Source organism: Aptenodytes patagonicus, chromosome 2 (assembly GCF_965638725.1).
Source record: "Aptenodytes patagonicus chromosome 2, bAptPat1.pri.cur, whole genome shotgun sequence".
NCBI classification, from domain to species: Eukaryota; Metazoa; Chordata; class Aves; order Sphenisciformes; family Spheniscidae; genus Aptenodytes; species Aptenodytes patagonicus.
In genome coordinates this window covers 28243192-28387370 of record NC_134950.1, presented here as the reverse complement: position 1 = coordinate 28387370, position 144179 = coordinate 28243192, and the positions used below count along the sequence as shown (strand labels likewise).

The 144179-nt window shown below is 40.7% G+C and overlaps 3 protein-coding genes across 4 annotated transcripts in view; 1 reads left to right on the top strand and 2 right to left on the bottom strand.

Moving 5' to 3' along the window:
* The window catches only part of TMEM64 (transmembrane protein 64), a 13320-nt gene extending 8301 nt beyond the window's left edge, over positions 1 to 5019 (bottom strand). The window contains exon 1 of the mRNA XM_076329439.1: positions 4258 to 5019. Coding sequence (XP_076185554.1) covers positions 4258 to 5019 — 762 coding nt within the window. The remainder of the gene's footprint in view (positions 1 to 4257) is intronic.
* A 35444-nt stretch (positions 5020 to 40463) lies between these two features.
* Positions 40464 to 110325, top strand: NECAB1 (N-terminal EF-hand calcium binding protein 1). Of its 2 annotated transcripts, XM_076332172.1 has the most exons (13): positions 40464 to 40523; positions 45082 to 45106; positions 57451 to 57559; positions 73258 to 73283; positions 75687 to 75784; positions 91161 to 91297; positions 93730 to 93842; positions 96925 to 97001; positions 101960 to 102013; positions 103555 to 103667; positions 105791 to 105868; positions 106930 to 107021; positions 109949 to 110325. In XM_076332172.1, the coding sequence occupies exons 1-13, from the start codon at positions 40482 to 40484 to the stop codon at positions 109975 to 109977; spliced, it is 993 nt and encodes a 330-aa protein (XP_076188287.1). In that variant the 5' UTR covers positions 40464 to 40481; the 3' UTR covers positions 109978 to 110325. The 2 variants fall into 2 exon arrangements, with proteins under 2 accessions (XP_076188287.1, XP_076188288.1); XM_076332173.1 differs by lacking the exons at positions 40464 to 40523; positions 45082 to 45106; positions 73258 to 73283 and having other exon boundaries at positions 57457 to 57559.
* Positions 110326 to 113015: 2690 nt separating this feature from the next.
* Positions 113016 to 126535, bottom strand: C2H8orf88 (chromosome 2 C8orf88 homolog). Its single transcript, XM_076332171.1, has 5 exons — positions 126457 to 126535; positions 125577 to 125647; positions 121353 to 121437; positions 117315 to 117421; positions 113016 to 113170 (listed from the first exon to the last, which is right to left on the bottom strand). The coding sequence occupies exons 1-5, from the start codon at positions 126533 to 126535 to the stop codon at positions 113132 to 113134; spliced, it is 381 nt and encodes a 126-aa protein (XP_076188286.1). The 3' UTR covers positions 113016 to 113131.
* Positions 126536 to 144179: the final 17644 nt, after the last annotated feature.

Sequence of the window (144179 nt, the reverse complement as noted above, 5' to 3'; positions counted from 1 at the left end):
TGTCAGAACTTTGTATTTGACCGATGCTTTGAAAAAGACTTTTTTTTATTTTAAACATTATAGTAATCTGGGCCATGTAATAAGAATGCACAACCAAAACTTCCCATATTGCCAAGGGAATGAAGGAACTGCTATTAAAAGTCTCTGAAATACTAATGCTGAGGCAAGATTTGCTAAGTAGGACACTGTCATTAAATCTAATGGAGCTGGGAAACTTCCCAAAGATTGTTTTAACACTCCCGGGCACCTCTTTCATTTCTGCATATGTATTAAGGACACCTCGGTTGCAGAGCAACACGTCTGCACGTCTGGATCTGTCCTGAAGCAACTGGACCTCCTGGGCCATGAGAGAGACTGTTTCCAAACGCAGGAGAGGCTGCCAACAGACACGCTGGATGGACTTGTGGTTCCCACTAAAATGAAAGTCAAGGAGAGGGGGAAAAAAGATTGGCAGGTGCCCTTTTAAGTCCTGGTTTGTAGGGTTTAGACCTACAGTGGTATCCCCTCCCCCAGAAGGCAAAGGAAGTGGATGGCATCCCTACTTAAGAAACCTGAGAAATTTTCAATAAAACTTACAGCTTTCCATATCTTTCCTTCTATGAAGCTTTACCTGTTCTAGAAACCTGCCAGACTGGGGTCTGCATGGCCAAGCTGCCAAACAGAGGCTACCAGGACTCTGTTTCTAAGGAAAGCTCAAGCCAGCAAAAATTAACAGTGAAATCCCAAGGCAAGCATGGATGCAATTGTTATAGGCCATACTGACATATTAAAATAAAATTAAGAACTACCTAACCGCTCTGGTAACAAAAGCGTTAGCCAGAAATTCTCCCAGTAAGCCTTGGACAGGCTTTGTCCAGTAAAACTTTTGTGTATTCTTTGGAGCTGACACCTTTGGTTCAGTCCTGTCACAGAATAAATGCTTATGTCAGGACTTTGTTGGGGGCTCACATGCCTTTGGGGATTGCAGCAGATTTCTCTCCCCTCAACTTACAAAATCCCGTGTTTCAGATCAGGTAGGTTTAGCAACTGAGAGCAAAGGACAATTCTGATGCTCTTTACTTTCTCAAAAAAACCCCCAACAAACCACACAACAGGTAGAGAATTAAAAAAAAAAAAAAATAGCTAGCAACTTTCCAACAAGCAGAGTAAGTAGCCTGCATGTTCCTGCAAAGCAGGTACCATTTCTTGAACTCTGATTTCACTGTGTGCATTTCTCGAACCAGAAGCACACTTGGACATGTTATTTCTTCCATACAATACTCCTCTCAGAGGAGAAAGAAGAAATATGAATTCTGATCTAAGCTACACCTGGCACTACAAAGAATCAGTTTGCACAAATCTAGCTCCAGGGACCCAGTAGGGGGAAGGAGGCGATAACCTGCATACCAGGCCTCCTTACAGACCTGCCTCCAAAACACTCAAGAGTTGCCACGGCGAGGGGGCTGTGCATGGGCAAACACTTCAGTAAGAGCTATCAGGCCACCCCAGCGGCCCAGGTCACCCTGGCATCACAGGAGCGACAATTAAGCAAAACCCACTCAAAGAGAAATACAAACATGCTTTCAGTTAAGAAGTTTTTACATCTTCCAGAAAGGCAAGTAAATGCATTACCCCAGTGCTCCTACTATCACTGCTTTCCCAAAGAGCAGCGGAATGACCTTAAGAAGCAAGACGCTCATGTCTGGCTGGTGAGAAACTAAGAAATTCGTGTTAATCTTCTTCTTGTGCTGTTTCAGGTAATGCGATACCATCCCTAATCAAATGCGAGGAAGCTCTTCCTTCTGCATGTTCCCCTGCAATTCAGCCTCCCCAAAACCCTCAGCAGATGGTACACGCCACTGAACTTGTAGAAACCCATTAATCCCAGCCCTGCAGATGACCCCTCTCACATGAAGGTTATGCCTTGTCCTGGACCTCGTGTCACTTCCTCGCTTCCCTCTCATTTAAGTACTACCTCCAGTTTACTTATGAATATGCACGTAGAAAACACACATAGACCAGACTGCTGGAAAATTAAAGATGTATATGTTTTCTTCAGTTAACTGTTCTTTCCTCTACTATTAAGAACAATCTTTTTCAAATTCATTGCTGAAGTTGCTAGCACAGGGAATGGATAGATGGTTAGGGCACCCCAAATCCCCTTGCATTTTAAACCTAAGTAGAGCATTAAGTTTCCAAATAAGTCAGATTTCAAAGAAATGACAGCTTAGTCTGCGTAGGTAGAATTTTGTATTCTATACATAGCTTAAACTTGACTCACAGTGAGAAACTGCCTTGAATTCCCAGATTTGCATGCAACGTTTATTTTTCACTAATCTAGTAGTTCATATTAAACGTTCTCAGTTGAAAATGGAACACACCGTGCTTTATTTGACTATGCTGCAAATAAATCCAGAGTAATAAATGCAACCCAAACTAATTTTAGCAGGCAACATCCAAGTTATTTGGCATACTCAAGAATCAGGTTTCATCTCATTTCCTATCTGTTATTTTGACACTGAAACCTTCCACTTGGAAAGAAAATTATTTAGCTTGCAGTACTTTGAGAATACAAAACACTGATTTACAGCATCATTTTAATATTGCACTGGCCTGAATACTCTGCTGAATCGTGTTTCCAACGGAACAGTTATGCCAGGAAGGAAATAATTTTAACTTGGTAATTCTCTGGTCAGTTCTTCAGATCCAATACTGCTCTACAACATCTGCTGACTACTTCAGGTGACACCCAGAAGCTGTGAACAACCGAAGCACAACAGCTCTCCCCACTTTAGGAGGGTCACACTACAGCAGAAGCTTCATCTGCTACACCGGGACCTTGGGCTCCGGGGGGACTCTGCTCCCGGCGGCACGGGTCTAAGCTTCCTTAGTCCTGCAGTAATACAGGTAAATAAATAAAACAGCTGAGGTTCTTCTCATTCATAACAAGAAATGGTTAAAGATCTGCTTAAAAAGAAGTTAGAAGTTGCTACAGCTTTTATGGGCAGAGATTGCAGCTCTGGAGACAAATGCCCCAGCACACACAGTCTTATACACAGCAATTTTAAATATTTGATGTGGGTGTTAACCCCTAAAAATTGTGTAGATTATTTTTTTCTTAAATAACAAATTTGGTATTCAGTGACCTACTCATTTCAACCAGATGACGCTGTCAAAATTAAGCAAGCGCTTCAGAAGGGTACAGGATCAGGACTGCTGATGGGGGACAGAAAGCATGCTACAAGAAAGCGACAGACCAAAACACTTGTTTACAGGGTCTCTTACGTTAATGAACATAGGAGTTACTGTTAAATGTTTAAAATATTTCACAGTCTGGTTTGCTTTGTTTTGATTTCACCAAGTTAGCAGACACAACTGAGGCATAACACACAGCCAAAAACAGATCCTTCAGACAAAGCACTCAGGAAGAGCCGAGGGTCTGAAATTGTCATCATCAGCATGATGGTACTCAAAAGCGGTACCCTCTATGTTCTTCTTTACTTTCTCCTTTAAGATGATCAAAGAGAACAGTAAGATCATAAGTTTTAAATAACTGTTCTTAAAGAATGTACCAATCTTCATCTAAAAGTGGAAAGAAAAGCAAGTCCAACCCTTTTCCAACTCAAGTTTAAATTAACTTTCAGTACCCCTCCGGTGTACTAAGTCCCTTTTTAGCTCTGAGCCTACATCTTAATGCTCTGACCAAAATGCACAACCTCTCTTGTGTGCATGGATTTAACACTCTTTATGGATTTGCTAGATGCATGCTACAAACATCAATCAAACTGAGCAAGAATTTTAATCTGTCCACTTCCTTCTTTCCAATATGGTCATTTATATTAAGTAGTTGAGGGAGATCTGGCAAGACTGCTTAAAAATACAACTTTTCTTCCCACTCAGATCACTTTAAAAACACAAGCACTTTAAAACTGTTGAGTTCTCTGCAGATTTTGCTACACAGCTCCTTGGTGCTTCTTTCTAACACCAGAACATAGTCTCAAAAGCCAGAGAGCAACTCTAATGCAATGCCACTGAACAAGGCACCTTGAGAACCTGCCTGCCGTCCCTCCGCAAGCACGAAGAGCCACTAGCAAGAGCAGGCACGGGGGTGGCTTTTTACTGTTGTTAAAAGAGAAAGAAACCAAGGTTTCTTCCCAGGAAAGGAGGCAACCTCCACCAGTGACACCGGCCGCCGTGTTGCAAGCCATCCTTCCAGCCAGAGCTTCTTCCTTGGCTGCAGCTGTTGGGCTGCAGGGCATGGCCCGGGCCAGGACTCACCGCGAAGATGGCGTTCTGCAGCCCGAAAGGGATCGGCGTCAGCCGTGCCAGAGCCACCACCTTGAGGCCGCTGCCACCCTCCACGACGCGGACAACGGCGCTGAGAGTCTCACTGCCCTGGATCCTGGCCCGTGCCCAGTGGGCCAACAGCCTCTTGCAGGCCACGTGGGCGACGAAGGTGCCAACAAGGACGCCGAGCACCATCAGCCCCATGCCCAGCACGAAGCCATAGAGGTAGCCGGCGGCCACGTTGAGCAGGATGTAGCCCCAGCCGCAGGGAAAGGACACGACGATGAAGCCCACGGTGAAGAGCAGCACACCGGCCAGGCTGTCCAGGCTCTCAGCCCAGAGCAGCAGGTCCCGCAGGTACTGGCGCACCAGGGCCAGCGAGGCAAAGCAGAGGGCCGCCAGGACGCACACGCTGAGGCAGCTCTTGCACCAGCAGGTGCCCAGGAGGCAGCAAGAGCAGCGCCAGCCCCGGGCCTCGGCCAGCCCGGGCCCGCCGCCGCCCGCCTCGGGCAGCTGGCAGAGGAGCAGTTCCGCCGGCGGCAGCCCGCCCGGCTCTGCGTAGGGCCCCAGCAGCAGCCCGCCGGCCCCCGCCGCCTCCGCCGGGACGAAGCCGACGGTATCCCCGCCACCTCCTGCCGCCGTCCCGGCGGCTCGGGACAGCCAGCGGCCCAGGTCCTGCCGGGCCCCCTGCGCCGCCGCCTGCTTCACGGCCCGGGAGAGGAGCTGTAGCGCCGCGGCCCCCGCGCCCCACATCTCCCCGCCCCACCGCCCCGCTCTAGCGCCGCCGAGCCGCCCAGCGCCGTCGCTCCCCGCCTCCCCACGCAGCCTGCGGGCAGGGGCGGCCGCTCCCTCATCGCCCCGCCATGGCCGGGCTCCCGGCGGCGGAGCCCAGCCGAGGGCCGGGCGGGGGCGGGGAAGCGGCAGCGGGGAGGGCGGGGAGGAGGGGGCCGCGCTTCGCCGCCGCCGCGCGGGCCCGGCGGGCGGAGGGGCCGCGGCGGCCTCCGCGCTGCCTCCCCCCTCGGCCGCGCCGCCGGGGCTGCGGCGTTAGGCGGCGGCGCCGCGCTCTCCGTCCCGGCAGCGGCGGCCCTGGCGGAGCGCGAGTCCTGGGGGGCGGCAGCGGCGGGGGCAGCAGCCACCGCGGCAGCGGAGCTCCATCTCCCGGCGCTCTGAGCTCCCGCTCCGCTCCGGGAAGCGCCTTCTCGGAGCGGCGGTGCCGATGTGGCAGCCCGGGCGCCGCTCGCAGCGGAGGGGGAGGGGTGCTCAGCTCAGGCGGCGGCAGCGCCCTGCCCCGCTGCGGGGCTCGGCGGCAGCGCCGCGGCCCGCCCCCCGCTCTGCCCCGCCCCGGGAGCGCCGCGCAGGCAGGGGTGTGCCTCAGCGGGGCGCCGCGGCCCTCCCGCCTCGCCCTGGCCTCAGGCTGCTGGCGGGCTGGGGGCCGCCGCTCACACCTCCCTCGGGTGGCCCGCCGGCGGCCCCGGCCGGCAGCCCCACGCCGGCTGCCCCTGCCGTTTTCTTGCCCCTTTCTCAGAAGCGCTCATTCACGGCAGAGCCTTAACCGGCGGGATTTGGAGAGATCGTGCTGCAAAGCTGGTTATTTTATGTCGGAGGAGCACGTGGTCGAGGCATCTCTGACTAGACGGTTACTCTGGGGCTCCCGTGACGTGTTGGCTGCTCTGCCTCCCTTACACGAAGGCTTTGTTTCACAAACACTCCGGTTTTCTCCTGTTCACAAGTGAGACAAACCTCTCCCAGCCGGCGGCCGGGGGTTTGAGCCAAGGGGCGACAACCAAGGCCCCTCAGCTCCGCGGCTGCTGTGTGGTGCTTGTGGCATCTCCACATGAGGACAGCTTGACTGGCTGACTGTTTGGCTCACATGCCTGAAGGCTTGGACACACTTTTGGATGGTTTGAGCTTGAATTTTGAGCCATTGCTATAAAGAAAGAAACAGGCTGAATAAGCAGCAGGGGCTCAATTTAGAGGGATATCTTCTCAGGAGCCTCGCTGAGGCTCGACAGCTTTGTAGGTCACTGTTGCTCTGGCATTACTAATGACAAGAGCCGTACAGTGCAGAAAGAGTTTTGTTTTCTTTACAATGCTTAAACATACAATGTGCTCCAGTGGAGTTATATTCCTTTGCTGGGAAATTTGCAAGCATATATAAAATGATAATCTGTGTGGGAGTTGTGAAGGTTAAAGGGTGACTGGAAAAAAAAACCCAAATCTCAAAATGAAGAATGTATCTTGAAGAATGTACCACAAATATGTTCACTTGCAAAATACACTGTTAGAAACGATGTAACCTGGGCGATCCAACAAATCAGCCTAAGAAAATGGCAGATGTCTTTGAGCACCACAGCAGAATAAAACAATCCTGGGAGACGCTCTACAACAGGGAAGTTGCAGATAAGTATCTCCAGCATAATCTGCTTTCTTGCTGTTACCTGTATCTGAATGTGAGCATTTGATTTTGTGTGTGCTCTTTACTTACAATGCAAACACAGGCAGGGCGTACATCCAGAATAACAATAATAATGGCAAGAAAGCCCTGCATTACAGCTTGTAAGGGATGATGGGCGTAATTGTACATTCAGTTAAGTCATTTCAGAAAACTGGGGAGGGCTGGAAGTTCAGTCGAAAAACAAGAAGACAAAATATTAATTTCTGGTTTTATTCTAAGAGCACGTATGTCTTTGATGTGGATTCAGCTTATGTATATTTTTGTTCAGTACAGTTGCTTTCATAGAATATGAAAAAGCCTGAGTGGAAATGTCTATCAGAGTTACACGCTTTAAGCTGCCCCTACATTTATGCATTTAAAGTGCATAACCTTGTGCTCAGAGCTGGAATGAATCTCCTGCTGCCACTCCTAAAAGATACAGGGTTCTGTATTTCTAATCACAGAAAACATACTTGAAAAGGGACCACGAAAGGGTATGAGGAACATGATGGTCTATCTAAGTGACTGTCCTGACATTACACTCCAACCTATAAAAATATTTTAACTAGTTAGTGGAGATGCTTCTCCAGTCCCTAGGAGTGTACAGGCTGAAAGTCCTTGACCTCATCCATCACCTGGCCGCCATAAAATAGCTAATCCTGGCACTGTACAGATCCTTGGAGCAATAGCTCAGGAAGAAAAGACAGCACGCAATCAGATTTTGAGTGACACAGAGCATGGTCATGGAGCAGGAGCTGAAGCATCGTTGGATAAACATCCAAGCGAGACCACAGGAATTCAACAGGACTCCGGCAGAGCTGGGAGCCTCTCCCGCACGCAGAGCAGATACAGCTACAGAGCTGAGAGGCAGCATCAGCTGGCTCCTGCAAGTCTTCCCGGCATGCTCTTACCATCTGAAGGGAAAAAAAAACAACCTCACACACCCTTGGAAATTTGCCGTCTGCTGGACGAAATGGTCTGCCTTTCAGACTTGCTAGTCAATGAATCAGGATATTCCCGTACTATGAATGATGCAGTTGCAATGGTCTGATGATATGAGCAAGGCAAGATCTGTAAGGAAAAGCAGTTATCTTTTAATAGACCAATCACTACACTTAGAAAAACAGACAAGCTCTTGAGCACACAACTCCTGGACAAACACTTCGTGGTCCAAAAGATAGCACTTTTTTTTTTCCCCCCAAGTAAGTTAGTTGATTTAGTGAATAATTTCCAACAAATGTTGTCTAACCTGTTCTTTAAAAAAAGCACTGCTGGCCTGGTTAGCTTCAGAAATTATTTGAAGTAATAGGAATAAAAATTACGGGTTTAGTACACATGGGTTTAAATGATTACATTACATCAACTAAAACTGCTCCTATACTTCCTCAGACTGAGTTACTTAGATTCTCATTAAACTCATCTGTCATTTCAGCTGATTTCTTACCTGTCTTCATATTTTTTGGCATTTGTCAGCAAATGAATTTAAATTGGAGAGACACAGGGTAGCAGCCAGAGACTGTTCTGCTTCAAGAGAAGGTGTTTCTATAGAAAGAAGCTCTCACAATGACGTAGATCATAGTGGATATTGAAGAATTTTTGCCATGCGGGTGTTTTTTCCAGGCCTGTGTTGTAGGTCCAGGATATTTCCTTGATCTGACACGAGCAACTGAGAAATGCTATTGTGCGTTTTGAAACTCTACTTCTTCTGTCTCATTTTTTATTTCAAGGAATATTAGCATGCAAACACACCCAACTAAGCATGTGAGTCATCTTACTGAAATGAAAGACATAACTCATTTAGGCCCATGTGACTGATCCACACTGAATAGGGGTCCTGAAGCTGGAGAGTAGGATACATTAAACCACGAGTCAAGAACCAAAATAATTGAGTTGCGAGCTCCTGAAAACTTGCCATAGTTGTTTCTGAATTGCTCTTTGGGAGAGAGAAGCAGGTCTTTTTTGAGAAGATGATATTAAGGACCGTAACTCCAGTGTACTTCTGAATGCCTGTGCTGTTCAATTCTGTCAGCATTAATGTGAAGGTCCTTTGGTGGGAACTGCAACATTGGCTAATTTATGTCAGGAGTAACCATTCTGTGGCCACAGCAGGCTGTCGCTAGAAGTGCCTCCATCTTAATTGCAGTCTTCCTTGTCATATGTTCCTTTACATCCACGTGAAGGAAGGTGCATACACTTTGCTCATGCAGGGAATGCACTTTTTGCTGTTTAACAGAGGATGAGTTGCAAGGATTTAGGGGAAGATAGGAGCAAGCCATGACCAGATAAATCATCCTGGAAGACCAAATTAGGTCTGCAGGCCATAGCCTGGGCACCACTGATTTGGGTCGTTACATTTTAAATACATGTGCATTAACAGTTTTGTCAAAGAGAATGAGAAGTATGCTGAAGGAAAACAAGCTATCATGTAGCTTTATATGAGATTGGTGAAATTCCCAGTGAAAGGTGATAGTTCTGAAGTTGCTGCACCAGGAACAGGAGGTGTAAGAGGAGAAATGGCACTATTAGCAACTTAGGATCATCCAGTGTTTTAATTTTTTGGACAAATATTGATCAAGATGTAACAAAGCTTGCAGTGCTTTCACCTGGAGCTATCCAGATCAGAAAAGATCTTTAAATAAAAGATACAAACATAAAAAATGCCCATAAAACTCAATAAATTTATCCATTAAAGACTACTACTTTTTCAGTCTTAGGGTGGGAACCCAGACTGTGTTATTTTGCAGCTTGATTGATTAGGTGCCTACATATAGGACTAGAAACGTTATTACTTTATTTATAGTCCCAGCCTCCCAGATAAGTGCCGTACAATCATGTTAAAAACATTGAATGATTTCATATACTATCATAAACTCATATAATTCAGAAAATGAATGTGTTTATTTTCATACATGTTTGTGCATGAAAAATATGGTTAATACAATGATTTTACAAGAAACACTTCAAGCAGATTTTATTACAACTATATGTAAGGGATGAACAAAAATTAAATACAGTAAGCAATGTGCTGAAACATTTACATTGAAGGGAAGATTCTGAGACATCACTCTGGTATTAGTTATTATGTAAATAGTGACACACCTAAAATAAGTCCATTTCAGTAGAACTGAGGATTTATGATGACTTGCATGACATTCCTTGGAGTGTCCTAGCCCAGAAAAAGCAAATGAGAAAACTTAAACATCCTTATACCCAAGGCAAAAATACAGCTATATACTTGGTACATCTATAGCTGCTTTCATTTGTCGCAGTAATGGAAAACGTAAGCTAATTCATCTTAAAGACTCACATGGGATTCTTCCTTGCAAAAGGATATCCTTAGGTTGAAAGAAGAAACTTCCGCCAATTTTTCATTCCATGAAATGACTGCTTTGTTGCCAAAAGACTGCATTAGTCAGGGGCTGTTGATGTAACGCAGAGTAGTTAGCCTGAAGTTTGGAAGTCACTAAATTGCTTGTGAGGGCTAGACTAGCTTTGGCAGCCCTAGGAAATGGTAAGCTATAGAAGAAAGACCAAGTTTATTACATTCATAGTGTCCTCCTGAATTGCACAGTGCAAACACTAGATGCACCTCAAAATGTTAACCATATAATTACTTACTTCTACCAGGGCCACAAACTGGGAATCTACATTTTCATGCAACAGAATATTTGAGGCAGTTCTTGAGAGCACTAACGTTTAGAAGGCGTGCTTTCAAAATGAATTTTGGGTATTATGAAATAAGGTACAGTGAGCAAAGCATATCTGAGGAATAGGAAACTCTCAATAAAGTAATTTAGTGAGGTTGTTTACATACAGGTTCTTCTCCACTTAGAAGTGACTAAAAGAAGAAGTATATCTAAATATATACCATACTCAGGGCACTTTTAATGAGAGGAGTTTAGGAAAATGGAAATGTTAGCATATCCTTAGTGTCATGTTTTCATCAGTTCCCACACATCTGTGGCTTTCTAGCAATATGCTTTGATACTCTTCAACAAGCTATCACATTCCTTTTGATACACCTGCAACGCTTTTTATCCAATCCCATATGTAAAAGCTACATCTATCTCCTTTTATATATATATACTTTTAAAGTATACTAAAGTAAGTTGCAAAGCAAAAAAAAAGTAGACTGCGTTTTCACTGCATTTTGCCCACAGCAAGGGTATAGTCCTAGCAGGTTATGGATTGGAGGTCAGTTTCTCCTAATATTTTTGGATCAGTGATTTTTGTAAGATTATTTAACATTAAAGGTTAACCCAAGATCCAAAGATTCTGTTTTAACAGCACAGTAATATTCGACAGAGTTTTACTATTAAGCTTTATCAAACAGCTTTAAGGTTAGCTTCAAGTCAGCACTGAAGCAGAACACTGAATGTGTTTGTGGGTTGGATAAACAAACACATATTCAAGTTAGCTGGTATAAAACAGGCCACTGATCTCAGTTACAGCAATCTAAGATCAGAAAGAAGCTCATGGATTTATTTTTTTATGTTGTCTTGATTTATAATTAGCTCTTACTTAGCAATGTTTGAGCAGCCGTTTCCCATCCTTGTTGCTATTCCTTTAGCTGAGAAACCACAATGTAGTAAACGCTGGCAGGTATTGAACATAGCAGGATTTTATGCTTTGGAAGAAGGATGAGGATTGAAAGAATCCCAGCTTCTAAAATCAATGGCAGAACCCTTGGCTGAGCGTTACACTGTATCAGGCAGTGTTGCTGCAACAAAGTACAATTATATCAGCCTACATGTTTACAAATCTTGTTGTAGTATATCTGTTAAATTATTTATTTTTCTTAGTTTCCAACCAGACTAACTGATGAGTTACAAACCTCCTCCAAGGGAACATTCACATTTTACACTAAACACTGGTGAAAACATGATTTGAAGCCTAATTTGCCTCCCATTTTAATTGTTATGGCCCTAGTCCCATGCAAAAGAGCATCTTAACTAGAAGCCCCAAAGTCAGAGTTCAGTAGACAGCCTGGGTCTCCTCTGCTGTGTAGTTTAAAGGAAAGGCAGATTATGACTGAGTTTGGAAAATGTTTCCCAGTCTCTCATACACGGTCTCACTCTTATGTGCTAAGACTGCAAAATGGAAATGCCACTTTTTGCCTGCTTTTTCTAGGTTCTGGTGTCTGCACCACTACTCCAGCAGCTGAGATCGGGGACACAATGTAGTTGCAAGAGCAGCAATCCATTAGGTTTGCAATAAAGATTTTGCCAAAGGCTTGGAGTGTCCTCTCTTTCTTTTGAAGGATTCAGTAGTCCTCAGCAGGCTTAGCTGGCACTCAGGAACTGTTTAAGAGGTGCTCCACATCAAACAGTTTAGGAGATAGGCACAGGGTGCAAACAAATGATTGATCAGATGAGACAGTGAGGGCTGACGGGACTTAAAATGTGTTGATAGGAAACCACATGAAAGAGAGTTGTGTGTTCTTTTCACGTGGTCTCCTCCCTCAAGTCACAAGAGGTCCTGTAAACGTAAAAATGCCCTTTAGTATTACTTAAATGGAGTTATACAGGAGAGGCTACAAGAAACAGGATAGGGGGGCAGGGTCTGTGCATAAAATAGCCTTCTCTTTCCAGCCCTAAAACCACTCTATCCAAGGCAACCTCCATGCACCCTTTTCTGCACTTGAGGGCAGCTTTTCCATAACAAGAAGGAGGAATCTCTAACGCTGTAAAAGACAACCTTGCACACAGTAATTAAGATTAGTGTGTTTGCTAAATATGAAGCCTGTGTACAGAGCAGATCTCTATAGGGCACACAGCTTAGGCAAGTAGCAGTCCAGGTGCATGGCAATTTGGACTTTTGAAAACAAACATTCCCAAATTGCACCTCTTACCGGGTTCAACAGAGCCAGAATAGCTGTGTTAAAAAACATTTAGACATGTTGAAACTATTTATTGACTTTGAGACTGACTTAAACTGCTCATACATTGATATCCAAAAGCATGTGTTTAAACTGAAGTTATTTAGTAAACCTGGTTTAAATTATATTGTTAGATAAAATCAGAAAAAGGTTTCCAAACCCAATCTTGCAAAGACATAGCAGCACATGGGTTTTAGTCATGTAAGTAAATACTTTGGTCTGCCCTCTTTTGACTGTATCCTGGGCAAAATTCTGCAGCCAGTAAAACCCAAAGGAATATCGTAAACAATTGCATACAGCATTATTAAACACACAGAAAAGTTATACCTGTCACTGGTAGACATGTTCAGGCAAAGACATCCACAAAACCTGAAAGCATCCAGAGGCTTCCATTGCTATGCTCTACAGCTCATCTCTTCTTTAGCTCAGATCTTTACCTGGATTTAGTTTGTTTGTGAAGGTGGTTGTCTGGGGTTTTGAGCCATCAATACCATTTATTATAACAGTTTCAATTTCAACAGTTTTCACTGGGCTACAACAATTTTTTCAACTGTAAAGCTCTCCTCTACTTTGCATCCTCAAAACACTATATAAGCATTTTGTGTTGGATTTACTGCCTCCATCTGTCCCTTGAAGCACTTAAAATTACCTTTGTAAGATATGCATACATTAAATCAAACACTTTGTACATTTGAATGTATCTGCTCTAAAGTGCTTTCCAAGTCATCAGGCAAAACATGCAGTCTGCAAATCCAGCTATCCCCTTAGAAAATAAACACATCGGCAGCATATCAAAGATATCCCAGGAAGACGTTCTCAGCCAGAAAATGCAGTCTTTCACCATTATTCCTCCCAAAGTAACACAAATGATTATGTGAACCATTGTAGCAAGTCCTAACAGGTAGAGAATTTCTTCTTCATTGAAAGAGCACCTTAAAAGCTTTCTCCAACATTGAACCGGCTGTCTTTATAAAACCTCTATGTAGGATGCAGTGTGTTTGCTTGCTTGTTTACTTCTTGTGATCAGAAATAAGGCAGGAGGATTGTTAGACACAAAGGGAATTAGTACCAAATCTGGGATTTGAAATCAGACATTCTTTGCTTCTATTCAGATTTTTGTGAGTTCTTTTTCTCTTAAAAAATTTGAAGAGGATCATATTTTTTCTTTAAAAGTTAGTTTGTGCAGCAGGAAAAGTTCCCAAAAATTTCTTCATGTTTTTCAGTTTCTTTAGTCTGAAATCACTGTTTCAACATAGTTTGTATTCCTTCATGAAATAGTGTGCTTTATTAATATACAGGCACCTCATACTGCTCCATCTTTAGGAAAATGTTAGCTTCCGTCATTATGTACGGTCCCACTTAACATCATCCTTTATTTCCTCTTTCCAGTTGATAACGGTGGGAGGTTCACCTCTGTTTTCCTTCCTCCTCTGTCTCCTTTCTGGCGTTCTGCCTATGGCCGTGGGGTAGCAGGCATATATTATTTCTTCAAGCAGTTACACCAGTTACCTCAGGCATGCATATCTCTTAAAATTAACTTCTCCATGCCCCTTAACAGCTGTTGCTGCTTTATCACTTTACTGCCAGATGGGCAGCAGGCACCAGTCCTGAGCCAGGATCAGCCGAGATGCCATTCCATCCTTATAACAGCAGCGCTGGTAAATTCCTCACTGGAAACTGGATAACATAATCAGATATATTTTTTCATTGGAATGTAGTTTCATTCTTCTTTATGTGTGTTATTAATAATTGTCAATAAGGCAGGACTAATTTTGTACTACAGGAAGTACTGAAGAGCTATTATGTGGACATGTATGTATGATTCTTTTATGTGTTCTGAATGCAGCTCCACACCACTCCAGCACAAAATTTACCTGAACCTGAAGTATTCCTAACTTTCTTCTTTATGCATCAAGGCTTTCCAGATTAGTCTCACATCTAGCAAGATATACAAGAATATTAATTTTTCTTTCCTATGAAATAGTTACATTTTAAAGCGTAAAGTCTACCTCACGTCCTGTGAAGTGCACAAAAATTTCCAGAAAATAATTATTTGACAAGGGAAAAAACACAAAAATCATTAAAATACTTTCAGAGTTGACTTTGATATTTAATAACTTGAGCAAACAGTTACAGTGTGTGATAGCAACATTATCCTTCAGTATAAAAAGCAGACCAAGTGACACTGCTAAACCCAATATATGTACTTTCATGATATTCTCAAACACACTATATGGTTTATGGGAACTAATATGCTGTTTGCTACTTATGGCTGGAGTAAGACCATGGCATGCTCTATTATGAGCCTCTCCATTTAACAATAGCTTATTGCAATCATAAGAGAGAGAGGCTGTGGTGCCTTTTTTCTTGACCTATGACTTTTTCTGTAACACATACCTTGATCCAAGGTGCCAGAAGAGAACTGCTGGATTCCTGCAAAAGCCCTTTACTTCCTCACAAAGCAGATGTTGTAAGCTGTTTCCTTCTACATTGCCTTCATTGATTGTATCATAGACACACACTCCAGTAATGACAGAGACATAAATTGCCTCTAGTCTGAATTCATGGACAAACTGTACTTGCTGTCCCTCAGGATCTGTACTACCCTCAGGAGCACTGATATCGAATGGGCAGATATCCCGAACTGTCAGGTTCAATACAGGTAATATCATTTATTTTGCACTTAATTTTCCTTAATTCCAAGGAAATTTGTGTTATGAATGCAAACTACTTGTCTGGTTTATGCATGGTTAACGTACTAATAGAAGTTGACAAGTATAGAGGAGGATCATGTCTTATTTGCATACATGGCATTAAAAAGGTTTTGGGGTTTTGTTTGCTTATAGAATCATAGAATCATAGAATCATTTAGGTTGGAAAAGACCTTTAAGATCATCACGTCCAACCGTTAACCTAGCACTGCCAAGTCCACCACTAAACTATGTCCCTAAGCACCACATCTACAAGTCTTTTAAATATCTCCAGGGATGGTGACTCAACCACTTCCCTGGGCAGCCTGGTCCAATGTTTGACAACCCTTTCGGTGAAGAAATTTTTCCTCATATCCAATCTAAACCTCCCCTGGCACAACTTGAGGCCATTTCCTCTTGTCCTGTCACTTGTTACTTGGGAGAAGAGACTGACACCCACCTCGCTACAACCTCCTTTCAGGCAGTTGTAGAGAGCGATAAGGTCTCCCCCTCAGCCTCCTTTTTTCCAGGCTAAACAATGCCAGTTCCCTCAGCTGCTCCTCATAAGACTTGTTCTCCAGACCCCTCACCAGCCTTGTTGCCCTTCTCTGGACACGCTCCAGCACCTCGACGTCCTTCGTGTAGTGAGTGGCCCAAAACTGAACACAGTATTCGAGGTGCGGCCTCACCAGTGCCGAGTACAGGGGCATGATCACTTCCCTACTCCTGCTGGCCACACTATTTCTGATATAAGCCAGGATATCTCCCTTGTTGGCCTTCCCCCTGATTCTTACCCATAAACACTCAACCCTATCATCACCATCATTAAGCTCTAGACAATCAAAACACTCCCTAACGTGTGTTAGGAGACTAACGAGAGGCTATCTCACCACCTCTCCTTCCTCACCTATCCCTTCTGAAGTGTTTATAGCCGTCCATCGCAGCACTCCAGTTGTGCGAGTCATCCCACCATGTTTCCATGATGGCAACTATATCATAGTTTTCCTGCTGCACAATGGCTTCCAGCTCCTCCTGTTTGTTGCCCATGCCGCGTGCATTGGCGTAGAAGCACTTCAGTTGGGCTATTGATTCTGCCCTTTGGGGGAAGAAGCCCTAATTCCTACGTGACCATTCTCAGGGGCTTCTGTGGTTTCTAACACATCAATAAACCTTGCGTCTTTGCTGCCGCATGGATCTCCATCCCCTACCTCCACTGAAGAAGGCAGACTGAAGGACCTTGCTAGCACACCGTCCCTCAAACATTGGCATGCTACCCCCAGATTATCTCTAGTGAGCCTGGTTTTCTCCCTTTCCTCCTTCAAATCTAGTTTAAAGCTCTTTCAATGAGCCCTGCTAACTCCTGTGCAAAGATCCTTTTCCCCCTTTGAGACAGATGCACCCCATCTGTAACCAGCAGGCCTGGTGTCGTGTAGACTGATCCATGATCGAAAAACCCAAAATACTGTTGGTGATTCCAGGCTTGGAGCCAGGTATTGATCTGCTGGCTCTTCCTGTTTCTTCCCTCATCATTCCCTGCAACTAGAAGGATAGAGGAGAACACTACTTGTGCTCCTGATCCCTTAACCAGTCGTCCCAAGGCCCTGAAGTCTCTCTTGATTGCCCTCGGACTTCTAGTTGCAACTTCATCTCTGCCTACCTGAAAAATCAATAATGGATAGTAATCTGAGGGCTGTACCAGGGTAGGAAGTCTTCTCTTCCCATCTTTTACCCAGGCCCCAGGGAGGCAGAAGACTTCCCTAAGAAGTGGGTCCAGTCTGCATATTGGGCCTTCTGTTCCCTTCAGAAGGGAGTCTCCTTTGACAACGACCCGTCTTTTTTTCTTTATGGAAGCAGTTTTGATGCAGGGCGTAGGCCAACTTAACCTTGGCGACACCTCCAAGCTAGATGAACCATCGTCCTCATTATTGTTTGGTTCCACGTGCAGAGCCTTGTACCTATTAGGCAAGGGCACCTGGGAAGGTGGGGTAGTCACAGAGGAGACGCGCCTGCTGCGCCAGGCAGGGACTTGTCGCCATTGCCCCCTATCCTTTAAGTCACTGTGTTCAGCCAGGCGGAGAGAGGATAGGAAATCCTCTGTATCACGCGTCCTGTCTGCCTGTTGGGCCTGTCCCAGGGAAGGTAGGGTGCGATTCCAGTAGTCTCTCTCTCTCTCGCACTCCCTGATACTCCTCAACCTACTCACCTCCTCCTGGAGCTCTGTCACTAAGCGGAGGAGTTCCTCTAGCTGGGGGCACCTCCCACAGGTGTGCTCACTGCTGCCCTCCGGTACTGGGGCAAGAGCAGGGCACAGCCTGCAGCCTGACACCTGGCTGGCAGCGTGTTCCCACCGCAGCTCTGTCTGGGAAGCCGCGTCAGTCATGGTGGGTGCAGAGCTTAGAGAGGCCGTAGCTTTCTGCTGGATGGATACCATTGCTCCCTGGTCGAGCTGGCAGAGCTTCAGTGCCCTTCCTGCACGCCTTTCCGCACAAAGTGCCATGCAAACTGCCGCACCACGCCCTTGCTGATGCACCACGCCCTTGCTGACACGCCACGCCCTGTTTGTCCGCCCTGTTGGCGGCACTCCTGGTCACTAGTGCTCCCAAAGGGCTTTTTTTGTGCGGGGGGGGGGCTTGGCCGCCATTGCTCCTGGCCCCGCCCAGGTCTCGTCAGCCGCTGTCGCGCAAGCTGCGGGCTCCCGGCAGGTCTCTCTGCTCCCCCTGAGGTTCACCTGGTTTAGGACCCCACCCTGTGCACCGCACTAGTGTGCTCCACTGCCAATCGTGCCGGCACTGGAGCTGCTTGCCTCGGCAACTGAGACTTACCTGTTTGTTTGTTTTCTTTTGTGGTAGCTATTATTATTTTTCCTGGATTTTTTTTTCTTTCTTTCTTTCTTGCATGGAGGTAGAAATGAAGTAACATGAAGCAGATCCTCACATAAATCAGAAAACTGTCAAGAAAACTGGATGTGAGGTATTGAGCTTCTGCTGAAAGCAGAAATCGAGTATCTTGGGTCTGTGTAAGACCTTCAGTCTTTATGGTTTTATTCTTTATTTATTTATATAATTTTTTATATAATTATTATATAATATAAATATATTATAATATATATTTTTATATATATTATATATAATATTATGTATATTATATATATTTATATATATAATATAAATACTATATAATATAAATATAATTATTTATTTATTTATTCTTTATTTATTCTTTATTCTCCCTCTTGCTTGCCTAGTAGCCCCTCCTTTAAAATTTGTCATGCACTTCAAACTTTCAACCTTTCAGATGCTTCATGTTACTTCAATACCCACTACTCCTCTGCTTGCCCATTTGGCCAAAAGTTGCTGGGCAGAAACCAGACTACATTTCTTAGGCAATGCCTTTGGAGATGGCTTCAGAATTAAGACAACTGATCATAAACTTGGTGCGTAGTGATAAAGTCGATCCCAGTAGCTTCCCAAGAGATACAGGAAGCTTTTTGCAAAGTTATCCTTTACAGACATACCAAATACAGGAACAACTTGCTGCACTGGCATTTGGAATCCATGAAGCATTTATTTTTTTATTGTCTTGATTTTTAATTAGCATTTTATTTAGCTAAGTTTGAGCAGCCCTTTCCCATCTTTGTTGTTATTCCTTTATCTCAGAAACCACAAATGGAGTCCATTGAAGACAATCAAGTTGCTCAGGCATGATTTTCCCTTGGTAAATCCATGCTGACTGCTCCCAATCACCACCTTCTCCTTCATATTCTCAGAAGACTTTATTTGCATTGTGTATCTTTTAGATAACATGCAAAAAATATTTAATCAGAGTATATTTTTATTGCTGCTACACATTTCTCACCACATATTTTATGGTACAGTACGTATACTATGAGCACTGAATGTCACCAATGCATAGCAAACACAAGCAGGGCTGGATCCAACCCTGATCCAGATCTGGGGACTGTGCTGTGTGTGAGCCTTCACACCGTGTGTCTGAATCCGTTTGCCACACAGAAAGAGGCTAAAGGATGGACAGGGAGAAGAAGAAGGTTAAGGGCCAAGTTACTCATCTCCCCTCCCTCCTTGCCACCCTGCCTCTTCCAGTAAACCCTACCTGCAGGGTATTGTCCTCTCATTAGGAACTATTTCTGTAAATAGATAACGAACTGGAGGGGAGAGATTAATGAAATCTCTACACCACAAGTAGTTACATAGCTGAAGACTTGATCTGATTCAACAGAGTGTTACAATAGCTCTAGGACAAGTTATCCTCCTTGAGGTCAGTGGTTTTGCACAAGCAGAAAAGCAGGAAAACACACAAGCAGTCAGGCTTACCTAGTCATCAGTGTAACAGAAGGCTGCTTCAACAACAGAGGCAATAAAGTAGTTGTAACTCTGTTGCAACCAATTATGAAGTTTCTAATTATGAAGCATTATTTAGGATTTCCTCCAAGGAGTTCTTTTTAAAGAGCACTGGAGATTATCTCTAAAGACATCTTCTAACCTGTCACACTTAAAAGCATTCCAGCTTCTCAGATGTGCTGCTCAGGGGAGCTCTTTCTATTTTATTGGTATCCACTAGAGAAAAATAAGCAACAGCCAAGTTGTAAAAAGGTTGGGGTTTATTACTTAACATTACAGTAATTTGCTGTTGCTAACCTTGTTGGAAAATTGCAGAGAGCTGAAGATGAGTGGATGAGCTGATTCACTGGCGAGTATGATTGATTGACGGTGGGAAAATAATGAGAAGTCCCAGGGAAGCACATAGCAGAGAGAAACTTCAGCAAATGGAGAGTTTTAAAGAGAAGCATTCTATTTTTCCTTTTTTTTTTTTTTTTCCAAAAAACACCCAACATCTTCATGATACACTTTGATCTGCACAACTTTGACTAAGTTATTTTCAGAGAGCAGAAGGCCCTTCATCCTGCATGAAAGTGAAAAGGCTGTGCTTGCCACCCCTGGAAACAGCGGTGGGATTCACAGTTTACCCAGAGCTCCTAAGAAAGTAGATTCACATATGCAGCCTGTATTTCCTTCTGACAAGGTAAAACCATCTGGTTTTAAGCTGTTAAGACAAGTCTAGAGTAGGCCACCTGTGGTTGGAGAAAGCGGATGTATACCATGTATGACTGGTCCAAAAACTGCTCCTCCACATGCCAGCTTTTAGTTCAGAGCAAAGCACATGTAAAAAGCCCCAAAATATTTCCCCACCTGTTTCCTGCCCTTGCACAGACTGTAACAGTGTCTGTGGTTTGGAAGCAGAACCAAAGAGGGAAGCTGTGATTTCAAAGCAGCACAACGTGAGGGAAACGTTCAGTGTGGCAAGAAGGTCTGCTGCGCTCGCTGTCCGGCGGAAGAGCGAAAAGGTTGCCCTGCCGTTATGAGACACTTGCAGATTCAGTGCGTCTGTGGCAAAGATCACCACTTTGTGGTCTGGAACGGCATCTCTGCTTTACCGTGAGGGGAAAAGAAGGAAAATCTGGTCAACTGAGGGGACAAACTACAGAGCCAAGGGATTTCTTCTTTCTCAGAGCTCAAGCAAGACAAAAACGTGGCAAGGGATGATGAAGACATTTCATATCAAGATCACAGAGAGGAGAGGACAAGCATGCATGAGCATTAGAAGAAAGCCATGCTGGAGAGAAGCCAACCAGCCTGTCTCTAGCAGACCTTTGCTTTCAGGGGAACTCAGGAAACAGGTGAACTTTCTGGTTCTCCCTCACTGCTGACGTATACAGACGGTACCACATTAAGTCCTACCCTTAAAGGTATAGATTACCACACAAACATGATTCTCCATTTTCAGTTTTTTTGGAATTAAATTTAAACACACACTGTACTAGCACAACTAGTGTTACTCCTGCAGCAGTTATGCTTTATTTCCTATATTTCTGCAACAGGGCAATTAATGAACCTGATTTTAAGACAGAAGAGCCTCCTGTAAAGGAAATAATCTCATCAGCCCTCTGAACTGAATAAAATAGTTCTGTTTCAGTGCAAAGCAGACCAGAATTACTACTACACCAAGATGACAGACTTACAGTTGAGCCTTATGCCTTCTCAGGTGACTGCCACACAGGAGCTCTTGGAGGGCTTTTAAGAAGCCCCATGTCTTGGATGGTGCAAGTCCCTTGGCAACACCACTGTCGACAAATACACACAAAATCACCTGATGGTGTACACAAAACTCTCTACTATGACAGCAGAATCTAACACTGAAATATACGCCCTGAGATATGGAGATAACTTTTCTTGTAAAACTTGGCTGGAGGCTGCAGGGCTGCTTTAGCAGTTGTGCAAGACAGCCTGTACTGCTCGTGAAGCTCTAGAAAAGGGGAGCAATTGTAAAGGGATTATTCCCAGCGCTTACTTCAGACATCACTTTTCAGCCCAACTTTGTAACCAAAACTAAAACAGGATTATGTTATGATGTATCCTCATTAAGATATTAATTAAGTAATGAGACAGGTTAAAAATAAAACAGGAAATTCTTCTTTTTTTACTTCCTGAGCTTTTATTAGCTAGCTTTTTCAGGAGCAGACCAGCTCCTGAAAAAGTGCTTGTTTAACAATTGGACAAGAATCAAAAGGTAAATTGGAAGGCCATCTCCTTTGCAGGTCTCATGACAGACTCTCGTCAGCATGTAGTAAGACATTTAAAATGTTAAGTCAGTCTATCTAAAGATGCCACGTACCTTTTAGGAGAGGCTCAAAGTGAATCTAATCTGCTAGAGCTGTTGTATCCCACAATAATTTATTCTGTCTGTCCTCATCTAATGTTCAGAATATCAGCATGCCAATCAGATTTTCCCAGAGAGCATATTATTAATCTTTGCACTTCGTAAAGTGTTGGTTTTAGCTGTATTGTATATGCAATAGCATATACGCAAACAGTATGAGCCCAGGATCCTGTCAAGGACTCGTCCTCTATGGATCGCCCACAGCCCAGCAACGTGGGGTCTTCTGAGACTGAAAAAATGTCCTTTGTGATTTCCTTTACCATATGGGAGGGAGGAGAGGGAAAATACTATTAACTATACAGAAGGAAGAGTAAATTACACCAATTACAGTGGCTTCCTTATGACCCACTCTGTGCCAGTTTCAGACGTGCAATCAGATGCATACACTGCAGCGGATGGAGACACGCTCACACTTCTCTCTCTGGAGCTCAATCACTCCCTGAATTAGGCCAGGTTCCCTCTTGGGAAAAGCCCCCGGGAATTAGCAGCTCTAATTGCATTATCCAGAGAGATTTGGGCCATGGTGAGCAGAGAAAACCATGGAGGAGACCTTGATACAAACCCTTAGTTTCTTGCCCATCTCTAGACACTTCTTAGAAAGTTTACCCATTCTAAGTAGCTATAATTTAGCAGAATTATAGCTTTGTATAGGCTATATAACTTTATACAGCCAGCTTTAGTGCTGGGGATTGAAAAAAAAGAAAATTTGAATACTCGGAGCTGGAGAGCCCGAGAGAGCAGTGCAAATACAGCCCATCCAATAAAAGATGTGCTTGTGTTTTATTTAGATTCTGTTGCCATTTATTTTTAAAATAATCTGATTAGTTCAGGTTATTCAGCACCTGTAATGTTCTCTTTACTGCTTGCCAAAAATAAATTATTAAGCCTTATTCTTTGTGATGAAGGACACTGGAAAGGGAAGCCATGGAGAAAAAGACAGGAGAGTAGGCTTTGAGAAATACTCAGAATACTCAGCAATGGGTTTGTAAGCATTTCTAAGTCCACCTGAAGCTACAAGAAACCAGGATTTCTGGCCCATGAAGACAAGAGACTTCAGGAACTGCTCAGCCAGGAATGACGGGCAGAACAGGCCTCACAGGAGTGCCAAATGGTGGGGATGCCTGAACCCTTGTCGTATCCTTAGCAAGGGAGAAAACAAATATTTCTGTAATTTTGCCACCGATTAAGTATGACATTCTAAGTGAAATAGAGTGTCTTGATGCTGTTTCCCTGCTCACAGATGTTTCCATGCATAGTTTTGTTCATATTTACTGCTATGCCAACAAATGTGCATCAAATGCCTTACCACTGCTGCTTTTTTCTCAGAACCTCTGCCAAACCATACAATCAATTTTTTTTCAGTGTTTACAGACAGTTTGAGAGTCTATAAACTGTAGTTCCTGCAATATACACACAAAAGCAAAGAAAAGAGAGGAATAAAAATGTCTTGACTGCTTTGATGGCAAAATTGTCTGTACCACAAGGAAATATAAATTCTTCTATTCTTTTCTTTTAAGATTCAACAGCTGCCAAACTCATACTCTGCTAAACTCCAGTATTTGAAAAATGCAGTGACTTAACTGCAAGGGATTTTGCCGATGAACTGGAGTGCCATCCCTTTAGCTCTGAAGCTGGCTTTTCCAAACCAGCTTGTACAGCCTGTCTTGTATCTGGCTGTAGAGGTTCTCCCAGCCCCAACCTCAGACCCCATCTTCTGGATGTAATGATCCTTCCTTGTATTCTTTTCCTTCTGTCATCGAGAACCACTTTCATCCTTCAAACTAAAAATGGAGATGTTAATTAGTACTAATTAGATTAATATAGCTGTTATAGTTACACAAAGGACTTGCCAGTGGAACCTGGGAAAGGAAGAGGGAAGGAAGAGGAGGAAGCAGAAGAGAGAGTTTATTTCTGGAAACCACTTCATAAGCACCAAGGACACCTCTGGTTGCTATTTCTGAAGTACAAAACCAAAGCAAAGACTTGCATTGAGACCCATAAGCCTAGCTGAAAACAGTAGAGCTGTCAAATAATTAGGCCATCTTGGGAAACTCTTTCACTAAGCAGTACTCCCCATTATACTGTTGTTTTCTCATGTGAGTTAGTCAGTAAAGTGAGCAGAAGGAACAGGTCAGAGTGAAGGAAAGAGAAAGTCTCCAAGAAGAGGGAGAATCAAAGGCTGTTACACACTGCCCAGGTGCAAAAACTCTTCTGCCGGAAAAAGCACACAAAGCTCAACTGTTTCATTCCAAATAAGTGTGTTGGTCCGGGTGGATATTAACAGGAATAACGGTAGAAAAGTCGTGGGGGGAATGAAGCAGAGCAGAACCATGGCAGCCAGACAAAAGCAATTTGAAACTTACGCAGGGAAGAGGGGAGGCTTGTGGTGGCATGGATTTAACAAAGGATGGTGAGGTGATGTGAGCAGAGCAATAAGAAAACTTTATCCCAGCAATGCAGTTCCCAGTAACACTAGTAAATGCTATATAATATATACTAATGAGTAATCAGTTACCATCTTGATAATCAAAAGGTAATTGTCTAACCCTGTGGCTGTAATGGAAACGGAGATCTGCTAACCCAACTGAAATTTGTGCAAGTATCATCAGTGACTAATCATACCCTTCTTCTCTATAGGTTTGCTTGAATTTGCTTATTTTGGAAACAAAGCAAAGCTTTAACTTCATTTGTTAAAACTGTATAGGCAGCAGAACTAGCCAGTATTTTACTCTGCCTCATGACCTATTAGTAAAGTTCCCAGAATCAGCAGATTTCCAGGTGCAGAAGTTTTAACTGGTGCCGATGCAAGGGACAGAAATGACTTGTGGTTTTTAAGATTAACAATGAAATAACTAGCTCTGATGTATGTCCCAATGATGTATTCCACTGGTGGATATTTGCCATTTTAGACCAGCACATTTCTGTGAGATGTCCTGAAGGTCCCCAGCATTAAAATTAAGACAACATAGTCGGGTTCAGTCATCACTTACAACAGTACAGATCTAGATTAACATCGGTATTAAATTTACATCAGCAAGAGAATGAGAGACCGAGAGCACTTGGTCTTTTCTGGAAAGATCCAGAACAAAAAATGTTAATACTACCTTTCCCACAAGATTTTACATTGGCAGCAGTGATGGAAGAATGTGGCTACTAATTCACCAGCTTTAGAATTAATTTCTAAACTTTATTATTGTCTCCAGTGAGACTCACAAATTGCTTTTGCTATAACATCATTCCAATTATTTTCAGCTGCTCAGCAATCAGAATTTGTAGGAAAATTCTGACTCTTTGAAAGTTGTGCTCATTCTGAATGGGAACAAAATAAACTTTTTATAGTTTCTTAAAACAAAAGTTTCTGGAGGAGATGCTGTTTCAGGAAATTTGAAATGCATTACCCTATGATAATTAACTGGTAAAGAGCTTTGAGTTTCAAACATGACAATTTATTCTGAAAAGGATCAAAATTAATCACACTGACATTGTTAAAATGCTTTTCAATTCTTTTCATCATAGAATGTCATGAAAAGTAATGCATTTTTCAGATGGTTCAGTTTTTAACGAAGCTTCATTTCCCACAGGAGAAATTTTCCTACAGTAAATGTCTTACCTTTTTAATTTTATCCTTTGTTTTATATACTCTGTTCATCTGAAACTCAGTTATACAAATGCTGAAGACAGACACCTGTACCACCACCACTACCACTTTTTCTAGGTATGAGTCTCATACTCCATCTGCCAGTACAAAAGTGTATTACCACACAGACATTACAGCTCTATGTATATGGCATTTTATAGTTTGAAGATTGTCTAAGGGTTAAATATTGATACCAAACTGTACCAGTAAATGCTGTAAATCTACAGTACACCCCAGCTTTAAATCTAGTTTTGTATGTTTGAAAAGAGTGTTAGCTAAATGAGGCCCTTCTGCTTTTTAAGAGGTGATCAGAGAGAAATGGGTAGATTAAGAAAAGAAGCTTAACTAAAAAAATTAGGAGGGAGGAATAAGGCTTGAAGTTGCAAAATACACAGACAGTATCTCAATTAACAGGAAAAAGCTTTCCAAAGAAAGCTGGTGAAAAAAATAATTGGTTCTCTTTAGGGTAATATGGAATTACAGAGAGGATGGAGTCGCATTGCAGATCTGTTGTGCGATTTCCTTGTCTGCTCTTATAAATGAAGTAGATGGAGATTTGCTTTAGCTGGACATCCATTTTCTCGAAGACAGGGAAAAGAACTAAGAAATAATGCTCAGCTATAGGTACAGGCAGGAGGCAGCAGGGCCAAAGGGAGTCGAAGCAAAAGATTTGTGGGTGGGAAACTGTCAGGGGTAGCTACTGACAAATATTTACCAGGCTGGTTTTGGTAGATTCGGACCAAACATCTGTTCTGCAGGACAGGAAAGAAACAAGTGTAAAACAAATACCAACACAAGAATCAAGGCTTATTTGCCAGAGATTGCGGGCATTTATTACCAAGCACACATATGGAAATCTGACTTTTGGCAAGAAGATATGTGGACAGAGTACGCACACTGCAGACAGCACGGCTTTCCCACCGAAGGAGGACGCTAGAAGAAGCAGCGGCTGAAGTACACTGGGGTTATAAAGTAGAGACTGACACATTCTGTGCACGTGTCACCTGCGTAGCAAATAAAACACGTTGTCCTTGGGAGGAGGAGAGGGTGCACACCCTCTTTGCAGCACTGGCACCTCACCAAGTCAGTGAGACACATAAGATCTGGCCACAGCCACTCCAGCAAGCCCAGGGTTTTAATCTGCAGACGCACCTTTGCCCTTACTTTAGATAGTCCAGAGTTAGCAGAGGAGTTACTCCCAGGCTCCCACGGACAGTGGTGATGGTCTTTTACTTAGGGCTGTTTTAGTGGCTTAAAAGTGTCTTAAATATTACTTGCTTCCTTTTCAAGTGAGATCCACCTGATAAGTACTTATGTTTACTTTTCAACTGCCTGTGTGTTCCTGATTGTCGACAACATAAAGCAAGAAGGGACGATAAATCTTAGCTGTTAATTAAGACTAAGCTGAGGGTTAAGGACTCTGCCTCAAATGGCCATTTTATTGCCACATGCAAGAACCAAGGAGCACAGCGCAGAGCTTTAGGGTGCGCTAAAAAATGTGAAAGGATAGTTTATATAACTCATGCACCAACTATCCTTAAATTCAGTGTAGATGTTCCTCTGGTGTGTGCCACCTCCCAGGCAGACTCCTGTTCTCCACATGTGTCTGCTGAGCAGGTGGGCAGGATGGTCCGGACCAGGATGGTCCATATAATGCTTTGCACAGTATGAAGCAAAAAGGTTTGTGGGAAGGAAGCTGGCATGGGGATAACGGGACTGCAGAAGCAGCTGAAAGGAGAGACTCCTCTGGACCAAGGCCTGGGGCTGCGAGGATCTTGTCTGTTACAGATAAAAGAGACATCAGCTGGGATCCTGTGAATATTAAAAAATAGATAAATAAAAGAGCAAAAATACAGCTGCCATACATCTCCACAAACTTTCTCATCCGTATGAGGGTTTCAAACATTAAATCCCCTCTCAGCCAAGAAACTGCAATTGTCTAAGAATATTCACATTGACAAATCAAGTGCTGAGTAAAGACAGATGGGGAAAGGATTAAATCTGGCACTTTTGTAATTTTTTGTGCATTGTATCCATCACAGACTTTCTTCTTATATTCACCAGAATTAAAGCTCCCTCCTTGTAATCTTTTCTGATAATTCAGTCACTTTCTATCTTGAGAAACAGAGTCAGGAGCCAACAGCTTTGAGTTAAGGATGATCCAGTTAAACACACAGTGCTACTAAGGAGAGAGGAGCTTCCAACACACTGTGCCAGCTTCTGAAAACAGTGCACATGCTTGTCTTCATGTGGCCAACGAGGAGAGTGCTTTCTGTGTAAGCTTTAATTTGTGGTTTGTAGAAATTGTTTGGTAGTCCATTAGTAGGTATCTTAGGTCATCATCCTGTTAACTGCTTTCATAGTTTAATCAAACACACTGCAAATACTACTAACCCTTGTTAACTCCCAAATTCTTATCCGTGAGGAAGGTTTAGTGTGGGCAATGCTCGTTGTGCAGATGGAGTTTGTACATGTATGCATTGTATTTCCACTGCTCTCATCTAACCTGTTTATATCCTTTCAATTGTAGAGATTTAAATGCAAAATGGAGGGAAAGAAAAGAATGTAAGATGGAACCAGATGTGACTGGTAAACCTCTTCCCATGCACCACAGCTTTCTAAAGACTAAACAAAATTGCTGAATGTCATGCAGATGGGAATAGGAGACTAGCTCTGCACAGCTTTACATCTCTTGTTTTAATGACTTGGTAGGTAAGATTCAGAATTTCTAAAGCGTTCAGTTTCAGAAACTCACTGGGAATGACAAAGCCAATAAAACAAAGAAATTATGTTGTTCAAACCACCTTCATGCTGTTTAATCAGATTACAATTCTGATTTTTATTTAAATGTAATAAGTTAAAAATGAGTCAAAATGAATATAAGAACCATGTTTATACTTCAAAATATAAATTAGAGATTTATAAACTATTTTCTAAAAAGGTAACATAAATTTCCTGTTCCTTTTACATTTTAAGGGAGAGTGATCTGAGTACTTGTCAATGTCATTTTAATGTATTACAGTTTTTGTCAAGCATGTTTGATGATTTACTTGTTTAGTTCTGAGCAAACACTTTAATGTGGAAAGTTGGAAAGATTATTCAAACATTATTATTCTATTCAACCAACTCTGAGAGCCAGAAGAAGGCATGTTTGCTGAAATACACTGTTCTAGCACTTTAATCAGGAGAGACCGGAAAAAATTCCCTGAAGCTTTTGGTTAGATGGTATTAGGCTGCAGTGTAAAAAATAAAATCTAAATTAAAGGAGGAGCACTCCTTCCATGGCAGATTAGAGTTCAGACAGGAGCATGCCTGCAGCCTGGGTCATTTTGCTCAAAAGCTGAAAACAGTTTGGGTTTTGTATGCTTTTACAGCAAAATTGCAACAGATGAGAAAAATAACAGATCTCTCAGATTTAAGACAAGAGTAGACTATTTAAAATAAAAATCTGAGCGCCACATGCTACTCAGAGACTCGATAGCGGGGCCCGTTGGAGGCAGACCGTTTGCTTCTGTGGCCGGAGAACAGCCTGTGGCTGTGCCCAAGCAGCCCAGCTGGGGCACGGAGAGCCCTAGTTCTAGACCCTTTGCATGTGATGCTTCTGTTCTGACTTCCCTGCTGCAGTCTGCGGCAGATGTGAGCACAGCATTTCCTAAGGCTGTAGCCTGTGCTGTACCTGATCTGTAGATGAATGGAGTTCAGCAAGCCCAGCTGTTAACCTCCCGCTTTTCAGGAACATGGTATGTATATTTATTTATACTCATATTGATACTCATGAATGTAAAAGCAAATGTGAAGGAAACAAAAGGAAACCATTAAAGTAGAAATAAAAATTAGACTCATGGGAACTCTGATTTCTAATTAGAAACACTGCACATCTATTATAATTTTAGCTCACAGAGGTTAATAGAAAATGAGATCAAAGGCGGCATATGTTTACTAATGGTAGATCATGCCAGACTAAGCTTCTTTGATGTGCTAACAGATCTGAATAGGAAATGCAGATCTCATCTATCTGAACTTCAGGAAAACATTTAATATGTGCTGCAATTTGGGATCATATCTGTTAGATGAATGAGAAAGGAACTCGTAAAAGAACTATAAAAGTGCATGAGGTTTGGAACAGGGCAGAGGACAACCTGATTCTGTTGAAAGGAAAATGACTACACTGGAAGGAGGATAGTAGTAGAGGTCCTTGAGGATTTGTGGTGAGTTCAGTCATCTTCTGTAACAGTACTTACACTGTTCTTCCTCCCCCAACCCTGTAGGTTCCTGAGGTTTTTTTCCCAGATGCTCCAGGGCTGCTCAGCAAACGAATGCAATGCTGCCCTGGACCCTGAGCTGCATCACCCAGCCAGTGGGAGCCCATATTGCAAGCCCCTTCCCTTCCTCCTGGGGAAATCCTCACCTGGGCTGCAAGCTCCGGGGGAAGCTTCAGTACCCAGCAAGTGCAGGGGTGGCGATGCTTCCCACTTTCCTCGAGCATGGACACTTTCAGAAGAGCTCCGCAGGGCCACACAAACACCACAAAACCTTCTGGACTCAAGTCCAATTGATAGCACTGCCAGGTCATCTTTCAACTGGTAGAGAAAATAGGTTCCTGTGTTGGTTGGAAGCAAATAATGAACACAGAGACGGCTTTCGTTCTTAACCTTAAAACACTATTTTTAATTGAAATTGCAGATGTGACAAAGCAGAAGACTGCAATACCATTCAGGAGGAACTAGAGGACCTTACAGCATGTAGTCACAGCAGTGCAATGAGCTTCCATCAAATATATTGTAAGGCCATGCTCTTTGGACCTACAGTAAGATTTGTGTTACAGACTAGAGTTCATCATCTGGGGAGATGATGGACCAAGGATGCATTTTCAAAGAAGCAAAGATACCCAGAAAGTATTGTTTGAGCTACTTCTAGCAACGAAACATATAATGACATTTTCCTTGTGAGGTGCTTCTGGAAGATGGCATAAAATCCTTGTCCCTTGCTTTGAAAAAGAGGAGCAAACGTGAACCAGTGCAGAAAAAGCAGACATGAACTGACAGCTTCTCTTAATGAGAGGAACACTAAAGAGTTGAGTTTAGTTTAGTTTAGTTTAGTTTAGTTTAGTTAGTCTAGCAAAACCAAGGCTGAAAGAGGAAGCAATTATTCTCTGTAAAGCTATCAAGACCAAACCTCAGGGAAGGAAAAGGACTTCTTAGCTGACACAGCAATACATGGGAATAAACTGGCCATGAATATGTTTAGGCTGGAAAATAGGAAAAGATTTTTAACTATCAGGGAGAAGGTTATCTCCCAGAAGAGGCAAATAAAAGTGTATGCTATTTTAGGACAGCACCTAATCAGCATATGGAAGGGCCACCTTGAACACTGCCATCATACAGCAGGAAAAAGAAGCCATAAGGCATTTCTAATTTGCAGCTGGACATACAGAAGCCCAAGGGATACCAAACTGCATGGCAGTAAGTAAAACCACCTCTTCTCCTCTCAACAGGAGAAACTGCTATCTAAGCACAGGTTATTAATGCTGGGATTAAAAGGCCAGTCCTACATCAAGAAAGCAATTTCTTTGCCCTGGAGTTACAAGTGAAACTGGAATCAAGTCTATCTAGCTCCTGTAGATCCATCTGCTGCTGCTCCTAAAAACAAAGACAGACAACAAGAAGACCAACAAGCCCACAATAAGTAATTTCAACCACCATTCAGATCCACAGCCTAAGCTGGACTGTGACAGCAGAGGGTTGGTTATAAATCCTCTGCTTTGGAAAAAACACAGGACCTTTTAGAAAAGTTTACGTACACTTTTGCTATGAATTATTAGGACTCCAAGTAGGACATGCGTGCATTGTGAAGGTGAAAAGACCTCTGGACATTATCACGACAGCCCTTGGTCTCCCTGACCGCCAAGCCAGGAGCCTGCTGACCTGAAACTTTGGTTTGGGCATGTATCCGTCTGTTATTAATCCTCGGCTTAACAGAGTGCTTGGACTATTGCTTAGGGGGGTGCCATTTCATTCGTGCCACCTTGGCTGTGGCTGATGACAGGTTGCTACACTTCTGATTAATTTCCAAGCTACAAAACGTTACAAGCTTTGTGCAGACCACAAGATGGCACAGCTGTAGTAGCTATATAGAACTGGATAAGGCAGCCCAGCATGAACAGATTAAAAATAAAAATTAACATAGAATTTAATATCAATTAGAGATGGGGGGAGGTGAGCAGAAAATATCTTATTCTGGTGAAAAAGTTCTTATTTCTGATTGAGGGGCAGCGTTCTCTGAGCCTATAAACAACAGACAATGCTGAAATCTTTTATTTTCAATAATCAACTGCTTATATTTACAAAAAAATAACATTTCAAAACAGAAAGGACATTTGAACAAGGAAACCAGTTTTGCCTGAGATGTAATAGAATCCTGTGACTTTAGATTATTTTCAGTCGAGTGTTACAATGATTATGGAATAGTTTTTTAGTGACTTTTTTAAGCTGGAACATTCTTTAATACCAGCAAACTCTGTCCCACAGACTTCAATTTGCAACCACTTTCAATTTTTGAATAGCAAAAGAGTTTGAGAACAATCCCTAATTAGATGTCAGATACCAATGACCTTTTGAAAATAGTCTTTTTATGATACAATCCACAAGGCAATGAATGCACTCTATGACACTACAATGTTAGTAATATGGATTTATGGGATTCAGATTCACTGCTCCGAATGACCCAGAAAATATTATGGAAATTTAACCCAATCATTACTCTGGCAGCATATCACAAGGAATTGGACAGTATAGGTTTATTGTCTCCAGGATATTTGCTTTTATTATCCCCTAACTACTGAGGAAATGATTTGAGGTAAAGAGAAGCAGACATATATTGCAGACTATGCAGGGAGGTGGAATTTCATTATGTTTATGTTGTGGGTTTTTTAAACAAAAACGATGTGATTTGTATCATTCACCAGTGAGTATTGCTATTTGTCCTGCAGCTGTTCAGCATCTAGCATAACAGGGTGATGATCTGTGATTAAGATTTCTAGGAGTGTCTGCAATAAAAATATTAACTTTCCATCCATTTATGTACTGCCACATTTGTCAATAATTGTCACAAATGCCACAGATTTGAAGAGGTCCCATTATGGCAGAATAATCTAAATCTAAATATAAACTCATCTAAATACCGATATATGTCCATCAGAAATATCTGTATCTAGTCATCTATTCTATATCCAAAGGGGAGGAAAATAATAACTTTATTACTCAGGTCCTCTTGTAGAAAATCAGAATTCCTGATTAGCATCCAAATGAAAAACTGGCCTTTCCAAATTTGCAACATTTCATCCAGGCAAACTGTTCTCTGACTTGGAGAGTGAGGAGATTCACAAAAGCCTACGTTTTTTTTAAATGAGATCTGAAGCTTTAATTAGCAAGTTTTTCATTTGGGTTGACAGTCTTCCTTATTTTGACTGGAAAATGCCTGTGACTGTTATTGCTATGCCTGGTATATTTATAAGGAATGTCCTAGTAAGTAAGAATATAAGTCACTGACATTCACAGATAATCATGGATGCAATTTTCAAAACACCCGGAGGGATTTGAACACATAATGTTCTTCCCCCTCTCAGTCTTCCCATACTTCTGTCATTATCACTCACTGCAGTATTGTATCTATGTCAGGGCTCAATCCTCCAAACACAGAACGCAGTTCCAGGAAGCCCGTAATGATGGGGGGGCTGAGTCTTTGGATTAAAATCTTTCCCAGGGAAGGAATGTACACATAGAGCTCTGTAGGAAAAGAAAAAGAAGGAAGAGGAAAAGGAAGAGGAAAAGGAAAAGGGAAAAAAGGAAAAGGAAGAGGAAAAGGAAAAAAGGAAAAAAGGAAAAGGAAAGGGAAAAGGAAAAAAGGAAAAGGAGAGAAGAAATGGTGATCGATTCCTACAGCTCTCATGCTAACTGAAACGAAAGGAGTCAACTTACCTCATACTGTTAGATCCTCTACTCACACCAGCAGCATCGCTTCACGGGGCTCTCTAAAGATCAACAGACTGACACAAAAGAATACAATTATTCTCTTCTTATATTAATATAACTCAGCACAGAAACACACCAAAGAAGTATAAACTATTTTATTTTTTAACTGAGAGTAATAAAGAGTCTTTAAAATTTCACAGAGAGGATAAGTATCCCATGTAGAAAACTCAGTCTTGCAATTCCCATTAATTTTAATATGATTTGTACAATCAGTCCCTGAATGCTAAAAATGCCTCTCACAGTGAAATGCATACAATGTCCCTGTTGTTTCATTGCATCCTTTGATGATTAAGTTTGTGTATTTTGGCCTTTGTAGAGAATACACATCCTAAAATCTTGTTTACTGTTCCCTGCTAGTATTGCAGTGAGTGAGCACATTTTGAGATCATATGCCTATCTATCTGTAGAATTTTGTTTTCCTGCCCCTATCTGTATATTTATATACACTGGTGAGGTCCGCCCTGAGCCTTCTCTTCTCCAGGCTGACAGTCCCAGCTCTCTCAGCCTCTTCAGCCCAGCTGGAGGCCAGTCACTAGTGATGCACCACAGGGGCTGATACTGGGACCAGTACTATGTAACACCTGCATTAACGACAAGGATGATGGGACAGGGTGCACCCTCAGCAAGTTTGCAGGTAATTAGTGGATCCGGGGGCTCCTAGGCACACCAGTGCTACTAAATTATTTGTCTAGGTCCCTACAGAAAGTCTGCAATATGGCCAGGAATTTAACCTAGCTGCCTTGGGGTTGGGCTAGCATCGTGGCGTTGAACCAGCCTTCACAGGCCTGGCTCCGGGATAACGACAGCATTAGTGGGATGCATTTGTCCAAATCACTTACTGCTATTCTCAATCTCAAATCTCACCTGTAAGTAGAACTTCTCTGGGAATATTTTATGTAGAATTTCTCCAAAGAAGCACAATATACAGATGCAGGCCAAAACTTTGACTTTCGTTACTGGAAATTATCTCAATTTCTAGTACAGAGTTGCATTTGGATAGAAATTTCTCCAAAGCTGCACTGTGTTTGGATTAAAGGTTTTGGTTCTGTCATTTAGCAGAACTGATTTTTTATTTCAAGTAGACATCTATTAATTATATTAATTATTTACCTATTAATTGTATTAATTGTTGTTAAAATAAATTTTTTTGCATTTTGTTACATTATTCTCCTTAGCCTAGGATTGAACATGATAACAGCTGGGGAGCAAACAGAGCGCTTGTCACTGAATGCTCTGGCAAGATAAAGTTGCTAGAGATTTTTTTTAAATAAGATGGCTCCATATATGCTTTTTCTGCAAGAATTCAGCCCCCCCAAAAAGATTCTCTGAAAGCAAAACAGTGTCAATTGCAACAGTATGATCACAAACATCAGTCAAAAAGACATCAAAGAGCCCTTGGCTTTCCCTCAGGTGAGAAGTACCAGGAGATGTGCCACCAGGCTGTGAGCATTGCCCGTCGTGGGCACGAGCTGTCAGCGTGGCTTTAAGTGATGAAATCACTGAGCTGGAATAAGGCAGGTGGCTGTTTCTGAGAGCAGAATTTCAACAACTGCCAAGGGTTTTCAAACTGAAAAGCAAAGCAAAGAGCTGGCATTGTCACATCAGGTACTACTTCATGGGAGTTGCGTACCTCAGGAGCAGCAGCGGCCTGGGAAGTGTAGAGAGAAAATTCTTCATTTCACAGAACCATTGGAATAATACAATTTTTCTAAAAAATATTTCCCATTTTCTATTGAAATGAATTTGAGATACTCTTCTCAGATCCATGATCTTATTATTGGATTCATGTAATTAAATCCCTGTTGCATATGAAGGATAATGGCCAGCACCTAGAAAAATATTTGGGCACCTAAAGCAGAGCTTAAGCACTGAAGCTTTGCCGAAGTCCAAAACCATGACTCCATGTCACAGGTCTCAGAAACTCTCCCAGATAGCCGTACTATTATATGTGTGTATATATATGTCTATATATGTACTATTATATGTATATAGGCACTTACTTTTGGCCCAGTTGTGAGGCAGAAAGCCTTTGGCATTTTTCTCAGTGGCAGTCCTCAAACACTTTTTAATTGGAAACATGTTACTCATAGGTTGGCATTGGTGGGAGGGTACATAGGCATGGAAGAAGAAACAGTAATTATTTACACACCCCAACAAGCCTCAAGCACTTGAATAACATAACCAGGCTCCTAAAATTAGTAGTCAATGGCTTCTTCAGAGCCAATATAGACCAGGAGCCTTAAGACTGGACTTAACCCTTTGGTGGAGCCTCACTCCCTTCTTCAGTTGTATGGAAAACTGTCCTCCCAGCTTTGACAAATAATTAGTGACTAAAGCTTTGCAATACATATAACCTTATGATCCCCCTGCTGAAGGGGAAAGGAGGCGGGGTGTATGGACTGCTCAGGACCATTGCTTATATCTGAGTCTGACAGGTACTGCAAACTGGACCTCTTTGGGTTTGGATTAAATATGAAATTATTTTTCGCCACAGACTAACAATGGCAGTTTCCTTCTACCTTTTTTCTGGGAATGTTGCAAATACAAAGAATGAAGGTGCATATTTTTTACTGTGCTGTTGCGTCGTTATGCTTCTGACTCTCTGTCATGTTTTGATCTTTTCCTGTGTTCCTTTTCTTAGATCTTATAAGCAAATATCTAACCTAGCCATCCAGCCACACAGCAGGCTTTTTCTCAACATGAGCCATAGTCTCTGCTGGATGCCCCATTACAGTCATTTTTATTACACTGCTTGCTTCCAAAACGCTCCTGCAGGGCTGGTCATAAACAGAATGTGCATAAGAGAGTCTACACGGTGTATTAATTATCATCATACATCTCACGCATTTCACATGTCCCTAAAAAGTTGTCCTAAAATCCACCAAACTGTCTGGATCTACATGAAAGAGTGTGTAAAAAAAGGTGTGTTACATCTTGCAAGGAACAACTGATACTCCGTGTACAGTGATGTGCATATAGTTTACTTAGGTACTTCTAATGCTCCGCTGTGCATTACTGACCCAGAACTGTTCCATCTTTGCTATGTTTATCTTCATAATGATACTTTTCTATCCCAGGACTATTATGTGTCCCCTGCAGACAGAAAGGGGGCCGGTAAAGAGAGACTGAGGTTCATAGCTGCTGGTCTAAAGCCTGCCTTAAATGCCAGGAGAACCTAGGCTTGGCATTTCCCACTAGCTGGGAAGAGTCTGTCAAAGGCACCGAACTATGAAGAAAAATTAGGCTTGGGAACCTACATGAAAACTGGATTGAATGAGTAGGTTTCAGTGATTTTTCCCAAGTATTTATAGGAAGAGCATGCAAATAAACAAAAAGAACAAAATCATGTTCTAGTGCAAGCTGTGTGGTTTCCTCCTGCAGGAGCTCTTACCAACATAGACACCAGCACCTCCCTGAATTCCTCATGTGTAATTATGGCTTTACCTTACATTTCCTGGTGATTTAGAAAAGAGCTCCAATATACCCAGACTCAGGTTCACCTGCTGATGTACAACCCACATCCCTGTTGTCTATGCTGGATTGCTGCGGGAGCGCGCTGTGGCTCCAGTCCAGCCTGTGTCTGGGTTTCCTTTCCACCAAAGAGCAGGTATGGGACCAGAAGGAAAGGAGGAGGGGAGGAAGGGGCATGGGGGCAGGCTCAAGTCTTGCCCCAGGAGGGATCAGGATGATGGTAAAGTGAGCTCCCAGAGCTGGGAACTTTGAGGTGGTTTTCATCCGATGAACTAGACATAGCCACGTGCTCCCTGTGTAGATGGTTGACCTAATGTTTTTCCAGGCACACCATCACTCCTTTTGAGATTTACTACATCTATCCTTGCTGTCACTGGCACAGATAGATACCATATGGAAGGGGGACTCACTTTTCCATCCTCACAGTCCCATTTGTGGAAACACGGAGCTGTAAAGATACTGGCTTGGGTCAGATTAGTCCACGTGCAAGACACGAGGTAAGGAAAAAGAAAGGTGGCCTCTAGCATCCTGTTACTGCTCATATGACGAGCCATGGCCACACATATACTGGAATTTCTCTGTTGTTACAGTTTATGATCAAGAAAAGTAATGAGGGAGCTATTACAGGGGGCAGCACTTGGGTACTCAAACCAGAGGCTGTTTTGGGGTTGGCCTACAGAGCACCAGACCAGATGTTCAAACCGAGACAAAACTACACGTTTTGAGAGCTGAAGACAGATGTCTTATTATGCTAACTCAACTCTTTTGATAGGTACCAATCCACTCTTGCGGCCAAAAAAGGACCATAAAGCAGATCCATTTCCTTAGCCAAGGGAAATAGTACTTTTCACTACAGACCCATGGGGTACCCAAGCACGCAAGCTGTTCTGCTGGAAAGGTTATATTTTGACATAAGCATTATATAGTGTTTTTCCTGTCATTTAGAGGCAACACACATAGCTAACCATCATGGAGTGATTTAGAAACTTGATTAGACAGTTAGGCAGCTTGCATTTCCTCAGTAAAAAGGAAGCTTTGCTGTCTGTCTCAGCGCTGATGGCTCTTGTTGCACAGCCCACTGCACAGTAACTGTAAGGTAGCTGTTGCTGACAGTTTTCATTTGTTTGTTTTTCCCAGATAAAAGGGCAAAATCATTAAATACTGGCTGACCACTTCATTTCACATGAGCGAAGATGTTGGTACAGTAGGCTGGTTTCTACATAAAAGTTTAATGATGTGACGCACAGCAAGAAAAAGAGCGGGCAGTTTTAGGTTTTATCCTTATCCGCACACGAAACAACTTTATTTCTTGTAGTAGATTATGAGCAGCATGGGTCTGTGGCTGCAGAAGTGAGCGTATCACCGTCTGCTGACCTCTGCTAACCTCACCTGGCTATTTCACAAAGCCATCACCCTCCCATTAAGGCAGCAAGTACCACACCTGCACTCCCACATCACAGGGAACCGCGCGGCTGCATTCTCCTCTCCTCCCCTCCTCCTCACAGCCTCTTGCTCAGAGACAGCGGGAAATGGTTGAACAAATAGGGAAACTGGTAAAATCCAGAGCTTTCATCCTGCTCGTGTTGTTAAAATTGAGATATTACTTCAGAAAATTTTAAAGTGGTATAAAAAAGTATCACTGGTAAGTTACGCACCTACTCTACTCACAGGTTTGCTTGCTTATCTAAACCTGAAAAATAAAGTCTCTAAAAATGATTACTTAAACAGTACTTTCACGTTTCTATGTCACGCAAAGGTGATTTGCAAATAAGTTTTTTAATAATGGAAATAATGCTTCCTTATATAATAAAAGGCCTATGAGTTATTTTTGCTTTTTATGTTTTAACTTTTGCCCTAAAAATATCAGGATTACACAATTTTTTTCTTACTGTGTTTAAGGAAGATTTCTCTAGACAAACTTAAAATATCCACAGTGAATGTTAAGACTAATCAAAGGGGAAAGATATTGGTTCTTCATTCCAAGATAGTAATTAGTCAATAAAGTTAAATATGTAAATTGTTATTGTTGTTCTTACAACAGTTAACAAAAACAAGCCCCTATACAGTCTAAAGAAGCTTTTCTTTATCTCCGCTCACCCTCCTGGCTCTTGAGACAACCTTTGGACTTTTTTCTTCTTTTCTCTCTCTGGAAAGAAATACATTCCCATACTTCCATCATAAAAATCAGATTAAATAAAAGCCTTTCAGTATTATTAAAAAACAAAAATAGCCTGAGGTGGCCTTTCATGTTCTCTTTTGAAACTTGAAAAGGGAGGTAGAAGAAGCAGGAACACCCACACGCAGCAAGCCACGACCGAGGCTTTTCATACATGAAGGTGTTTTAAAGTAAAAACTTCACTCTAACATTTGTTATGAAGCATAAGATCATCTATGATAATATATAATGTATAATATATAATACTATTGTAATTTGTAATATATAATTGCAATGCCATCCGCTAATGGTGTGTGGTAGGAGAACAAAGACAAAGCCTCCGTTACGCCATGTCCACGTAATAACCGCACGGCACGCGTCTGAAGTAACATGGGGGAAGTTTCCCTCAGAGCTGCTCTCCCCCTCACCCCGGCATCCTCCTCCTCACCTGCCCTTACCCCTCAGAGCCTGCTCTTGCCCCGTCCCGCAGCTCCCCGCTTGCTCCCCTCCAGTAACCCCAGCACTCCCAGGTCCCCACAGCCCCTGATTTTTGGCCGGGCCACCTTGAGAGGTACATTGTATTCAAGGACCTTATCCTCAAGCCCGAGTGCTTTTGCAGAGTGCAGCTTATCGTGGTGTCTGCATCAGGCATGTGGAAGCACAGTTAAGCCTCATCACCCCTCTGCACTGCAGAGACTTCAAAGCACGTTCAGTCTGGGGCCTTGTGGTTCATGAAGTGACCCCCAGAAGTGACCATATCGAAGGGGAAAGCAGCCAAAGTGATGAGAGAAGAGGAAAACTTGACCCGACGAAGACAGACCGCAAGAACCAAGTTTCTTCCATGGAGAGAAAGCAAGTCCAGCCATGAACACACTTTAAAGATGCAACAAGGCGGCTGCAGAGCAGAATGGGACAAACTCACTCTTCCCCGTACCCTCAAGGGTGAGAAGAAGCAATAGCAGCCCTCTTGTCCAGCCTCTTTTGGGGTGGTTTTCCAGCGACAGGCGCGGCGGGGCGTGCGGCTCGGCCCCCAGGCAAAGCAACCATCCCCGGGGGGGGGGGGGGGGGGCGGCGGCGGCGGGGCCGGGGGGGCGGTCCGCCCCCCCGGCCCCGCCGCCGCCGCCGCCCCCCCCCCCCCCCGGCCCCGCCGCCGCTCCGGGCGGTGTCGGCGGCTGCGGCGGGCGGATGGCGGCGGAGCTGGGAGCTGGGCTGCGCATCTTCCGCGATGTGAGTAAGCGGCGTCCTTGACGTGGACCCCCTCCTCCAGCAAAGGCAGCAATTGCAGGAGTGGGGGGGGGGTAGGGGGGTGGATGGGGTTCCTTTTTCTTGTTTTGCCTTTTTTCCTTGTCTTTTTCTCTCCCCCCCCCTTTATATTTTTTGTCTTTTTTCTTCTTTTATTTCTTTTTTTTTTTTTTTTCTGGAGCCATGATTTCCTCCTTGGGGTGGAAGGGGGTGAAGCCCATTGAGGCTGTGGGTCTTTTGTCTTTCCTTTTCCTTTTCCCTTCCCCTTTCCTTTTTTTTTTTTAATGTTTTTAACATTTAAAATGTTAATGAGGGGAATGAGTTTGCTTCTGATGGCGTGCATGTGTGAGGAGAGCAGGTTAGTTAGCAATTGGGGGTGGTTAGGAGAGGCACTGGGTGAAAACACTGTCACTTTTCAAAATACATTGCTTGGATTTCCCCCCCCCCCGTGCTTTTCACTGAAAAGCATCTCACACTGCAAAAGTTCTTTCCCAAACTGTGCAGGCTCCCTCCCATCCCATTAGATCTTGATGGATTTCAGGTGCCCAGGGTTGATGTGCAGAACGACCCTGAGTCGCTCAGCCCTTTGAGGAGGAGCCCAGCAAGGTGCCTTCCTGCTCACCTGGCCATCCTGCCCCTCAGGGGTGCTGTGCTAGAACACCATTGAGGGCTCAGCATCTCACAAGATGCAGCTGTAAAGTTTTTTATCTAAACTTGCCCAGCACAGAGCCTTTCTTGGTCCAAGGTGAGTCCTGGATAACAGGCAAACTCCTACCCAAAGATCTCCGAAGTATCCTCTGTCCTTGATGAGAGCTACAAATCTTCAGACCAACTCTACTACCAACTCTGATCTACTTCAGACCAATGCTTATACCAGGGTTAGTCCACGATATCAGCTGGAAATGGCATGTTCTGTATTAAAGATTGTCTTAAGGACTCTCTATCTAGATATTTTCTCTAATGTGCCCACATAAACTTCCCCAACATTTTCCTCAAATTATTTCAAGCAGCCCCTAATGAAAGCCACGTCTCATCTCCTGATTGCTCTAGACTCCATAAGAAATCATTTAAATTAGACTCTTTGTTGACTTTTATTAGTTCCACTCAAGTGTATAATGAAAAATGTAGCTTTTTGGTCTTATAAATACCTCTTGTAAGAGAAACAAGAGAATTACAGGCACATATCGCAAAGACAGAAGAGAAACCCAAGCTGCCAGGAAAGAGTTAAAAAACATTAAATGGAACCAACTCCCCAGTTTAACTCAGCACACTGGGTTAGGAAACTGCAGATGGTCAGAATACCTGATAAACTGAAAACTTTTCATTTCACCCAAAGTAAAAAATTTCATTCAAATCAAAATTATTTGTTTAATTTTCAGCAATTTCTTAAACCAGTGTCAGGTTCATATTTCTAGAAAAGCAGGTGCCATTCACAAAAGTGGTGAGGAGGAGGGCGGGGGACTGCTGCTGTACTTCTGCTCTTACATCTGGAGGAAAACCTTAAATTGAAACCTAGTCTCTGCCTGCTTCAAAGCAGGGACTGGACCCTGGGGGCCCTTCCTCCTGTGAGGGTACACTCATATCACAGATATTTGGGGGTGTGCAGCTCTCTGATAACCCCTCAGTGAAGCGCCTCCACCTGTATAAACACTTTACTGCATATTAGACCAGGCAGCAAGAGACTGGCTGTAAGGCTGCACAGAAAGGGCGCTCAGGTCCTGGTCCCACTGCGAGCTGGGCAGAGATCTAATGAGAGTGAGACCTGATTTCTAATGCAACCTCCTCCCTGCTTTTGTGTCAAAGTCCCTATCAAGCGTCCAAAGGATTTTAACATTTCCATAAGGGTTTTTTTAATTCATTGAAATTAATTAATCTGAAATTTAAATAATAAATAAAAAATAATTCATTGAAATTAATTTAAAAATAAAAAACATAAATTACTTATGCAGAAACTTTTGCCACCTTTGACCCATATTTACGGGGCACTTCTGGTAGATTGAAACTCCACTGCTACAGCTGTCCCAGTCCTATACATCCATAAGCCAAGCCTGAGCAGCCAGCGCTCTTGCTCGCATAGAGGTCTTGCACAAGGTGTGGGCTGCATCACCTGGTATGCCTGTAACACCCATGTGGCTCTGCATGGGCCCTTGCTACTCGTGGCACAAGTCACTGGTCTTCTGTTAATATTGCTTGGGTCCGTGCTGGGCATATTTATCACCTCGCTGAAGCACACCTTGCTCTTTCCCATCAGACATGCTCGCGCACGTGCCTACAGCGGGCAGCTCAGCCCAGGCACCTGCGAGGCGAGGAGCGGGATTTCAGCACTAGCCCCTTTGATATGCATCTGCTTGGGGGCATCCACTGTTCCCTTTTATCCGGTATAACTGGGCAGAAGAAAGCCATTAGTTCTCAGAGCATCGTGTTTCTCCACCCTCCCAAATTTCACACATCTCTCCACTTCCAGCTGAAAATCTGCAAAACCTTTCAGCCTCCTGGATTTGCCATCTCTGTTAACATACAGTTGCTAACTCCAGAGCAGCACCAAGTCCTACAGGCAGCACGGTGGTGGGTACCTTGACAAGCAGGCTGACTTTTCCTTCAGGTGACACAGAAAGGAAACCAGGCTGCTTGCCAGTGAGATAGGAGAAATACCAACAATGGGTCCCTGAAAAATCCAGCCAAACCTGCCAGGAATCTAGGACTGTATTTTACCTATTAAGGATTGTAGAAAGAGGTTTTATTTTATTCTAATAATGCTTTCAATGATCTTTCCTTTGCTCTGCATTTGGTCTTTTAGTTCTCATTAGGAGAAAATTTCCAGTTTAAGAGTAAAAATTTCAACCCCCTAAGCAGTCTAATCCTCATACTGAAAATTGAGTTGCAATATATGATTTTTTTGGATATATAGGGAGGGAAGATGTCATCTTACTAAGTTCATTTCATACTTTATGTGCTGTAAACTTGGTCCAATGCAAAGTTCAGCTTAGAGACTATAAGTGAAGTCCTGGATGTGGGTCACAATTTTGTTAGTTCCCCGCCAACCCCACCTGACTGAGTACAGTCATGAAGATGCTCCGACAGAGCTTGGCAGCTGGATCCTTGGGTTTCTCATTTGGTTTCACCTCTAGGAGCAGAGCAGTTATGGCACGTGCTGGAGAAGCTCTTTAGATACTGCTAGCAGTTTATCAAACCGGAGAACATTTCCTTTGCTGTCAACTCTCAAAAATATATGTGCCCATTTTGAAACTCTTTCCTTTACTGATATTCACAGCAGCAATAGAAACTATATTTGGAAGATTTGCTTTCTTCCCTTGTCTAAACTTGTTATAGCGTTGCCCGGATAACTCCCCATTGCGGCTCAGTCTGAAGTAGCGAAGGGGACTACGTCCAGAAACGTAACAGGGTCACAGTGCATGGCAATTGCACATATCTGAAGTGTCACATGATGACCCATGCCACAGCAAAACCACCTCATCCAGAGAGCAGGGAGCAAAGAAACTGGAGGAGACCCCTCTCTGTCACTTCCACTCCCTATCCCCGATCGCTTCTCCAAAGCGTGAACTAATGTGGTGGTACCTGCGATGGGACTCCAGCAGGGTCAGGCGGGCACAGCAGCATGTCACCGGCAGTAAGACAGGGCCGGTGCACCTGCATACAGCCTAGGATGGGTTGGTGCTGTATGCCCCCGCCGATGGCAGGGCTGGGCCTGGAAGGCTCTGCCACCTCTCCTCACGGGATGCACCCCCCAGGATCATCTTCTCAGACTTTGCACGAGATGTTACAGGCTCTTGCCTGCGTATTTAAATAGCTTCTCCAGCATGTGCCAGTTACAGTGGGGAGAAAAGGCAGACCTGCGGACTGCGTGGGTAAGCTGGGGTCACATACGGTTTTTGTGGCAGAAGTACTGCAGCAAAGGATCTACAGCAGGCACCCCCGCGCTGCCCTTGCCTTCCCAGCTTATAAACCTCTACGCTTTCTCTCTCCCCTTTCTTCTGTATCTGGTTTGCACTCGTTATCAGAGCAATCCTCAAATTTGCTCCCACACATCTGATCTCGCTGCCTCCCACACCCAGTCTGATTCCTTCATGCCACCCAGCTCCTCTCCTGACTTAGCCCTTTGCTTCCTCCACCCACACAAACCCTGAGTCTTTCTCACCATCTCAGATGCTCAGCACATACTCCCAGCTATCATCTTTTCTCTGCTTCTTTAAACCACTTCTCTCAACCCCAAATCCAGTATCATGGTAGCCATACGGTATCAGGTTTTGTGCCTGAACATCATCCTTATAAGTTATGCACAGACTAGAAAATAAAGCTGGTTCTTATTATGGTCTTGGTTTCCTGTGCACACAAGCACCAGAGGAGTTAAAGAAAGCAATACTCTGAGGGAAGGATGGAGACACACTAAGGGCTTTTCAATTTTATGCAGCCTTGTGAAAATATGATGTAGAGCTCAAACTATAAATGCCCACTAAATGCAGCATTGTGTGCTATTAACCCATACAAAAAAAAGTGATTCTGTTCTCTCTCTCTTTTTGTGTAGATATTAAGAAGAGCAGACAAGAATGGTAAGACTGGTCATGCATCTTCCCCCTCCCTTTGGAAAAAAAAATCCATCATTGATTCAGCATTTTAAGTCATGCTTTAAACATCCTAACAGGAGAACGAGCCATCCCTCATGTCGTTTTATGTTTTATACAGGCTCCATACAATGTATTTTGTTGTGCACTGATCCTCCATACGGGTTCTTTAAGGGCAGATCTTGTGCTTTCACAATTTGGCATGTGTTTTTGATTTGCTCTTTGGGCACACGTGTTTTCTTAGTGACGTTGTGTTCACAAGAAGCTTTGAAATACTTGTTAGTAGCTCCATCTTACTACTTTTTAAAAACACCATAGGCTGTATCTAGCAATCAGACTTGTTTCCTACATTTTGCAGTTATGTATTTGTTCAGCGTGTCAGTAGGCAGAATAAAGTCTTCAATTCAATTCACATATTTATAACACAAAAGTCATGAGTTTTTTATTATGTTCTTAATCAGAAGTTTTGCCCTCGTGCTACTGATTGATTTTCCTTCCATGCATATTTTTTCCCTTATTTAAATTCAGTAAGTTGGAGCATGTTACTGTAAGGCTTCACAAATGCTCCTGTTTTGGCAAAGGTCCTTGCTGTAAGGACCACAAGTATAACCACTGGAATTTTTTGCTGGTATACATAGTCATGGTCTTGAACCTGACTTTAACTCCTTTTCCCATCTCAGAATTGCTGCACAATTTTGGACAAGTTACATTGTCGTTTTTGTGCCACATATCCCAGCAGAGAAATGAAGCCTCCACTACTTCCCTGCATCACACAGAGTGTGAGACTCGGTATGTTTGAGGCTATGAAGAGCTTCTGTAGCTCTGCAGTTACCATAACAGTATTTATACTTAACTCAGATAACCAGTTAGATCTTGCAGGGCGAGAAGGAAATACAAGCTTGCAATTATTTAGCACTGTAATACCAAAGTACGGGAAGAAGGGAGATGCGACTTCTTGCAGAAGCACGGGCCAGACTTCAGTCTTTTCCTGAAAGCACTGAAGAGTGTCAAACCCATAGCTCAGACAGGTTTAACCCTGACAAGTAATTCCCACTCAATCCTCAGAAAACAGGTATTGTACAGGTTCAATAAAGTGTACTCTCAGGTATTCAAAGGCATAATGGATACTATTGGGAAAATCGGAGAGAATCACCTTCAAGGAAGAACTGTTGGACAGTAAGGGGCTACCGTACGGTTTGAAGGTATAGCTGAGCCTGTCAGATAACCATTTATTGTTGCTGAGAGGGCAATCCCACCCCCACAGCCCACCTCTGGCTGCATATTCCTGCCCCAGCTCGTGTGCAGCAACTGGCACTTCCCATTAAACCAAGGCAGGCTCCTTCACAGAGCTCAAGGACCACAAAACCCATCACTGTGAGGGTTTTTTGTTAGTGGTTTTTTTTTTTTTATCTCCCTCGGTCAGCTTGCCAGTGGCTTGGAAGGGCAGTGATGGTGCAGGCTGAATCCCAAGGTGAGGGCTGGAAGGGGGAGAAGGACCTTTCCCTTCAGCCGTGCTTTTCCAGCTTAGCTATGTGCCAACCACAGCCAAGCTTTGCTGGCATCCCCCGCAGACCTCCTCGCAGTGTTTGGAATAGATGTTTATGTGTCTACCCTGAAGACTGATGAGAGTCAGAGCGCACGGTGCAGAGGAACGGTCATCATCCCCCTGGAATCAAAAAGAGCCCCTGCAGCTTCATGTCCCTGCCCTGGACTTTGAGCTCACGCTCTGTCCCAGCCCTGGTGGATCCACAGCACTTCGGTGGTCAGGAAGACTTCCAGTCCTCAGTAGAGCTACCCCACAGTTTATTATTGATACTTTGCTATTAAAATAGGGGAAACAGCTCACATGAGCAGTGACAGACTTGCTTGTTCCAGAACAATATGAAGCCACGTCGGCCCTAGAGACTTTGGTCACTGGAGTTCATACCTATATATGGATCCTTTACAACATATTATTGGGAGAAAAGTGGTTAAGTTCAGCCACTTTAGTTCTATTAAAGTCCATGAGCTTGAAATGGTTTCAGCTCTTACGTGCTTAGTTGTGTTTGCTCAACCATCAATTGTCCGTGGGACTTCCACTTTGCTAATCTAGCACTGCTCGGGCTCATGCCACATTAATAAGGAGGAGATTTGTTTTAAGGCTGGGATGTTAAGTACCTTCTCAGAAAGTGAACACTCATCTAACATGCTTACACTGTTGTCAACACAGATTATTATCTTTTGTTAATGACTAATGACACTTTCAATGTCACTTTTCTGTCCTGTGGGAAACCAAGTATTGGCTTACAGTAACAAATACTACGTTACTGTCCATGACACGCTCCTGTTAACCCATACACTTTTAATAGGACTTTCTTTACACTTTATTACACTTTAATAGTGCTTTCTCAGAGCCGCCATATTAATTCTCTGTGAGATTAAAATACCCAAAAAAAGTTTATCATCAAAAACCTTACTAGATACTTGCTTGACAGCAAGAAAAAAATACATCCAAAAAGTGGATCAAGCTGATAAATAGGAGTGTTATAGGAGAGAGCATTCTTACTATGAATTTAGGGACTGTGGGACTTCAGGTTAGCCTTCCATGACAAGGAAAGAGAACTACTCTTGCAAAGACAATATAAAATAAGAGAACAAAAGAGCCAAGAAATCCTGCTGAATTGCTGTTACTCAAAAATACTACAATGATTTATGACAGCTGGGTTTAGTTGAGAAACTCCTTTATCAAACAGTCATTCCCCTATTTGAAAGAAGCCATACAAATGTTGTTTCTTTTGGGGTGGTGGCTTCTTTCTTTGCCAGCCCAGGTACATACATCATTCTGTTACCCTCCTGTTTCTGGAAATATCAGCTATGCACAGCTTCCATGAGAGGATCAGCTTCATAAACTCTATAGTTCTTATTTCATAGCTGAGCAGCTCCACTCTGTATGGAGCACATCCATGCTACTCCCATAACTGAAAAGGTCATGTGATTTTCTTAGAGGGAGAACAAGGCATAGGGAAGGAATATCACGTTTCTAAGAAATATATGATTCATTATATTGACAAAAGCAACAGAAAACCCTGAGGGAAAAAAAGCAATTTCATAAAGATGAGATGTTGCACACTGACCTTTTTGGAAAGGAGAAGTTTCAGGTTTGCATGTCAAAATGAAGTTTTGGTCAAGTTTACTTGGCAAAACTCCATACATTCAAAGGAAAGCTAATCTGGAAAAATTCCAGCTAAAAGGGAAGTTCTTCATTTGTTTCATTCCTTTTGCTATTTAAAAAAAAATCAAATTCATTAAATTCCTCTCAAAAAGTAAAATCTTGTCCCTAGCCAGCAGGGACAAGAAATACGGAAAACTGGAACAGCCAAATGCAGTCTGTCCTAATCAAGATAATTTTTACCTCCCTCATCTCACAGGCAACAGTGGTTGCCCCACACACATGTGACTGCAGCACCTATATATGCTTATCCTCCTGCTTGGCTGCATGAGGTGTTTCTCATCTTCTGATGTGCTAAGAAGGACGTGGGGCACCCCATTAGCCTTGCAGTGATTTGCAATCAAGTGAAACGATATCAGTTATTGGTAAAGGTCACCCTGGGGCCTCTCCTGATCGTGCAGCTTTGACATGTGCCCTATTAGTATAGCTTCATGCTATAATTCCCTCCTGTTAGCACAGGAATGGAAATTCAAATATAGACTATGTTGCAGAAATCCAATCACAAACAGTCTGACTGTCAAAATGGAAAAGAAAAAAGTAATAATCTACTGAGAATGCAACTCTCAATCTTGCACGAGTAAGTCTTCTTTCAGCTGAGGGAAGGTGCTTCAACACTGATGGTTCAACACTGACCATAGTCAGGGAGTACCACAAAATAACTAGAGAGCAGTGCCCTGCCTTTGCCTGCATCATGGTGGGGGTCATTTCTCTTCCCGTCTTCCTGTGGGAGAAGAGGGCTGCTCTTCCATTTCTACTTTATCATCTCCAGCTTTTTCTTGAGGGGAGCCTGGCTGCTTCAGGTCTATTCTCTTATGAAGGTGAAAACTAATGAGACTGAGCCCAGTGGCATGCTTGCCTGGCTGCGGGCTGCTGAGCATATGTGCCAGCACAATAACCGCCCTTTAAGGCAGGAGCTTCCTCTTCTGCTCTGGGAACATGGCATGCCCTGGCATTTAAAACTCCCCTTAGCACTTTTCAGTGTGGAAATAGCTATCCAGTTAAACTTGGAGGGAGGAGAGAGTGACCCCCAGCCACGTCCTCCAGAAGGAGGACCTCTCAGCTGTCTCTCTCGCCTCCACAAGTTTAGAACTGGTATTTGATTATGGCCTTGTTCCAAACTTACAGCTTCTGCTCCCAGAACCCCGGATCAGCTCCAAGCAGGAGTTAACTAAAAAGGGCAGCTCTAATATGACAGGTTTAGAAAAGATAGTCTGTGTATAGATGCTGTCATTGATTTGCAAATACAAGTCAGTTGTTATGAAAAAGCACTGAGTATAAGCTATATCGCAAACATCCTTAAAGCTCCTAAAAGGAAGCTATTTGAAAACACTGTAGGTAATATCTGCTATAGAAGCAGAGGTTTTTTTTTTAAAAAAAAAGCCTTAACTATAAGGGGCACAGTAAACAGTATGCTGCAGACAGTCAGGAATGACTGCAACCAAATGAAGGAAAATAAAAAATTGACTAAACAAAGCTAGACTAAAGCTCCAGATATGGCCAAACCTGTATATCAAACACCCAGATTACACCAAAGCAACAAAATATTATTAATGCCAGAACCAGCGCATTTATGTTTGGTTTCATTTTTTCTCTGACATTTCAAACAAGCACTCACTGAAAGCTTCCCCCCCCAAAAAAAATGTGGGGTTTATAACTGCATTGAACTAGAATCTGTAAAATGAAAAATATAGTCAGATGAGACTAATCTTTTCATTCTGTCATATTCAGCACCCCCTGATGTCCATGATAGAGCAGGGATATCACACTTTTAAATGTGGAATTGTAAAACTGTATAGCATGATAATACTAACTGTATCTTCTCACCTGCCTTTAGCATAAGAAATTATATAGGAAAAGTCCCCCAGTGCCCTCTGTAAAACACACAGCACTCCAGCAGTAACAAAATTGTTGTTGATTGCAGTGGCCTGGGGATTTCAGACCAGCTCTAAAACCACGTGAACATTAGCCCGACAGAAAACTGCAGGTCATAAATAAAGGACTCTTTAAAATAAGGCAACAGAGTGAAGCAGTAGCTTCCACTGGTGTCAGTGACCAAAGGTACTGATTCATGGAGCGTACACATTTGAGTCACCTGACAAGATTTCCACAGAATAACCAAAAAGCCACCAAGCTGCACCTGTACGATGATCAAAAGGAAATCTCACAACACTCACTCTACAGTCAGTTTTGCAGAGATCAAAACAGGTGTTTTCATATTCATTATTTATTGACAGTGTCATTGCAGGACAAACACTGACTTTGCACGTGAGGCTTCTACCAGCTGTGTCTGCTCATGTGTCTCCAGGTGAGCTCCGGCAGCGTGATAGCTGCCTCACTACAGCAGTCCTCAGATGGTGACTTCTCAGTGGCTCTAGCTTGTAGCCCTGAGTGCTAATTTAAGTCATCCCAGAGGACTGAGTGAATATGCCTGGGAGAGGCAGGGGAAGCACCTCAGGAAGGGGATCTCTTGAATCACCCTAATGTGAACCATCAGAGTTGGCCTGGAGGCTCTCTGAAGATCGCCACTTATGGGACTAAACTTTTTTTCAAGAAAAGTTTTAGAGTTACACCAAAGCAGGGCGTGCCAAGTCCCTGATTTCAGCATTTTTTCCTCAGCCAGTATCTCCTAATCTGGGTCCACAACATCTTGGCATCTCATGAGGTCTTCAGCTAGCCCATAGACTGTCCCCAGCAGTGCTGCGTGGTGGCAGCTGCAGCAATGCATGGGCTTTCCCCTCCATACACATGGACTGGCCAGATATGTCACAGGGTGACCCAGCTCTTGTGTGCCCTTCCTTGAGAAAAAACGGCTATGTGCAGGAATCCCTTGGGGAAGCTTTATGCACCATGATACCCGGAAGGGCCAGGTTTTAACATCATAGTGGACACATTTGAGCTATACGTTTCCTGGATGACTTTACAGAACATATATTCTGAATGGGAGCCAGAGCACAGAAATTCTCTGAACTGCAGCATTCCTGATTTGAGCGCCCAAGTTATTCAATCAGTAGTGGTAAAATGGATTTGTAAGGCAAAACCCTTGTAGCACAGCCTCCAGGGACTCTCGCCATGCTGCTGCTTGCTTCCTGACCATCTGGATCCACTGCAGAAACTTCCCTGGCTCCTGTTTCAGAGACCAGGCTCTGCCTGGGGTGCGATTCCCCACCCCACCTCCCTGGGTCCGTCAGGTGCCCCAGGGCTGGACTCTGCACTCCAGATTCCAAACATTATTTCTATAAAGACAAAATGCCTACTTTTAAACCTAAACCCTCTCCCTGTTAGCCTAGTCCCCTTGGGACCACTTGGATACATGTGCTAAGCTTTTCCAGCATAACAGCTAGAATAATGGCTCAAAATCATTATTTCTGGTTATATCAACACTTGATACAGAGCAGAGTCAATGAAAGCTAGTGCATTTGCCTAGAATCTTTAAAGCTTCAGCCTACGTCTGTGCTTTTTCTTATGCAACCCCTTATGCCTGGGACCTAATGGATATTATCAGCATATGCTTTGGCACACTGAAATTTATTATTTTGGCAGCTCTTCCTTAGTCTGATTCCAGCCTATGTGCCATGTGCAAATAAATCAGGTTTTTTGCAACTTTTTGCATCTGGTTCAGTCCATCTGTGTCTGTTGTCATGCGTGTGTCCCCGCTATCTCATTTTCTCTGTGTATAGGGCAATATCGTCTAGCACTCAAGTGCTCTGATGCAAACCTTTTACAGCAGGTATGGACTATCAGTTCCTTCCAAAAAGGCAAGTCACACAGCAGGTCCCCGGGAGCAAGTGGGCTGGGAGGAGGACCCACATTTACGCTGCCTTCCACTGTGTTTGCTTCAGCCATGCAGGGGACTGTGGCCTGAGTGAGGCACTTTAAGGCTTTAAGTTCTTCGAAGGCAGCCAGATTTCAAAAAGCCATAAAGGGTTGTCACAACTCCCACGAGGGATTTAGGAAGTCAGCTCCTATTGAGAACTGTGAGGGCCTGGATGGGGCTGCGGTTTTGGCCCTTGCCTTTCCTGTGGCAGAAGTGACTGCTTCATTTTGAGCACTGTCATTTCCTAGCCCTGTTGTACCTTCCTGAGGAATAAATACCTTCTGCCACAGGGGATATTTCTATTTATTGGTTTTGCTTGCTGTTATCTCTTCTCCCTTTGCTAAGTTTTGCCCTACAATGGCAGAGGACTGTGCTCGTAGAGCCCCAGACCCTAAATAACCTGACTGCCCTGGTAGTGTGCACGTTGCCAGCCTGGAGGCAGGCTGGGCACCGTCTCATTGGACCAGGACAGTGCCATGGGCTCTGCTTTCCAAATCCCATGCTGCCAAGGTGGACCCCAGGATGAGCTTTAGCCCAGTGGGGTTTTTCCTTCCAATTGCCATAAGCTCTTCCATGTGGCTCTTCCAATTGCAGTAAGCCCTAGAGCTGCCATTCAGCCGTATGAGCTCCATCTGATGTGGCTCCTGCTGTAGAAAGACTGCTTTGGCGGTCCTCCGTGGAGCCCACAGGCATGTTTAACTGCTAGGAAAGGCTCACAGTCCTAACAAGAAGCCCAAAATAGGTGGGAGCAGAAGCTGTTTTGTTGCCCTCCAGCATTTGCTGGCATCTCTGCAAGACATCCTGCTCCTCTACATCACCATTACTTCCTTCACTGGCTGCAGAGTCACCATTTGCCATTGTCTTTGGGCACATAGACTCCAAATATATACGTGCCCTTGTTCATTATTTGCTTGATATCTTTTCACTCACTGAAGTCATCTTGCAACTCAAAAAGAAGAGTATGTGTGTGGCTTTCCTCTGTCAGATATGCTGTTGTCTACTGAAGTCATAAGCTATCCAAAATGTGTCCTGGAGATTACTAGTGTTTCTGGGATGGACTGGCTGGGGGATATCACTTGGGCCTATTTTCACGTTAAAACATCTATTCAATAGAGAGGTGAACTTTACTGAAATAAATGTAAGAATGCAGTTGTAACCTGAAGGAAGGCTCCCCTAAAACACCGTGTAAATATATTTCTAAACTTGCAAGTGCTACATGGGGAGAATCATTTTATTGTTTATATTTTTGTCTGCCAGTCAGGAGTGGTTTGGCTCCAAGGACAGGCAACTGTGCCTGTTTTTGAAGAAACCCCGCTTTTGAATGACGTCGGAGAAGATAAGATACACAAAAGCAAGCAAGGCTTGCAAAACAGCTTCTTTGAGATAACTTGCCAAGGCAAACGCTGCTGAAGGTTGATTCGTCTGAGGGATGCATGGCTTCAGAGAAGTTTGTCTTTCATGAATCATCCATCCCCTGTCACTTTGACAGTGGCAAGGATTGAAGCATCTATAATAGAGGTTTCTGCTCAGCTGCTCTGAAGCACTTAAACCAGACAGTATTTATCTGGGAGCTCCACGGGCAGTGAGGTGTGCCCCAGGGAGGCAGTGCTGTGGATACATAATGCAGCCTTTAAAATAAAAGCCATTCTTGACACTTGAAAAAAACCCTGGCTAGGCAAACGTGTCTTCAATTAAACGGCACAAGGAGCACTTGTTAGGGGTTGGGTCTGAGCTTCATCTGAGCACTGAGGAAGCGCAGAGGTGGCCTGGGCCACCGGCAGCTGAGTCCCCAGCAGCAGTAGCAAAACAGTTACACTCATACAAAGTCAGAGAAATGCCCTGGAGAATCAGAGCTTTTTTCAGTAAACGTAACTGTATGAAGTCTGTAAGTAACCGAATAGGTTCAAACCTCCTTGGGTTTTGCCAGCAACAAGCTCAGTGATGTTTCAGTCAATGTCAATAACATTCAAAATGTTATTGAGACTAAATAGCAATGAAGCAAAAGGCAATGTCTGCTCTTGGATGATAAAATTTAAAGAAAAGAGCTAAAGTGCCCAATCTGGCTGTTGGCAGATCATTGATTATCTGGATTGATGTAAAGCCAATGATCCTGGAGAACAGAGATAAACAGACAGATGTTTCAGGTTTTGTGTCATAACCGGACTGCTCTATGAGTAAACTCATAATACGTTTATCTCAGGAAAGTTGCCAAAAATCACTAGTTTCTTGAGTATGTGTATAACTTGCATGCAAATCACCCTTCCCAGCAAAGGCTGAAGCTGCAGAGGCAGTTTGATTAAACAGTCGATTGTATCTGTATGAGCCAAAAGAAGGATAGCTGTGAAAAGAAGCTCATTTCAACACGCTCAGTATTTGATATTTCTTCTCTGTAACCAGTGCCAAATGGCAGATGTATTTAGATTCTCAATTAGGTAATCATGGCAGCTCTGTCAAAGAAAATTGCCTACCTTCAACACAGTATTGTGCCATCTTGGTTTTTAGCTCTTGTAGATCTTGACATTTTATTTTGATCGTAATGATGATTATCTCCAGCTACAATCTGTCTTTTCATATTAAACATTTCAAAATGTTTTTGTTCAAGCAGACATTTAATTTGTACAATTTTGAAACCTCTTGAAGGTTACATATTTGAAGCCATATATTCAAGTCAAAGAAATTATGAAATAATAACAAGTAGAAGAGTGAGGAAACTCCTCAGCTCTGCTCTTCAAATCTGCATGCTGTAGTACAGCATGTAGTTACAGGATTCAGGTGCTGCCTTTATAATAGATTCTTCACCACTATAAAATTAGGCCACAGTATGTTGTGGATTAGTCTGGTGCTTAGGACATCTTAGTCTTACCCTCTACAGTTGTTTAGTGCCCTATGAGTGACTCAGTATGTTACTGAAAGAAGAGAAAGAGACATGTGAACTTAAATTTAGTGCTACCCAAAACAGAATTATGAAGTGTTAGGCTTTGAAAATATTCTTTATGCTTCATGCAAAAGCTCAATCAGTTTAGATAAATTATTACCTAACTACCACTTAACCATTCAAACTTCTTCCAAATAAAAGCAAAAGGTGGATCTTCTTTCTTTGGCTTTTGTTTGCTGATTATCAGTCTTGCATTTAAAACTCACTACACTAGTCCATGAGGAACAAATTGCCCTAATTGTTTTAATGAAGTTACGGATTTGCCTCATCCTGACCCATGCACTTCTGAAGTCATGCCTGTACAGCAAAGAAAAGAGGACAGTTGTTCTTCAGGACAGAAGCCAATGATGTCAGCTGTTACTGAGGGATCCCTGATGAAATCTCGTGGACTTCTGTGGAGTCAGCTTTCCATTTACAAACTCCTGTCTTTCATTTTTTTAACATCCTGCTGACAAGCATTAGTTGGTTTCTCACATCACTTTCTAGACAATATGTCATTCAAAGCCCCATCCAGGCTCTAGGTCATTTCAGCATGCAGAATTATATATCTTCCTTTAATTGATTCCTTCTCCTCAGCCTTGAATCATATACTTAGGAAAAAATTAGTTGTGCTGACTGTCATATGTTGTTTAAATAGTCATTGTGATATGATTAGAGGACAGAGTTAACAAAGTCTAATGCTCCTTGCACCCCAGAGTCCTACTTTCCAAAACAGACAATAGCCTAAGTCTGCCACTTCTGTCACTACAGCCACAGCCACGCTGTGGGTGGGACAGGCTGTCCAAATTGCGGCACATTTTATCCACTTCTGACATCACTAATCAAAAAAAAAAAAAAAAGGCATGGAAAAACTGCAGTATAGCAACTTCTCTGGGATTATCAGACATGCGTAAGTGAGGTGAGATACAAATACGATCCCTTCTTCAATGAAATGCTGTAGTAGTTATTGGAATACCCTTTAGAAAGCATTGATGGTTGTGCAGAGTTTGATCTGACAAAAGGAGAGTAGAGCCTCAATCTGAAGTGGTAACATCCTGAAAATACCAGATGAATTAATCTGCTTAACACATCTCATCTCAAGGATTTTGCCTCATGTAGTCAAGGGCTTGCTATAATTAAAGCTAACTTCAGAAACAGATGAAACGGATTCCACTAAATAATGTAGTAGAGAATGTAATAAGAACTTTCTCCTCTTGAATTAATGTACATCCCATTACTGTTCTTCTAAATGTTATCATATGGTACTTCCCCTCCCTCTGAGTCCCATTAGTCCTGCAGACACTTCCTAACTGCATGAATATGTTATTGATGATGATCAGGACCCATGTGGTGATGACAGTTTTTGTCCCAAACAAATGAGAACAGCAGATATTTAGAAAATAAAGTCAACTTCATAGTTGGGCTTCACTGTATATTAAATGGCCAATTCCAACTCCATCTGAAAATCCATCTCAGGATTTTGACTGACCTCTGATACATGTCCAAACCAGTTTTCTCATTCCTATATTTTGGGGTAATCTCCAGATGAATTACATGCTGGCAAATTTCTATAGAAATTTATTATTTTCTATGCTGACCAAGAAAATGAGCTGAAATTCTTTCCAGTGGAAGACGACACAAAGCTGGCTTCCTATTCCATCAAACTTCTTTTTAATTTATTTTGTTAATTACACACCAAGCATAGAACTTTTTGAGAAAGATGTATTTTATGAAGAAAGAATCAAAATGCTGCAAACCAGTGCAGTGTACTGATTAGTGTCCTTAGCTAGAGAGGAGAGCCAACGTCAGATCCCTGCTGCTATTGAATTGTGCACTTGAGTCTCAGTCTCCCATGTGGGAGGCAGGGAGCAGAGGAAAGAAAGAGGGGGGAAAGGAAAGGGAAATAGATAGCTGAAGAAACTTTAATTGAACTAACATGTTCCTTCAACAAATGTTTGCTTTTGCATTTCCCTGGATTTTCCCTGTCCCACTCCGTCTCAGGAGGTCACTGATCTTCCATGCAGAGGTGAGGACACAGGCAGGGAGCAAGTAGGGGAAATGTGGGGCAGGATGGGGACAAGCCAGAGTGAATGGGGTGAGGGCAAAGACAGGACTGTATTGATGTGTTTGTCAGTAAAGACTTACCAAAACCAAAATATCTTTGCTTGAAAGATAAGAAGGAGGAAGATTGACAGAGTTACCAGCAAACTGGGAACTCTGATACAACATACATGATGCATTTAGCATCAAGTTCTTTACGTGTCTTGATCAAATATGTAAAGTTTCTACATTTAATCTGAAGAGCTAGAGATTTTTAATAGTTTCCTCTTCAACTGCATGAAGTAAACAAGCAAAACCATAAATGAAACTAACTTTCCATTTCTTCATTGTTTCAGATGATGGAAAACTGTCCTTTGATGAATTCAAAGCTTACTTTGCTGACGGAGTTCTGAGTGGAGAGGAACTGCATGAACTTTTTCACACCATTGATACACACAATACTGAGTAAGCACCCCCTTCTTACAATTACAGTGCTGCTCTCTGTACCTGAGAACGGAAAAAAGACATCAGGCTGATTTTAGAAAACAAGAAAACAAGTCTAAGAAGGCGGCTGCTTCAGGGAAGCTAGGCTGTGTCATATGGCTCTAAACTGTACAAGTGAAGTATTTCTAAACCTTGTAGAAATACCTGCATGTTCCAATAAATTGGGTACTGAGAACACAGGGTGGAAATTGGATGCCTTCTGTGTTCCCCACCCATGATAGTAAGGAAAAGGGGCTGTGGCCTCCTTCAGGCTTAAATATGAGTTCCTCAATTCTCGATCCCACTTTGCTAATTCATTACATGAGATGAACACTTGGACCAGATGTTAAGCAGGGAAAAAAATAAATGAAGCGATCATATATAGTAAAGAGCAGAAAAAGTCATCCTGTCTGGTGCTGGCGTGGTAATTGCGTTGGTGCTGTCACTTAGGCTGTTTGGATATCCCCATTACGGTTGGGCTTAACAAGGCCACAGGGAAATGAGCTGACAGGAACTTCATGAAGTTAAACAAGGAGAAGTGCAAAGTCCTGCACTTGGGGAAGAACAACCCCATGCACCAATATATGCTGGGGGCCACCCAGCTGGAAAGCAGCTTGACAGAAAAGGACATGGGATGGACACCAAGTTGAACATGAGCTAACAATGTGCCCCTGTGGCAAAGGCGGCTAATGGTATTCTGGGCTGCATTAGACAAAGTATTGCCAGCAGGTCAAGGGAGGTGATCCTTCCCCTCTACTCAGCACTGGTGAGACCACACATGGAGTGCTGGGTCCAGTTCTGGGCTCCTCAGTACAAGAGAGGCTTGACATACTGGAGAGAGTCCAATGAAGGGCCACAAAGATGATTAAGGGACTGGTGCACCTCACATATGAGGAAGGGCTGAGAGAGCTGGGACTTTCTAGCCTGGAGAAGAGAAGGCTCAGGGGAACCTCATCAATGTATATAAATACCTCAAGGCAGGGTGCAAAGAGGAAGGAGCCAATCTTTTCAGTAGTGCCCAGTGACAGGACCGGAGGCAATGGGCACAAACCCAAACACAGGTGGTTCCCTCTGAACATCAGGAAACACTTTTTTACTCTGAGGGTGACCAAGCTCTGGCACAGGCTGCCCAGAGAGATTGTGGAGTCTCCGCCTTGGAGATATTAAAAAACCATCTGGACACAGTCCTGGGCAACTGGTTCTAGTGGCCCTGCTTGAGCAGGGGGGGGTTGGACCAGATGACCTCTAGAGGGCCCTTCCAACCTCATCCATCCTATGGTTTTATGACTGAAGAAGAGAATGAATTTCCTTTTTATTTGCTTTCTGGCCATCAGCAGTTATTCACAGCAGGTCTCCCATTTACTGTTAATTAACCACTAAAGCTAGTGGTTTTTAAATTGGACTATTCGTGTGGTAGAGAAGGTCCTGAGGAGAGGCCGTTTATTGCTTTTGCTAAGAGGTTATGAAGACATCGTGTAGAAATTGTGGTGTGGGTTGTGGTTCTGGTTACAAGGAGCAAGTACACAGTAAGTCAGTATTGCTTTTCTCAGCTGCATACAGGGGAGCAACAAGTATTAAGATGCTATCACAGCCCTGCTTCCTATGTTTACTGTAAGAAAAGGTAGGAGCAGTGTAACAGGACCTTATCTCATCCAATGCCAAACTCCATTGTGTCTCTGGGTTTTTTACCTTCCACAGGGAAACAAAACCCTGTGGCTGTGTTTTTGTAATTCATCTACTTCGTAAACATCCAGACGCTAACTCACAGTGAAATATTAGTAGCCTTGTGCCTCAGACACATGATTTTGGCAATCACCTTAATACTTTAGGACTTGCACATTGCCTCAGGTAGCTCCAGACAGGCCTTTTCCCTTGGCCAGTTCTTCCTGATGGTGACTCTCGTATGGCTTTTTCTCCTTTGGATGTCTGTGTCACAGCATCGCGTCCCTCCTTGTTCCCCTCTTTCTCAGCTTCTGCCGGTCCTCCTCTGCAAACACCAAATTGCCATGACAGTTGTGTATCACTAGCCCCAAATGCTGACCCGAGCCCAGGCCCATCACTCTGGTGGCCTGTCAATGACCAGACGTGATGCTGACCATTGACATGACAACTACCGTTGCAGCAGAAGGCCTGGAAGTCAAGCCGAGGGCTTTTTCAGGAACCATCTCAAAGCTCATTCTTCTCAAGAAGCCTCACTGAAGGTCTTGTGTACTTGGAAGCTTGTCCATTTTTTCCACCATTATGAGCTAGTCTAATGAATATATTCTCTCTCCTTACAAATTTTGCCTCCCTCCAGTCTAGATGGAATTATTAAACCACTTCACCTTTTCCAGAAAGTATGAAGAAAGAAATCAATTGAAGTCTGAAACCTGATCAATATTGTACAAGTGTATGCTAGGGAACATGAATCTCAATTCATGATCTTTTATGAAGAACTTCAAGGAAGATAAACATCAAAATTTTAAAAAAGATTCTAGGTTTTCATCAGCCAATATACAAATCTTTTTTGTAAAAAATCAATAGTTAAATGAATTCAGATATTAAGTATTCAAAGTGTTGCTTATTTCAAGCCATTTAAATATACAGTCAATATGCAGAACCACATTTTTTTGCTGTCTTAAGAGCTTGGTTACTTTTTTATAAATGTGTATGAGGTACTGTTCATGTCTGTGTGATCATATGGAGCCATGAAATGCCTACAGTTAGGAATCCTGTTTTAGATCTGTTCTCTGCAGTCCTAAAAGCATTCACATAGGCACCTAATTCATATAAACAGAGGAATATATCCCCTAGGAGTAAATGCCTAAATAACTCTGTGCATTTGTTTTTTAGCTCTGATCTCTCTTATGTTTCTGTAAATCAGGCATAACCTCCCCAGAATCATTATATTTAAGCCAGCACAAAATGGCAGTATGGAATTGGACTCCTAATCCCAAGGCCATCCTAAAGCATCCGGTAAACCATCCTGTGTTGAAGACTCTTGGTACTAGGATGCAACAAACAGGTTTCCCAGATGTATCATTCTCCTTAACAGACAACAAAGGAGAAGAAGCAATACAAGCAGGTTATCTCTTATCATAAAAGAAGAGAAGGGTGTCATTATTTCCCTAATTTCCCATATTTCCCGAATTTGTCAAAAGTACTCACGTGCTATAAATTCAAAGCAGAAGGTTGCAGAAATACTGCTAAATAAATAGGTACTGTGTACAGAAGAAATAAGTGTAACATTTAAATTTCCTCAGGTTTCTTAAAATCAGTGGCAAAGACTGAGAAACAAATACGATCTTCAACAAATACAATGCATGCAGTCTACCTAATTCTAGCAAAATGAATCACATGCTTCTTAGAACACCATGGGAATTTGCTTAGCAGATTAAGGGCCTTCACGCAAATTTTTAACCCAGAGTCAAAGACTCATTTCAGAGCCAAAGACTCATTCATAACAGCTTTGGATTTCCTCATGTGTACCACATATCTGCATGAGAGTGGTTTTATTTCACCATGATTCTATTTGTCTGCATTTGTCAGGGAGCATCCTGATAAGAGCAAATATCCTTGATGACTATGTAAGATTTCTAAGAAAAAAGACAGATGTTCTACATCCATTTTTCCTTTCTTTTTATTTGTAAAGCTTTTTTTAATTTGTAAAATATTTTTATTTGTAAATTTTTTATTATTTGTAAACCTTTTTCTCTTTAGCAGAGAATATCTGGACCTGAAAAATATGTAGAAAAGTGAGAATGACACTACATTTTTCCTCCTGGGAGATAGGCATACCTGAAAAATAGGTGCGATTTTGTCAAATGCTACAGTTATTAGCTGAGAACAGGTAATGAAACTGGCACGGCAGCCATCTGAGAGAGAGATCATTCTCACTGTCCAGGAAGAGCCTGGCAAAAAGCAGGACACAAAAGTCACAGAGAATACGTACTGTGAAGGATCATATTTTCATATGTTTCAGGGAATTGAACAGGTGGAAGACTAAGAAAACCTACTAAATTACCTTTTCCAACCAGAAGAAAGGGTGCTTTCTTTTGACCGGTTAACATTTGTTACAGAGTAGAACCTAGATATAGATAATAAGAAAACAAGCTTAAAGCTTAGATTTAAAACAGCAACAAGAAGCTTTTTGGATATGTTTTTCCATGACGTCTTTAACTGATAAAAGGCTTAGTGCCTGACTTTGCAGCTGAAAAGTATTCTACACTGCTTGATCTTTCTTTTTAACAGAGGCAAATACGTTTTAAAGGCTTTTCCTTAGGACCTTTGAAAGCTTTTGAGAACCCTGTCACCAGGCAGGCAGCAAGATGGAGCATGCCAAGTATCAGATGGATATAGCAAAGAGAGACAGCTTGGACAGTATAATTTAAATTCCTTGTTAGTATAGCTTTCCAGCAAAAATCACATGAAGCAGATATAATAAGGAGGCAAAAACTTTACTCACTGGCATTTGCTGAAAAGGGCAGATTATGTAAAATGTCTCAAATTAACCAGCTGGCTAAGAAAAGTAGCAAAATGTTCATTGAACCTTGGGAAGTTTTGTAATGTAAGCATTAGGAGAATCACGCACATATCAAACAATGCCCAAACCACCTATTCTGTGATGTTTTCACTTGCAAATTACCCAAGGGAATGAAATTAAAATCATGGTTTGTGCCTGTAATTCCCAAGTAGTTTATGGCTGGTTTTTAGTAGGGGAGGGTGAGAAATTCTACTCAGTTGTGTACCTAGTAGGAGAAGATTTGCACAGATTATTTTGTCTCTCTTATCCAGTTAAAATACAGACTCTGTCAAACTCTGGGCAAATCATTTATCTTCTCTCTGCTTCACTTCGCTATTTACAAAATGCATACTGTAGTTCCCTATCCCAGAAATATTTTGTAAGCATTGAGATTATGCAGTGATTTACACTACACGTAAATGCCTAGGACAGATGGCTAGGGAAGCATGTCATGATCCGCTAGATCATTTCTTGGAGTATCTCAAGATTTCATACCCAGCTTGTCACAAGAGCAGACTTTGGGTTGTTTCCACGTTCATTAAATCTTTTAGCTCTGCCAGCATTCAAAACCTCACTGTCTGTGTGCATGAGTCTTTGTACTTCAAAGCCTGAAGATGAAAAAGGAGAGGTGGCCTTGGGGTGATATCCATGGGCCGCAAGCTCAGGAAATCTGAATTCCCTTCTCAGCTCTGCTGCAGCAATCTGTCAAAAAAATATTCAAAGCATAAAAGACTTACACTGGCTTAACACTTTTAAGGGAACTAAATCAACCAGGTATTAAAACCCCCTGTTACACGGGTCCTAATGTCAGTCTTGTTGAAGAGAGATTTAGAAGATTATTAGCTTTTAAAAAGACCAAGCCAAGCTCATGTAACATACCTGTTACAAAGCAGATAGGCTATGGAAGACTGCTACAATAAGCAACTACTATTTTCAGTGTGATAGCAGGGCAAATAATAGGGGGTTTAACTTCCCAGTAATTAAGGATGTGTCTGCCTAACTGGCTATGATCTCTGCATCTTGCTATTTGGTGCAGACAGGTGTTATCTTTTTACAAAGTAAAAGAAGAGTCAATTGGTACTGCAGTGACCATAATCGCCAGGAAAAAAGATGAGTAGGAATTAGTTACCACCACATAAATTTTCCAAGAGATAGGTTGAATAGGAGTTCATTATGCCAGGATGAATTTACATTTACAATTTGTCTAGACCCTAAAGTACAGGTTATTCATTCAGGGCAGATGATTGCTTTTACTGAAAATTTTCATTAGCTAAGGATCTTTCCTCAGTACATCATTTGGACATATATTTTGCAATTTATGAATGTACTTATGTGTAGACTGGCTATTTTTTTCTTTCTATTTCATAAAATCTACATTACCTTTTTATAACATTTTAAATATTAAATAAATACCGGTAAAGACACGCCATACAAATTGATTGCCTGATTTTTTTAACTTCCATTCCTTTTTTCTTTTGATACAGCCAGAAACAAATGTATAAGTTAATATATACAACATAGATTAATAATGATGCTATCACTATCTAGACAACCAAATTAGGTGAAGTAGTGTGTCCATGCAAAAAGGAAGTTATTTTTTCCCATATTTTAATATTGCTACAATGTTTTACCTTTCTTGAAGGTGTTTTAATACAAGAATTATATTTGTAGGAACTGGCAATCAAAAAGATAAATTGTAAACAATTAAATTTGTGGCGGGGTCTTTCATCCACTGAACCATAAGCTAATATAATAATTAGTTTATAGGCCAACTACTAGGTACACAGAGTTACACAGAAATTCCCCCCATGGGCAGACTAGCTCATACCTGTTCACAAGGCCTTAACATAAGTTGTTGGTTTTTTTTAAAGCCTCCTATGACCACAAAGAAACAAGAGGACACTGGGCCAATGGGCCACTGTGGTGACCCAGTGAATGCCAGTCTCCTGTTTGTTAATGAAGGCAGGGAGATAATATCAAGAATTAATTCATACATTAAATCAATTTTAACATTCTTCAGTAAAACAAGCAACTTCTGATTATTCAGGGATACTGTGCTTCAAAAGCTACGTAAAGAGACAGTAGAGTGGTTTGATTAGGCCATACAACTAGCATTCCTGATGTGTAATTAGCACAAGGTGACTGCTTTAGGAGGGTAGCAGTTAACTGTTCTTCCTTAAATGCAGTTTCCAGTATTGTCATTACTTCAGATTAAGGCTGAAAGCCAATTAGGCATTTGACTTCCACTGAAAGTCACTTCTATTTGTGCTTTCCAGGATCTCATGAAAACTTTGGCCAATCCCTATTCAACACACACCATTAAATAGTATAAAGAAGCTGTTACGGAGGGTCCCCACTCAGATGCCCTCACTCTGTCAGTGTAAGAAAAGGCTTTGCGTTGATGCAACATAGAATCATAGAATCATTAAGGTTGGAAAAGACCTCTAAGATCATCGAGTCCAACCGTCAACCCAACACCACCATGCCCACTAAACCATGTCCCTAAGCGCCGCATCTACACGTCTTTTAAATACTTCCAGGGATGGTGACTCAACCACTTCCCTGGGCAGCCTGGTCCAATGTTTAACCACTTGATTAGCAGTGATTAGGTCTGGGCTGTTACAGCCAGGTCTCCAGGTTCTCATTTCCTAGCATGCAGTTAGCACTTGCATCTATGGCAAAGCAGTGTCTTGTATTTAAAGACCCTTAAAAAAAAAGGCAAGAAATCAAGAGCAGTGATTATTAAAGACTTAAGCTTCAACCTAGAGTTGTACAACGATCCTTCTCCCCTTATTCATAATGGTTTAAGTGTTTTGCGGATTGCCCAGAAATAAGCACACTGTAAGAATCTGGGCAGCATCTTAAGCTCTGTTGAAGGTATCAGGAGGCCAAGGTAGATCCCCACAGTGTGTTGAGTAGGAGCCAAGACACCACAGTACAAGTTAGACCAACATGAGGGCATGGCTGTGAGCAGGGAAGGAGCAAGAGGAAGAGCTTATCTTTGCCTCCTGATTTGACACATATTTGACATGACATCTGTGTTATACATCTGTAATGTCATGGTTGGGAGCTTGTCAGTGCTTGTCCTGAGACCTCAAAAAAACTCAATGCACTCTACTTGAAAGCTGAGTTAATCTTTTCAGAGGAGTTTTGTGAGGGTGAAGGAAAGCCAGTGTGGTTCCTCACCCCTCTGTCCCCCTACAACCTCAGCTCCAAGCTACACAGTGCTCAACAAGGCTCTGCAGGGCTGATGGGAGCAATGGGAAGGGTATTGGAGGCAAATGCAGGTGCTGCAAAGGCACCAGAAGTCTTTCCCGGGGCTGAAAAGGAGAGTGACAACACACAGCTCATGGGGGAGATGGTCTGCAGGTCATAGCTGAAGTAATTTTGAAGCTGAAGACCCACATGCTCTGCTGTCTTGGAGCATCCTGGTTATTAACTCCTCTATCAAGTGAACGTGAAACACTTACTTTGGTTGTGTAGCAATTTGTACTATCATGGCACAATCAGTACACACAGCTCAAGGAAAAGGCTATCAGGGACTGATGCTCAAAGCCACCTGAAGATAGAGTTAAACCGGTGATGGTAATGACAAGAAATGGTTTATGTTTTCAAAAATTGCAGACTTTTACAAAGGCAATATCTGAGAAGTTTTAAGGCTGAGGAGAGAAGAGTGGAGTTGTCTTGCAACCTTAAGCATTGTGTTTCTTGACATATTCTCCTAAACACTATTTTTAGGAGCAAATTGGAGCACAAGAATGTTTCACAGATTAAACAGGAAGACGAATCATGGAATGTGACTGGCTTTGCTGACTTTCCACTTGAAAAATATTGAATAATTTTTTGGTGTTATTTCCATTGCTATTTAATTTCTTGGCCCTTTTGAATCACTAAATCATAATGTATACACCAAATCCAAATCTGAAGATCTTCTTCCTCCCGTATTTGCATCTAATCAGGAACAAAAGTCATATTTTTGTTGTAAGCTTGATATTTTAAGTACTTTAATAATGTGTGCATCATTCTTACTACCTAGTTTGTATCTTAACATTTCTATGGGCTCTCATCTGGTTTCTAAATCCATTATGTGCGTATGTTCAGTGCAGCTGCCTGGGGGTTGTAATATTACTGCAGAAGCTATTTAAACTCCCAATTATCGCAACTCAGAAAACCCTAACTTGTGGGGTTAGCATGCTCTAAACAATTAATAGATTGCAGTACCCGGTCTTCACATCTGCCTTTAGTGAATGCTAAACAGCTTGCGTGCAAGACAGTATTGCAGCACAGTTCAGCTTCAGAGGAGGTAATTCTGCAGAAATATAGCTGGTTTGTTTACATGTGTTATTGCCTGAATAGTTGTACAGAAAGTAGAGAAAAGTATCAGCAGCACAGGTCTTCTTATACATGGGGAGAAGTATGGAGGAGAAGTTTGAAATTTGTGGCTTATGGGGTGAATGCTTTTACAGCTCATTTCCTTGGTAAATCTGCCCCTGCTTAATTTTAATGTCAAGTCTGACGAGCCTATGTTTCAGCAGAGCAAGAATCCTTGACACGGTTAATGGTTTAGTGAATAGGTTTTAGCAGTCATTGCAAATGTAAACCTCCCTTTTACTCTTATCCTTCTCCCTCCCCTCCCCCCACTCGTAACTTTCATGGAAATTGTTTTTGCATAATGGCATCCTCAGGGAAAAGGTGTCAGAAGATAATGAGAAGATTTGGCAAAGTTACAAACCAAGAGATATGCAGATGATCTCAAGGGGATTCAGTCTGCAGCACTGCTGGAGAGAGAGTGCAATAAATGCTTCACTGATCACTGACTCATATGAGTCAGTGAGGAATCAGTCTTGTTTTTCTTACTTTTCTCATTGGTAAAATGAAGTCCTCAGCCAGGACATTAGTTACAAGGTAGGAGGGATGCTAGAACTATTGAGGGAGACCTGGGGCACAGGCAACCTCCCAAAGGTAGGGAGGTACCATTAAGCCTTTGTGTGTGGCACAAGTTAAACTATGCACAAGCCAGAGATGAGTTTGCTGAGGACCTGAGAGCCTCAGCCACCTGCAGCACCGAGTTTATGCTGGGCATTTGGGAGAGTCTGTCATGGTGCATGTACTGGACATGTAGGGATGGGACTTGGCACTATGGAGACACGTTTACAGTTGCATGTGTATTTGTCAGCAGGGTGTCTAAGGCTCCCTCATAGTCAATGAAGTCACTGGAGCCTAAGAAGTAATTCTGCTCACATAGGCTTCAGCATTGTTGCCCAGGCGTAAGGCATTTAAGATGCTCCCACCTGCGACATTAGCCCAAGGTGGACAGGATGACACAGGGGAAGCAGTTGGGACATATGTGGTGGGAGAAATGCTAGAGCATCTGAAACAACACTAGATGCCTATGTTATATCCAATTACTCAGGCTCCTGCTAGCTGGTCTACTGAAAAACCCTCAACTCCATTGAATACACTGGGGCTCCTTTGCCTGGCAGGGGAGGTTGGACACCCAGCGCACATATGGCCATCTACATTTAGGTCTCAGCCCCAAAGTGAGTCCACCTCCCTCCCACCTGCCCAGGTCTTCATTAGCAGAGTCCTAGTTCCTCCCTTGGGTCAAAAGAGAAATGCTGAGATCATCTGCCCTAATAGCAAACTCCAAAAGGATGCCAATTTGATGTCTGAGAGCAAGAGGTTGGTTAGCATTATCCTTGCAATTGTGGGAACCCCTCGGACTGCATTAGCCTGCAGCCCAGTACTATGCACTGAAATTAAAATGAAATGCATGTTATATGGGACCACAGTGCTTCCTTCAAGACCCTGGTTGTAAAGATAATAATGACAAATCCTCAGTAGTTTAACAGTAGTCTAAGGATAGTAATTATCTGTGCCTTGGATAGTTTTCTTTTGTTTCAGTTGGAAGGCATATTTTAGTCTCATGCTATTGCTGATTTATCACGGTTCGATACAAGTACACAGAAAAAAAAAATGAACTTCTAAGTACAATGACGAAAAAAAAGATTTATTAAAAACAACATGAGATACAGACAGGCTCTTTAATTAGGTGAACTGCAGGTGAGTGAAAATTGTTTTTTTCTAAAAAGGAATTACTGAATGCAAAAAATTGCAAGAGGAAAAGAATACATTGGGTTTTGACCGTTCTTAAAAACTAGATCTTTTAGATTAAATAAGAACTTCAGGCACATGGTGCAGCACCGACATCAGAAAGGTGCGTTTTCTACTATTTAAGAGACGTAATTGCAGCTATTGGCTTTAACTCTCAGACTTTTCAAGACAATAGCTACAGAAATCAGTTTGGAAATGAAGTACAGAGAAAAAGGCAAGATACTGGTCAGAATGAGCTCATTATACAGTTTAGTATTTCATGACTGAACAAAACAAGTTCACTGAGAATGATTTACACAGTCCTGAGGCTAACAGATCCTCTGGTCAGACAGACAAGCTGCAAATAGAGTTGCTTGGAAATTTTCCGTATGAATGGTTATTTTTAATGGGAAATTCAGCTTTCTGCAGAAAAAATGAGAATCACTCACACTGGGAAAATCAAACGGTGATGAGTAGCTTCAATTGCATTGACCTAAATGGAGCTGAGCTAGAATATTTCATTTCGGTTCAGTTCTTCAGATGATAACATCGGCTTCCTAGCAGTGAGCTCACTGCTTAATGGTAGGTGTAGTTTGAGGGCCTAGTCCCTTCCATAATCTGGTTTCCCAGAGAACCACAGCAGTTTTGGTATCTCTATCAGCATGTGCATTTCCAAGGAGTTTAATAAACCAAAATAAACATTTTATTTTGTGTAACAATAAATAATCTCAGTTTAAAAAAAAATCATTTTGGGACAAAAACAGAAGTTGAAACATTATCATCTTCTATGGTGTGAAAACTCTGAAAGTTGCTCCTTGTGGCAAAAGAGCCACCATGATATTGCCTGTCATCTCCTTGTTTAGGTTGGTGTGATTCAGACTCAGCTAAAAAAATCATAGCTCTGCAGCCCTTGTGCAGTTCTCTACAGATTTTAGCAGGCACCACAACTTTTAATATTATTATGACTCTTAGCAACACAGAGACTGTTATAGCTGGGATGATTAAGGTGGCTAGCCAGCCATGTAGTCATTGCATCCCTGTGAATCATTGCCTAATGCAAAGGACTAGGGTTGTTTTGTTTTTTTTTTTTCAGACGAGTTGTTAGTCAGGAAAAAAAAAAACAACAACTTTATTCTCTCCTCTAGTCCTGCCACACACAGAGCTGTAAGTGACTATTCTGAAGTTATCACTTGGCCTGGAGCTAAGCATAAGCAAACTAGGCAATTACATAGTAAGGCACAATTTGGGACATTAAAACAGCCATGACCCCACTGCCTGTGTCAGAGCCCAGAAAGCCAAGTTGGCTGCTGCATTTGAAAGGCCAGAGGGTGCACAATCCAGCTAGCCCTGGGCTTGAAGAGCAGCAGTGTCCTCAGGGCTCCCCAGGGACCAGCCCCAGGAGCTCTGTCCCACTTTTGCCCCTTGTTCCTCCTCTCCCTTTTCTGTGGCAAGAGGCCAACGCCTGGGCTTGTCCCAAAACCTCGTCCTACTGATGGCAAGAGGCAGTTTTGCCTCTGCTGATAAGAAACCTTGAAGAAACCTGAGCAAAAAGGTCTTTGCTGTTGCAAAGGAGCTGTGAAGCAGAATATCCTTAAAACGGAAATGCACGTATAAGACTCCTTTGCACAACACCCTCTGTAGTGTTGGAGCACTTATCTCATTTCACTGACTTGAAGTGGGATGGTATGCAGGCTTTCTTGTTGCAAAGAGCTTACAGCTTTTTGGCTGAGATTGTCCATGGATGACTATTCAGTTATCCTTGCACAGTCTAAGTAACAATTCCTTTCAGTCACAAATTATATGCTTCTACTTAACAATAGGGGATACCAGCCTCAAACTTTCCTCCCTAAAACTAAATTTAGCAAAGAGACGTGCAAATGGGACCCAAAAAGAGTTTGTTCAAGCCTCTGAAATAAATCCTTCTCATATCTGAGAATGAAGAGAGATCCAAAGAAGAAAGTGTTATCCTTCTCCAGCTATGATAGTCATGGCAATGAATTTCCTCAATTAAGTTAGTTCATAAGGTTTTTCATACAGTATTGAATTTTTCAATCAAATAACTGCTTTAGAAGCCAGAGTCCACACTTTATATATAATTCCTGTACTGAAGAGATGTCATTGCCTCTTCTTGTGGTCCAGGGAATATATGCAGATATTCTGCTGGTACCTTTGCCTAGAGGTGCCTTTTGTCCCAGAGAATGGTATGTGTCAGGTCAGTGGATGGGGCTGTGGATCAGTGGATTCACACCAGTGGATGGATGGAATAGCTTTAACCTTCCCTCCTTCCTGGCTGGCCCCGGTCACAGCTGACTGTGGTGGGCAGAACAAGAGCGTGATCACAGCTCCTTTCCACTCCTACATTTTGGGCCACTTCCAGAGGTACCACAAATAGGCCCTTTTGCCACAGTTCATTCAAGTGAATTTACTTATGTTTCTGTCACTGAGCAACAGGTATGATCAACTTTGCAGTGATCAGGACTGCTCAGTGGAATATTTGTAATAGTCCTTTAAAAATAGCTCATGTTATTAGGTAGAGAACATTTTAGACAAAGTCGGACATGTAAAAGGACTGCATTTAGTAGTCAGAAAGCAAATTGAGAGCAGAAGTTTAAAAAATGATCGTGCTGACACGATGTGAATGCATTTGGCTGCACCCTATGCTTTGGGTGCTTATCAGGAGTGGAGTGCTGGTGCCTGGATGTGAGTCATCCAGCAAATCTTGCAAATAACATGTTCAGCATTGCCAGATTATAGGTCTAAGCAGAAGCATCCTTGGCATACGTACCCACTGAAATGATGAACAGATGCCCGTGATAAACCTGAGTATTGAGTTGCAGAGACAGCCCTCTGGTGTGCACCTCACTCCTGTACTATTAAATATATTCCAAACTTCTTTAATTGCTTCTGTAGCATCCTGCAGGGAGCTCAAAATTGTTTGTATACAGAAAAAGAATTTCTAGGTTTGTTCATGACTGTGTTTGAAGCAGCATGTTATTATTTCTGAGAGAATGGAATAATCAGTGACACAAAATCATAGTTTCCCTGCCTAGAACAGCATCCCCTTCAAATAGGATGCCAAGAACAATGGAGCCTTAGAGGGTATTTATAATAGAGAAGGAAATACTATGACTATGCTAGACTGAAATCCACACTCTGTCATTTCTATGTTCTGTCACAGGCTTCCTGAAAGCTGCTGCACAAATCACTTTGGACAATAATTTTCTTGTTATTCAGGTGTCCAATTCTAACTGAAAATGAATTCAGCACCCAAATACTTTTCCATTTTTACTCATCCATTTGTGGCTGCATCGCTCCTGTCAATAGGACTAACAGCGATGTTCTGATGACAGCAATGCTGAAAGCCTCTGAGCCACTCCCTTGCTATATTGCTACCACACTGCTGAGGATACTGCAGAAGAACAAGGACCAGAATGGATTTTAACGTGAAATTTGAAAAGTGAGCATGAATTTGACTGGCTAACAATGTAAAAGGCTGTTTTAAACACAGTTATCAAGCTGTACATTAAGAAATGCAGAAATGTCTTTTACAAAGAGAAGGCAATAGGGCAGATGATGTGAAGGGGCAAAAAATGCAGGGACAATGAACAAAGAGTAGGCATCATAACAGCAAACTCCTGTCATTTAACATCATCATATTCTGTCACTGCTTTTCGACTCGGGCAACTCCAGCTTTCAGGGTTTCAGTTTGCTTCAAGGAGTGAACGTCTGTTGACCTAAGAGTTAAGTTTCTCAGCGTCAGCACCAATTCTTACTACAAATGTCATTGTACCTGCCACCAAGTTCATTGGAAAAATCAGATGCAAGACCCATTTGCAGCCGTCCAACTTGGCCCATTCAGATGCAGATCAGGTCACCTTTAGTTAATAAAAGTTGTGGGAAAATCTCATTTACATCATCAATTAAAAGTGTTCAGAAGTTTTTATAGCCCTGAGTATGCAAGTTTGTGACAACCTAGGATCATGCAATTTCTGTCTGTTTCTCTCTCTCTCATGAAATAAAAGCTAGGTGTATGGAAGTTAGCATTGGTGAAAGTGACTTTAAGATAATACTGTGTCATCATTTTATTAAAAGGTCAATAAAAAAATCCCATTAAAAAGATAAGTGAAAAAACCTTAAGTGCAATCAGCCGTTCAATATTCACCCCTCAGCAAGATTAAAAAAGGACATTCATGCTTTTGAGTTTCTTATTAATCAGTTTCTTCTCCTCCTTGGAAGAAAGTCAATATGCTAACTTTCAGAATTGAGCTGTAGGTCAAATGGTCTATCTTTTGACTATTAAAGCCTCAGAGAAAATATTGCTTAAGAGTTGATCAAGATGAAATCTGTTTGAAATGAACAGTTTTGAATTGTATGGAATACTTGCATACACTTATGTATTTATATGGGAATATGGCAATACAGCTATTCTTTTCACATCACTAATTTTGCTGAAGTTAGTACTGGTGAAACAGTCTTGTATGGCCAGAAAGACTTAGAAACTATGTGTGCTGATGGGCTATGTCTGGTTTTAGCCTCCTGCTGTACTGTCTCTCCTCTGGAGTGCTACTGCCCGGTGAAGATTGCAAACAGGAGAAATCTGTTGGGTTTTCGCCTCATTTAGCATGGAGGGCCAAGCTCTCTGAGCCATGCTGTCCAGCATGACAGCCACGGAAGAGGAGTACAGGCAGAAAGGTGTGGAAAAAACACCCATGCAATTTCTGGTGTTTAGCATTAGGACCAAGTGTGTAAAGCCTGAGGAGCAGTGACTCTGCACCGTGACACCCCAAGGCTAGGTAAGGAACTTCAGAGGGGCCTGCCCGTGAGTAGGAAGGTGCCAGTGGGAACATTATCAGGAAGGGAGGCTGTGCCTGCAGCCAGCTACAGCACAGCTACAGCCTCCAGCTTAGGACAAGCCTCCCTAAGGCAGCGGAGCAAGGCCAGCAAGGGCCAGGCACCCACATCCCCTGCTACAGCCCAGGCAGAAAGGCTTCATATCCCAGTCAAGCTAATATTGAGTCCTACTGTTTACCAATCCAACAAGAAACATTACTAAGCTCGCTAACCATCTATCCTCTTATCTTTGCAGCAATCTTGACACAGAAGAACTCTGCAGTAAGTTCCTTTTTTCGGCAAGGAGATAATCTGTGCCTGCAGCAGCCCTGTGCAAGTGAACATACCATGTGATACGAATTTTTTTTTCTGTTTAATCTTTGTAGCTCAAACAGAAAATAATTTCCATTGAAAGAACTCCTGGGAGAATGCAAATGGCTTATAAACTTTCAGACTGTCATCCATTACATGCAGAAATTACTTTGAAAATACTTTTCTTAATCGATACTTCACATTCTCTGAGCTTCGAGATCTGTTCTGATGTAAAGATAGATAGATACCTTTTATCTTATTTCCCTTTCATGTGAGATATTTTTTCTAGCTAGTTCATCATTTTCAGAGGTATGAGTGCTTTGGCAATTTTGAAAGAGATTGTCATATTAGTACCCCACTGGAGGAAAGTTCATTACTTTCCTCCAACTTGAGCCAGTGAGAACAGCAGTTTGAAAATTCCTATCATCCTTCATCACAAAAAACTCCTGCAAGGCCTAGAATATGGCCCAGTTACACATTTCTGTGCCCCATTCTGGGCTGTGAGTCATTTCCCCAAAACCCTGTTTGTTCTCCAGCTATCTTATAGCACCTGGTTTAGGAGTGCTGCTTGCAGCAGAAAACAGTTCACAGAAAATCTCTGCAAGGTCTCCCACAAAATGCAAAAAAAATAGGTATACTTATCAAAACCAGCCTATTTCTGAGGGAAAGATGTCAGCAAATGGTAACCTGATAAATTTTCCAATGGTCAACAATGTTGAAGACCTATAAAAGCTGAAAACCCTGTCAAGTTGAATGCTAGGTCATTTACTCACCCACAAGATAACTCTACCCACTGAGGGGCACCTCAGCCTGTGGCTTATAAATATATGAGAAGAGACTCAGCTGAAGTGAACTGGGCTGTGACAACTTCTGCTGGTTGAGAATCTGGCCAAAATTATAGAAAACTGGCCAAGGAAGGCAGGGGGGATTGTTCCACAAGAGATTTACTGCTGTTGATATTGCACTGGAGGCTTACGGATTTGCTCAGCACCTGACCCCACCAGCCACCTCAGGCTGGCCAGATGGCTGAGGAGGATCTCAGCCAGGCACTGGCTCTGTTTACTGTCTGTTTTGATTAAATATGGGCTGCTTCAGCTGCCTTTTAAATCTTTCATAGGTTGCCACTAGGGTGTTTCTCATCTGTGAATCTGGTACTGAATTTACTCAACACGTGTTTAAGCTAGTGATTATACAGCTCTTTCTGAGTTCTCTCAGTTGTCCTCAGAAATGAAGCTTCACTTCCAGGATACTAATTCACAATACGTTTTCATTCTAAATCATTTCATTCAACCTCTCGGCAATACCAGATTATGTGGCAGTGCTCCTGAAACCTTATGCTTTCATGACTCCCTTGAGAAGCTCACGTTGACCTCTTAAAAGCCTCAAAGTATAGCTATTTATTATTTCAAAAAGCTCCTATCTAATCTTGTTCTTCCTGTCTGCCATTTAGATGTTGTTTTTCATACTCTTCCAGGTGATCTGATGTCTAAATGCCTCGTCTAACACAGTCTCTAGCTTTAACATCATTTTCTTTCTTTCTTTTTCACACTTTTCCTTCCTGTGCCTCCCTCTATTGTATTTTGCCGCATTGACCAAATGGGAACTCAGGTCATGATTTCCCAGGGTTGCCTCCTCCTCTCTGCCTCCTCCTGTAATCCCTCTGATTGAATTATGTCCCCTGATTTTACATCAGTTCTTTCTGTTGAAATGTCCTTTGCTTTGAGCAGCTGCAAGGACATCCTGCAACTTACGTTATTTCCATGATTTTTCTTAAAAGTCTTTTGTATGCATCATATTTGTTGAAAATGTAATCACAGTACCTGGGACTAGAGGCTTATCTGGCCAACTCATGGCCTCTTCGCTTCTCAGAGAGAAACAACTGACCCCGACTCACAACAGCCCCCACTTGATTTTATCTCCTCTAAGAGCTTTATCAATGTTATTCATTTTTGTAGCAATATAATCAGATTTAGTACATACACATGAAAACTTCATTTGCTGCTAGTAACTATAAAAGTAGACTATTAAACTGAAAATCTAGTTTAGAAAGAAAATGTAGATATTTTGAAAGTAGGTCTCTTTCAGCTCTCAAACTGATATTTTAAATTTTTGTCAATTTGGCAACCCATTTATTGAAAGAAAATGTTTTGAAACACTGATTTTGGTATTTTAAGTACTCTGGGAATTATTTTGAGGGAAATAATACAAAATTTAAAAATAAAATCATCCCTTTCATTGTAACTCTTGTAATTTTATATATTTAGATAGTTAATAATACCATAACTGAATTCAGACTTGATAAAATTGATATTTAATGAAATATTGATTTTTTCAGGTCATGAATACATGACGTGGGTTTTCTTCTTCTTTTAGAATATTTTTCCCAGCACTTAGGAGAGTATGAAAATGTTCTATCTGTCTTGGAAGACTTAAACATAACCATACTGAAGGCAATGGACAAAACAAAGAAAGTAAGTAAAAATTGTGAAATTTTTGTTACATTGTATATTTTGTTTATTTGAACATGTATCCAGTATTTTTCTTATCTAGATAAAGTTACTAATTCGTATTTAAGTTCTTCCACATATACATGTATGTAGCAAAAGTCCAGTAGGAAAAGGCTTGTCAAAACAGTTGAGTATCAAAGCTGTAAAGCTCTGTCTGCAAAGTATTACACTTTGGATATAAACAAAATGGTCTTTGCAAATGATCTGAAGAATGTTCTTCATATTGTCGTACCAAGAGAGGGTTCCATGTCCCATGCCAAATGTGGGTATTATCAGCATATCAACATTTGAAAATAGTCTGAATTTGAAAAAATAATCCAAATTTTTGAAGTAGAAAACATGTTAGTAAAAGGTGCTAATGACTTAAACTATATTAATGAGTACCATTAAATTAGGTAGGCAAGAGTCATCTGGAGATATACTGGGGGTCGTATTTATGTTATTGTTAAATGTAGATTCCAGGATAGTTTAAAAAGATTAAAAAGGGCTGTAATATCTCTCTCCGTGTTCCCTGAAGCTGAACCCCAGTACTTTTATGATTATAAAACCACCCTGTAGGCAGCGGCTGTGCATCCCAAGTACTTAGTCCCGAAATATAACTGGCCAATGTAAATCACTTGAAAGTATTTCTGATTATAACAACAGAAGACATAGAAATTTGGGTTGAGTGAAACATCCTGACCGAGAGCAAGATTTCATTTCCATTTCAGGCATTTTAAACAAAAACAGCACTCTCAGAGTCAGCAAAGAGGAGGTGTTAGGGCTGTTGCCCACCGGCACAGTGAGGGGGCATTCACCCCGGAGGGAGGAGATGTTTCTCAGGAGAAGCTCGGTTTCTCCATCCATCCATCTGACGGGGGATGTAGCCATGCTGCAGGACGTGCTAGGCGGCCAATCCACTTGGGACTCAATTCATTATGGTCATACCTGCTCGTATGTTCATACCTGCTCGTTCATACCACATCCTAGCTCGATGTCTGATCAAAAGTGCATCAAGACATTGGGTAATATGCTCCTTTTCCCTGGCTGAACAATTAAATATTCTGTGCAAGGTGGAACAGCTTCAAAAGGTGAGGGAAAGCACAAACCAGGGAAAGAAGTGAACCTAGATCCTCCAAACCCAACCCCAGACCCACACCACAAGGTGTGCCACTAGAAGGCAAGCCGTCAACAACAGAAATTTCAGCCAAAACTATTCAGTAAGATCCCATGAGAGGAAGAAAACCTGATTTTTTCAGTCATTCAATTGAGAGATCGATGGGGAGAAAGCTGTGCTTCTCTAGCAAAGCTGTTATCTTTGGCATTCAGGTGTTTGCAAGAGTGCAGTACTCATACATTTTACACGAACTGCCAAAATAAAAACCTGAAAGTGTAGCTTATTTTTTTAGAGCTTGAGCCAGTAAGCTGAATGTCTCTCTGTTCATGCTGTGCATCTTCCACTCCTAATGAAGTGAATGTGCATTGACTCACTGCCTCATTGGGCTGGACACTGAAAAGCAACAGATTAGTTTATTCTAGCCATGCATAATTTTAAAAAAAATTAGCCATGTGTATAAACTACTGCTAAAGGGCAGGACATGTCATCTGATAACTACTGGAAGTAAATAGAACACGGCATTTAAGAATTACTTCAGAAGTTAATTACAGAGGAGGAGTCCCAGTAGACTAATCAGAGTTGTAAGAAGTAAGCCCTGGCCTGCCTAGAAAATGGATAAGAAAATCTGGAATATTAGTAAGTGTTTCATTTGTCTGCTTGAAGAACCCATCTAAAAAAAAAAAAAACCACACCACAATTTCTTTGAATTTTATTTTCCTGACTGCAGATTCAAGCTTAATGGGGTTTCTCTCTTTCAGGAATATCCCAACTGACTATTCGTTAGAGGTGGCAGAACTAGAGCAAGGCTAACACTGGAAAAAATACTTTTAATTCCCATTAGAAGACACAGTGTGTGAACACAGTCAAACAAAAATTGTGTCCTCAAATATTCTAAAATAGAGCTTTCTGCCAAGGATATGCCCAGCAACTACAGCTTTGTATGGAAATTAAATTCTCAATTCAAACTTGGGATTGTCCACAACAGGAACTCAGTTCTCAGGAAACAGATAGGTTATGTGACCTGACTACCTGATAAATCATTGGAGTGCAAATAATAAACTTTCCATCTTAAATAGTGCAAGCTTTTCTTGAAGTCTAAAATCTGCAATATATCCACCTAAAATCAGAGCTGGAGGTGGAGCAAAAGCTAGTTAGCATATTGAGATAGCATGGATAAATGATGTTCATCACCAGTGACACACACAGATGTGATGTAGCTCCTAGCTCAAGTTGACTTCGCAGCTCAAACAAGCAGGTACTCAGAAATGGGTGGTTTGGTTATGAATGGCCATTGGCATGTATGCAGAGCAAGGTTTGAGTTTCCCCTCCTAGTGCAAAATAAAACTTTGTCATTGCTCTGCCATTGCAGCCACCTAGTCCCTTAAATAGTCAATGAGTAATGGGAGCATTTATTACAATTTTCTAAGCCATTATCTAGTTGGAAAATTCATATATAGAAAAAAAAGCCCAGAAATGAAGACCTACACTTTGAGAGCTACAAAGACATGGTGTATCTACAGCGGCTGAGTCAGTTTCCAATGACAGGACCAAATTTCCAAGGACCAAATTCTCCTATTAAAAACCAAAAGTAAAAACGTCTCAGACTGAACCTGAACTCCACCCTGCAGAGCATGGTCCTGACTACAGACCCAGTCCTCAGGGTTGCCATGAGCTTTCCATCCCCTCTGACTTTTTGTGGATTGGAGAAAGCTCAGTGCCTCAAACTATCAGTCTCTGCTAAACTTGCCCAGAGTGCATGCCACTTCAGGTAGGCAGCTCATTCAGTCTTAAATATCTGGGGGGGAAAGGAGCAACTTGGTACTTCATTCATTTTATTTATGCAGTTTAGAGTCAGATAAACAATCACCACTCAGTCCTTCCTATAGAAAATCCCTGCTTTCCTACCAATTCATGATGCCCGTACTCAGTAGGTACTTTGCACGAGATGCAGCTGTGGAATGGGAGCCCTAGAAAAAATGTTCAGCTTCAGTTTCCAAGGAAACCCCGGAGAAGGAAGATGTGTCAGTCTTCAACGAAAAGCTGAACAGTGCATTAGAATGTCTGAAAAATCTAAATACCTAATCTGCAAACCCTCCTTATTCCAGATATAAACAGAACTAGAAATTTTTAAAAAACCCTAAATGTAGTTTAATGTACTTTTCTTTACTTTTTGGTGTACATTAATCTAAGTTTGATAACACCAAAGTGTGTGGCATTATTTGACTCATATCTGTAAATCTAGTACAAAAGTGTGTACCAAGTAGCTTTTGCACATGAAACAGATTTGACTCTTCATGCTGTCTTGTTTCAGTTCTGAAAATCACATGCATTAATGAACAAATACCTTGGGTTTTGTTTACAAATATTCCCAGCCTGTTCAGCCTTTAGTCAGAAAGGTCTCTCACCAAGAGCAACTGGAGTTTGGCTTGGCTACGGACTCCTGGATTTAAATCAAGATCAACCAAATTGTCCCCATCACTCCAAATTATTTCCATGTGTAGATATTTTTAACCCAACAGATTAGCAGATAACTGACTCCTGCAAATTAATTGCAGCATAATTTCCGTGTACTTTATTGCCCTCTGTGGTTTGAAAGGGTTGTCAGCACAGCTTTCCTGAACTGAGCTTTTCTCTGGTCTCCCAGTCCAGTGCTATCTGAAAGTGAAAATATTGAGTCATCGATGGGAGAAAATGTTCCAGTGTGTTAGCAGGTTCAAGAAACTTCGAAACCAGATTTCCTTTCACCGTTCTGGGGCCAGATCCCTCCAGGCTATCCAAACTAAACAGCACCTGGGAAGACAGGAAGCCCTCGGTGGTGTAGGTGCGGTTCATGCTCCGTCGCTTCAAGGGAAGGTGCTAAGCTAAAAATGCAGAGAAATAGATATAGCAAGGAACATCTTTCAGCAGGGAAAACACTGAGTTGCATTTGCAAGCAACATACTTTTAATACAAAAGACATCTTACCAAAGGATGCCGGGGAAGCTACAGCCCTTCTGTTCTGGTACTGGTCTCTTGTGTTTCATCCTTCCACAAGGAAGGGAAACACGTATCTGAGGATTTTTAGAGGGACTTACGGCATTTGATATTTGATCATTTCGCTCCTTAGGATGGAGAGTCTGCATGAGTGGCTTATACGGGAGTGGTGAGGACAGATTATTCATTGGTGTCAGTTGTTTTTCTTGTACCTGCCAGGTTGATATTTTCCTGAACAAAGTACAAGCTGGGATAGTTCTGTTTATCTCGTTTCTTCTTCATCTTGTATACAGGAAGCATTAAAAATTAAAGACTCAGCAAAACTTTACAAATGCATTGGAAGGCTTGTTTCCTTAAGCCTTTTTTCTCTGACATCTTTTATAGCAAAACACAGAAGCATATTTAATAAAATATTTAATCTTAACTTCTTTATTACCCAAATAAAGATACCATTTTCAGCAAGCTGCATTTTTATTACTTTCTGTAGCTTGCAGTCACATATAAATACAATGAAGAGAAACTTCGCAACCCGCAGCACAGAAAATAAAATCTGTCACGGAGTAATGATGCAGATAGATAAAAATAGACCAGTTTTTTTAAGGTGCTTGACATCTTGGTTCTTTTGACTTGTGAATACTGAAAATCAGAATCTTAGAGACTAAAGAACATGTCTTCCTCAAGTTATCAAGCCATAAAATTGTTGCTATTTGTCAGCTATTCAGTAAGAACAAGTTTTGCTCTATCATTTTTATTTCTGGTATTGCTATAGTTTATTACAAATGCAACCTGCTGGTGGTGGTGAACTATTCTGTACTCAGTAAACTAGCAAAAGCTCATTTAATCACCAAAAATGTAGCTTCCATATGAAATGAAGTTGGCAATATAGAAGCATTCAGGGGTTTAAACAGGCATCTAGTGGTATTTTAGCAAACCTGGGGTATTCAAGGATGTCCAAGATGTCTGCTCAACCCTGACAAATAGCACACAGGACCTCCAGGAGACGCAGGGGCAGGAGGAGACCCCCTTCTGGGGTAGTAGCTGGAAACCAGGTGGGTCTCTGTAGGGCACCAGACTCCAGTTTAGGTACTAGAATAGCTCTGAGGTCTCTGAACGGTTTTTCCCAGAGGAACAGTGTCACAGAGGAAGAGCTTGTGATGGCTTACCCTGATCTGACAGTGCCTTTTATCAAAGTCATAACACCCATTTGAAGTTCACTTTTTTTCACCAGCTGAAGAGCACTCCCCTCTCCTCCTGCCTCCTGCCTTCCCTTCTTCCAACAGCACGGGGTCATTTTCCAGCCAGGACTGATCCCCATGTGTCCCCACTGGCACTGTCACTGGCACCCGCACAGTGAAGGCTGGCAGCAGAGGCTTGGGAGGAAGCAGGGACCATTTCAGATGATTTTAACCCCCCTGCGCCCTAGGGCAGTTTATGCTGCAGTGTTGGTAAAAGTCTAACCAAGCTGGCTGGTGGCCACGTGACTGTGCCAGGGGGATTTCAGGATGGGATATGCTTCCTGCTCGGTGATTTCAGTGACTGTTGGCTTGAGCCTCACCTAGCCCATTAGCCTATCACAGAGATGATAACAGTCTTGACATACAGCGTACCGGCTCTTAACTTACTGGAGTAACAACTAAAATTCAGACTTTTTTAATTGGCACATCGGCAAAATGGTGGGAATCGGGAATCACTGAGAGCGACTGAGTCTGGCAGAGATGCTTCCTCGGGAGACTGGCACTAAGTGCCCATGTAGTTGTTTCTTTTTCCCTGCAAATGGAGGCCACCCTGTGAGCTGTCTCAAAAGTGACTTAAGACCACCATACCTGTTGTAAAAGTGATCCGACCTCCAGCAACAAAAAGCTTCGTATCTAAGCTGTTTCTTAGGTTATATTGGTTATATTTATTAGATCATACATTTTAATTTCAAAAGTAAATAGCGCAATAGATTCTTTTTTTTTTTTTTTAAAGTAAATTGAAACTGGCTTTTATAGTTAACAGTGCTTATAAGATGAAACTTTGATCCAGTGAGTAAGAGTGGAGCTTGACCCTATATAACTTTATATCTGAAGTGCAAGTCCAATAACTATAACGCAACAGCAGCCTCCTGGAAGGACTTGGGTAGGACTTTCGTACAGACAATAGAAAACATTTATGAACAGCAAAATGAGAAATTAAAATCTGAAGTAAAGGGAACATCAAAATAACCAAGAAGGACTGTCAGCACACTTCCTAAACAGTAGGAATTTGTTTAAATATTGAAGATCTCCCCTTAATCTGTTCTTCCATGTCATCCTTTCATCATCCTCATTTCATTGTCCTCATTCCATTTCTTTACATCTCTTTTCTTCCTCAGAAGGACAGCAAAATCTTTCTTCCATAGATGAAAGCCAGAAAGTGCTTTGGCTAGAATAGTTAACGTACACTTTTTCAAAACTGAATCAGAGAGAGATGACCTCTGAGTGCACACTCCTCCGGTAAATACAGAGGTACAGCTCTTTTGGAGACAAAAGCACTGCAGACTTCCATGGAAAGGAATGGCAGGCAAACATAGGAAACAAGAGATGGGACACTGCAAAATTTCTCCTTTTCAGACTCTGAAGTCTCATGTTCTTTGCTTTGGAGAGACTTTCTTCTCTTCTTTGCAACTATTTTATGGACACCAAATGATCTGTCTGTGATAGCTGTACCAGCCTCAGTAAACTAGCAAACACCACTTAAGCAGCAGTAACCATGACTGGTTTATACCCAGCATTTAAATATGCAAAACATAAACGTATTAAGTTTAGGATGGAAATGAAAGATAATTCTTATTCAATAGAGCAATCAAGTTCTGGAACAGCCTTCCAAGCATTTGGGGGCAAAAAAACCTAACTGCTTTTTACATGTTGCTTGCAAAAACATAGAAAGGGGAGTGCGTGGTGTGCAACAGCAAGATGCTGGACTCAGTGACATTAGACAGCATGTCTAATTCTTTGTTCCTATGAAATAATTCATTTTTCTGCTTTGCTCAAAAAAAACCCAAAGCTAAGTGAAGTCAATGCAGCCTTGTTATTACCGGAAAACTTCTTGTATTGTCTAAAAATAGGAGCCAGTCAAAGTAAGAGAGAAGATTATAGGAGCTGAAAGAGTAACACAGGGACATGCAATTTAGTTACTGATGGTGCATTTATAGTAATTATGTAAATCACTGCACTCTGGAGGGTTGATACCCATTATAAACCAGAATACCTAGATTTTTTTAATTGCATATTTGAGTAACAGTAAAAGTAGCAATTATGTAAATTATATCACAAAACAAAATAACTGGGAAAAAAGCTAGACAAGCATATGTCAACAGCAGAGTTCCAAAACTAATATTCTGTTTGAGCAAAAATGAAGTTTTAATTGTTTGTTTGTTTGTTTTCTCAAAATCTGTGTTAAATTGGCTGGCACCACTTTTTGCACGATTAGAATTTATTAAGTTTCCACAGAATCTAGTCTTGTTCTCTTTGAAATTGCACTTTTTACAAATGCACCTTTTGCAGAATGAATGTAATGAATAGCTGCTGCCAAAGAATAACTTAAGGTAGGTATTACTCAGTTTACCTTGATCATTAATTTTCATGCATTGGCTTTGAATCCAGTTCATTTGTTCCTTACATTTGTCAAGTTTTTTTCAGGTCAGCATGAGTCTAAAATACCATAGCCATCTCCCATCTTGATTTTTTAAAGTGGACAAAATATCCAGATTCCACTGGAAATGAAAAGCCAGAACAAAAAGGAGTTATTTATTTTATTATGCCTTATGAAGAAATAGAGATCTGTTCAGGATGAAGATTATATAGAACACTGAAGGCAGACAGATGAAGGTCAAGACATAAAGAGCAGTAGTGGTACATGCTGCAGCATGCAATGATTAATACTGTAAGACAACTGACAAAAATACTGCAATCTGATGTATTTCTTAACTGCACAGTTAATTCTTCCTGTATATTTGATTGCTTCAGGCTGTCTTTTAATGACAGTTAACTCTATTACACTAGTTTAATTGGACATATATTGTACCTCCTTCCATTACAGTGCATAGGGGTTTTGATTCTCATAATTATTTAGAAGATGTAAGACACTGATTAAAAAGATCATAGATGAAGAAGAGAGTTTCACAAAGAGTGAGGACTTTCTGAATTCCACATCAGAAAACATCCTCTCAGAATATTTATCATCCAGCTAGTCAAGCAAACTGCAGACTCAGGATTTGTCTTTCTTGCATTAACGGTGTGTTTTCACATCCTATCAGCTATCTTCAGGTACCTTCAGTGGCTAGGCACCACTTGCATAGATGTCATAAGTTAATACCATGGAGGGGAATGAGCGTTGAAAGATTTGCCATAAATTCATGCTTTTCACAGAGGAGACAAAGGGAAAGGCAGAGCCAGAAAACCAATAAAAGATGTGGCTGCCTACAGATTAGGCATTACGTGCCCTGCGCTGCCAGTGCCCAGCCTCAAGAATATAAAATTGAATGGGGAAAAAAAAATCCTACCCTTCCAGGCAGATGTTGGCTATGTTGCAGCAAAAAATGCATGAATTGTTGGGCTGAAATAAGAACAAAAGAAGATTCTTTTAGTCAAAAAATAGTTCCAATTTTCATTCTAAGAAAAAAATAGCAATAATTTCAAAATTTCATACATACTGTTCATTCAAAGAAATGACAGGTATGGCACTACTCCCACCTCCATTTCTCACAGACATTTCATTCAGCTCTAATATCAGACCAAACATACCCCTCTAAAATACTAACAGTGTTCAACATTAGATCTACAAAATGAGAGAGGATTCTAAAGCAATTGTTGAAGAAAGTCCTAAAGACTTTCTTGACTGAACTCTGAAGAATTGTCAAAGATTTTTCAGTAAAAAATAGAAAAAAGTGGAGTAAAGCAGATGCCTTCAATGCATTTTTGTGTTGTTTGAATTTCAAAGCTTTATCAAGTTAAAATTTTGGTGGGAATTTTTCAACCAATCCTTTTTGAGTGTTCAGAAGTCAACAAAGGAATAAAAAGTAGTAACATCAAAATATCAGAGCAATAAATGAACTTGTTAGTAAGCTCCAGCTGCCCTAGGCTTTTAAGAACTGTTCCTATTTGCAGGCATAGTTGTTTCTCATATTCTACTTTTTCTAGCTAAAATAGCTATAAAAGCTCATTAAACGCAGTCTGTAAATTCCTAAAAAGAACCATCCAGAACATTTTTTCTTTTGACCATGGATGACTTGACCTAAATTCCTTGGTTTGTTTTTTTATCATTCTCTAATTTCTGATGAGACAGACTTGTCAGTGGTTAGAACTGGAGTCTGGATTCTTTTTGCATAAATCCATGTACTCAACTGTTCATCTGTAAACTCAGCTGAAGAGAGTGCTGGTGATAGTGCTAAATATATCACCAGTTGTACCCTGCTACAAGGCAGAGAGGACCCTACGAATAAACAGCTATTTTTATCTAGGGACATTATTAAATGAAGTTTTAGAATTTCATTTCATAGGATTTTCTATCTATAAAATTCATTTAAGATCATGACTATTGGTGCAAGTCAAGTCAAACACAGATAAATTCAAAAAGCTGCAAGCGATGAATTCTGAGCAGTCGTGCAAGGATATTCCAGAGATTCACCCCTTTCCTCCGAGCTCCTTATCAGACTAATGAAAACTCTTGGGAACTTCTTTGATCTTTTTTGTAGAAGTCTTATACTTTCTGGGTCAGAAAGAGACAATGCTCAAATTTTTGCTGGTAGCAGAGAAGATGTATTAAATAGTCAGAACTTAAAAAAAAAACCCAAAACAACCTTAATTAAGTTCATATCCATACCTTTAAACATAAAAGTGTATTGAAATAACTTCACAGCAGAAAAAGAAACATTTAACCTAGCCATTCTCCTGTTGATACCTATCAAAACCATCGACAGCTTTGATGTTTTCTTTGTATTCTTACAACCTTCTCCCAGGAGCAACGGCATTACACATATCCCTGCTACCTGCTGATATAAAACACGGCCAAAACACAGTTTCTTGTCTCTAAGCTACATGGTGCACTTAATAGCAGTTAAATGGGAGTTACGTTTTGTCTATGCATGAATTTTGTACGTACTATTATTGCAATAAGAGTATATTACTTTTTCAATAATCCCAGTAAAGGAGCGTGATAGACTCTTGTGCTGTTCTGATGGACGCTATTACAAATGCGTGTAAATATTCTCCTGTAATCACCCATGGCTGCCTATTTTATTTCATTGCTCTTATGTCAGCGCTGCAAGTGGTTAGTAGAGATTGTCACTGTTCCAGTTCTCTAGGCAGAATTTAAACATGTAATTTATTCCAAATATAATACTTTGATAAACTTGTAAAGTTTGTGCCACACTCTAAAATTGAAGTTGAATCTATTTAATAGTTTGGCATGTTATGCCTTTGCTCACTCTTACAATGAGGATGCTGTAAAAGTTGCAGTTCTGTGAAGTCAACGCAGTGAGCATCTCTGGATCTGGCTTCTGTTGAAATTATGATTTTATTCTGACTGTGTTCTGACTCCGTCCTACAGTCTGAAGAATTAGATCTTAGTGATTGAAATGAAAAAGGCTTGAATTCTTTTTCATTTTAGTACAGTTATTCTGACTAATTTAATATCCTCAATTTAAAGTTGTAACCCAGGGCGTTGTCCCGCTAATGTAGGATCTAAACACACAGGGCAGGAGACATTCCATGATCAAGGGAAATTTAAATAGATTATTCCTCACTGCGTTTTACTCAATGATAACTACTTTTCAGTTGCCTTGGGGGTATTTTCTCTAAAGATAAGCATAATTATTTTTTATGAAATTATTTTGATACGACATATGAAATAGGAAACAGAAAATTGCAAAGTAATATAACAGTAATAAATAACTATTATAAGTAATGTTACAAATAAATGTTATAAAGTGTTACATAGCAAAATAGCAATATAGAAAGGAGAAGCCAAGGGGACCAGGTTTGTTCAGCCTGGAGAAGAGGCTGAGAGAAGATGTAATTCTACTGTCTAAAGAAGGGTTATAGAGAAGACAAAACATTGTCTTTTTCAGGGGTGATAGCAAAAGCACAAGAGGCAACGGCTACGGCTTGTGGAAGGGAAAATGCTGACTAGACATACGGAAAATACTTTGCACAGAGAGGGTGGTGCAACAGCGGACCAGAGAGATGGTGTAATCTCCATCCTTGGAGATGTTCCAAACTCAGCTGACATGTCCCCAAGCAGCCTGAAATAGCTTTGAAGTTGTCTCTGCTCTGAACAGAGGGTTGGACTAGATGACAGCCAGACATCCTTTCCCACTAAGTTTGTGGAGACCTTGCCTAAGCTCCCACCCCTTCTGAGAGATTTCAGAGTTATTTTTTGTCCCAACCAATGCTTGCCCCAAGTAAGCGAACACAGGTATCTCCCTCCTTCCTCATCTCAAGGAGCTGCTCTTCTGGTAAGTGGATCAGCGTGGTGTCAGGTCACCCAAGGGGAGAGGATTGGGGCTGGCACCAGGGCTGGAGAGGATCGAGAAAGTTGCTGAACCTGTGGTAGCCCCGAGATGTGGACTCCCTTAGGAGATAGCTAAGCCCTGCCTCCTCTGCTTTTATAAAAGGAGAACTTCTTCTGCACCTTTTAAGATAGCCGTAAGCTAGTTTTAAAGACCATGGTGACCTTTTCCACAGGGAAATCACTAATTAGGTGTATTTTCAGTTGCATTAATGGAAACTCAAATCTTAGCTGCTCATAAAAGGTCGCAGTTGTCTCTTGATGAGGAAGGTGTGGAAAATTACCCTCACTCACTCACAACCAGTAAAACTAACAAGCAGAACGATATGTTAACACAGACTTATTTCATCTGGACTGCCCAAACTGCTGTGCAGTATAATGTATATGCTAATGAACGGTAATTTACAGCTAATGAAATTCAAGAAACAGGCCATTTTTCTAGTTTACGTGCAGATGCCATCAGTGGGTCCCATTATTAATTGGTGTTGCAGTATACTGACAATACAAATGCTGGGCATGCCAGTTAAGCTGATTCTACCATAATACACACTTACTAAATTGATACACATTTTTCTTAATTCAGAATTAACATTTTCTTTCTTCTAGTTAAGTCTTTTACCAGTATGCCTTTAGTAAAATGCAAATGAAGGCACTTTTCTGTAGGAAGTAGAATGCTGAAACGATAACAAAGCACGGCTGGTAATTCCTCATTGCTGAGAGCTGGAGTTCAGGTTTAAGTTGAATTGTAACAGACAAACTTTTCCCTCCATGACTTAAATTATAATAATGCTGACAATTTCTATATGCTGAATACCTTCTTCCATGATCTTCGAAGAATTTTAGACGGACAGGTAGGAGTAGTTATCTTTCAGCAGGCAGGAGTCAAAGTTGCCCAACGTTGCTGTGAGCTCAGAATTGCTGGCCTCAGAGCCATTATTTAAAGAACAATATTAGGTAGCCATTTGCCCAACTGGGTGCATTAAAAGAGTTAAGTAATTCCACATAGAAGAGTTGTAAACACCAATATTTGGGTAAAATATACATAAGGAAAGAGTTTTTGATAATTCTAGACTCCCACAGATGATGTTAGCATCCTGCCTGCCTAGCCCATCTTTACAAAAAAGCTCTGTATACCTGATAAGGCAACTCTAAGCCATAATTAAGGATCACAAGGACCTTTTCCATAGGGAAGCTTTTAAATATAGAACTTACAGGACAACAGAACAGGAAGAAAAAAGACTAAATCCTGGTGCAATGCACAAACCTGGAGTAGTTCTGATGAAAAAAACCTTAATAACTTTCAGATGCAGGAAAGCATTTCTGAAGGAGTCAAAAAGCAGCCAGTCTCAGACAGTAGCAAGTATTACACAGCTAATGCTTATATGAACCCCCCATCAGCGAGGGCCCACCTGAACAGTTTGCAAAATGAAACAGTACTGATGTACATTTTAAGCTGTAATTCAGCATGCTGGTATCAGATTTACCATGATTATGAGCAGGAAGCTATATGGAGGTATCTGTAACATTTACTTCTTGGATGCCCAGAATTTTAAAACACTTTGATTATCCTCTTGTGAAATTGCTTTGGTTTTCAAAAACTTAAAAGAAATGGTCAGTTCTGTCATGTTTTGTTCACTTATTTCCAAGAGCACTGGCGAAAGCTGAAAAATTAAAACATACCCTGGATTTCTACGGCAGGGTTTTATTTAGCTTCTGATGCTACACAGATTCGCACACATTGTTCTAACATGCCACAGAGAATCAAAATTTTTGGAAATTAAATGATCTCTGTCAGGTCCACCAAAGTTCTAAATCAGTTACAATGGAAACAATTTAGAAGAAGAAAAAAAATCAGCTTTCCTATTGCATAATAATATTTAGTATTCATAAAGGTTGCCATAGAAGTTATTTATAGGACTGATGCGAGTCTCAGGTATTCACTCAAAAGGTAGACAGACAATGTCCCATGAGTATCTATTTTTAAAATGTATAAATAAGGAATTATTTGTTGGAGAGTGGCTCACACCTGATTAATCTGAAGACAGAAGAAGTAAATGTAGAAGACCATGAAGCTCCTGGCTACATAAGTAACATCTGATGATTCACAGGTGGTTTAACAGCTGAGATTTCTGTAGCAGAAGTCTTCCAACAAGAACTAACTTAATAACATATATTGTGAATAGATTGCTCTCATTTGAGAGCAAAATGCTTTTAAAGCTATTATCTTACAATCTTTTATTTTATATTTAAATTTCAAAACATCCCATATTTGTGTTCTGATTGCGAACACATACATGCAAAAATTCTGAGAAGTCTAAAAGTCAAAAAGGCATTTCAGCTGTAATTCACATTGGGAAGAACAGGGAAGAGCTTAAGAATACCCATATGCATTGCCAAAAATACTCAGATGGGTTCTCAGCTAGAGTAGGAGGCAACACCATTCAAATGACAAGTTTTCGTTAAAGCTTGGAGGTAACAGACCATCATCTATCTTCAGATGTGGTAACTAGAGAAATCTTTCATTCAATGCACCTCATATTTTATGAAACCATTTTAGATGGAATTGTACCCAAAGGCTTTCAAGATCAGCTGAGTGGGTTTTCTGCACACATAAGCAGACTTAGGGCATATGAAAAATGGATACCAGCGTACTTTCACCAGAGTAGGAGCCAACAAATTCATTCAGAGTTTAAGAGATGGAAGTCCATTTTCCTTCTCTGCTCCTGATGGGAGGTCTACACAGTAAGCAGAGGCTCTAGGGGTCTGTTCTATCCTCTCTATTACATTTATTAATGAGAAAACAACGAAGAGAGCGTTTATATTATTGTATGGGTGACCCCCTCACACAGCATTACCTGCATGTCACTGCAGAACTGAGTTTTGCAGATCTGGGCTTGCCAGAAACGTTAAAGTTGACCCCATCCATGGAAATATGATTCATTGGGCCAGGGAGAGAGCAGGCATAAGAATTTATTTCTGAAATTATCTGCACAAAATAGGCATAAATATTTTCGAACACATAAAACATATTGGAAATGTTGTTACACAAAGAACCATTACAGACTGCTAAATATAGGTGCAAACTTTTCTAATTACCAAGCTCCAACTCAAAGAACATTTAGATGCATTTCATGTAATTGTGAAATACATAGATACATGGTTTAAAAAATAATTAAACAAAGTAAAGGAACAAAAATCAGTCAAAGACTGTTAAATTCAGAAGGCAATCTCTCTGGTACAGGCAGTCCTTCAGCTAAACTGCTGGTGGAGTTTTTCAGAGCAGTATCACTAAGTACGTCCTGCTCAAAGACTATTCCCATAATCACTGTCAGAGACAGGCCAGTGGGCTAGATAAACATCTTATCACAAGAGTGGATCAGAATAAAAACTTTAGATTCACTTCTGCAGTTGTCAATCATATCTTGGCTTTTCCATACTATAATTAGTAATGTGGTACTGCCATCAACTGGAGTTAAGAAATGTAAGGAAAAGGGTTTCTTTGAGTAGAAACTATGTTGTGCCACGGTGTACCTGGGCCTCTCTCAGCCTGCGTGGGATCAGTGTCTATACCTGGAAATTCAGAGGTCTTTCTGTCCAGAAACATAAAGGTTGCTTATGTGGTTTGCATGTATAAGCACAAAAACATCCAAGCTGCTTCCTTTCTGAATTAAGTCTGAATCTTCCCTCACGTATTTCCAACCTAGTAGGCAAATCCTTACCTTTTCTTTTCCATGTAATTTTTAGGACTATCAGGAAGCTTCTAATTTGGAGCAGTTTGTGACTCGCTTTCTTTTGAAGGAAACACTGAATCAGCTTCAGTCCCTCCAGAGCTCCCTGGAGTGTGCCATGGAAACCACGGAGGAGCAGACTCGGCAGGAGAGGTGAGCAAACCTTCTGCCCAGCTGCAGTGAAGGGGGTGAGGAGCAGGGTCACCATGAATCTCCAAGACCATTTTACATTTCACCCAGCAACCTGATGTAGGGAATAACAGGAGAATTAAGGATACACTTTTTATTCCATATAGGAACTCATTAATAGGAGTTTTCCTGAAACTGAATACAAGCAGGTTCCGATCTGATCCTGTGGTGGGTTGCATGTTGGAGGGCCGTTTTGTTACATCCTAGGCTCTGCTCCTTTGACTTCTTTTTAAATCCATTGACTATCTAATATCAAATGCAGAAACCAGACCACTGCAATGTGAAGAGCTCTGAAACTAGTAAGACCATTGACTGTCTCCTTGTTTATTTCTTCCGGCTTTATCCTTTTTTTTCATTCCTGGCTGCACATCAATCCCAATGTTAAGAGGAGAGATAGCCAGGCTCTTGCTGTTACAGCTTCTTCCTAGAACATAGGGCCATAGTATTGGTTAACATCTAACTCTATAAACTCTCAATCACCTGGGTAACCTATATCCGTCCAAGGGGTTTAGCTGAATTTAATACCATGACCTCATAGATGAGGGTTTGTTGGATCAAGGATCAAAACATTTTTGAAAGGTACTTGGCTTTATGGATTTGTTTTCCTCGGTATGCTACTGTTAAAGGTGATAGGGAACGCTGTTGTGTTTCATGGACAAAGATGATCTCAACACTTCATATGTTTTAAAATGCATTGCTTTTTCATTCTTTCTTTTGGAAATGTCATTTTGTTTGTTTTGCTGTTGGTTTTAAGATCTCTGAAGTACATTAATAATACGCTGGGCCAGCAGTTTTGTGCCAGCAGCTTGACCACAGGAATCAAGCAGGTTTTGAAGGGCTGAGGGTGCACCAAGTATGCACGGTATATACCCCTCCATTCATGCATACGTCTTTCCAGGTTCCCCCCACAACTGATGGGAGAGAAAGAAGTCTTGGATAGCCAGTTCAGAGCTGGAGCCTAACTTAGGTGCTCTTACATCCTCTGGAGTAATCATTGACTTCTCTGACTTGCCTCTTAGGACAGCCTCTCTAGATATACAGTCTAGAAAGACCATCTGAGTAACTCAAACTACTCACTTGGGAGCGTAGAATTGGGTGATATGATCATCCCTTTTGCTGCCAGCTTTCTCGTCTGCTTTGACTGTCTGGTAGGGCATTGTGGAGACTTCTGTCTCCAGTTTTATCAGTACAGTTGTTCAGAAATATCCTCTTGGATGGTGAATTTGGATTGTGGCAAAGAAAATGAGAACGAGGTGTGACACTGTTAAGCCAAATACCATCTTCCCCATTTTCTGAGGTAGCAATGGAAAAGCCAGGCAAACTCAGCACTTTAACTACAGCTATCTTGGAGGAAATGAGTTAGTTCCTAGTGCAGATGCCCCAGTCCCTATGTAAAATCATTTTCAATTACATTTACCTTAGCTCAGGGGCAAACTGTCTGAATCAAAATCCCATTAAGACACTCCTAAACTACTTTAAGAGTGCTCACAGTTGGAAACTGCCATAATTTGGCTTACTGTGAAGGGATTTTATGCTGCAGAAAATACCATCCTAAAGTATCTCCTTAACATAGTGTGTGAGCTTTTGGTGAGCCTTCATTCTGTGCTTCAGGAGACCAGAGAGTTTTCCAAAGCAGTGACCAGGGAATTATTTACTAAACTGTTTAGAATACCGTCTAATATTCTTTGCAACCACTTACCCAACTAACTGTTAAAAACTAACCATAGTCCTGGTCCTTCATTGCTCTCCAGCTGGACGATGATGAAGAACCACATAGAGACAGCCTTCAGTCCTCACACAAACTCTGAAGCTTCAATGACTCTGTCATCGCAGTACAAACATAAGTCATTTCTGTATCTGCTATGTTTCAATGCTGGTCCTGGAAATGTATCTGTCCTCCATCCAATATTAGCTAATTCTCATCAGTTTTCCTTCCTTATTAACAGATACAAGTTGCTGTTTATCTTTTCAATCTTTAAGCTGAAGAGGTCAATGTTTAAAGTTCATATCTCACTTTTAGCTGTTCTTGTGCCCCCAGTTCCTCTGCAGAGATGCTACAAAACTCCCATGAATGAAGAAACGGTGTGAATGGTTCCTCAGGTCAGGTCAGAACCACATCATGGACAGGCACTGACCTCGAGCTTTCTCTCCCTAACAGATAGGTTTACACCAGCTTAACCCTCTTTTCTTTTTTTTTTTTTTACTTCTCTAATGACTAGCAACCTAAACACAACTAATTAGTAATAGTGAAAATCTGGAAAATAATTCCATTGTCTCAATAGGTATTTCTCCTTTTTTAATTCAAAAGGGAACATACGAGCACATTTTTTGAGAACAGAGAGAGGAGAGCTCTCCCACATGTTTTACCTTCTGAAGTCTCCTGTGTTTCTGTGCAGACAAGATCCAACAAAACCAGAAGTGCTCTCAATTCAATGGCCAGGAAAACGCTCAGCTCGAAGGCTTCAGAGGAACAACAGCCTGTTGCCAAATAGCCCTCGTTTTAGCACAGGTATGGTATTTCACATTTTAAAGATATTTAAAACACGTGCATACACACACATATACAGAAAAAATATATATGTATCTTCCTCTCAAAAATTTAATTTAGACATGGTAACTAACTCAGATAGATACTTTACTGACAGAAATCAATCTTCAATTTAATATAGAAGGTATTAGTTCAAACTGTAAAGAAAATAAATATGTACCAATAGATCTGAACTCATAAAAAATAAATACGTAATTATGGGCCAAACTCTGATATCGTTTTGGGGCTATGGGTTGATTCAACATTTCTTAGTTAATATTTGTAGCCTGCAGATAAGAATGAAAAGGCTATAACTTAGAGAACCAAGTTCTCTGTCATGACTTACATCCCAGCTGAGGGGAACGAACAAGAAACAGAAAGGGAAAATACAAAACCTGAAGGAAAAAAAAATCATTTAAGATGATACCAAAAAAATCTGAAACGGCATTTCTGCTTTCGAAAATGTGAGAGGGTACTTTGGTAAAAGGGATTCTTTGGAAGCAGTGACATTAAGCATAAGGCTGCAGTGAAGGCATCTCCAGGCTTAGTGATGTCTCCTGGAATCAAGGCATGAAGATGACTGAAACACCAAAGTACGCGATGGGTCAAGCCCACTTCTTGACCAGTCATGCAGATCTCACTGCTTGCAGACACATGCTTACCTCTTGCTTTTTAACCCTCTTTTGAAGACCCTTCTGTCACTCACATTCATGTCTCCCTTTCTGCCACTCACCAAATGATGCTGTTCATTCAGTGCAATGATACAGGATGATGTTCGGTCCCTTGCTGAGAGTTGCTGGTGTTCATAACAAGGAAGGTCACATAGCCTTGTTGCTCTACTCCTTATTCACAGAGTTCAGAAGGAACCCAAACATATGCAAGCTGTACCAAATCCACTTACTGTATTAATGTAATTTTAAAGAGCGAACATCTTTCTCTACAGCTATTCTAATAGCTGTCTAACAGCTGCCTACTTTCCTAGACAAGATTTGTGTTTGTCTTGGCACTTGGTCTTCCTCCTTACTGCCTGCTGCCCACAGGCGCAGTAACACTGTAGGTGTGTATATGCACTCAACACTCAAGCCAGCATTTCTTTAGCCTTCGTACTTGTTCAGGTAAAGCCACACTCTGCCTCCTTTACATACCACACCTGTGGTATGTGCCCAGCATTAGGATTTCTTTGGTCAAAACATGGTCCAAGTGCCACAAGAACTCTCAGCTGGAAAATGAGCAGGTTAATGAATGCACATATCAAGAGCATGTGTTGAAAAATCTTCAGTTTCTGATAAACAACCTTCCTCTCTCCTTAGAGCAATCACTTATGTACACGTTCACACTGTGGGAGATGCCAGGAACTGTTCTCCTAATGCACGTATCTGTTTCCTTGAGTATTATCCTTTCCATCTGATGATAGACAATTTTCTTGAGACTTTAGCAAAGCAAAATTTTCCAGAGACTTTAGGGAGACTCAGAGATGCTTGTGCCTTTGTAGAACATTTTCTAGCTTCACCTTTGCTATATGACATCAGGTCATTATACAGTCACAAGTATGACTGCAGTAGAGATGGAGAGCTAGGAAGTCTTCTGACAGGGTCATGTCCTACCCATATAAAGACACAAGACACAATTAACTTCCAGTGTCTTTAGTCTTTCCTCTGCTGCTGAATTCCATGACTTGGGACAAAAATAAACATAGGAAAGTTATTATGATGAAACATAATCAGTCTTGAGTTGGTCAAAATTTGCAGTCACCACAGGCATAAATTACACATCTCAAAACCAAAATCTCATTCTAGAAAAATCTAGCATAGGAATGATCAATCCTAATAAACATATTGCTGCAATTCATCAAGCACCTAGGAACACTGTTTGGTTGGAAAGGTAAAAAAGGATCATTAGCTGCAAGGGACATCCAGTTAATGTTATTAAATCAGCTATAGAGTCCACTGCAAGATTATATCCATAGTTAGTGGATGAACACATGAAAACCCCTAAGACAGCATATTGCAGATGACTGTAACAAAGCTGAAAACACCACAGAGTGCAAGTATAAAAACAGCTATTGCAGCTAAATAAACCTTTTCTGAATGAAGAGAAAGCTCCTTATTCCCAATGCATATGAGACATTCTACGATTATGTTCAGGAATCCCTCAATAACAGGATTCCTCAACATGCCATGCCAGAACCCTAGATCATTTAGCTGCGCATGTACACCCAATTAGTTCTTTTCTGCTGTTCATAAGAATGTATTTTTTATTGGGAAGGAACATATATACTCCTAACCTTTGAATAATCCTGGAATCCTGCTGGAAGCACCATGTCAGGACCCTAAGAACAGCAACAGGCCAACCACGGCAATGTCCTTGCAGTCAGGGCCCTACAGCAGGTCTGCTATCTCTCTGCAGGAGGAAGAAAGATCCTATCGCCTCAGCTGTATCAGCCATGCCAGGATATTTAAGTCAGTCTTGACTGCATTTCTTTCACCTTCACCAGTGCTCTCAGGGGAAAGAGGAACTGTAGAAAAGACACAGCACATGGTCCTTCCATGGGATGTATTTGAAAGGAAACCCAGAGACAGGCTTGCTATGCAGCAGAAGAGCTGACTCTTACTTTTATAGAAACTTTCACGTAAAGAAGATTAAGAAATGGCAAACTAAGAAAATATTAAGACAGAGAAAGCTTTAATACACACATACCCCCAAGCTGATTTTGCATTTTGAGCAGAAGGTGCTCAGGTTATAAACTCATTCCATCTGCGGAGGAGAGCATTCCTTTCTTCAGGTATCAGCATGATTTCAAAAGCACTGGCGTTAATCTAGAATGTAGTTTTCATTCTGTATTGGATTTCTATTCTATCTTAAAAAGAAAGAAAATGATTCATATAGTCATAATCATGCTTTCCTTTAGTTACACCTAAATGAACATTGAACTAGTTGCAGCACAATCTTTGAGAAGCAAAATAAATTGCAAGCTAAGCTAAACTTTTTTATAAAATAAGTGAATACACTATGTTCCAGCATTTAGTAACATTTTATAAGTGTTCATTATTTATATTTTCCAAAGGTTGGACTGAGGAAGACAGCCAGTGGATGACCCAGATAACCAGACTCCAAAAGCTGATTGACAAGCTGGAAAAGAAGGTGTGTGTTTCTTTTTACCTGTTTGTTCTCTCGTTTTCAGTAAAGCAATCCTTAAAACACAAATGCTTTCAATGTCCCAGTCACAGTCTTTCCAATCAATAACGAGCAAAACGTCAACATCACCTAAGAGAGCTAACACTCATTAAATGCCTACATATTCCTTTCACCGTCTTCTTTCCTATTTCATGAAAGCATGACATGGTTTTCCCAAGCTCCTCTTTCCCCTTCCCATCACTACAGATCCAACTTTTCATAAAGATCTGAAAAGTCACATTATTCTATGACTGGAGGATGTTATTGTATTTAGTTATGCTTGTTTTGGGGAACACGGGACAAGCCTCTCTTTTTAGGATCTGATTTTTTTCTCTTCCTCTCCAAACTTTCCCACTAAAGCTTGACAGAAAGTTTTGTTTCCTCCTTCCCCATCAGAGAATACTAATTTATAAAGATTAAAACATTTTCCTAATAAGTACAGTTCGACCAAAAGCTGATGCAAATCCCACCATCCTGCCTGGGAGCCGTGGGAGCCACCCCAGCTCCGGGGCTGCACCAGCCCCCAGAGCCCCGAGACCGCCTGCGGTTCCCACGCCAAAGAAGAGCCCTCCGGGAGTCTGACGAATGACCTGTCTGATCCAATGATACCAAGGCTTCCCAGGGCTTGTAAAAACCGGAGTAATATCTGTCTGTGCAGAAAATATCTATTTCTTTTGTTTTCAATCAATCAGATTTATTGCTACCCTAGGTTTTAAAAGTTAGTTTATGTCTGTGTGTGGCGACTTCTTTTTTTTTGGAGAACAAAGAAGAGCAGAAGAAAAAGTAAGGTATAAATTCCTGTGTTGTTCTCTACCTAAAGTGTCCCTATTGAAGGACAGACAGACAATTTCAGATAGGTGCTAAGGGAGTGGCTGAATTCAGTGGATTTTGGGACCCAGGGGATTTCTTCCTCCTGGTCCACTAGAGGCAAGGTTTTCGGTTGAAGTGCTCTCAGACCCAGGAGTTGCTCCAGTCCCAGCGCGGCTGATGCCGCCCCTCCCTGCAGGTCAGTGCTCACCAGCGGCAAGGCTGTGCATGTACTCCAAGGACATGGATCTACGCACACCAGCACGGGTGCCTTCACCAGCAGCCGCAAACAGACAGGCAGCACTCACAGAAACATGAACGTGCAACAGCCTGATCCTGTTCCTTCTTTCCAGCTGATCATGACGGACGTTCCCCCGTGAACATTATCATGGGCTTCAAGTCCATCTAGTACTTGTGGCTGGACCCATGCCCCTTACCTAGGCATCAGCTCACACCTGGGGTCCTGGCAGACAAGCGTCTCCTCCTACTTACCTGCTAGTCCAACTTGAGTTCAGTAGCAAATTATATACCTAGAAGATAGTTAAGTAAGGGATTTAACAAGAAGACAGAATAAATGGTGGTGATCCGGCACAGGGCTCAGCAAGACAAGCATGCTGATGTTTCTCTACCATTGCTCCCTCCCCAGTGAACAAACTGCCCCTAATTACTTTTCCCCTTTGGTCCCAGTTTGGGACCAAAATGTGGTATTTCTGTTATCTCTGCCTTATTACTGATTAGCTGCATTACCGATACAGTCACCCCGGCACTGCTAGCCTTGCAAGACTCTGCTCCCAAAAAGGAGCCCAGTACTCCCTTTGGTTATCCCTGAGGTCTGACAGTCTCTCGCATCGCTTCTCCTTAACCAGCCATGAAATTCGGCCATTCCTTGTGGCACTGTCTGTAACTTCCGTCAGCTTCTCACTCTGTTCCTTGCTATGCTCAGCAGCTCCTCATGGTCTGCTCAGTCCATTAAGCCTCTGGCCAGGGCATACTCATCTGTCTGCACACAACAGCTTCCTCCCAGAGGTCATTTCTGCATGAGAAAAGCAATTATACAGCAGTTGCCATGTTAATGACGTTTTAAGAGCAACTTGATTTTTTCTGCACAGCTATAAATTAGATTTTGAAATGTCAAAGACCATCATGAAATGTAACTCTCGCTTTTGGTCCAGCTTTACTCCCAGCTCTGCTTTGGAAGCAGTAGCTCGCTGGCCTGCCACAGTGACCTCCCAACACGGACTGATGCCAAAAGGAGTTTAAGGAAACTTAACATTTTAAAGAATGTTACTGAAAAAAGAAACCTGGCATACAGCAGTAATGCAATGCAAACATTACAGAAAGCAGCCAACTATTTTGTAGTAAATAAACTTACAACAAGGATGTTATAAAATGATCAAATCTGCTACAGATAAATGACAGAGAACCTCAGTTTGAAAAGGAGCTCAGTGCCAAAGGAAAACAGTAGCAGGGCATAGACCTTCCATAATTATCTCCTTATCAATATAAAACTTGATTAATAAAACATAGCAATTAGACAAACCTACTTTTGCTAATAGACAGACTTTGCATCTGCTTGACTTTGTATCTCACGGCCAGGTCTAACTGTGAGAGGTGAGAAGTTCACCATTTCTGCAGCTTCTCCAGAACCACCTCCTTTGATTGTTCTTCTCTTGGCACTTCTTTCTGGCCTCTGTGAACTAAAAACCCCAATTTACTAGGCATGCAACTTAGAAATCATAAAACTTCTGGTCCTATAAAGTATCCTAAGGCGCGTTAAAAAGACTGTGAGAATTCTTTTGTATTAACGACATTCCCTCTTGTCCTCATTTTATCAGATCTTACACTTCATTACAGTAGGAGAAGCTCCATGTGATCCATGTTTAAACAGCATCTAGCAAAACAGTGTCTGGGTCATGACTGGGACAGGTACATATTGCAAAAGGGATGACAGTGCCTCTTAGCAGCAGGAGACTGTCAGCCCATCTACTCTGTTCCAAAGCAAAGTCAAGAAAAGGCAAAGTCAAGAAAAAGCAAAGCTGATTGCTTCAATGACCACTGACTTCAGGCTGAAATGAATTAGACAGAAACATCAAGTGGTGACCAACCATTTGGTCACCACTTCCCACCTGGGATCAGGCCGTTACATATGCCATCTCTCTGCAGCAACTTAATCATTTTTAGCCCAGATGATGTTCCAGGTTAACCCACCACATCCAACCAAGTGTTACATTTAGCTGCTTTTCAGCAGCTACTAAAGCTCTTCTTTTTGACTTTGCCCTGAAGCAGATTAGAAGGATCACACAATCACACTAAGAGACAATTTCAGAAGCTACCACTTCTCAGCTGAGGTGAGGTAGGCATTGTAAAGCCTCAGCTCTGAAGCTGCAGTCTTGGTCACTTTTCATTTCCAGGCTGCATGGTAACTGTCTGGCAGGAGCTCTCATCTCCGCATTGGGCTACTTCACTCACGCTCAACGTCGAGTCAGCCGATGCCTGAGCACTCTTTCTGCACAGATGAGGACTGTATGCCAGTGCTCGCATGCTCCGAGGTCACAGCAAGCTGTCTGTGTAGACTTGCCTCATCTGTGTAGTCATGCCCTGTCTAATGACATAATATTACTGAAGAAGCTGTATAGATTATTTTTAACTTCTTGAGAGGGCCAGCAAGTTATCCAACCTACTGGATGTTTCCTACTGGAAAACTACCTGGTGAATGGTTGATTTAGTATTGTGTAACTCTTCTGTTGTCTTCTGTCAAAGGTGAATTTAACCAAGAATCAGTCTTGTAAGCCGTCTTTTTTCTCAAGTTCTAAAGTTATATATACTGGAAAAAACAGAATTCTTTTCTTGGTACCTTAAGAGAAAGTTTACAGTACAACTTGAGTCATTCCTTTCCTCTCTTTTTCCTTAGGTTTCCCTAGAAAAAAATTGCACTGAAAGTATAGAAGAACCACAGGAATATGCATTTTCCCTCAGGGGTTTTATCTGAAGTGTCTGCACTGACAAATGAGCTATTAAAGCTGGGTGTTGCCCCCCCCGCCCCCCATTTCATGCCTTTCTATGCACATTCTGCAGGAGAGGTACAGCTACACTGCAGTTCCTGTGTGACTGCTACTTCACTCCTGCCTTGCTCTGCCACCTGCTGCTGGTGGAGGTCCCCTGTTCATTTGAATTCTACCTGCACACCTCTTGTTGGCTTTTCAGCGAGTACAGTATTTGTGCTGGCAAAACACTTGCTACCTGAGGTTAATCAATCCTCACCCAGCTGCAAGCAGAAGAAATTTCTTTGTCTTTGTTACACAAGAATTGTTTGCAATGAGGAGCGAAGCACCACTAACAAAGAGTGCATTTTGCTCCAGCCCCTTATTGCAAATCGATCTGCTTTTTCTCAGGCATACGGATATTTTTCAGAATAGCCATATGGCACTGGGTTAGAGGGTACTGCATGTGCCTAGCACGTAAGTGATAATTTTGTGTGCATTACTAGATGGTGTTTGCATGAATCACTGATTCATGAAGTGCGCATCCAGTTTGCGTGTTAAGCAAGCATACTGCTGCCTCAGAGATGCATCTGTTTGCTGCTGCCCAGTCTGTCCTCAGAAGCAAGTGCAGCAGTTCAGAAACCTGACTTGGAGCACCGTGCACATCTTTTTCAATGCTGGAAAACAGACCCTTGCAACTATACCCCCTCCCTGCAAGAAGCTTCTTCTGTATAAAGTTTTATGATGGCATAATAGTAGCTGATAGTTCATTTCAAATTACCAACCTTGCTCATCTCCGTAGTCCACGTGACAATTTGAGAAGGTACTTGTTTTTTCTGAATTAAGTCCAACATACATTTGTGAGCAAACGGATTTTTTACAAATGAAAAATTACCTGCTCAGCATTATAAATAAAACTTTACAGAACAGCCTGGGTTGGATTTAACCACTGAAACATGCAAGATTCTGCAAACAATGCTTGTGTTTGACTTACAGCTAATAAAGAAGGGATTTAATTATAACTTCTGGAGATATAACAAAATCTAGCTAGTGGAACAGCTTGTTAAAAAGGTAAGACCAAAATACAGCTGTAGTATTGCCTCTTATATTTCTATTTTCTTTTCAACTGCCTGAAAGGACCTAAAGCTTGAGCCATTTGAAGAGGAAGTTTTGGAAGAAAATGCAAAATCTGTAAGTGCTTTTCAAGATAATGACTTTTAACATTTCATTTTCCATGCCAGGTATTGAGACAACAATCTCACCGGATCTCTTCTGTTAAAAAATAAAAATAAAAAAATCACCATCCTCCCTTTTCCCAGTGATAAGAATCCATTTTAGTCAGCAGAATGCATTGTGCAAGACACAACACACCAAAACTTAGAATATGTGGTCAAAATTAATTTTTGCATTGTTTTCAAAGGATACAGTGAGGCAAAAACTCAGCTCACATAAGGAGTAAAAGGTGTCATTTATAAGTTTTACTGAATTTGGCAGCAGTGCTTATGGGGTGATAGCTTCTCAGTTCCTGATCCTCTAATGCTGCATGCATGCTTTAAATCATGGTTGTACAGCCAGCCTCCCTCCCTCCCAAAACTGCTATAGGAAGCCTTATCAGGGAAGATGGGAGAGCATCTAGTGTTGAGCAGTAATCAATATTACAACTGACAAAACCAAAATCATAACCAGAAATAAACTTACTTTTAACTGAGTTCAGGTCCCAAGATCAAGTTTTCAAATACACTAGCATTCCTAAACTCTGGGCTTTAAACGTAACAAAATGCAAACCAAATACACAGGAAAAAATAACCAAAATAGATGATCCATCAAATTCCTTATTTCATCACAGGAGTTGTACTAGATTTTTTTTTCTTTTTTAAATGAGATTATACAATATTGCTAGACAGGCTGCTTATGATGGAGGAATAATCCATGAGATAACAGTATCAATAATCAAGGCAGAAACAAGTCAAAAAGCTGTACAAGAGATGAAGTTGTATTAATTAAGAAGCACGTGGTGTTTCTTTATATATTTCATTATTAAAATTGACAAGCTTCAATGGATAAATCAATATGTAAACTACTTATATTAGCTAAATGATAACCATAATAATTCAGGATAAATAGGTCTTCTGTACTGCCAAATGTTTCCATAGTCTGGTTTATAAAGATTGTTCATTTTTTGCAGAAAGGTGGAGGAAAAAAAACCCTCTCTATTCATCATTTAACACGGGCCATCTTAGGCATCTCATTCAGGTGTGAGTCAGAGCTCTGAAAGGTAAAAGACTACAAGAGCACCTCAGTGAAAGTAACACTGCATCCAATGCAAATTGTGGGAATACGTTCTCATCTCAGACCTCACACCTGCTTGCATACAGACGAATCCAAGGAAACGTGCTGACTGTATTATCGAATATTCCAAAGATAAACATTTGCTTTGCACTATTCTGAAAAGACTCTCTCATCCAGGCTTCGGACAAAACTCAATTTCTCTAAGGTTGATGCTAATTTTGGGTGCCTCAGCCTGCCAAGATAGAAAAGCTACACTCAGGTGTTTCTACTTCTCCACTCCAAAGCACTAAAACAGGGACCACAAACTTCGAAGGAACTTTTCGGGGGGAAGGGGGGTGTTGATGATTGTGGTTTTTATTGTTTTATGATAGACTTTTTGGAGTTTAAAGTACAAGGAATTCAGAAGATGATATGGCAGTAATATTGTAATGTTTTTGTATTAGCACATAATGATCGTTCAACGTCAAATGTCTGTGATAGAAGACGACATTGAGGAATTCCGGCTTGCTCTGAAGCAGTATGTGGAATCTGCTTCTACTCAGGGTGGCTGCTTGCAGTAAGTACAGTGTTATTACCCCTGGGCTGAAGGAAGGAATGCAGTGTGATTTCTTGAATAACCTCTAAATGGAGCTGGATTATTTATGAAGAGAGAACCTGTAACATCTTCTTTCCTGGCTGGTTATGCAAGTGTGTAAAACAGAGCTTTTCAAAGACAACTAAAATCAGAAAAAGATGTCAAAGTATACGCGCAGACTTTAAGTAGTATCAAAAAATTACAACACAGGCTATCCCAAAGCAAAGATGCTAAACAATCTTTTAAGACTTCCCAGCTCTGCAGGTCATCAATTCATGGCTTCTGGAAGCTCCTAGGCTGGCACTCTTTATTGGGGAACTCATTTGCCATCCTTCATTTGTGGTCACCTGGCAAGTGAGCAACTTACCAACTTGTTTGCCAGTTCTTTGTTTGGAAGCTTTCAAAAATCTTCCCTTTAGGCTGTCATTTTAAAATTTTCATTCATAATAAAGAATAGGAAAAATTAAAAAGCAAAATTTTCAATGAAATAGTGTATTCCTGCTTTGCTCCTTTTAGAATTAAATAAAACATTAGAACTGGGTTAAGAATAAATTTTAGTGACTCACCACTGTACTGAATTTCTTAATTCAACATACTTGAGAAAGCTACTACTGTACACACTACAGACCATCATGAAATAAGTATTTTTGTAATGTGTACACAATACGGGATCTTCCTATATATTCAAAGGCTTCAAAGGCTGCCTATCACATCCCTAATTTATAATATGAGATCACCGCACTTAGGGTGATCGTACCAGTAGTGTTCACACAGACCAGAAAAAGTAAGTTAAGCTGGAAGAAAAGAGTGACCTTTTTGCAGTGGTTCACTTGTAAAGGCAGACTGATGAGGAAAATAAAATTCTCTTGTGGGCCAAGAGCTGGAAAAAACAAAGAGAAGCCCCCCAGCCCCCTTCCAAAAACGAACATTCAGCCAAACACTGTAGTGACTGCAAACTTGTCGGGGGGAGGGAGAGCTTACGTGACTTCAGAATGCAACTTAACAAGCGATGGCAAAAAAATTACTTTCTTTCCCAAGTTTACAGGCATTTGGTAAGTCTGTAATGCCACCTACCGGTTGTTTTTCACTGTAGCTGTTTATGACATTGACATTTTTTCCAACAGTTCTTGATATTTTTGCTATTTTACAATGTACTTTTGCATACAGCTGGAGAAAACCAATAAATTGTATGAAATTTCTTATTACAGTATGAAATATAATCTGAGACCAGTTTGCAAGCACATCAGTAGTAAGATCAGCAACCTCACACTTGGGCACTCAGAGAAATACATATATATATACACACACACTTTTTTTTGTGCTATATGTCTAAACACCAATTTGAGTACCCAAATGCCTAAGTACCCTACATGCTATAAAGCTGTTATGCTCAGGATAATAAGTGGGATGATTCTGTGTAGAGGATCAGCAGATATTCTGTGGGTCATTTTTCACCCATGATAAATTGTTAGCTGAATGACATAAGGACAAGTAAACAATACCAAAAGGTATTATTTAAAAAAGTGTATCTGCAGCAGACATCAGCCTATCTGTCTTTATACTCCATTGCTATTTGCTTCCAAAGCACCTAAACTCTATGCCACTTTGACGCATCTCTCGTACAAAAGGATGACTTCTCACAGTGTAATTCTTCAACGAAACAGCACAAGTTACTCTACAAACTTACTTGAACTGTTCTCTATGTGCAATATGCTGTATTAGCTGATTTTCCCTGAACCACAGTTGTTTGATTTATTTTCTATTACTGACTAGCATTTCTTGAGATAAATTACACTATTGGAGCAATATGAAAAATGAGTTTCTCAAATAAGAGTCCATCATAAGTGTACTAAGATAAAATATTAATAAATAAAAAGCCATGAAAATACTCCATGAGTTTAAAAGAAAAAAAAAAAAAGGCTCAGATAATTCACAGTATAATTCCCAAAATCACTTATTTGTTAAATTTATTATTGGGGGGGGTTTATTTGTTTTTTCAAAAATCACTGCATTCGGTTCATACTCATAAGCAATTTGGAATAAGATGTGTACATCCAATAACTTTGTCATGTTTGATTAAATTAGTTCTATCCTACAATTCTTAGTGTTTCCATACAGAAGCTTCCAAGTGATTCCCGCTTCATTGTTTATGAGTTCTGGGAGAATAGCAATGCCTGGAATAGGTAAGTTTTGGGTTTTTTTGGTTTTGTTTTTTTTTTTCTATTACAGAAAGTTTTGAAGGTTAGAGAGCAGTTGCATAGAAGGACTGAATACAAATTACTTCAAATACTGCTAATCGATTTCTTGCTAAATACATCACAGTGAATACTTCAGAACAATACTTCAATTTCTAAAGACTAAAACATACCGAAACATATAAACAGAAATGTCAGAAAGATGCAGCTAGTTTGAACAGAACAGAAAACGTCTGAAAGTGAACAGAGAAACAGAACAGAAAATGTCTGAAAGTGAACAGAGAAAGGTATGGCATCAGATGTATGGTACTTGATCAGAGACAAAATAGGGAAACAGCAATATCACCATAGTTCCATGATGACAATGCAAGAAAGGAATGAGACAGGGGGTGCGCCATCCAGCCACACACTCAAGCATGCAAGCAGTCATGGGGAGCTGTCCCAAAGCTTCCCAAATCCACATCACAAAAACCCATCCGACAGATTCCTAGAATGTCTGGTTTGGGCCCAAAATAGAAGTTACAGTGATTAAAAGTCCTACCAGCTGAGTTCTAGCCTGCAGCAGGCAGATGGCTAAGAAACTGAGTAGAGAAAAAGATTTTCCTTAACTGCTTTTACTATCAAAAAACCCCCAAACAAGACCCACGATCCTAAATCTGTAGACAGAAGCCATTCTGAGGGAAGACGGAGAAGTTTCTTGAAGCTTAGCTTCCTTCCTTTTGAACAAAGCCCCAGTTCAAAGTTTACCTCCAGAAAGACTCAAGAACACTGGTAACACGTCAACACACTTGGAACAAGAACCGCTGTACTGGGTCACAACCAAGAGATGAGCATCAGGGTAACAGTTAAGCATACAGAAGAAAAAGTGTCTTTAATAGAACATGCAAGAACTGCACAGCTCATCTGGTCTCCTCTCCCACTATAATTTTCTAAGTTTTGAAGCACAAAATCTCTGTTATAGCATTAATTGTAAAATTTCTGATGCTCATAAAAATTTTAGCCCCTTTAAAAAAACTTGATTCTTGTTCTTATTTTTCACAACTATTTAGCCACCTTCAAATGAATTACAGCAAGACATTCCAAAGAAGTAACGTGGACTTCTTGGAAACTCCAGAGCTCATCACAACAATGCTGATCCCTGGTAAATATCAATTTTTCACACTATTTTGTTTATTCCATGTGAAGAGTTCTGCTATATTAGTGTGTTCCATATGCAGGACCACTGCATAATGTCACCCTTAGTCGGATTTTCTTTGGTAAAATATGAAGGAGAAAGGGACTCCAAATGTTTTTATTTTAAGCACAGAAATGTAAAATGCATCAGCAAGAATAGGACCCACAATGCTTTATTTTATATAGTGGAAGGTTACACAAGCATATAGTATTTAAGAAAATATCTAGAATAAACAATCCTATTTGTGATTAGTAAAACAGACCCTGTTTAAGATTTTCAGGAAAAAAATTGCTTGCTGATGAAGACTTCAACTTAATCATATTTACATTGACTGATGCGAGTCTTAATTACTAACCAATTTATTTTACATGCTTCCTGCTATGTTAAAACAGGGAAAAAAACAAACAACTTTGAAAAAGCAAGGTGTTAATGATTCCAAATTACTATTTCTAATACAAACCAATGAGCATGCAACATCTTCTTTCTCAGAGAAACCATAGTTAAAAGAGACAGTGCAGGATGAAGCAAAGCAAGCATCAGTCCCATATTTTCAGAGGGAGGACAGCAAAATTTTTATCTTAAGCAACACAAATCTATTACAATGAAACCGTAATTTCCTGTATGTCTGATTACAGACTATATTTAAAATAATAAAACCTGACCTGGTAGAAAAAAAAAAATTACGTAGTCCTGTACCTGCAGTTTCTCCTTAAAAGAAACCAGCCAAGACATTTTCAGACCTCATGAGCCTGATCTAAACACACAATTACATGCCAGGGATTCCTGCAGTATCAGGAGATTGCACTTAATGAACCAAGACCCCCTTCGAATCTTGTATCTTACTGGGAAATTGCTGGATTTAAGACAAACTTGGCTGTAGGAAACAACGTGGCCTTTTCCCAAACTACTTTGTGTCCCAGAGCTAGCCTGGGTGTGATCCAGGAGTGTTCCAGGGGTGGTTTACTCACAGCTAAAGTACAATTAACATAAAACAAAATGTAAACATCATTTATAAATGCCTAAATATAGAAGTGTCTGAAACTGATTTCAAAATGCTCGTTGAAGCATCGACTCTGCCTGCTAAGAAGGATTTCAGCCCGCAGCACTCTGTCCTGGCAGACAGTTGCCATAGAAACAGCATTTCTCACTGTGCACTCCTTGCTGGGGGGGCAATGGGAAGTAATGCATTCACAGTTATTTTTACAATTCCATAGATTATCTATTATTTAGAAATCTCTGCAGACATTGAACTTTTGTTTCATGGAAAGTACTGTTGATCTACATAAATCATGCTGGTATTGGAAAGACAGAAAATGTTCGTGAAGTAAAAAATGACAGCTGCAATGCTACCAGTATACTTCATGAAAGAAGTTTAGACACCGTAAAGTGATACCACTGTAAAATCAGGAAAAAAAAAGACCTGTCTGCAACTAGCACATAGATCAGCTCTGTTTAAAAACAAATTTACCCTAGCCCAGACACATCTACAGTTTTTTACACATCTGGTTAACTAAGAACTGAAACAATTCTAAATTGTAATCTGAATCTGATTCAAAGATTACAACCCAAGAGTCTTCACTCAGCTGATTAATTAGAATTAATAAGGATACACTTACCTGGCTGAGAATGATTCAGGAAGACACGGGATTTCACGACTGTTGGATCCAATGCGATCCCAAAGCAAACTCACTTACCATCAGTTAACAGGAACCACAACCTATTATAAACAACGGCACACCTGTTAGCCGACCTAGTTGCTTCAGGCCAATCTGCCAGGGTGGCATGGATCACCCAGTTCATCTTCAGTGAATGCCTCATCTTTACGTAAGATCTGGACTTGAGGACACTGGAGAACCTTTTGGTGAAGGAAATGAAAGCTAGGGGAAAACCATTGAACACTTACGACACTGTAATCCATGAAATAAACTGTTAAATTGGCATTTTTTTGGCCAAAATTCATTAATCCATTGATGTTTCGGAGACTACTAGGCTTTCATAAAAATCCTACCTGAATTTGGGTTAAGTATCGTCTCAACGTTCTTCTCCAAGAATAACAGCTTTCAGAAAAATGCCATAAATCGAAGGATTTATGGACACATTCACAGAAACAAGTTGTGTTAATGAATTTAATCCCCAAACTGGGTAGTGCAAAACCTACTGAGCCTACAACACCCCCCCGGCTAAGAGGACCTGGCATCTCAGATACAGTCACAATTCCTTTCCTTCCTTCCTGTCTCTCTCCATAAATCTTGTGGTTCCTCTCTGCATAAAGTTCAATTTCAAAAGGGCAAAGGGGAGGGACTGTGGGGAAGAAGTAGAAGTGTGTTTCGCTCCAGCCCTGTCTATAATCTGGTGATTACAGATCTTCTTTTACGGGAATAACATTTTACAAGTCCATCAATTCTCTTACTTTTGGGGCAAAATGCTCTTCATTCCTAGAGTTGTGTAAAAAGAACAGCACCAGGTTTCAATAATGTCACCAGGAAAGAAAGTCATTAAAGGCAGCACAACCACCCAGGGGACACGGTGATCCACTGACACACGCAGCAGAACAGGAGGGAGGGTTTTGCTCTCTGGGATCTGGGCACTTAATTCTATGCAACCACACCTATGACACGTTAATGCTTCTTTGGATGTTACCAAAAAGAGATAATCAATTCTTGTGCTAAAGCCACCCCCCCACACACCGCCAGTTATACTCAGCTCTCCTAGTATTTTCAGTATTCTTCCCCTGCCTGGAGAGGTTTTGTCCTTGAAAGTATGCAGCTTTCAAATGAAGTAGTATTAGCTGCATTTCTTTATATACCTTACAGATATTTTATTTAGGATTTCTACCAAAGGTAGAAATACTGTTTATGTTAACAAACAAATAAATAAATTCTCCTCTCTTTCAGCATCGTGGTGGGTCCTCAATAACAACTAGAAGCTGTGGTTCCAAGTGACATTAAAGTTGCACTGGTTTTCGCTACAATAACATTCATCTAGCAGTGTACACGTGTGCTGGGTTATGAATTTATGATGTGATACTGTTCGTTATTATGGATGTGATCTTTTCCATTTTAAAATATGGAAAACCACACATTTATTACCTTCTCTTCTTGTGACTAGTTCAGTGAAATGATGCATTCTAAAAGCTGAAATAAGGCAACTATGCTAAACTGTCTATTGTGTATATTCAGTCCAAACTGTCACAGAAAAGTGCATCTTGATTGGTATGACTAAATATTTGTGAAAAGTTCTAGTCTTATGTTAATAAACAATTGTTACTTAATGCTAGTTTTCTCCTTTTACAGAAGAAACAGGTATGAACATGAACACACATTTTCATAGAAGCTGTAAGTCATTAATTAGGAAAATAAACTTAGGGGACAACTTTTTGTGTTAATACAGAACTTTACTCATACAGGAAATTTTCTGCCCACAACAAGACAAGGCAGCACCATTTTCTATTCACAGCCTCTAGCCCCTATCCTCGCAAGAGGAACCATGTCTGCCTGTCTGCCAAGCCGCTTTGGATCCACAGACTTAACGCTTCACAACCAATTTGCTTTGAACCCTAAGTCCTGAAGACTTAGAAAACATTTTAATTAGATCACTGGCAGCTCACTAAAAAGTCTTTAGAGAAACCGCTGTCAGAGCATAAATAGCCGTAAACCTGGAAGTAGAAATACTTTCTTCCCTAAGAAGACGTGCTGTTGTCCCTTGCATCTGAGCAGTAGGTGTACCCTCCAGCCTAAGAATGAAAGGCAAGTGACTATTGTAACCTCACACCTCCATGACAGGTTGACAAGCTCTGCATGCTGAATGACCACTCTCTCCACTCATCTAGCAGTCCAAAGTTACAAAGAGTACCCAAAAAGTAACTTAAAAGTCATCTTCAATAAAATATCTTCTTACCTGTAGGATTTATCTATTTTTATTTCAACTCAACCAACACATTACCATATGTAATTAAAAGTGGGGAATTTAGACTACAAACGAGCAATCTTCATTGCAGTAAGGTTCCATATTCCAGAAGCTATGACCAGGATTGAGCTCAAGATTAAGAGAGGTGTCACATTTTGGTACCTGCACGGGACCAAGGCATCTTGGCTCCTATTGTATCAATGGGGTTCTGAGGCAAAATTAGTTGCCTAAGCAAAGGCATCTAGTACATGTGAGATGCTGTAGGGTATCCCCACTGGTTTCCAGCTCCCAGCTGAGAAGGACATGAGTTACCTATAGGTTGTGTGTCATTTATGCCAGCCCCATGCAGCTGCTTCAGATATCCTACATGTCTCAGATGACACCAGATGCCCACCGTTAGGCAACTGAATCAAACCCTTTGCCAATAAAGTCAACGGAGCTTAGGTTCTCTAAGCAAATGTGGATGTCAGAAAGTGATGCCCGCACACCTGAATTTAGGTGCCCATGTTAGAGACAAATTTCACCTTTAAATCTTCTTACAGTAACTCAGCAAAAGTGAATGCTTCTAATACTGAAGTCCAAAGCTTTCCCATATTGACATGATCCAACTACAGATCTGTTCATTCTTAAAAAGGCACCCAAATAGCCACATTACACTCACAAATGACAGTGGAAGTTTAACGGTTTCTTGTCTTTAGCAAAGTAAAACTACTCATATTCCTGAAGATCTGGCTGCTTTTTTTCCTATGCCAAGATGTCAGTCTAGTGTACAGCATGTTTTCTTTTGTCACTACTAATCTACCAACAAAGGAAATACAGTGACATGTGACACTGCTGCAGGGTAAATCCTTAAGTGAAAACTGACACGCTACACTGAGGTTTATGACATTCTTCCTTTTCACTGGATAAACTGTATTAAAATTATTCTTAAAATAACCTGCTTTAGAACCTCAAGTCAATTAGGTGCTGGAGGGGGGGGAAGTTCTAGTAGGTCATTCTCCTTTGTATATTTACTAGTAAACAAACACTTTGATGAATCATACACAAGAACAAGTTTGAGAAGTTTCACTTAAGAGTTTTGAGAGCTACACACAGAAATTGCCTTCAACACATACCAGGAAAAGAAATCTAGTGTCTATCAAATGCAGCTTGAAAGTTTTCTGCACTATCGTGATTACCATTCAACACATTCTCATTTAGCTTCCATTATCATTTGTGACAGAGGTTAAAAAACTGCCTTCAGTGCCCAAATGATGTTATTGCAGGTCTGAATACAGGTTTTGAAGGTAATTATATTCATACAAAATAACTATTATTGCTGCTTGTGAACTGAAGGATACTTCAGAAAATACTCAAACTACTGCTTTCCACTTCACTATTAAATAGTATTCTAATTTAAGAAGAAAGTTATAGAATTAACTATGTATTGGTATACCCATTTACCCATATAAGACGTGATTAAATTCTGTCTTGTTCCTCAATTTTGCCCGTTACTTCCACATTTCAAAGTCAAAAACACCGGACAACTATTTACAAAGAACTTAAAGGAATGCAATGTGTAGACAGTTTTCTTGTTCTGATCCATGATGAGAGAAGATTTCTCATTTCAGTGAAACTGTTAGTAACAAGAGACTTCATACCTTGAAAGAAGTATGTATCCACAAAATATTAAGGAATCTCTTGTGTCAAGATGGAGATTTCAAATGAAGAAAGCAAGCAATTCAAGTTTTGAGGAAAAAAAAATTATTAAGCTAGAGGAGTACATACCCTAAGACATCCGAGATTTGACACAGCCAGTATTTGTTATTGCATTATTACTGCTAAGGAAAGGAGGTGGGAGCAAGCAAAAAGCCCCGGTCAAGTATTGGTTTAGAATTTATGGTCAGACAAACTACATGGCTACATAACACGGACAATTCAAGGACAAAATTCTGTCACAGTACAATGTAAAATTATTTATTTTCACTGTAACTGTATTACTATCTCAGGCATTGCAAATTAAAGGTTTGACTTTTAAAGCATTCAGGCAATTACAGGAAGAAACAGGCATTTCCGTAAGTTTCATAGGGTCCTACTTCATCTGTAGGCACCCATGTATGTTCAAAAATCTTTACGATTTACATCATACGTAGCTCCTTCATTGATGGATTTCTCATCTTCCAAGCAACCTGTCACTTCTTGCATATGTCAATAAAAGGGTTGCTCTTTTCCTGTAAGACAAACAAACCCTCAAATTACTTCTGTTATAAGACCTCATTTAAACCAAGTTTTCATGGGTCTGCTTATAACCCTTTTCTACCCCACGTACATTTAACAATTTGGTATTTTTTTCATTAATGCAAACAGTTCTACTTTCATTAATCATAGAGACTTAATCTGAAATCTTCCTGGCAGACTTTGTCAACACAGTAATACCAGTTCAGTTCAAATGCTGAGCTATGTATAGGGAGGCCTGATCCCCCACATCTCAAAAAAACCCAGTGTCTTTAGGGACAAATGCAACCCACAGCCCACTAACTGTAACAAGAGCATCTCCCTTGTACAAGTCACTCTAGGAAGCTTTCTCCATGTGAAAATACAGCTTTCACTCATAGATGGGCATATACTTCAGCAGTGACTTCAAAAATTCAGAACTAGGGAAGTCTTAAGATGGGCAAGAAGAACCGCCTGAATACTCAATTCAGCAGCAAACTGTTGACAACCACCTGCTCCTAAATACAAGCTCACTGACATGTTGCAGGATTGTCTGCTCCTCATTAGAAATTTATCTGGAGGCCACCCTCTGCCCCTTTTAAGCATCATTCATTTAACTTACACATGCATCTCATCGATCCCTCTGGTTTCTATGCAGAAAAATAGATAACATGGGATCAGTCAACACACTGGAATTTTCCCATGTAACTACAGAATCTGCTGCGTGAAGGCAATTAAAGTGCAGAGGAAAGAGGATGGATAATGGAACACCACTTACTGTTCAGTGTAAGTAAATTAAGTGGTTTTGCACGCTCCACTGAAAACAAGTCCTGAATAATGGTATCATCAGGATACAAACACTCTACTATCATTTCTGGTACTGCTCTACCAAGAGTATTGTCTTTAGATGACTTCTTGCACTGCAACAAGTTGTGCAATCTCTCCACAGAGAGGTTGCGAAGTCTCTGCCTGTGGAGATACGCAAAACCTGACTGGACATGATCCTGGGCAATCTGCTCTAGCTGACTCTGCTTGAGCAGGGGGGTTTGGCTAGGTGATCTCAAGAGGTTGCCTCCAAACTAAATGATTCTGGGAAATCCATTAAAAGCTACCAAAAACATGCAAAAAACAAACAAACAAGCAAAAAAACCCCAAACCAAATCTAACACTGTTTGCATCAAAACTAAAGCTGTTTGTACTTGTCCTATAGGCTTTCTACTATTAATCAACTTGTTCTCTACTTCAGTGCAGAATGCTCAAACTCTGACAGCCAATCTCAATAAGTAAGGTGTCACACAAAGCAGGCAACTGAATATGACAGACTGATGTCATGCACCAGAAGGAGCCTGAAATCACTGCCTTTTATGGATAGATTAGTTCTGAATTTATCTTCACTTTTTCTTTGATTCCAGGTGCCTTCTCAGATTACATGGTCTAGAATTATCAAATGCTTTTCCTCCAATCTACATATTATAAGAAGTATTAAGAAAGACCCGTAACAGGCTCAATCCTTTTATGAGATATTGGGCTCAGACTATTCTCATTTGAGATAAACCCTCTCCTGGATAGAAAAATTGCTTATTCAGTGTCACTGTTTTAAGAGGAGCTATACACCAACGAGCTCCTCATTCTGAACAGCGGCCTCTCCTATTTCCACGCTGACTAATAAGTCCTGTATTTCATGAAAGTCTCACTAGTAATGTTTTCCAAGAGATGCATCTAACTCAGAGAAGGAAATAATGCAGGTCTTTGTCCTATAAAATGTTTGTAGTTATTGGGTTTTTTTTCCTTCTAATTTTGAAATGTGTTTTACCACTCTTCATTCTTGAAATTCAACATGTATCTTTTCACGTTAATATATGAGACCTGAAAGTAAGATCCATTAGTTGACAGGCCAAGTCAAGTCTAAGGCATTCCTGAGTAAGATTCAGCTTCTATTCTATTCACAGATTCTTATATTTGGATTCCCATACAGCAAAACTTCACATCTCCAAGTGCTTCAATCTTTTTATAGAAAGTGACTAGCTGGGTTGGGCTCAGGTATCCCACAAATAAAACTTTCATTTCAGTATATGGTAATGGAATTTCTAACAAGGTTGATCTACTTTAACTGAGATTTTACAATGTTCTTGGAAACAACAGTAATTTTTTCCTCTTCCTTGGCAATAAGGAAACTGCTTAGTGAAAAGCAAGCTGGTATACCCATGCAGACATGCAAAATACATCTTAAAACAGTCCACATCCAAAAAACTTATGTTTAATTCATGTTAATACGCCTCCAAACAAACTCCCAAATTACTAAAAATTCAATGTCTACACTGCAATTCAACACTAGAATACAAAAGTGGATAGTTTTATCCTATATTAACAGCAAAACATTTATTCTAGTCAATTCAGGAAAAAAAAATACAGACTATCACTGACCAAGTTTCATACTTATAATGTGGAACTAACTTCTGAAGTATGACTGGCAAGCTAATAATATCACCTTTATATACTAATGAGACCAGTATACTTGCAATACCCTTTTCAACAGTCTCCCAGATCACACAGCAAATTCACCAGCTTTTGCTTTCTTTTAATGAGAACGGGATTTTTTTCCTTTAGCTTCCCACTCAACCATCCATACTTTGTGCTTAAGATACCAATAATGACAGCTAAGTGATACACTTTATGTTATTCTAACGCAACATCCTGACTAATAAGGGTTTGCAATTTACCCATCCCCTTTTGCAGGGGGGACTAGAATCAGAAAACTCACTGCTTTTTTATCCGTATGATAAACTAGCATATGCAGGTGGGGGCTTACATACATAGGACTAACGCAAAGCAGAGAAAAGACTTTAAGAGCAGGCCTCACAAACAGTGAGATACTCTTATTTCTAAAGACAAGACTATATATAACTGGATACACTTATGACATCATCCTACAGACACAGATCCCCCAGCCCCAAAACAATCTCTTAACACACATGGAACCCGTCTTGGTTTGCACCAGTTTTTACTATCCTTATTTCCCTCTACCCAAATTATTTGCAATTTAGCCACGTCATGAGCAATTTTAGAGTCCATTTGTCCACTGAGTCCATTTCTGCGGGGGTCCTCCTTTACCTATGAACACGACCATGTGAAAGTGTATATATTATCAAAATTTGCCCCCCTTAGAAACTCAAGCAATAGGAAGAAGGGGAAAAAGTTAAGAAATTCAAGAGATGAAACTTCCCTATCTGCAGGCAGGTTTTCAAACAAGTAAAGCTTTCATCTTGAGGACAAATAAAACAAAAGATGTAAAAAGTACGAACAGGGAAGGCCGATCACTGTCATATATTAGTTTAACTTTGTTTTTCCAAAGAATAGGAATTTTAAAAGTTTAAAACTGACTCAAATTGTGGGCAACACAGTAGTCATCTGGCCGTACTTCTCCAGGATGGGACTCCTATTTCTAGAAGAACTACACCCGATGGCTTCATAAGCAGCCTAGTATGTAGCCTAATTTGATATTATAATGTTTATACCCAAGAACATTTTCCCACACTTGGTGTGTGGAAAGGGAACCATTAGATTTTTTTCTCTTAGCATACGAAGTATTTGAGGATTATTTCATCTCAAAGGTTCAGGTGACACTGCTGGATATCCTTCACAGTCATTTCTATTCATTTCTCCTCAACAACACAGACCAGAGATAATGATTACACAAACTGCATTAAGCTCATTAATAGTTTTGTAGCAGACACTGATGCATGGACAACTGAAACACTGGAATCAGGCTTTCACCAAGCCAGAAATTTATCAAGGTTGTTCTCTATTTTGAAAAGACAGAGCTTTGGTATTCTATGTGAATTCCATCTATGTACTGTGATTTCATAGTAGAAAGCTTTAATATGATTCCATACTGACTTTAATTTGGAAACATACCTGATCTTTTTCCTGATAACAGAGAAAAAAACCTTTTCCTTTGTATGGTACTTGCCATGGTAAGACGCTAAATACCGACTGGGGGAGTTGTGTACAAAAGTAACAGAGCTGAACTGCACAATCTGTCTTTTGAAGGTTTTATCAATTTGGCAGGCTAGTCTGAAGAAAAATGTTTCTTATCAAATGTCTTGTCAAAACCTTCATGACTGTTTTTATAACTTCACTTAATACAAAAAATGCACTTACTGGCTTTTCAAGTACAATTGGATGATCAGGAAGAAACTCTGGCTTCTTCTGAGAGAGAGAAACACTTGAAAGTTTCAGAAGGAAATCTCTGCTGTATTTGATCCTTTCTGTGAATATATAAAATTACTAAAGTTCAGCGTTGTTGTTTAAGGCAATAAGGTTGGGAATTCAGAGAACTGATTTGGTTTCTTATAGAAGGGTGGAAATGCTGCATGTGGAAAATAAAAATCAGTATTAAAAACAGCAGTAATTTAAGTCTGACCTTGCATCAGGACAATTTGCAGCAAATTACAGAGCATTTCACTTTCAATTTATCAAATTGGCTTAGTAAATATTGAGGACTATTCCAAGCTAATAAGGGTTTGTTGTTTTAATACAAAAAGTACACAAAAAGGTGAATCCAACCTTACACTACACACAGACTCCCTATACCTTGTTCTAATTAACAGAAACACCACAAACTGGTCTTGAAACCCTAGAAGAAAATCCATTTATACACCAAAGCGGCACATGTTTCTATGGGACAGATAACAAAAACTGAGTGTCTCTTTTCTTGGAGCTATTAAGTTGATGTCTTTCAACAGGTAAAAGTAATTATGAGGTCTGCTGCATGTAAACTGGCAAACGGATTAATACCAATGAAATAGTTTTGAGGGTTTTACACTGAATCAACAAGAGTCAGGGGCTTTGCTTAGAACGTGCATGTTATCATTTGAGTTTGTACCACTACCTCTACTCTAGCATAGTCTCAGATATAATATGTCTACCCATTTCCGTATTTTAAGCTGATATTCTTAAACAAGAGCAGAAACAAGAGGAAAGGAATTAGGCAAAGAAGGGACAAACTTTAGCTCTGGTCCTTGGTGACAAAGAAGTTTGTTCCTTTAGGAATAACGGGCCTTCTGCAAGACTGTTACACAATCACTTGATTGACTACAGGTTTTGCTTCCCAGGCTGTAGGCTGTTGACAAGAGAGGCCACAAAGTCAGCTATGAATGTGATTTTTTCCTGCCTTTGACCACAACTGTTTGTAATAACTGCTGAATCTATGTGAGGGCATGAGGGTAACTTTAAAAAGAATAGTTTAAAGAACATGAGCATACTTGAAAACTTACGGCTTGGTTTTTTTTCCCCTTGTTTAAAAACATACAAAGAAGACTACTTCTGTAAGGCTTTGACACGGTCCCCATAACATCCTTCTCTCTCAACTGGAGAGGTATGGATTTGATGAGTGGACTGTCCGGTGGGTGAGGAATTGGTTAGATGGTCCCATTCAGAGGGTAGTGGTCAACGGCTCAATGTCCAGATGGAGACTGGTGATGAGTGGCATCCCACAGGGGTCCGTATTGGGACCAGTACCGTTTAATATCTTCATCAATGACACAGACAGTAGGATCGAGTGCACCCTCAGCAAGTTTGCAGATGACACCAAGCTGAGTGGTGCGGTCGACACGCCAGAGGGACAGGATGCCATCCAGAGGGACCTGGACAAGTGGGCCTGTGTGAACCTCATGAGGCTCAACAAGGTCAAGGGCAAGGTCCTGCAGCTGGGTCGGGGCAACCCCTGGTATCAATCCAGGCTGGGGGATGAAGGCATTGAGAGCAGCCCTGCTGAGAAGGACTTGGGGGTACTGGTGGATGAAAAGCTGGACGTGAGCCAGCAGTGTGCATTCGCAGCCCAGAAAGCCAACCATACGTATCCCAGGCTGCATCAAAAGAAGTGTGGCCAGCAGGTCGAGGAAGGCGATTCTGTCCCTCTACTCCACCCTGGTGAGACCCCACCTGGAGGTGGGGTGAGACCCTACTGCATCCAGCTCTGGAGCCCTCAGCACAGGAAAGACATGGACCTGTTGGAGCGGGTCCAGAAGAGGGCCACGAAAATGATCAGGAGGATGGAACATCTCTCCTATGAAGAAAGGCTGAGAGAGTTGGGTTTATTCAGCCTGGAGAAGAGAAGGCTCCGGGGAGACCTTATTGTGGCCTTTTAATACTTAAAGGGGGCTTATAAGAAAGATGGGGACAGACTTTTTAGCAGGGCCTGTTGCAACAGGACAAGGGGGAATGGTTTTAAACTAAGAGAGGGTAGATATAGATTAGATATAAGGAAGAAATTTTTTTATAACGAGGGTGGTGAAACACAGGTTGCCCAGAGAGGTTGTAGATGCCTCATCCCTGGAAAAATTCAAGGTCAGGTTGGACGGGGCTCCGGGCAACCTCATCTAGTTGAAGATGTCCTTGCTCATTGCAGGGGGGATTGGACTAGATGACCTTTAAAGGTCCCTTCCAACCCAAACCATTCTATGATTCCAAGAGGAAGCAAGGAAGAGACTGACATCACAGTAAAAAGCACTTAAGAACTGTAGAGACAGGTAACTGGAGGCATACTACCACTGAGCAGATATCAAATAGAAATTATTATCTAGAACTTAAGGTACAGCTGGAGATAAAAATGGAGTTCCAGTGGAAATTTCACAGTGCAATGGAAGAGAGGAAGGGAAGAAGAAGAAAAAAAAAAAAAAAAAGACCTATTTGTAGGCAGTAACTGAACAACAGGACCTCTGAAGTTTTATTACTCTGAAGGAAAGGATTACAACACTCAGCAAACAAACAAAAGCCCTCTGAAAACAAGTGTTGGAAAAAGTTTGACATTCTGGACAAATGTAGAATAGACCCAGGAAGGTATCACAGAGCAATTAACCACTAAAAAAGATCCAAAGTCATGGCTTATTGAAGAGACCAGGATCTGATGAGAAGTCATTTAAGATCTTGTAGAACACAATAGTCTCTACACACCACAAGCAGAATCAATGAGAAAGGATCAGCAAGCTACCACCAAACAAATAGAACTTGACAAGCCTGACACCAGACTAGATCCAAAGAACAGAACATTATTCTATTTACCAAGATCAAGAATAAAAGAAACAAACCTGAGCCTGAAAGGGGATACATGGAAGACTTACTTTCAAGTCAGTAACACACAACAATGTAGGATTACTGCTCAAGAACCTGGGTAATGGTAACCTCAGACTGAGGAAAAATAGGAAAGGCTCAATAAAACTTAACAGAATTCTTTCAATTGTTGAATACTAAAAGCAACAGAACAAACCAAGTCTCCCGAGATTACTTAAGGATTGGAGATTACAGATGGAGATTTGAGATGCCTGATTACAGGAAGACATTAACAGAAAAAGTTGTCTCAATGAACTGATGACCTAACGTGGATCACTGTCGCAGTTCCTGTAACATGTTTAAGAATGAAGAATTAGGCAGGAAGCAGTGCAGAAGAAAGGACTGTGAGAATACGTTTGGGATCTGAGATTATCCCTTAACAAAAAAAAAAGAGTAAAAGTTCAGCTTGTTTAACCTACCAAACCATGACAAAAACACTATCATGCTTTATGAGTACTGAGTAACAGGCAGTACAGAAAGAAAAGCATAAGGAGCAAACCTTAAGGACAGTGTTGACACAAGAACAAACTTGTGTGATTTCTAACCATCAGAAAATTAGTATTTCAAAAGCACTGTAGTAAGAGTAGGAAAAGGAAGCCAAACTACAGAATTCTTAAATTGGTTACATGCAATAGTCTTAAAGATTGTATGCCATGACTGACCCCTGCAACAGCCTAAGGGACGCAACTCAAACCTGTACTTCTACACACAGAAGCAATTTACACAAAAACAGGATTTTGTGTGAAGAAGTTGTTTTATGCTCGGGGTTTGTTTTTTCTTTCTTTTGTTTTGTTGGTTTGTGAGGTTTTTTTGTTTTTTAAGAGAGACAGGTACACCCTCATATGCAAGCAAGTCTACCAGCAGAGGTTTCCCACCTCAGGTATGGCCAAGTTTTACACTTTCTCTACAGTGTTATGTGAAAAACAGAAAGGTTTCATATTGCTCTCAAATTGTGGTACAGAAGGAAGCCAAACTCTCAAAGCATTGGCTAATCAGAAAAAATAATATGCAGCCCACATCTCCTCAAAGTTCAACTGTCTTCCATCCAGAAAATACAATTCTGACACAGATCTCCATGCAATATTTTACCTTTTTTTGCTTCTGATTCATGCTGTTTTGGTTGACAAGGCATCACAGTTTGAGTTAAGATCTTCACTTCAGTCATTTCAGATAACTAAAATAGGGAGGAAAGAGTTAAACATTTTTTAATATACTTCACAAAATTAAGTTATGACGCTTGTCTCCTTTAAACATATTAAAACAAGGATGCATGTTCCTGGGTTTCTTAGTTAAAAATAACAGTAATAACAGTTGTAGCACAGTTTCAGTAATCAATTTTGCTTTCACCAGTCACCAAGATTTTGGACAATTAATACTTTCTGTGCATGAAGAAAAGTGGGTTCTGTTAATTTTTTCTACTCCTTGCAAATGAATCACCGTCTTCTTTACAGTATAAGAACAGTCGGAAAAAAAACACTCTCGTACAAATTAAACTGTAGTCAGAACTGCAGCTATTTATAACAGTTGATGCACCTCTAACTTGAAAGATGAAAGTCCTGCAAAATAACTGCAGAAAACTGTAAATAGGAATACTGGTAATGTAAAACACCTGAGAAGTTTAATTTGAACCTATAGACTGTTTATTACTCTTGATTACATACAATAAAGGAATAGTTCAACAACCTACAAAGCAGTATAGGTAAGCACATTTGAGGCAGCAATCTTTTAGACAGAATTTTACAGTGTTATTGCTAGTTTTTAAAGAAGAACACAGTTACCTCCTCCTTTTCTCTTATCTCGCCCAGAACACAGGCAGAAGCTGCTACACTGGGGAATAGTAAAAGCAGGAAGGACTTTCCTTAAGACGAAAAGAGACACTTGGGATTCTCTCACTTAGCTAAAGGTTTCCTAAGCATCAAGACTTAACATCTACAGTACAACACCGAGTTCCTTCCAGCTGCCAAAACCTTGAAGTGAGTGTTTTGGAAAGTAGGAAAGCAGTTTATCCTCAACAGTTTGTCTTGGCTCCCAAAAAGCTCCACCGGTTTGGCTGAGGAATTTTAATCTCATTCTGAGACAGATGGGGGGGGAGGAGGCAGGAAGACCTGAAAATTTTGGGAAGCATTTGTCAAAAGCAGAAGAGATCCTATTTTCTGGACAGAAACAGCAGTTAACACTTTGCACTGTAACTGCACCACCAGCTTTCATAGTGCGCTGACTACAAGTTGTGAAATGGCAAAACATTTCTAGTGTATTATCCACCCTGCTCGCACTTCCATTTTCTGTGGTTGAAATTTAGTTATCTTTTCGTGATTTGTCTAAAACTTACGGGGAAAAAAATCTGAAAAATCTAGGGATTTCAGAGAATGAGGTTAATAGAAAGCCATACTGCTGATTCTAACTGCTTTGTGGTGCTCAACTAGTCTTTACAAGTCTTAGCTATTCAAAGGCTCTTTCCAAGTACAAACAAGGATTTAACACATTCTCAAATTCCCAAGAAAAACATGCATGATAAAGCAGAATTTACAGCAATGTGCCAGACAATGTCACCACAATATTTTTACATTGCTTCCTGCACCACCTCTCATCACATCATCCTGCCAGCTGCTTTATAATATCAAGAGTTCTGCTATGCTTGGTTTTCAGTCCAAAACTTAACATTTGAGTATCACCACTCACAACAATAGCCTTACACATGTTCCTCTCTGAAATCCATCTACAAAGAATGGAATCCATCTATAAAGCGTATCACTAGAGCAGGGCATGTATTTCTGAAGCTCAACATAATTTTTAAATGGTAGTTAAGAAGTAGTAAATTAAAACTGATACTGACTGATGGAAACTTTTCAAGCCTCTGTCTCTACCTCAAATAGATCTGAGGTAGGGGACTCAACACTCTCCAGATCTTCTGAAAACTCTTTGCATACTATAAAGGAATAAAAAGTATTCTTTGCTTTAAATTATCCAGTTAGGGCACAGTGAGTATTCAGGCACTTTCACTCTGAACACCAGTTTGGTGGAAATTCCCTAGAATCAAGGATAACATCTTAGATACAAGCACTATCACTGTGCTCATTATTAACAGTAGCTCTTCTCCACTTCTAAGGCTTAAGACTACAAGTTTCAGACTATAAGTTCCTCAGATAGTAGTTTTAATTCTGTAATTCACTGTCCTTTATACTCAGAGTTGACTCTAACACTGACCAGCACTCCTATGTGCCATAACGATGATTTTTTCCTGGCAGAAGTCTAAGCAGCTTTAAGTGTGCATACTAAATATCCCAGAGTAAAGCAATTTGGAGAATTCAGTTGCCAGATTCTTCTTCAGCTCTTTCACTGCTTTAAGAACCTGGTTTGTCAGAGTTGGCTTTTTTTGTTTGTTTGTTTCTAAAGCCTCTCTTATTTTTAAAAAAGGTCTATTTATAAGTTAGTGGCAAATACAATCTGCTTTACTTTTTAAAATCTTCACCATTCACCACACTTTCCAAAAAGTAACCTGCATTTCCTGTATCCTAACCCCGTCAACTTGAATATCTATTCTCTCTTTAATAGATCATCACTACCTCAGACTATGAATGGTATAAAAAGTTGTAACAAGTTGGTTTTCCTTTAGCAATACTAAATGTTACGTCAACAGTTGTTTTTCACCTTACAGCGTGTTTAGTGTTGTGCTCATTTATCTTCTGTAAAAGGAAATATATTGGAGGAGGAAGGAAAGGGGATGAGGATAATTAAAGTTTTATGATTGTAGATACAGAGCACTATTACTGTCTTGCCAAAAAGGCAGTAAGATTTAAAGTACCTGAAATACAACAACAATTTAAAGAACAATTTTCGTGAAGTGAAAAAAATATATATATTATTCTAGGAGTGGGGACATTATTTCACCATATCAGGAGCCAAAGAGCAAATGGATAACAACATACAGCTTTCTCAGATCATCACTGATGCCTTCTGAAACAGAGAATGTTCAGCAAGATTCATTAAAGAGTGATAATACACAACTCTGTATAATCATATTCAGGTCCAGATATCTTCAGAACTAGATACTGAATGTTCCTGCTTAAAAAAATATTCTGTGAAGCTGCTATGCCAGCCTCCACGCCAATGCTGTCCAACTAGGGGTTCATAGCGTACTAATCAGCTGGTATTTGGAGGTACCCATGAAACAGCTGACAGTCAAAAGTATTAAAAAGCCTTTTCAATATTCTATGCCAAAGAAACAGTTTTAAAAAAAAATACAGCTATACTAACATCAAAGAAATGCAGTATGTAGCTACATGTAGCCAAATATTGATGAAACTGAGTACTACAACATTGCTGACCACAGGCCTGCTCTAAAAGGGAACAGTCTGCTCTCCTAAATACATACTGCTCAGGAGACAAGCATAACTGTTGATTTCCCTATGTGTGATCAAGGATAGGCTGCCAACACCTTGACTTTTTTGTTTGTTTGAAGTCAAAGGCAGCTTCCAGAAGCTTCATACAATAAAGGAAGGACTACAGGATTGTTAGACCTCTTCTAAAGTAAAGAATGAAGGAACAGGTCTAACGAGAAAAAAAAAAAAAAATTAAAACTTTCAATACGCTCAGAAGAACATTCAAACAGTATCAACAGAAAATCAAATTCAGACCATGAAACATTAAGCATTCTAGTTAGAACACTACAAATTTCATTTTGCAGCAAACAGCTACAACCAATTTCAAGTTTGAAGGACACACTGTACCATGTCTAAAGCCAAGTATTTCTGGCAATAAAGCACTAGAGTGCTTCTGGTTTTTTGAATGCTAAGGCCCATTTATTGCCCGATCCAGCAGAGTCAATGAAACAGAACTACAGAATGCACTGGAACTGTTTAATTATCTAGTTTTGTGAAGTTTGCTCCTCAAATGAATTTGTGCATGTGCTAACAAAACTGAAAAAAAAAAAAAAATTTATTTCTAATGTTATTCTTTACACATAATAAGCAAAGAATGAATATGTGTACTTTAAGTTTAAAATAGCTGTCTTAATTCAATGAAGACTAAAGAAATGCCACATGGACTTTCGTGAGACTCTTAAATAAGGAACTCATAAGAAGTATTTTTCAGCTACTAGTGCATAAAAATATCAGGGAAAGGCATTCCTGAAACTCATACTTCTTTTTAGTACTTCTGACACTGCTGGTTTATAACATATAGATTCAAGTACACTCCTAGGTGGAAATAGTTTACTTTTCATTTGGTAACATAAGGGATCAGCTGACCTCCAACTTATAGCACTCTAGAACACACTCCATCAACTTTGTCATCTACTATTTACTCAATACTCACCCAGTCAACCTTACTCTGCAAACATACTTCAGTGTTGCTAGGTAATTCAGTCTGAAAGTTTAACGCAATGGCTGATGCCGGTGAAGATAAGAGAAAACATTAAGAAAAAACATTTTAAATAGACTCCACATTTTTATTTTGTGATACCTGCCACAAGAACATTACTGAAATCCAACTGCAAAGAGATTATATGGGCATTTATTCACAACTTAAAAGCTCTAAATCACGATAGGACCATTCTTCCATTTCTTCCATGAATTTTAAACACAGTAAAGATTTATCATATCATTTAGCTTCTGTCCACATCAGCACAGCTGTCACTGTTTCTCTGGCCACCAAAAATTTCTAACTTAGTAATAATTACAGCTGTAATACTGCAGTATCTAGAAGGCATACAGACATTTAAAAACAAAAACAAAATATACACACCTGACATAAATACTGCATGATTTTTTCCTTAGGTTTGTTTTAAACTTGTATGAAGGTTAGATAAGAATGGTACGGTGCAGTATATTGTACTTGCAATGAAACCTAAACAATAATCTGTTTGTTAAATTATGTGTATTTTATGTTTTCAATAGCAGGAGTCAACTAACCCAAGATACCCAAATTTAATAGAGAAGCCTGATCCAGCTTTCTGAAGCCAGAATTTCAGATGCCAAAAAAGAACACCACCAAAGAGAGTTTAAATTCAGATTTTATCACAGAGATGATGTAGTAAGATCAACACACAGCAAGACATTATACATCACTATAGTTTGAACAAAGTCATTTAAACAAAAAAAAAAAAAAATCCAAGTCACCTTACACGTCCTTGTTACTTCGTTAGAAGAAACTGAAGCTTTGGCAAAGTGAACTGTATCTTAGCCATGCTACTCACCTTGTTTAGAAGACAGATGATGCACAGGTCGTGCTGGCTGAAGGGATTTACCAATAAACTTTTTAGTTTCCTTTAACATTTTGAAGCATCACACTTTAAAAAAGCAGCAGAAATCAATACAGAGCATTCAGTTTCACATACAAATGTTAAGCGAGAAGAGCAATCTGTCTACCACTCGTTAGTTGCATTTGACAAGAGGATATACTATTTTATAGTATCTGGACAGGAAAAAGAAGAAAGGCCTAACACAGAAGTTTTCTTAGGTGATAGAATATGCCAGATAAAATTTGCATAAAGACAGAATCAGACATCTCTCTCATTTCTCCTTCCAGTCAAGCTACCCTAGCTGCTTCTCAAAAAGATTTTTTTTCCTGTATATCTGCCTGTACGCTTGGAAAAAAGAGATGGGGACACATGATGGAAATGAAGGTTATTTTCTACCAGTTAATTTAATTGAAGGGGGGGTTAATTAACATCACTGTACCGTTTACAGCCTGCTGGCTGCACAGGAGTTCCTTTTATCTATAGCTACATAAACCTGCATAATTGTTTTTTAATATCTACTTTAGTTAAATTAATAGTTTTGCATCTTCCCATGCAGTTTAGCTGCTGCAGAAGCACCAAAAACTGCTAAGGTGGTGCTGGGCTGACAAATCTCCCCCTATAAGTAAACCATCAGTCATAGTATCTTAATTCATAATATCTGTATCTGAATTCTTCTCCTTCCCACCCTCATCTCCTTTGTCAACTGGGCGATTTCATTATCTGAAGGAACTCCTGCTTCATTTAGAGAAAAAGAATAGCAGAAACAAGAATCAACACAATAATAATGGTACTGAAATTCTGTTTTCTCTAAGAGAGTTTCCCAGACAAGGGAAGAACTGTTGTAACAAAAAAAGATTCAAAGGAAACTATCATGACTTCAAGAGTTAAAACTGTAGAGATTATTATCCAATTCCAGTATGGAACAGGAAAAAAGTTAGGCTATTTAAAATATTATCCAGTATCACTCCCCACTTTAATTGGTCTTTGCATTACGGGGGGGGGGGGAGGGAATCATCTATTTACTGCATTATAATCTTTTGAACTTGAACACCGAACTTCTACCATATTCAAGTAACAATTTTCCAACATAGCGAGTCTGAACCCATTCAGGTCTAGAAACCAATTGTTAAGTGGTTACTGTCTGAATTAGAACAGTTGAGCTAAAGCCAGAAGAAAAGTTCTGGTTTGATTCGCTGGTTTTCCTACCTTCTCAACTTTAAAAAGACAGACTTGAAAACTGTATTCAAAAGTAACAATGAAAATTCCTGCAGGTGAATGAACTGAGAGTACTGACACGGATGATATGTTTCATCTTATCCAGATTAGGAATGCTTGTTTAAACCGTATTTATACTAGATACTAAATTTCTACATAAAGCAATGCAGTAATGATATTTGCATCGGAAGATTAAAAAAAGCAAGTTTTCCTCCATAGCCTGATTGCAAATGATACACACACACTTTCTAAAAAGAGGAAAAACTGTTTAAGAGGCCAGCTAGCTTCTAGAATGTAGCACACCTTTATTTTTTAAAGCGTTCTCCTGTCAATGAAAACAAGATGACTTGTGGTGACAGCAAAACAACTACATTTTGCCCCCCCCAGTTTCCACGAGGAGGATGCCTAAGAAACCACATACTCCCAAAGCAAGCAAACCAGAAGAGAATACAAGAGGAAGAGTGGAGTTTCGGCAGGGGTGAAATCAAGTAGTGTTGTAACAGCTCCATTTCCTCCTTTAAGTTGAAGGAAGAGGCTAGAAAAGATCTCAACAAGTTATCCAGCCCAGCCTTCTGGATGAATAGTGTTCTATCTGACTAACATCAAGAAAAGTGGAGAAAGATTAGTTTTAATAGCTGAAAAACAAACTGCTTCCAGGAGAGACTATTGCCGCAGGAGCACCTCCTGCACCCCAAGACTTCCCCCTTGCAAAGACCATACTGCTTCTCAGCAGTTACTCTGACTGGCGACCTGCCCACCAGAAAGGAAGCCTTCTGCAGTAGCAAACAGGCCTAGCAGGATTTCTGTATGACCTTTTTTTTTTTTGAGCATCTTAACAAGTTGGATATTCACAGCAGACAGCTTACGAGGGCCCATCAGAAATGTTCTTTGGAAGACTCTTTCCTGAACACGTGAAAGAGAATTAATACAATTTTTGTGAAAAATCCCACAAGCCCAGCAGGCCCACGAGTAACCAGAAACCAACCATCTCCCCTTGCCCAAAGAGGCACAGCACCGTTCCACTCAGAGCCCCCCAAACGCCTACCACAACCCAAAGCCGCTCTCCTCCAGCCAGACAGGAGCCACCTCCCCCCTGCCCGGCACCTAGCAGCCCGCGGCGGCCCGGCCCGGCCGCTTCCCCGGCCCGCCACCTCGCCGCTTGCCAGCCCCTCCCGCCCTCCTTTGGGCCGAGGGATGCCGAGGGCTGCCCCAGCCCACCTCTAACCGCCTCCCAGGGTAGCTTCCCCAGCCGCAGGCAGCGCCTCTGCCCCACTACCCCGGGCGGGCTCCGAGGCGCCGCTCTCCCTCAGCGGCGGGCGGGGCCGGCCTTCGCGCGGCGGTTCTCGCCACAGCCGCGTGCCAGGCGGGGCGGGCGCCGCCGGCCGTTTAACGGTCGCGCCGCGAGTGGGTGGGGGTGGCGGTTGTAGGCTAGTGGCGGCCTTCGGCGTCCCTTAGTGGGGCTGCTGTGGTTTCTTCCGGCTACTTGTTGTGTTTTAGGGAGGCGGTGCAGACTGGAAGGGTGCCGTATGAGGCACGGCGGTTGTCGCCGGCCCTGCCAAGGCGGCAGGAAAGGCAAGACGAGGTGCTGCCGCCAGCTCCCTCTTGTGTCAGGACTGAGAGAGACTGGAAATAAAGGTGGTGTCGTTTGTAAAGTAAGCTTTAGTTGATTCTTTTTCCGCTTGCCTTCGAAGTTTTGCCATTTCAGGTTGCTGAGTGCTTTGTGGCTATGGGTTTTTTTTGCGAAGGGTTTGGGGGTTTTTTGGTGCTTTTTAATAGTTTTTTTTTTTAATAATCATAGTATCAGTTAGGTTGGAATAGAGCTTTAAGATCATCAAGTCGAACTGTAATTAAAGTGTATGTTACCTTATCGCAGCTAGTGCACCACCAGGGTGAAACCAGCAGGAAACCCTGCTGTGAGCCAGGGGCAGAGCCTCTTCCTCGGGTGTGAGGGAGAAGCCCGGGGTCAGTATGAGGGAGGGGCGGTACAGCCTGTGCTCTTACTCGAAGACATGTACACTGAGACACCCTCGAGCGTGATCTCTGATCTCAATCACTACAATGCCCATAAAAAGTGCAGTTTAGGAGTCAGGTTGCATCTGGGTGATTCACTGGCTGGACAGAAAGCACTTCTTCACATACTCTTCCTCACTACCTTTGTTGGTAGTTAATGAGATTTCCCCCTCTTTCAAAAATTAAGTCTATTTATCCTTAGAAGTACTACTCTCGTCCTACAAAGTGTAGTCATGTTTCGTCAGGGCCTTACAGTGGAAATTAGGAGAAAATAAGTGACTTTTGAACACAACCGTGAGGCCTCCACAGCAAGACTCATCCAGAAAGAGAAGGAAAATCCACAGGCCTGGGAAAGCTGTTAGGTGTGGTTTGTGAATCAGAAAACAGCCCTAGCCAACTTGCCCAATTGCACCAACCAGTTACATGGGTATGAGGGACCAGAGAATGGCCGCCAGCTTTTCATTTATATAAGTGATGGCATCCTGCATGTTTTGGAAATTAAAATTATTTTTTCTTACAACATGTAATCAACAATAACAATGGCTATGCCCTGCTAACTCCCAAAGGAGCAGACTAAAACTCCCTGATGTTAATTTGGTAGATTCCAGGTAGTCACCTTACTTACATTACTTCAGTACACAATGAAAAGTCCTTACCTTTTTTGTTAATTTTTTTTGTTTTGTTTTTGTTTTAATATTTCATAGCACCTACAAATTCTGACTCCAGAGGTTCAGAACAGGTAGGTAACATCAAGTACATAACTTAATTATATAAATAGCAAGTACTTAAATAATAGGTATTTAATTATTACTATGCAATGTTAAGATTTACAATCCTAGTTTGTTATATATAAAGATTTTTTTGTTCCACCAAGCATTGTGGTTCTTCTTTGCTGCAATCTCTGAATTTTATTTTTAAGTCAGGTATGCAGAGTTGAATACTGTCTCTGAAATAGAGGCTAATATATAGATGTCATGCTCCTACAGTCTTCTCTCATAACACATCATCTTCCAGTTAGTTTCCTGAACTGTTCACGCATGGTGCACCATCACATTCTTTTTGCAGACACTGATGTAGTACATCTGCACACTCGCTAACCCACTTGCTGCCACTTGAAGTCTGGTTTGAAGTAATTTCTCCCAAGTGAATTAGTTTATACTCAGACATATCATGTTTCTTCTGACCCATCATCTATTCTCGCAAGATTATCATGTAAAACAGTTACTCCTCCATTCATGTCAACCATTTCCCTTAGCTAAATCAGCACTAATTATCAATTATTAATATGTAAGTGCACATAAATATTAAATGTCTGCTGCCGCTCCAGAACAGTTACTGACAGGAAAGTCAATGGGGCAACCGAGATAAAGATATGGTTTTTCATGGGGCTGTTGTGGTTTTTGAAAGAAGCGTGCCAGGTGCTGCAAACCAGATTTGCACAAGATCAACACAAACCCTTTTTGTGGTTGACATTCCAAAATGGTATCATGTACAATGATGTAAAATTACATGTCCTTCCAGTATTTTTGCAGATTTAAATATGCTAAGGATGCATTAAGCAGTAAAAAACCTCACTTGTATATTTCATAGGGGCTGTAGACTGGGCTGCTGCTTTTGATATATAAGGGAAGGAGAAGTGTCAGGAGCAGAAACAGGGCAAGAGGAAAGAAACGGAGTGTGCCAGATATTTTGGAAGCTTGTTGCTCCTGGGCCTGCTGGGAAGATGGGAATATTAGGGCTGGTAATGGCTGCTTTTTGAGGCACCGACCATCCCAGCAGGAATAGTTATCACCTCACACGCTGCCGCCCATGAGTTGGCAATACCAGCTGTAGCAGGGAGGCCAGCTTTCCAGCATTCTGGTGTAGGCAGAGGGAGCGCTGGACCGCAGCCATTTCGCAGGTCCCAGCAACCTGCTGTCTTAAGCAACTTTGCCTGTGCCTAGAGAGAATCCTGCTTCTGGTTGTGGGAAAGGAAAACATAAAGGAAAACTTAAGCTAATGTTTTTTCCACTTTATGAATTGTCTCCCAGTTTGCCTGGTGCTGGTAATTGCCCTACTGGAAATTTCTACTTCATTTGGTATTATGTTCTTACATTACATAATGATAATCTAGTGTTCTCTCAAATACTTGATATATACAACAATTAATTTAAAGAGCCAATGACAGGTCTAGCCAAGAGAGATTTATTATATATAGCAAAATAGAAATACTAAAGGTTCTATTGCTATGTGAACAAAATGCATATATGTAGAAAAAACCCACCCCAAACCAACTGGCTTTTTCTACTTGGCAAACTAATCAGAGAGATTATTTCCTTTTTTTTTTAACATATTGCTTGTGCTCCTGAAGGCTGTAGATTGCAGAAAGCCACACAGTCACGCTTAATCCCTTTACTAGATATGGTTCAGGAAAACACAAAACATTCATGAAAGACAGTATCAATATTGCACGTGTAAAAATGAGCAATTGCACATCTAAATGAGCATGTAATTGTAATTGCACATGATTTTAGTTTTGTAACGGATGGCACTTGATAGCAAAGTAATGGCTTTGTGCTGAAATGAAAGGACTCTTGGGTCAACCTGGGGGCAGACTTGTAGTTGCAAGTTTAAAAAGCCATTTTCAGTGTAATTTGTCATTCAGTTGTGCAGCCAAATGTAATCAGCCTATTTGCATATGTAATTGTGATTGATTTAGCAGTGCTTTTTGGGGAGACTTTTTTTCCTAAAGCCACTTTCAAAGAATTTCATCACGAAGCAAAAAAAATCATTATTTCCAATGTCGTATGCTTTATTAGTCAGTCAGTAGAACAAAGACTGAGAGACAAGAATGTATGTGTAAATGTATATGTGTGCACACAGAATATTTTAGTTGTATGTTTGTGAAGTAGCTACTTCAGCTACTGACTTGTCCTGTGACGGCAGCACAGGGAAAGAATGCAAAAGTTTTCTACCTCCTGCCTGTTCCTGAAGTTGAACTATTTACTATACTGATGCTGTTCTTTCAATAGATTTGAGAATTCAGAATATTAATCATGAGTATTAACCTTGTTCTTTTTGACTAGAGAAACTGTTAAATTGAAAGTGGGTAGTTATTGCTGTATTTAGTGCTTACCACGTGTAACGAAAAAGCGGTTTGAATGTTTATGATCGGCATACTAGGTACAGTAATATATGCAAATATATTTTCTTCACATACAAAACTTCTTTCACTTCTGTGAGCTGTCATGCTTCTCTTGGATTAGGATTTTGTATTTTTCTTTAAAATTAATTTTCTGGGATCATTAATTATAACATTCTGAGCATTTTTCTTCAAAATTTCTGATTTCTGTGAATGTGGAGAAAAATCTTGACAACATGGATCAAAGGCACCATACAAGTACCAAAAAATCCCCAAGTGGCAAATAAAAAGAATTTTATAAATAAATATATAAAAGACATAGCAAAATTAAACATTCATTATTTTGGGGACCAATTTTGCCTTGCTCATCTCTTATCACTGAGCAGTACTGAATTGCAGAGGTAATTACCGCACCTAAACCGAATAGTGCATTCAGGATGTACGAACTGAATAGTCTCACTAACTGCAGACACTGAACATCGAAATTTGAACTGACCTTATTTTGTAGGCTCTGAAAAACAACCTGCACGTCCTGCTTCTTGAAGGGGATCCCAGAAGCTACTGGCAGGAGGATTAACAGGCAGAAACGCCCGTGGAACCTGTAGGCTGTTATGTCACAGAGGTTTTACCTTGGGAGCAGGGTCTGCTCTTGCTGCCTGGACCAGCACGGGCACTGCACGCTTCTTAGAGTTGCCCTTTTGGTTTTTATACGCTAAACTGTGCCTGTGTTGAAGGAACTAGCATGTGGAGGGCACATCTGAGATGCAGAGCTTTATTTTGCTGTGATTGCATTGGATAGTGGAAGAAGATGCCATGGGACAGTTGATCCCTAGAGAAGGAAAACCGCTAGACTGCAGCTAACTGCTTGATGAACTAACTTTGTATATGAAGGAGGATATCAGAAAGTATCAAGATACCTACTGTTTGCTTATTTTTTTCTATCAACAAAATCATAAGAAAAAGAAGTTAGGAAAGATTTGTGGTCCTGCATGAATCCATCGATAAAAATCCATCCACATCTGTCATTATCCAGAACAACAAAGTTTTATAATCTATGTACACATACACTTAGTAGTAGACAGATTTAAAAAAAACCCACATATATTTCTCTTGTGTGTTTTTATGTATGCACAGGGAAAGGGACTCACGCATTTAATAGTTAATAATATCCTGGAAGAGCTTGATTTGCTTTGGGAGACTGGAATTCTGAAATCGTGACTTAATGAATTTAGTGCAAGTTTTGCACTTTTTTCCTGGGTTTGGGCCAGAATTTCACCTGCTATTTGTATAGATGCCTTTACTCTGAATTCTTACATCTGATATATCTATCATAGCTGCATTACAAGACCTAAAAATCATTATATATGCTGGAGTTAGTCTCTGAATCTGAAAAGAAACTTCAAGAGCAATCGGCTCACGTTTCAATAGAATGCAGACTTTCGCTTTCCAGTATTTCAGTCATGGGAATTGGGTTTAGTTCTTACGCTGATTGAGATTGTTGTCATATCTTTTAATACCAGGAGTATATATAGTGTCTTATGACTAAGACATTGCTTCCTTTAGATTCAGACTAAATCATCATGATTCAGCAAATGCCACCAAAACCTGTACTGATAAATAAAGATACAGGAAGTGGGGATAGGAGAGTCAGGACCAGGAGCAAGACAGGAAAAAAACCCCCGAAGTTTGGAATGTGACATGAGGAAACACGTATTAGCTGTGCAAAAGAATAGTGATTATAAAAATGACACACATTAAAACAATGCCTTCATGTTTCTCTGAACTGATAATAATCTGTTTATGTCACAGATGTGGAGAAAAATGGTTATCAAAATTGTTGATAATTTCAGTTTACATGCCAAATAGGAAATAGGATTTCAAGGTAATAAAACTGTTACGTGTTCAGATGTGTGTATACACATATGAGGGTAAGAATGACCTAAGTGAAAATTAATCCTTTGTAAATTAATCCATTGTAATGTACCCTGGGGAATCAGATTTCCTTTGTCACCTTGAAATATATTATTCTAAAATTACTAAATGCAAATTACCACATATTGGAATGGAATAGATCTGACCTTGTTTAGCTTTTTCTAGATGCAAGGTATGGCTGATTTGTAAGGAATCAGAGTAAAGTTTCTTTCTTATACTGTCATTTAAATTTTAATTTACTTACAAGAGAAAGAGATTAATATTTCCATAGCTTTTAAGTTAGTATCTGTCTTAAGTCAGTTCGCTGTTCTTCTAGGTGGTAGTGTATATCTAATAGCTTGTAACGATGAACTATCAAGACAGCAGTCAGTATAACTTCAGCACGTACTGATCTTTCTGCATTATGTAACGTCTCATCTCCGTTTCTGTGTTCTTCTATGTGCATGTGTATCAGGGTTTTAGAAGCTTTCTACAGCAAATGTGCTTTCCAGCCCTTTCTGTCTTTGCACCTGTAGGTATACTGCAGGACAGATAATGCTTCATGTAATATGCAGCAGACATTGTAATCATGGAAAAGGACAGGGAGAACTACTGCAGCTTCTTTGCCGTTCACACTCCCCATACCCTCTGGAAGCAGGACAAGGAAGAGGCAGCGGAAGAGCCTTAGTCTTGTCCTAAGAGAGAGTCTGGAGCATACACCTACCTACAGCACAGAGATGATCTGGCTGCTGTGTGTGTTGTTGAAGACAGAGAAAATGTTAAGAACATCATTCTGTGCTTCACAGCGTGGAACTGCGATCTTTTGCCATGCAAACTAGCACGAGAACCAAGATAGTGCACTGAAGTGATCTGAGAAATAGCAGTTAAGAGGAAAGTCTAGCACTGGAAGTTTAGTCTATCCACTTAGCGGCTGCCTTTCCTCTGCCAGAAATAGCAGTTTGATAGAGTTAGTGAAATAACTCCTGCCTGGGCAGGGACTCCTTGCGATAAAAACTAATTGCCAGAAGCAGGAAGGCTCTGGCAAGTGAAGACTTGCACCGGGGTGCACTAAGGGAAAATTAATGCATTGTGGCGCTTGGCTTGACATTGCTTACTGGAGATTATCCTGCTAATAGAAGCCAGAAACTGTACAGTTTATGCTCCAATACACTCATCGTTTACTTACTCCCAGTTATCTAAGCTTGCCACTTCATTGTAGCAATGGACCCATCGAGTTTCAGCTGTTTACGTAACTCGGGACAGCAGGTTGTTCTGGCCAAGAAGGTGGTTTTTCTCACCCAGATGCTCTGGATCTTATCCTATAATTCACTGTGTGCCTCTTAAACACTGACAAAGGTAGGGAAAAAGCAAAGGTCACCAAACAGCAAATGAGAATAAGGAACAGGAGCAGGCCAGAAACAAAAGAATTGTTGCTGTTATTAACCAAACATAGGATTAATTAAAAAAAAAAAAAAAAAACCACACAAAAAAGCAAAAATGGAAACCCTATTCTGGAACTGAAGCCCTACAACCACCCCAGGAATCAAAATTAATTTGTTTTTTTGAATACACAAAAGTTTATTGTTTAGTATATGAATTGGAAAAAGAAATTCACTGTCTGCAAAATGAACAGTTGAAGTCTTTGACATTATTGAGAATAAGCACAGAATGTGGCCCCTAACTGGCAAAAACTAAAGGATTTTAGATTCATCTTAAAAAGGAAACATAAAAAAAAAAAATCAGATAAAGTTCTTGTTTCTATGTAGGAAATACTGTTTGTTAATCAGTCTCTTCTCTGAGCATATGCTTACAGAGGCATTTGGCCACACAAGATAGTTCCAGGTATTCCTTTGTTTTCATTTATAAATCTTATTTTCTAGAGCTTTAGAAGTATTACAGTACTACTATGCCTTGGTCTGTAACAAATTCATACCAGTACATCATATCTCTCTATTTTCTATTTTTCTACCACAGCTTATATTACAAGTTTTTAAAAAAATATTTTGGGATAAATATTTTTAGGAAGAGCTTTAATCCAGATTTTATGTTTATCATACACGTGTAGTGAAAGAAATTTGAAAAAAAAGTCTCTGTTTATGTAAGGTGTAGGAAAGAAATGACATTTTTCCTCAATGGTTGTAAATATAAAAAAGATTTTTAGGCAGGTATTTTGCTTTTCATGCTGTCTTTTAACTGCCACTGCCAATTAAAACCAAGGTTTGTGAGAAACCTGAACTTTTCTGGAATAGTCTTTCTAAGAACACATTAACTGCAGTTTAATCAACAAATAGAACCTGTTTTCAGATTTATTTACTTTTGAATCCAAAGTTTTTAATTAAGCACAACAGCATTTAGGAAGTTGAGATTTTGAAGGGAGTTTTCTCAGCCATTCTTCACAGAAGTCTATTACTACTCTTCAGAAATCAGTTTCAGTGAGAAATGAAACAGCTTGTGAGCTGCTGCGACCCTCCCTCCACCCCCCCACAACCAGGGGTAGATACACACATTTTGAAAGTTAAACAGGGATGTCAGTTTCCCATTCTGAACCTTCAGCACCTGCTGCCCTGGGTCAGGAATTTGTTGTTCAGTCTGATCTCACTCCTGGAAAGTGACTTCCAAGGGCTCCAGTGGTATCAGTCTCTTATCAGCAATAGCATTTTTTTTGCAGGATAAGTAAATCATAACTTTTGATGTCTTGAATCCAAGCAAAGTTAGCAATATGGCCATCGTTGAAACTGTATTATAGATAGTTGTACTAAACAGAAAATGTTATATCACTCTAGTCAAAGAGTATCAAAGAGAAAGAAATGGTTATATTCATTAAAGCATATATTCCTCATAATTTAGAAAAGATTATAGACTTAGAAGAATGACAGAGATTCCATAAAGAATAATGAAATAGGAAACTTAGGGTTCAGTCAGCTCACATAAATATCTCATTAAATCAGCTCACACCAAGGCTTTCCTTCAAGGCAAGATTAGGATCTGCTGTTATTTGAAAATTCCATTCAAGCTTTCTAGCTCAGCCAGCCTGTGCGCTTACAAGTGTGAAACTAAAAGGAGATAATCCTAGTAGGGAAGTAAATTAAATTTCACAAATATAATAATTTAAATTGTAAATGTTATAATTTTCTTCTTCCTCTGCCTTCTCTCAGAAATCAAATCAGTATTAGCAACAGTCCAATACACTTAGTGCTGTGTGTGCAGTCAGCCCTGCCCAAATACATGAGCTGTTTTGGGCATAACAAAATTATAAATTGTGCTATGGTAAACCGTCTTTTCTGTCAGTGCTAGAAGTTCTTGCTCCTGTCACTGTACTAATGGCCGGCTACTGTTACAGCCAGGCTACTTCTCTGATGTAGAGAGGGGCAGTGTCACACTCGACACAGTGCCACGCTGTCTGTGCGTGACAGAAACGTTGCTTTTCCCACATGCAGTGAAGCATGACATTGAGTTGTCCACGCTCTTGACCTGCTCTGTCTTCTTAACGCTAAAAGCATAGGAGAATTCAATAGTTCGTTTGACAAAGCCTGAATAAGAGGAGGCAACAATATTCTTTCTATAATTCATCAGGTAGGAAACTGTTAATTGGAAAGCTTTCATTTACTCTCTCCCAAAATGAGACACATCCCAAGCTTTCAGTTTGGATTTCTGTTTAAAAAAAAAAAAAGGGGGGAAAAAAGTATATATATTTTTTTTTTCCAAGCCAATTGCACTAAATTTTTGTTTTGAACTAAATTGAAACAGAAGGGCTGCAGAGTGGTTTTGTTCTGGTTTAATGACATTGGTTTAAAATCACTGTATTTAACAGATTATGTTTTCTGCTTTTTACTTTAAAACAAAGATGAAGAAAAAAGGTTTATTCTCACTAATTTTTACTTTGGTAATCAGGAAAAAGCATTCTTGTTAAGCTCCCTGCTATAGATGTAATACCAGAACTATATAGTGTCTTATGACTACATGATTTCTGCCTTTGCAAAGTAAATTACAGTATGTTTGTACATCTGAGGTTTTATTATCAGTAATAGCTGCTACATTATATTTTCCAAATTTGGAAAGAAAACCCCATTTGTAAGGTTGTGTCTTCTTTTCGTTAACAGTCAGAAAATGTGTTAATTTGCTGCAAGCCTACCAGTCACTGAAGTCTATTGCATATCACCTCTGATACTGGTGACAGGGCATTTTAAACAAAACTGGAAGTATTTTGAATAGAAATGCAGATTCTAACGATTTTTCAGGAAACCTGCAGCATCTGTTCTGTTCAGCAATATGTAAATGAGACCACTTTAGTGTTTTTCTAATCAGAATAAAATTCATGAATTTGGGGACAGTTCTCGTGTTAGCACTGTATAAGACAATAGGTACACAGGGATGCTTACAGTGACGAGAGTTTCATCAACCTCGTCAGGGCTGGTAAAGAGGGCTGACTGCACACAAACTTAGAAAGAGATTAATGCACAACAACGATGAGAAACTTTTTTTTTTTTCTCGTGAGAGCCAGATCTCTGAGGAAAATCAGAGCTATTTTGTAGCAGGCTCTGATTTTTTTTTTTTGTACTGTGCATGCATTTTTAACAATTTTGCTTAGCTCCTTTAGCTTCCTAGTGTCCAGTTTAGACAATCTAAATATAACATTAAATACAACAGCTTTGTAAGTGACATTTACTCATTTATAATTTAAAAACCTCAAAAATTAAGATTGCTCATGTAGTTCCTGTTTCTTAGTTGTTCTGGCCCTTGGAGGGCAGATTTAACTCTAAAGTTAGTTATATTGGCTCCCCCGTTTCCTGAGACATGCAGGATGTCCCTGGGTGCTGTCAAGCTCAGGGCATTTCTGCCAGGAACTCCAGGGTCCCTCGGTCACATAGCACAGTGCTGACGGAGGGAACTTGTGGGAATCGCAAGTGTGCTCTTAATCTCAGAGGGGAATGTTTTGCTTCTACAGGTCTTCCAGCTCCCATTACCTGATACAGGATGGACTGATGCAGACAGTGGCGGTGTCAAAGAGTAAGCCCAGAAGACCAGCCCAGGTTCCATCTCTCCATCCTCATCCTTTTGCTGTGAAGTCAGGTGGATAATGATCGGGAGTATTAAAAGTATCTTCTCAGGGATGCTGCAATCCTTTGTGGACTAGGTATTCTGCCAGAAAAAGTAGCAGTCTGTATAAAGGTTGGTTTAAGCAGAATTTAATGTTGTTAAGAAATTATTAGGCGTTTATTCCTCATTTTCCATAGTGTGATTTCCTCTATTCCTATTCCTTGGTCTGACTCTCGCAGATTGTGTTTTCTGCCTATGTTTTTGTATCACTATCCCCCCTCTAGGCTGCTTCTTCATCCTGACACTCCTTGTTACTTTTTTTTCTTCCTTCATGTTGCCCAATTGCCAACAAATTAGTCCGCACTACTGGAGGAGGCAGTCCTTTTCTTCTTTCAGGTACGGCAGAAGGAGGAGTTACGGGAAAGCCATGTGTATTTCCTGCACCTCCAGAATGAAGGTACCCATTTGACCAGTTCAGAGGAAACAGGAGATGTACAGTATGAAACAGATCTTCTGACACTTCTAACAAATATCTGCTGAGAACGCGTAGGTGAAATTTTTCTGAGTCTCATAACTTAGCCATACTTCAGCTCACTTTCACAGGAGAGTTGAAAACATGCCTGACATAACGTCAACTGATCCTGCCAAACTGCTCCAATCATGGGGCAGGGATAGCTGGAATTTTCTGGCTATGTGGTTTTATTTAAGCATAAACAAATAAATAGTTTTTTCCCCTGCTCTCATTCCTGGAAAAACAGTACTATTTAAACTGAAACTGCACAGAAAATATGCCTGAGACAGACACCTGGGATGGAAAATTTTGATCTAAAAGGTTAATGTTTGACATTATAAGCATCAAAACAGAAATAAGAGACAATTAAAGCTCAAGAGAATGGAAATGTTAGGCAAGTGAAATATTTTTTAAAGCACACTTGCTAGGTCATTGACCTTTCCATCAAAATAACAATAGTGTGCATTTATGTTAAAAGGAATGTAAAGTACTGTTTTCTTACTCCTAAGTAAGAAAGGTACACAAACTATAAATAGCACTGTAGGCTCTTTCAGCCCTCTTCAGCACTGATTAGAGCTAGCCAAGTAATTTTTTGATGGGGGGGGGGGGAAATCAGAGAATGCCAGTTTGTCAAACTCCAATTTCTGAAGTAAAGACTCCTAGGGTAATTGCATTTTCAATGAAATACAGCCAGAGAGCTCTTGTGAAAACCTGCATGCTCTGTGCTGGCTCATCTGGCGGGTGTTGGGGGTTCCTTGCCACACAGCCTGCTTAGGGTGAGAGGCTCCAAGCTTGCAGAGCTTCTCAGGAGGTGTGTTACACCTTTCAAATTGATGTTCAATAGAAATCCTTGATTTCTATTAAAGATTCTTTTAAAGATTTCTTCAAGGTGCTTTATGTTTTATCTCTCTGAAATGGTTAGAAGTTACGTTCGGTATGTTATAAAGGCACCCCTTAAATAGGCAAGAATTCGAAGTATTTCAAAAGTTTAACTTGAGAAACTGGCAGATAGTACACACAGTAGTATCAGTTACAGATATAAAATTAAAAATATCCAAAAAATATGATAATCACATTACAAAAATAAAGAGGACCCAAAATACTCCAGTAATGCTTCATATGCAAAATTTTGGAGGCAAATATAAAAATCAAATTCTCTACCTATTTCCTATCTAGGCAACTATGCTAATTTTTTTAAACAAAGAATTGGAAGTATGCCAAGAAAGACGTATTATACATGGGTAAAAGATGTCATTAAATAACTGAAAGTTTAAAGATGTTGTTTTGGAAATATTAGAAATTCAGTCTGATCTTTCTGTGAAGGTAATATGCTGTATGTCTTTGGCCCAGCCCCCTAAGCCTGATAGCAACTTCTTTCTCACACGGTTTCTACTCAAATCAGTCTTGAAATTCCATCAGCCACATCATTTTCCCTAGTAAATATTGCAAGAAAAATAAGAAGCATGCCCTCAGATGTGTTTTTCTAACCTCAGTCTCTTTGTCCATCCCCCAATTTTTTTTTTTTTTTTTAAACACTAAGCAACACACTTAAGTTTAAGTAAGCTGGAACTATGGAACCATGTCATTACAAATTGATACAAAGCTATGCAAAAGAGCTAGTATTACATTTACTTTGAAATAAATTGCTTTTTCTCCATTACAAGACACACTTATTGGATAAAACCATAATATACAACTGTCCTTATAAACCCACGCTTCTTACCCAGTTTTATCTTTTAGCCATTATTTATAATGTATTATTAAACCCATTTGATAATCATTTTACTAAATCATTGCAATGACTTACAACTTGTCATCTGGATCAGCAATTTCCAATCCATACTCTGTCCTATCTGTTACTTTTGTTCACAAGATTTATTTGAACACACTTCTTGCTTATAACCTGTTAAAAAGGAACCATAAAAACCGCTATACAGGTCCAGAGCCAAAATCTGTTTAGCCCAATATCCTTTTTTCCAAAAGCAGCTAACAGTGAATGCGTACAGCTGAATGTGAAAGCAGAGCAAGGGATACATGGATACCTTCCTGGTAGACTTCTCCAGCTTCCAGTGAAGTGTAGCATGATGAGTTGCTAGTTAATCAGGCTAACAAGTAGCTTTTTTGTTCTGAAATAAAAGCCCTTCTGTGCTTAAAGCTGTAGGAAACTGAGCCTAGATATTCTTTTCTTGTTGGCTCAAATAACCATAACAAAATCTTGCAAATAACTTAAATCGGATTAAGTTCCTCTCTCCCCTCTCCTTCAAGACCTCCAGCCTTGTTCCTTCACCTTCATGCTAACTGCTGCACGTTGACTGTACCAATAAAGTCACTGGAAGAAATCTGAATTAAGGAGGCACTTTTAAAGTTATTTTCAAGCAGGCTTCCGCCCCCCCAGTGATGGGTGTACAATGCAGTCACCCACATTCTTCCTGGAGTCCAGCTCTACTGCTGAGCCATGGTATAGGGATAGACACAACTAGAAGGCTGAGGAGTGGGGACATCTTAATCCGATACGGCTACTGAGACAAATGTGGTTAATTACTTCACTATAAAGAAAATAATCGTTGGTATGAAGGGGTACTTAATATGATGAGAATCCAGCTTTCGAACATCACAGAGTATAGTAAATGTTACTATTACAATTTTCTATTGCAAGTAGTTAAGTGAGACTCATTTCTTCAACATTGATCTACTTCCCCACAACAAATTTTTTGAAAGGGAAAGCTCAGTCCCTGGCATTGTAAATCTGAATCACACATAAGGAAAGTAAGTGGGAAACCAGGATGGGTTAACTTAATCCAGTTGTTCAGCTTGCTCTCAGTTTCTATCAGCTAGGAGTGCAATAGGTGAAGTAAGCAGCACACTAACTTTACAAAAATACTAAATATTTCCAAATAGCTGGCATGTATTTGCCACATCCTCCAGTTTGATAATCACTGTCTTTGAATAATTTTACTGATGTGTTTCTCAAGCTTGCTTGGAAGAACATTTCACAAGTATTTTTAGAGGGCATATTGCATTCAGTGCAGTATTTTTGCCCTGTCAGAAAAGGCAGTTAGATTGATCTAACATGACAAGTCATCTTTGTTGCTACTTACCCATTTATTATTATAGTCCTTCTAGTTAGTTACAGGGAATTTCTAGCACTTGATGTTAAGGTGCTGCCTTGGCTTTCCCTCTGCTTGTAAAGACATACACTATGTTTGAAAGACCAGGAAAAAGCAAGTATTACTCATCATCCATTTCTCAGCAATAACCACTAATGGCTCCGTGGTTACTTCAGCATCTTCTCTAAGCACTTCATGGTGAATTTCTTATCAGGCTGATTTGAAACCTCTAGCTTCTTTCAACATGCTACTCATGACAAAGATCTCCTGCTAGTCTAATTTTCAGAAACACTACCCTCTAGTCTTTATTTTTAAAAGATGATATATCAACATGTATAAGGAGTACAAACAAAACCAGTAGAACACTCACTCATCAGTAGGTTCATAATCAAAAAATAAAGCACAGTTTAAGGTCCGAAGTGTTTCCACCACTCAGTTTATATAAAAACTCTTTGGTGGGAAGGAGTGGAAGGAGAATAGGGAAGGGGGAAGATAAAACCTGAAAGCACAGAAGTCCTTCATTGTGAATTTGGATAGCTCCTTCCCCCACCTAACACAAAAATAATACATTGAGGAAAAGACTATTAAAAGTCAACAAAAGAAATGAGTGATTAAAAAAGCTGAAAGTTCTTCTAGTGGTCAGTATCCACAGGACAGGATTTTTTTATTTTTTTTAACTTAAAGTTTAGAGAAGTTTAATGGATTGAGATGTAGTTTAGCACAGAACATCATGACTGTCTGCAAACAAGCCTGCTCCACAAACAGC

Coding starts and splice junctions, on each gene's coding strand:
- NECAB1 (XM_076332172.1), top strand. CDS start 40,482: ATGGCGGCGGAGCTGGGAGCTGGGCTGCGCATCTTCCGCGAT. Junction 45,107..57,450: donor AAGAAGAGCAGACAAGAATG/GTAAGACTGGTC, acceptor TCATTGTTTCAG/ATGATGGAAAACTGTCCTTT. Junction 103,668..105,790: donor ACTCAGGGTGGCTGCTTGCA/GTAAGTACAGTG, acceptor TACAATTCTTAG/TGTTTCCATACAGAAGCTTC.
- C2H8orf88 (XM_076332171.1), bottom strand. CDS start 126,535: ATGTTAAAGGAAACTAAAAAGTTTATTGGTAAATCCCTTCAGCCAGCA. Junction 125,648..126,456: donor TCATCTGTCTTCTAAACAAG/GTGAGTAGCATG, acceptor CACCGGCATCAG/CCATTGCGTTAAACTTTCAG. Junction 113,171..117,314: donor CAATTGTACTTGAAAAGCCA/GTAAGTGCATTT, acceptor TTTGTCTTACAG/GAAAAGAGCAACCCTTTTAT.